Source organism: Sebastes umbrosus, chromosome 20, assembly GCF_015220745.1.
Source record: "Sebastes umbrosus isolate fSebUmb1 chromosome 20, fSebUmb1.pri, whole genome shotgun sequence".
NCBI lineage: Eukaryota > Metazoa > Chordata > Actinopteri > Perciformes > Sebastidae > Sebastes > Sebastes umbrosus.
The window spans coordinates 16,170,846-16,292,741 of record NC_051288.1 but is presented as its reverse complement, the minus strand read 5'-3'; the positions used below and the strand labels follow the sequence as shown (position 1 = coordinate 16,292,741).

General features: G+C 40.1%; 4 protein-coding genes and 1 long non-coding RNA gene across 7 annotated transcripts in view; 3 read left to right on the top strand and 2 right to left on the bottom strand.

Moving 5' to 3' along the window:
- Positions 1-1,479: 1,479 nt before the first annotated feature.
- On the bottom strand, positions 1,480-24,642 carry LOC119479381. Its single transcript, XR_005204667.1, has 2 exons — positions 24,516-24,642; positions 1,480-1,799 (listed from the first exon to the last, which is right to left on the bottom strand). It is a non-coding gene; the product is annotated as an uncharacterized LOC119479381 (long non-coding RNA).
- Positions 24,522-36,033, top strand: med1 (mediator complex subunit 1). The gene is made up of 16 exons (XM_037754902.1): positions 24,522-24,741; positions 26,297-26,403; positions 27,321-27,399; positions 27,647-27,701; positions 27,849-27,981; positions 28,155-28,183; positions 28,317-28,388; positions 28,533-28,607; positions 29,364-29,527; positions 29,667-29,778; positions 29,960-30,084; positions 30,179-30,306; positions 30,790-30,991; positions 31,112-31,207; positions 31,331-31,436; positions 31,529-36,033. The coding sequence occupies exons 1-16, from the start codon at positions 24,621-24,623 to the stop codon at positions 35,394-35,396; spliced, it is 5,472 nt and encodes a 1,823-aa protein (XP_037610830.1). The 5' UTR covers positions 24,522-24,620; the 3' UTR covers positions 35,397-36,033.
- An 18,048-nt stretch (positions 36,034-54,081) lies between these two features.
- Positions 54,082-81,929, top strand: LOC119479870 (SH3 and cysteine-rich domain-containing protein 2-like). 3 transcript variants are annotated; one of them, XM_037755843.1, is made up of 13 exons: positions 54,082-54,528; positions 59,460-59,588; positions 60,322-60,457; positions 68,093-68,447; positions 69,978-70,072; positions 75,217-75,301; positions 75,524-75,636; positions 75,745-75,814; positions 76,611-76,666; positions 76,824-76,912; positions 77,625-77,676; positions 79,555-79,692; positions 79,928-81,929. In XM_037755843.1, exons 4-13 carry the CDS (start codon positions 68,132-68,134, stop codon positions 80,024-80,026), a joined length of 1,113 nt encoding a protein of 370 aa, XP_037611771.1. In that variant the 5' UTR covers positions 54,082-54,528; positions 59,460-59,588; positions 60,322-60,457; positions 68,093-68,131; the 3' UTR covers positions 80,027-81,929. The 3 variants fall into 3 exon arrangements, with proteins under 3 accessions (XP_037611771.1, XP_037611770.1, XP_037611772.1); XM_037755844.1 differs by lacking the exon at positions 59,460-59,588 and having other exon boundaries at positions 54,397-54,528; XM_037755842.1 differs by lacking the exons at positions 59,460-59,588; positions 60,322-60,457 and having other exon boundaries at positions 54,084-54,528.
- A 15,791-nt stretch (positions 81,930-97,720) lies between these two features.
- LOC119479331 (60S ribosomal protein L19) lies at positions 97,721-100,613 on the bottom strand. Its single transcript, XM_037754794.1, has 6 exons — positions 100,486-100,613; positions 98,865-98,962; positions 98,654-98,776; positions 98,287-98,407; positions 98,063-98,173; positions 97,721-97,916 (listed from the first exon to the last, which is right to left on the bottom strand). Exons 1-6 carry the CDS (start codon positions 100,488-100,490, stop codon positions 97,790-97,792), a joined length of 585 nt encoding a protein of 194 aa, XP_037610722.1. The 5' UTR covers positions 100,491-100,613; the 3' UTR covers positions 97,721-97,789.
- Positions 100,614-102,907: 2,294 nt separating this feature from the next.
- The window catches only part of gpam (glycerol-3-phosphate acyltransferase, mitochondrial), a 20,248-nt gene continuing 1,259 nt past the window's right edge, over positions 102,908-121,896 (top strand). Inside the window, exons 1-21 of the mRNA XM_037754793.1 lie at positions 102,908-103,123; positions 108,561-108,697; positions 108,829-108,948; positions 109,719-109,792; positions 110,800-110,913; positions 111,067-111,216; positions 111,300-111,399; positions 111,642-111,778; positions 112,965-113,064; positions 115,259-115,471; positions 115,628-115,741; positions 116,452-116,537; positions 117,970-118,073; positions 119,158-119,228; positions 119,712-119,979; positions 120,121-120,278; positions 120,645-120,722; positions 120,896-121,033; positions 121,166-121,355; positions 121,485-121,543; positions 121,704-121,896. The exon at positions 121,704-121,896 is cut by the window's right edge and continues 1,259 nt beyond it. Of these exons, the coding sequence (XP_037610721.1) occupies positions 108,614-108,697; positions 108,829-108,948; positions 109,719-109,792; positions 110,800-110,913; positions 111,067-111,216; positions 111,300-111,399; positions 111,642-111,778; positions 112,965-113,064; positions 115,259-115,471; positions 115,628-115,741; positions 116,452-116,537; positions 117,970-118,073; positions 119,158-119,228; positions 119,712-119,979; positions 120,121-120,278; positions 120,645-120,722; positions 120,896-121,033; positions 121,166-121,355; positions 121,485-121,543; positions 121,704-121,820 (2,475 nt within the window). The 5' untranslated portion in view covers positions 102,908-103,123; positions 108,561-108,613 and the 3' untranslated portion in view covers positions 121,821-121,896. The remainder of the gene's footprint in view (positions 103,124-108,560; positions 108,698-108,828; positions 108,949-109,718; positions 109,793-110,799; positions 110,914-111,066; positions 111,217-111,299; positions 111,400-111,641; positions 111,779-112,964; positions 113,065-115,258; positions 115,472-115,627; positions 115,742-116,451; positions 116,538-117,969; positions 118,074-119,157; positions 119,229-119,711; positions 119,980-120,120; positions 120,279-120,644; positions 120,723-120,895; positions 121,034-121,165; positions 121,356-121,484; positions 121,544-121,703) is intronic.

Sequence of the window (121,896 nt, the reverse complement as noted above, 5' to 3'; positions counted from 1 at the left end):
TTTAGGCCTGAAGCATTTTCATTAAATAATCTTAAGAAAAACTTCCACAAAAATAAAAAAAAAACTTGTTTGGAATAATATTATGAGTCTTTGGCAAAGGTTTCAACAGGCATTTCAAAAATATGTTGAGTTATTATCCTTTTCTGTTTATTTAAATCAAACATTAACATTTTTTGGAGGGTTTAGCTGCCGAGATTGTGCAGTTTATATCGTTATGACAGGAATATGGTAAAAGTAATATTGTTTAGCTTGGTTTTCTGGTAAATATATTTTTATTCAATCCACCCTGTATATTGTGCATAAAGGTGAAATCCTGAGGTGAGATTTATCTCTTTTTTTTAACTTTACAAATTAACATTTTATGGGTTGGTTAAAAACAATTTATTTTCATGTTGCACACAACACTATATATTATTCAAATAAGTGCCTTGGCATGTAGCATCTAAATTATCTGAAGAACAGAGCAAAATAACACTGAAACCAGAGATGGTATATTGGCTAATTAGACTACTTATTATTGAAGTTCAATTTGACAAAATGCTTCTACTCAAATAATCCAAGTAAACACTGGATATTGAAGATACAGAATCAAACACAATTAGCAGAGTGCACACAAATAATGGTATTTAAACCTAATATAATATATGATAAAGCCTGAGACAAAATAATCAGACTGCAGATTATGTTTTTTTCTCCAGCTTGGACATTCATGCAGCTTTGAACTTGGAAGTGGCCTTAATTAGATTTACCATTAATAAGGATTTTATCCTGCATAAAAATGCAAAAGGTTCATAGAAAACACCTCGGGGTGAAATTATCAAGTTAGTGAGACTGAGATGTTCTGCATATTATTCAGATCAAATGGATCTGATCTGCAAAACCGTTGGTTCTGCATAGCAACAATATGGGAATAAATAGCTACACATGCATTATATCAACCTACAAACTATTTCCATTAAAGTATTTTGAAATTCCAGATTAGTTCATGAGTGAGCTGCCACAAAGAAACCAAGATATTTTATGTATATTTTTTTTGTTTTAACAGAAAACATTTCTATGCATCAAAGCCACTGACACACTCAACAAAACAACTGATGCTAAAGCAGCAACTGACCGGCACCAGATGAGTTTAAACTACAATGAGCTCTTTGGCACCAATAGAGACTTACAATCCTGATTAAAAGCAATCAGACATTTTTACCGTTAGTTTGGTGTGTTCTTTGACTCTACGCCTTCAGTACATTCAGCAATAGAGGAGTTAGAGAGTGAGCAAAAGGCCTCGGCTACACTGCTGCACACACAAAGTGCATTTTTATATGCAAGTGCTCAGTAGGTTACAGTGAAAGCGGATGTAGGCCTGCTCACATCAGCACCTGTCAGACTTCAGGTGAGTGTAAATAAAACAATTGTCTTGTTAACAAGTCACACATTTAAGTAATTCATTAAAATATCAGCATTTACCAAAAATGACTTAAAGGGTGACTGCTTGATAAACATTCTATTTTTCATCCTATCAAAATTTCTTATTTAAAAAAAGGCTAATTGCAAAAAAATTATATTTTCACTGGCAGATCTGAAAATATTAAATGTTCAAAATTGCAATAGGGTATTTTCAACACTATTTAAATTGAATATTTGAGACTTTGTGTTAATGTAGGCTAGGTCATATCATTGGTGATTTCTCAGATCAATAGTGGGAGCAGTTCTCTGCCTCTGGACCGATGCCCTGGGTCCCATATGTTGCTGCGGACGTCCAGGGGAAATCAGCACCGCGGGGAGGACATTTGTCCCATCCAGCTCTGACCCCGGCAGGCAGAAAGAAAGAAAGAAAGAAAGGAACAGAAGACATGTAAGCAGATTCTACATGGCAAGGAGCTACACTGCAAAAATATGCATCTATTACATTTTTTTCCACATTATTAATTTGATTTCATTGTTGCCTAAAAGGCCCATCTGACTGAGAGAGTTGGGCAGGTGCAAAATCAGGTGAATCAATGGCCCGTTGGTTTGAAATGAAGAAACCCAGCGATGGACACACACTCACACACTCATACACGCCACAGATTATATACACAGTCCAAATTGTTACCACAAAATAATAGATAAAAAAGACAAATAAATAAACACATTTGAAGCCTGGTGTGATAATTGGAAAGACTGACAAATCTGGTGATCAACAACAGGCAGAAAGATGATTTTTAATATTTTTTAACAGATTATATATGTTGTCTTCTTACATTTATTTCTGTTCTCAAATATGAAAGGTTTGCTTTTCTCTAATATTAACAGAATATCCTTCAACAGTTTGATCTTTTTGTTTGAAGAAAATACTCTTTATTAAGAAAATAAGAGTTTATAGGTGTGTAAATACAAAGAGAAAATTAAATTAGGGTTTTTTTCCTCACAAAAAATAGTATATTAATATATATATATATATATATATACTGTTGTCAAATTTAAAGAATTTTTATAATTTAGAGACAATTACGAATTCATTTATATAACAAACTACTTTTAGGTTAACCAATTTTTAACATTATTTTGGTTATGGAGGCCACAGGTATCATACACTTTGGTTTAGTCAAATTTAAGTCTTGAAAATTAAGTTTACATTTCTTTTCTCAGATGGACACATTTTAGCTTGCTTTTTTTTAAAAATGACTTTGACCGAAAACAATTTGAGTCAATAAATACAAACGAAAACAGACACTTGTATGAGTGCAGTTATTTGAATATTAACATTTTGGTGTTTTGTTTTATAGGATAGAATTAGGTCACTATATATTCTGTTAATCTTCCTTTCCCAGCATCCCTCTCTGTCTCACCATTAGTCCACTTTAGTGTCCAGCAGGCCTCGGAGGTCTCCAGGTGAGACTGAGACACACCTTTCTGGGTTTTACCTCTCAGTTAGTCCTCTTATACTAGTGAGGAGGGGCGCGCGGCTGGCACGTGGATGTGATGGCGGAGCGCGCGGTGCCAAGTCGCTAAATGTCTGAGCACCAGTATAAAGCCAGACAGAGACCAGTAGAAAAGCCCACCATCACCACCAAACCACCCCGGTGCCAGCTGCGCCACGTGGCAGCCAGGCGGCCTCTGCCAAAGTGGCCCTTGTGGGAGGGACCCAGTATTTCTTTCCTAATTCACTCAGCATCTGTTCATTATTCTGCAGAGCTAAAGGAGGCTCGCTGTCCACGCGCAATAAAAGACACCCCCCGGTCACACGCACTTTAGCACGAGACCCAAAACTAAAGGGATATTTCCAGTGTGTTAAAGAGGAGTCAGCAGACAGACACACTTTTTTTATGACTTTTAACCCTTTATACTCACCTGTGGGTCATTTGGAAAATACAGTTTTACGCACAAATCTAATTCAATAAAAAAACGCATATTATTCACACTATTGTTATTATTGTCATTATTATTATTATTATTACAGGAATAAACGACTTAAATTGAAGTGAGTTAACCCTTGTTAACCCTTGCATACCTGTCGGGCTAAAACGAATTATTTTATTAATTCCTCATTATAATTCATGTTTTCTCATATTTCTTGCAGCTTTATATAGTAGATTTGACTCTATGTACTTTGAAAAATTCAATAAAAAGATTTACACTAGTAGATGCACACCACCATCATCATAATGTAATCCTATGACAAATTGGGCTTTAACTGACGTAGCTAAAGTCCATAAAATCAATTAATCGGGATTCCTATTCATGAGTAATTGTCCGAATGAATGTTTATAAAATACCATGCAATTACTGTAATTAAATAATCAGTAATTTAACTGCTTTAGAAATGATCCGCAGCACAAAGTAGGCCCCATACAGGCCACATAGCCTAAATCTCCATCTGGAGAGTTTGACTCCCATTTATCAGATTATAGGTTATTATAGGGATTAATTATTCTGGGATTAATCTGGGGAAAAGGAAATATTTCATGGGACTAATCAGTGTCATAATCATAACATGGAGGGTATATAGAGAGGGCAGTGACAGAAACTAAAACATCTAAACAACAATATTAAAAGATGAAGAGTGTGTGTGCAACATGTTTTATGTGTCACACACACCAGTTGAAGAGAGAGCACCAAAAACACGCCTTATAGACAAGCTTTTCTGGGTGCACACACTAAATTTGGGAGTCACCTCCGCACAGCAATGGGCATCGGGGTGCCACCACTGCATCATGCTCACCCACCCACCACCACCACCACCACCACCCTGCCATCCTGAGCGCCACGCCCCAACTCTGTGAGGAGAGATGGAGCTGGCATAGGGGGTGAAATTCCACTGCATCTGTGGAAACAATGGTCGTGTGTGTGTGTGCATGTGCCCATCCCTGCTTTAACCGTCTTTGTGTGCTACAAGGGAAGAGAAAAGGTGTGAGTATCAGACCTCACTGTGTGTTTTTTTGTTTTTTTCGGACACACACACACTGAAACCAAACCACTCCGTGCAGACTTGCTGTCGAGCCCATGAGTGAGGATTTTGTCACGTTTTGATGTGTGTGTTTTTTGCCCCAAGTGTGTGTGTGTGCAGTGTACAGTCTGTGTTGTGCATGGTAGGGTATAGAGGTTGTTGTCACTCTGCACAGATGGTGGGAGTGTTTTTTATTTATTTTTTTGGAGGGGGGGCGTTCGGGGGGGTTAGTGTGAGGAAATGAGGAGGGGAGGAAAAGGGAAAGGAGAGGCGAGGATAGGAGGAGGGTTGCGTCTCTGATGCTGCCATGCCACGGTCACGCGGGCAGCAGTAATTGGCCTCCATATTGAGGGGTTTTGCGGTGCTGCGGGGTGGGCAAACTCCCAGCTGGACCTGTCAGATGGTATTCAATCCAGCTCATTGCCCTCGCTCCTCTGCTCCTTTCTCCTCTCTCCTTCTCTGGCATGTTTGCTTCTTTTTGTCTCGCTGCCCCCCCCCACCCCCCCTTTTATCCCCATCTTTGCAGTCTTCATCCCACACAAAAACTTCACATTAACTCCCTCTTCCCTTTCATCACACACACCCATCACTTATTTCTTCACTTTTACAATCCCAGTATATCACTTTTTTTCCTCACCTTACTTTCTGCACTCCAGTTTTTTCTCACTCATGGCACATGGTCACTTCTATCTAACACGTTCAACTTCTTAAAAGTACATCACACCCTCGCCTGGCTCCTCCGTCGCTGGTCACCCACATGCACACACACACACACACACACTCTCTCTTCACATAAACACATGCAATGTGGTTCTCCCGAGACACACAGAATAGTTCAATTGTGTCTCTCTCTGTGTCTTAATCTTAAAGTAAGTTTGGACTGAAGACACTGCAGTCCAAAAACTGTTTTTTTATTTTAATAACATGGTGTAGTAGAGACTTCTTGCCAGATGTGTATGCAGGTCAAGTTAGAGGTTTAGTGAAAACAGCTGGAGGGCTCGTCTAATTTTTTTGTTTAGGTATTTTTAACATGTTATAACAGGGACTGATGTGAACTGAGAACTAATGTGGATATACTGTATGTGAGCACGGATGGCTCTGTGATGCTGCCATCATGCTGTTTTTCTGATGAAACAGTGTGAAATAGTCGCCATATACTGTATTTGTTATTGTGTACAGTAGGTTTCCAGGCTCACGGCCAAGTGTGGCGTTGTCAGGACATATGGATGGTAGTGTGGACGGGTTCATTCCCAAAGGTGAGGCACAGAGGTGATGGCTGTCAGATTAGAGAGGCGAGAGGTGACTGTGGGATTAAATCTCCTCCCAGCAGAGAAAATCTGGGAAAGTGAATGAGTAACATTTTCTCTGAATCCATCAAATAGCATCGCACTTCCTTATAGCTGCTCCTGCATCTCCCACATAACAGAATGATGTCCAAGAGGCTGCTATAGTGTCAATTATATGATTATGAATAGCAGAAGAGCTTAAAAAGATTAGTCCGGAGCCACATGAAGCATTTGGTTAAACACAAAACCAAAAAAATCATTTTATTCCAAATTAAATATCCACTCCACTACATCTGTTTTTTTTCAGTTAATTTATTTATTATTATTTTTTTATTATCATTATTAGCAGATATTTTATTATTTGTATTTTATTTATTCATTCATTCAGTTGATATTTTTTCAATTATTTTGTTTTGAATTATGTAATTTTCTTTGTTAATAATTTCCATTGCATTAAAACCAATCAATCTTGATCACAAAAAAATGTTTAATTTCCCCAATTTTCACCGTGGACTTGTAAAATGATTACTGGATGTAAAATAAGAGGACTATCACCTCATGGTTGCTGTTAGCTGTCAACATGGTTAAATACAGTTATTTTCACGTGAAGAGTAAAATGTCTCAAACATACAGTAGAAGTGTCTTTATGCTCTGACTCACAGAAGAGTTTTCTCTTAGGAATAAGACGGAGGGGGAAAGTAAAGAAAAATAAAGACAGCCTGTCTCTGTCTAAATCGCGTTTCTTTCATTAATGTCTGCGTCACATCAACTCTAATATCTCTTGCTCGGTTTTGCTCTCACTTCACACTAGCTCTAATAAATGTGTTTTTCCTTATTCCATGTTTTCTGTAATGAGAAATAGGAAAGTTTCACCTTTTTACCCCGATGTAGTTAAAGTACAACATTCTCATATATGAAAGTGCAACTGCCAAAAAACCCTCAGGCCTGTACTGTAAGCACAACAAGACAGGTAACTGCCAGGTGTGAAGATTTAATTTAAAGTTTAGTGAAATAGACCAACGCTGGGTACTGTCCATATGTTTCCATAATGTCCCACTCACACAAAACAGACAGCCTCCAGATGTACACACAGCACAGCAAATACAACATATTATCAGTGAATAGAACTAATAGTGAGTGAAAGTAGAAGAATAGAAGAAGGTCAGTAAGAGCTTCCAGGTATTTTAATTGCCACTAGATTGCATAGAATGAAACTTAGTTTTTTTCATAAATATCTGAATAAAAATGAAAATCGATAGAATAAAGACGAACTAAACAAAAATGACGACTGTTTTTCTGCAGCTATGAAATGTGTGTCTCGTCCTTCCCGTATAGAGTCGGTGCCATCGTCTCTTTCTGCTTGTGTCTGCTGCTTTGAGGAATCAGCAGTGTGGGGTTGTAATGGACTAATGAACAGCTGTCACTGAATTTAAACACTCTCTCACACACACAGAGAGACTACCACAGTGTCCCTCACACGTGCAGATGCTCACAACACACACACACACACACACACACACATACATGCATCTCTTTAGTCGCTGGCCTTGACTTAGCAGCCACCCACAGGTTTCGACTTTGTGTGGGTCTGACCTCTAAGTGTGCGTCTGTGTGATTTTCTGTGCTGCATATGTAACACGTGTATAGTGTTTGATCAAAAAGTGGCACAGAATGGTAATAATTGGTGGTTTTAGATCTTTTCCAGCATTTATTTTACTGCACATATGAGAATTATATTTGGAGAGAAATTGCATCATGTAGCCTACACTTATCTGTCTTACACATGTCTTTGCAGCACATATACAGTAAAATATATTCCAGCTATATTCTCATTGGCTGGCAGTTCAGTTTTGGTATTTTAATTTTTTTAGTTGTGATAAAGTCCTGTTACAACTTAGTTTATTTAGCCAATTTCAAAGCTAACTGTTTGGTCTAATTGTTATGAGAGGACATAACAGCATCACATCATAAAATCATGCACATCACTAAATTATCCACCACAAAGAGCCGTTAAAACCATGAAAGCAATGGACTTTTGCAAAATGTTTTGGTTATCCAAAAGTACCAATCTCGGAACCAAGCGGCTATCGGTCTGACGACGGATAAGCCTCTGGGGGCAAGGGGCTATATTTCTGGGGTTCCAGTGTAGCCAGCGGATATCTGCATGGGCCAACACCTCCTTTTCCGTGCGCTGCTCATTGTATACAGTTCAATTAGCAACTTGAATCATGGAGTTGGAGTTGAGAGACGACGTGTACGACAGGATTGTTTCACAAGTAGCCAGTATTAAAGGTAATTTTAAACCAATAAAAAGCTAAATCATCATCAGACGATAGCTGGTGGGATAATTTACTGTATCTCAAGACATCAAATCTTTAGATATTGTGGTATCTATTCTAAACTTGTTAGTAATACTTGAAGGCGCATGTCTGTTACAGCCCAATAGAGTAAATTCTTTTATATTATTAAGGAAATAAAAGCACATCTTATTATTGAAATCTATTTTTATGGGGTTTTACTGTGCACACAACTTGTCACCATTTGTATATCTAATCTTCTGCTCCTTCTTCTCAGAAACAGATATACTAGAGAAGTGTTTTATGTTTTGTTTTAGCATGAAACAAATTACAATTTTCTCTGGTTTGGTTACATAATCATCCTGTGTATAGATATAGGTCATTCTGAGGCGATGGCTGTTAATAATCACTTTTATCCTGATTATGATGAGCGTGCCAAAGCTTGATAATTCGAGCTGTGCTGTGTTATGTAACTGATTTGTTTATCAGACGTCAGACCTATATGTCACGGCCTTTCCCATGGGTTAGTGCCCACTTCCTCCACTCTCTCCTCCTCTGTTTACATCTCTCCCTTATGCTTGGACTCTCTTCCTCTATTTGTCTTTGCCGATCCGTCTCCCTCGACCCCTCTCTGGATGCTGAGAAGAAGTAAACATAATGGAGTGTGTGTCCCGGTGGCAGCTTTGAGACGACGTATTGACATAGCAGCCCACTCCTGCTTTCTCAGATTAAAAGAGATTATGAGAAGAGGAATGAACTTCCCATCACTGCATGGGGGAAAGGAGAAAGGGTTGGGGGGCCATCCATTGAATTGAAGAGAGACTTGAGGGTCGCATAGAGACAGAACACATGCTCATGCATATGTGCACACATGAATGCAACAATGTGTATGTGAACATACTAGCACAGGACTGGTGCCACTTCAGTTGCAAGTGATGCGTCAACGTCTCTTGATCACACGTTGTCATATAGAGTATGTAGGATGAATTGATACGAGTGTCACATGCATATTTAAGGAGCTGAACTGATAAAGTTACTCAAAGAGTCACGTCCATTCCCCCTAAAGACATAAATCTTTAAAATTGAGTCACAAATATATATACTTCCATTTAAAAAAATTTAAAAAAGGCAGAGTAATTGCCTAAAACAGATGGGGAATGTAGGTTTTAGCAAACGTTACATAAACTGAACTAAATTGTGTATTTTTAGTGGACTATTTTCAGCTGCGGATTAATACACATTTGGTGCTCTAGTGTGTATTTATGGCAGAAGAAGAACGACAGCATCAGCTGTTTCAGCAAGTGCCCCAAAACAACAAATATTTATGTCCAAGTGACAGCGCTCCTCTAGCGGCTGTTGCAATTTTGACGGGAGCACAGGAGGAAGTCAGGTGACGTTGTTACGGAGCGACAAAGGCTGCATAGTGAGGAGGTCGGGGTAGATGGAGGTGTCAACAAGACATCGGACTTATCCGTAAGCCTTGCTTGTCTCGGACTAAGCTTGAAGAGTTTCATTAAGGCCTAAATAAATGTCTGTTAAAGGTGCCGTCTGTAATTCTAATCCAATACACTTTTTGTCAAATTCAGCGAATAGGCTATCTCCTCACGGTGTGTAAGACTGATTTTTTTTTTTTTCAGAAAAAAGCGCTGAGAGATTTTCAAGTAGAAGCGCTTGGAGCGTCCGGTCCAAAAAGTCAGAGCGCTCTGAAAAAAGACGCTGGCACTCAGAAAAAAAACCCTAGTCTATATGGACACTCAGCCTAAGTTATCAATAATAATAATTTGAATGGCAACGTTATGAATGAAGTTTCGAAGCGTACAACCCTACGAGCCACACAACATGGTAAATGGTAAATGGACTTGCATTTATATAGTGCCTTTCTGGTCTTTTCCAACTACTCAAAGCTGCCATGCAAGGTGCCAAACTGCCCATCAGGACCTAATCAAAATACTTATTCACACAACGATGGCACAGCCTTCGGGAGCAATTTGGGTTATCTTGCCCAAGGACACTTCGACATGTGTACTGGAGGCGCTGGGGATCAAACTGCTGACCTTCCAATTGGTGGGCGACCCTCTGAACCACAACACTATTCCAGGAAGGAAAAGGCCATGGATGTATAAAGACTATGTACTCGTTGCCTTCGTTGGTTGGATTGGTTAGGTTTAGGGATGAGGAGTGAGATTGGTTAGGGTTAGGGTAAGAATATCAGGGTAAGCCAATCAGAGGCAGAGTAGGGCGGCTCATGCCTTCGCCATAGTAGAAAAAAACAAAAATTGCAACCGGGAAGGTCCAGTGACGTCATTCTGCATAATAATTAGCAGAGCATTTTCAGTGTGTATTTTCAGAGTAATGGGCATTCGGACGAATGAGCTTCAGTCCAATGGGACATTTTTCGGACTATTGGAACAATGGCATGGCACTGCTGTCCTGCCGATAGGAGCCTCAGGTCAGAAAACATCTTATGGTCAACATGGGATTTGTTTACTATAAGAAAAAACAGAAAATATCACCAGACTCATCCTTTAACTTCTCCTGTGATGAAGATAGAGAAGCACAGCGGCGGTCCCGGCAGCCACATTTCAACAGTGACACGGTTTGAAAAATGAAAACCAGTCAGCGAATGGGCAGCCATCACAGTCAGACATCAGAGCGAATGAGGAAGTGCATCAGCATCCACCAGGATGAATAAATCAACACTTTCCCCTGAATTAATCTCTCTCAAGTTGAAATTTTACTACAGATGAGCTTGGACATCTCCATGGTAACAGGAATTCCACCGCCATTCCCAAGTGGATTCGCTACCGGCATGTACGGACTGACAGTGTGACACGCTGTGCACGCTGCATACACCGTACACCTGCGCAGACATACAGAAGGTACACACACATATTCCCATTTTACACCAAACCATACTGGACATTTTAGTCATTTTTTCACGCCGGAAAATAAAATGTCAGATTCTTATGTTCTACATAAATAACAGTTACAAAGGCAGATCAAGTTTTGCAGTGTTGTGCTTCTTCTTCAGGTACACACACACACACACACACACACTTTCAGACACACACAAAGAAACAGTCCACTTTGAGTCTGCTGTTTTCTTGGTCTTTCCAGTTGGCGGCGGCCAGACGCGGCAGAGTTGGCACAGCCAGAGTCGAAGTGCCAGGGGGAATGGAGCGCCACATGGCACGTTCATGGCAGGGCCAGCTGGGGGGGAGGGCGACAGAGAGGGTGTGTGTGTGTGTATATTTATATATGTGTGTGTATGTGTGTGTTGGATGCGGGGGGGGGGTGGTGGAGGGGTGCTTTTGCATCTTAAATTCCACAACATCTGTTCAATAGGCAGCACCATATATACCACCGAAGCTGGTATGTTTACAGGCAGCCACTGTAATTGGGGGTTGGTGTGCGCGTTTATGTGCACGTGTGTGAGCATGTGTGCCGTCTGTGCATGCATAGGTGTTGTAGAAGAGAGGAGACAAGAGTGGAGGGGGAGTAGTTCACCACAACAACTGGGTTACGAGTAATTTCAGCATCATCCTCCTCGTATACGGTTTCGGTGCCTACATGTGAACTAGCTGTGTACTGGTGCGTGGGGAGTCATCATTCTGTTTCTAAGATTGCCGGGAGTCCACAGACGGACGCCGAGTGGGCCCGAAGCACCGGGGCTAAAGGCTTCTCACCTCGCTTCGATGAGAAACTCAAGTCTGAATGCGGCTCTTCCTTGACACATGGAGACGCATGCAGGCGCGCTCGCACAAAACACGCAAACACACGCTCGTGCAGCTAGTCCCCCTCCTCGTCATCCCTGCTGGCACTTTGGGGAAAAGTACCCCCTCCCACCCCCCATTTATCTGCCCCCACTCCACCTCCCCCCCACCCGTGGCAGCCGACGTCCCTCGCAGCGTGGCGTACCATCTGTTGCCCCCCCCCCACCCCCCACACCATTCCACCCTTCTCCCCTCCAAACCTCCTCCGCCTTCCTGCGCCATCCTTCCATCCTGCACCTCTCTAGGCCGGCTTTGGGCACCACCAAAACAGGAGGATTTTAACACTCACATGCACACTTCTTTTAATGAAATTATGCATACTTAAATAACACTTCAACATACTATCTTTCACAAACAGTTCACTATTGCATCAGTGCAGGAAAACTGGCAGTAAAAATAAAGTGTAAATACGACATAAGTGCACCATTCAACAACATACACGAACGTGACGCTACATGCAAACTACAGATGAAGTTGTACGGCAGGAGAGGACACATAGGGTCGGCTGATTGCTCTCATGAATGTTTAATCTGCGAGGCTCTAAAAGGGGATGAAGTCTGTAAAACCTCCTCCAACACCTCCAGGCTAAAAGTGAAGCCATGCCAAAAGCCTAATTAAATGTTTTTTAAACCTTCCCCCTTGGAGAGGACACAGAGTAGTTTCACCCCAAAGTGTGTCTGTGCCACGGAGAGGTTGGTTAGTATGGACTGTACGTATCCAGCCAGCTTCATAAGGCCAGTTTGTGGTATTCTTGTGTACCTGTGTATTTGAAAACTGTCTTACCAACATGCACAAACTCTTCAGCAATTTTCAATTTTTAAAGCAGGAGCAAGATAAAGTATTTCTATTTTTTTCTTTCCTAGATGCAAAACATCCAAACTCATTCATAACACAAATGTTTATGGGTTCTTTTGAGGTGGCTTTTTTTTTAAAAGGAATGTGGTGAACACAATATGTTCAATGCATGAATTCAGGTCAAACTTTTCTAATGATATGTTACATCATAAGCCATGTAAAATATCAAATTGAAGAAAAAAACTTTCCATGATTTTAGCAGCTAATTCACCAACTTAAAAAACTGTAAATCCACGCCTGAATATTGAGTGCTGCCTCTTGGTTGTAATTTCCATCGAGTCGCGGCCTGAACAATATGCCAAAAAAACTGAAGTCCGCGGAAAGACGCTGGCAATCAGGCTCAGGGTCATTCCAGTTGATTCAACTGATTAAAAGCGACAAATTAAAATTTATACGCCGCATTTGCCAAATTAAAAAGTGGAGTGACTCCTGACCTTAGTGAACAATCTTCCCTATTTCTGACACATGGTTTGAAAAGACACGTGGGAGCTGCGAATATGGACTGGAAACGTTTAACATTCAAATGTGCATGTTTGGGGCGTGAAATTTAGACTGACATGTTGATTTGGCACTAAGCTGATATCGGCCTTTCATCAGATATTGCTATCCACCTGCATTATAGTGCAGATAGATAGATAAATGCTTCTATCTTCACAGCTTAATAATAATGACACTTTGTACAAATCAATTCTACTTTTGAACTCATTATGTTTTTTTCTTTCATTATTAAAGGTCCGGTGTGTAAGATTTCGGGGGATCTGTTAGCAGAAATGGAATAATAATATTCAAAACTATGTTTTCATTGGTTTATAATCACCTGAAAATAAGAATCATTGTGTTTTCGTTAGCTTAGAATGAGCTCTTCATATCTACATAGGGAGTGGGTCCTCTTCATGAAGTTGGCCATGTTGCTCCGCCATCAGTGGGCAACCTCCGGGTCTGAGAAGTGAAGCCAATGCTGAAGCTACCACAACGTTGTCTGGTCTGGGAGTTCTCCGTGTTTTCGTCTTACAACTTTAACCCTTTCACAGTGTGTTTTCAGTTCATGAAAGTTAATTATAACCTTTTTGGTTGCCTACAAACCTGTTATTCAGCGTTAAATTGTACTTAGCTCATGTCACTTCTGGTTGCAAATAACAAAGATGGTGACAGTCAAAAGGCCAAAATTCAGGCTTCAAAACAGCAGTCCACAAACCAATAGGAGGCATCACGATGACTATGTTCACTTCTTATATACAGTCTATGCATACCATGTTTAAAAGGTAGCCCAGAATGGACAAACCGAACATTGGCTCTGGAGAGTCCCTTTCACGTTTTTATTATTATTACCTGAAGGCCACCGTAGTTTTCCGATACGCTTGTGAAACTGCGGTAACGTAAGTCGCAGAGAGCAAAACTGTGGTATCGCCAGCCGCCTTCTGACCTCCGTTGCTCCTAAAGTAGTGTTATTATGGTAAGGATGGCGTTAACATGATTTTGCGCTCGGCGGCTCACGTTACCGCAGTCTTGGAAAGGGAGGAGTGAGCGGAGGGGTATTCAGTTGGTTGCAATCTGCAACCATACTGCTAGATGCTGCCAAATCCTACACACTGTACATTTAAGTGAAGCTAATTATCCCAGTGCCAACCTACATCTGATTGGTTTCCTGTGTTGTCTTTTAATCATTCCAGCAACAATACAAATCCTGGGAAACACTGAATCCTCGCCAGGTTTTTGGCATAAAATGGTCAAATCAAAAATACAGTTAATGCTGGCACAAAATGTTGGCTACTGGCAACTTGAGTCTAAAAATAACGGCATTAGTCTTCAAAAACTCACATCTGATGATGAGCCCCTCGTGTGTGTGGGTGGGGGATGAGTGTGGACAGCAGAATGTATCTAAACGGAGGAAGATGGATAGACAGCGAAAGGGCCACTGCTGTTTGTCCATTCATCTCAGGTGTACGCGGAAGAGCTCAACAATGACAGCTCATCCATCAGCCACAGGGGTACTACTGAGCCTCCTGGAACAGAACCAAGAACCATCTTTAGCCATCATGCATCACTTCTTCTCTTCTCTCCTCGTCAGTCTCATATTTTTCTCTACATGTTTTGCAGAATCTGGGTAGGTTTAATTTTGCTTATGTGATCTGAGCGTGTGCTCTGTTCAGTTGCTGACAAGTGGCCAAAGCTCAGCTCAGGGGGAAAAGATTGGATATGGAAATAAGAGGAGAGGCCCAGGAAATGGTGCTAGTAGACGGGGAAACAAAAAGTGACAACCCAGGGGAACGAAAAAGACAAAAGTGAAGGGTCAAGGAGTGAAACAGGAAGGAGAATGACAATAAGAGTGTGTGTGTGTGTGTGTGTGTGAGGAAGGGAGTGAGCGAGAGGCAAGGTAAGCAGCGACACAGCAGCTGTCGACCTAATTCCTTCTTAACGCAGTGCTTGTGCTCTGATTAAGAAAGCGATCTGGCCTTTAATTTCCTCCCGACACCGGCTAATGCTCTGTATCTCAATCGCCTTTCCTGGCCCTTTCTCTCACGACTGCTATACACAACGGCCTGCATCAGCTTGTGTTTAGCAAATCAGCATGGTCTACTAAGATCAGTGTAAGAGGCACATCACAAAATAAGAACTTTACAAAAATCTAAAGACAATCTTCTGAATGACATAACCTGGACTGTAGTCAAAACTGAAGTCTTGCGTTAAAGCTCAAGGAAATACAGATTCACAGTGTGTTGTCAGTTCATGAAAGTTAATTATAACCTTTTCGGTTGCCTAAAATTCTCTTACTCAGTGTTCGGTTGTACTTAGCTCCACCCTCTCGTGTCACTTCTGGTTGCAAAAAAAAACCAAGATGGCGACAGCCGAAATGCGGAACTCGAGGCTTCAAAACAGCAGTCCGCATGCAAATCAATGGGTGATGTCACGGTGACTACGTCCACTTCTTATATACTGTCTATACGACAAATTTTAACCTTGATAACAAAAAGTGTCAAAGCCACAGCGGCAGTGTGTTAGTATGAGAGATAACATCGTAACCATCTAATGGAGGGAAGACACACATTATGCCCTATGTAAACACAACCAGTGTCCTAAAGTGTGTGAGTAATTTTGTTTTTTTCACTTTGGCATGAATAAAACTAAGCAAAACCTAAGAAAGATCTTTGAATTTCAAAGTTGTCACATGGTTATCAGTGTTAAACCATTAGCTGGTGCCCTCTGAACCAATCCAGTTACACAGTCACATTAAATCATAGTGTGGGTGGGCACAGAGAAAATTATTTAGACTCATCCAGGACTTTTTAAGATTATCAAATGCTTGCAAAAAGTAGGCCGTTGTACAACATCCTTGCACCACAATTTACTCATAATTATTCACAAGATAATCCCGTTTTGAGCCTTAATGTGTTAAACACTTCTGATTGGGTGGGCCTAATTTTCAAGTTGGTTTGCCCATACCTTGACCCATCCGCAGCAATGCTACAACGTCTACAGGACATGATACTATAACAGCAAATGTATCAGCATCACACTCTGCTGAACAGAAAGTCACTCAGCTCAGGGAGATGTTAAACTTGTGTTTCTCACCACTGGAACTGAAGAACATTGTTACAAATGCAAGAAAATCCATGCAGCACACACATTCAGAGAGGAAATGTCTACTCGTATATGATGGGTATTTTGAAAAGCAAATGTAGGGTTAGAAACATGTTGCTTTGTACGGGCAACCCTAATAAACAAATATGACAATTAGTCAAAAATAATAGGAGAATTTCCATTGTACTCCCTATTTATAAAGAGCAAAATGGTTGAGAGAACAGTCCAAACAGTGGAGAAGTGGAGAGAGTTACTAATAAATAAAATAAAAACAAAAAGAGACAGTTGTATCCTTCATGCAACACAACATTGTATTGCTTCATCACAGACAGGGAGGTCTGTTCAGACAGAAGAAGATCGAGATGCGACAGAGCACTTTCTCAATTTATGTTCCTGCACATTTTTGCACCCTCAGATGAATGCTAAGGACAGAGGACAGAAAAGATGCCCCTGAGGAAGCATCAGATCATCATGACTTGGCCGATAGTGAAAAATTGAAAGCCTTCAAATTTACCGGAGAAACAACACATCATGTCCAAGTCTACAGCAGGGCTGGATTGTGGTTTTTGTAGTATGTCTTGTGGTGTATGTTTCTTGTCGTCTACATTAAACAAGAGGGCACGACACTAGGTGACGTTCAAATTAATTTATATTGTGTTAATATGTCAAATCAGCTGTTTTTGATCGGTTTGGAATAAAAACCTGTAGACTGTCAGTCCTCCGTGGTAATGTACATAATCATCTATCTCTGCCTGATGTAAGGAACAATTTGAACACCTTGCAAAGATGTAGCCTAATTTTTCTGTACGTGAAGCATCCTTTCATGACAACATTTTGAGATAGGATACCCAAGTGCACAAAGAGACATCCCAATAAGTGACACCAAAATTGTAAAACAGGAAAAAATGGGAAGATAATGAAAATTAGGGCTGTGTATTGGCAAGAATCTGTCAATATGATACGTATCATGATACAGGGGTTACGGTTAAATATTGTGATATATTGCAATACTGTAAGCGAGGCAATTTATTGGAATTTTCAAATCTAAATTTAGGAAAACTGTGATAGTATAAAGAACACACCGCCATATGCCTAAAATCGGAGTAAAAAGAAAGTTTACTTTTTCATGGAATCTGAACGGTGAGATTGGTATTTTCATTTAACACAGTCCCAATATCATAGTACTACTTTGAGAGGGTGCATATCTTTGCAAATGAAATAAAGTATTGATTGAGTTCATCTTTGCATGTCAACTATTAATTAAAAATCAATCGATACAGTAAACATAATATCGCAATACTCTATATTTTCAATATTTTCTTACACCTTTATTGAAAATATGACAATTTTAAGATCCAATATAAAGAAATTGTAGAAAAGTTATTTGAAATGCACCTGTTTAATTCATAAAGCAATATGCTGAACAGGTATTTTTTTTGACGAAAGAGGTAAAACTGTTGTGATTATGGAGTAATAAAGGGAATAAAGTGTAATAAAATGGTCTCACTTAAAACAAAAGTAGGTGCATTGTACTGAGACTCAACTATTTCCAAACTGGAGCAGACAGAAGTATTGACAGCTTATTGAATTTGACAATTTTCTTTTGTTTTCTCTCAAAGTGGCAGAATAAACACTCGGCTTACACGCTGTGTAGACCGAGGATTTATCTTAGTACAGACACAAATATATAAGAGTGGCAATAAAGCCACGGTAAACACGAGGTGTGTGTGTTTAGCACACACACACACACACACACACACACACACACACACTCGGACCGCCATGTGGAGTGCATGGGAGAGAGGTGGCGTTGCTAGGAGCACCAGGTTGTGTGCAGACAGTGGTAACAGCAGCAGCAGCAGCCTGGCGGTGGAGAAGAAAGGAGTGGAGCAATGCCAAGAAGATTCCCCCTGAGAGACTGTAGGACGGGGAGAAAGAGACAGACAGACAGAAACATGGAGAGGGCACGCTGATATGATCTCCACTGAACGAAGACAAGCATCTGATGGGGGTTATTTCTGTCCTCTGACTTGGATATAACTCTAAAAATGGTCATTAAAAAAGCCCACTTATTTCAGCGTTTAGGAAAGAGAATATGGATGCAAGGAGATGGAGACAGCGGGAGGGGGAAGATGGCTTACAAGGTTGACTGGAGGGATGAGAAAGAGAGAGATGGAGTCAATCTGCTGGGGCTCATGTTTGCCGTCCCTCCTCGTGTCACCCATCCGTCACATAAACTGTTAGCCTATTTCCAACCATCCCACGTCACTTCCTCACCTCTGCGCGTTACCCCGCTGCGCCTCACCCCTTGTTTTCTATTTGTTGTCTCCTTTTTTTCCAATCTCCCTCTTCCTTCTTCCTCCTTCCTCTTATTTTGTCTTTAAACGGGGAGTCGTGTGAACAGGCTATGCAAATGAGATGGTTATTACCCCACTGCTCATCAAGCCGCGCAGAGGAGACATTAATAGGCTGATGAATATGCATGTGAATTTGTTAATTAAGTTAATTATTCTGCTGAAAATGCATTCGTCTTCCAAGGACATCTTCCCCAGGATTTCAACCTGCTCCACTCATTAGTCATGCGATATTTCATACACGGAGTGAGAAGAGGGAGGCAGACAGTGGGAGGGAGAAACGGAGGGGAGAGGAGACAATGCTGTTTTTGGAAAGTGGGTGCCATGAACAGTTGGCGTTGTAAAAGTATGGGGTAAAAATAATGTATCTTGGTGTCATCAGCGCTCACAATGGGATGTGCCGTAACTATTAGCAAACCACATCCTGCTTTCCAGATATGGCACATTATTCCCAAAGCTGGAGTTTATACTTTCAGAGTTTTCAGCATCTTTTTTTTTGTGGTTGCTTCCTTCTACCTCACTGGTTACTTCTCCCTAATTGCTTATTAAAACCCTCTTAAATGAACTTTTTGTGCCAACTTTCCAACACATTAATTAATTGTTGTAGCCAATTAAGTGCCGTTGTGCAAATGAGCCTCATCACAAATGGTCCTATAGGGCCGACCCCTCCTTTCTCTCTCTCCCTCTCCCTCTGTCTCTTGCACTTCCCTCGCTCCGCCACCCTCCCAGCTAGTCTTCCCAGCTGCCCTTGCACTTCAAGGCACTCGGCGCCAAAGAAGCAGAAACTGTGTCCCTGGTAATGCTCCACTGTTTTCTGGACCGTTTCCAGCCTCCGGGCTCACTGATCTCAAACTTGTATGATAGGTGGAAAGCAAAAAAGGGCTCAGTCTACTCCTTTTGTTTGGCACATCTATACAAGAGTCAGCTCAATAAACCAACCAAACCATATATAGCGAATCTGTTATTTGCATTGTCTGGTTAATTCGTCCGTGAATCGTCGAGGAGGCATCAAATAGCCTGTTTTTATTTATTCACGTCAGGTAAAATGTGAGTTCACCTAGAGAGATGGTGGGGAAAAAAAGGAGGGTAGTCAACTTCAAAGCACTCAATAAGGTTGCCAAGCTGTTCACACATCTCCATCCCCTGTGTTAAGAGCTGGAAACATGCAGAGGAAATCAAATATGTGTGTATATAGAGATGTTACACAGCCATCTCCTTCAATGCCATAGGATTTTTGACAGTATAAGAAAGTTAGAAACAAAGGATGATTGCATTTGTTCATTTTATGCATATATCTATGCACAGTATGTGTATTCTCCACCACATAATATCTAGGTGTGTGTGTGTGTGTGTGTGTATGTATGTGCATATTAAAGCTGAAGTAGGCGAGATTGGAGCAAATATGATTAAAAAAAGCTATTTTTATAAAACGGTCGCTATATCGTGACAGTAGTACATGAAACAGGTAACCTGAAAAAATGATGTGCCTCTGTGTCCTCCGGTGCTCCTAACGGCATCTGCAAGATTTCACAGACCGGAGGAAAACAAGCAGTCAGAGCAGATCTGAGGTCTGCTGTCCAGCTGCCGTCTATGAGAGCCGGCTGTCAATCACTCGCGAACTCCCACCAAACAGTCAAACTAGGCAGCGCTGATCAAATATGAATCAATATTCTGTTACTGTAATGCCTATTTCTCGACTCAAATGTTTTCAGAATCATCCTGTAGTGTACTGTTTAGCTGTAAAATGAGAAAGTTTGTGTAGCGGTAGCCATTGTGAATTCTCTTGAAGGAACGCCAAACTACCGGTCTACATACCGTAGATTTTTTTAAAGCCTGAAAACAGAGCCATGAGGAGGAGCAGAAGTCTAGTTATCTCTCTGAACACTTGAATTACAATATGCTGAAAGGTTATTATGGAATTTTTGCCCAATGATGCCAAAAATATACTGCCTACTGCCAATTTAAAAGTGTATTGATAAAATGTTTACGAAGACGAATATTAAAAAAAACAAAAAAAAACCATCCACAGAGCTTTTATAAAGGTGCCGGATAAAAGTATGGCATTTCCTGAATAAAATAATTCTGATTGTGAATTAATCATTTGAAAAAATTTGGCGGGTCCAAATTGGATGTTTTGTTTATCTCTGTGGAAGATATATCTGATGTTTGGTTCCCACTTATTGTGAGCCAATAGTAAAACAGCGCCAGTATCACGTGGTATCTCTGCGTCGTCAGTTAGTGCGGAAAAAACGGATAAATAGCTGAGATTGACGGTAAGTGCCTGGCAACGACTTGTTGTGAAGTGAATGCAATGGATCGAGGGAGGGAGAATGTGACATCTATTATGTTTTCCCCTTTCCTTTAGTGTGTTATACAGTTTTTTGTGCAATTTAAAAGGTCTGCAAAGTTACAAAGATCAAAGTCGACGCCAAAGGGAGTTACTCTCCCCCCCAGAAACACTGGTCCTGAAACTGCCTGAAATGCCTTGATTGAAGTCCCGCTTTTTCTTCTGTAACGTGGTGATGTCACCAAGTAACACATTTGCATAATACCATACCATGTGTACATGGCATGGGCACTTGGGGGCTAAGAACAAAATTACACTATCCAGAATTACAAGCATGGCCAGTAAAAGTATTTGGAAAGAGCAAAAACAACTGGGATATAAATATAAAACAGAGGCGAAACAAAAAGCCCGACATATTGTGTCTGATCCCGTTCATCCTCTTTTTAAAGAATTTATAAAACTGCCCTCGGAAAGACGCTATTCATCCGCCGCAGCAACCAAGAACATTTACAAAAAGTGTTTCATACCAAAAGCAATAACTTTACTAAGTTCATAAACACACTGGGACCATGTCCATTATTGTTATCAACTGTGCATGTTGTTCTGTTTATACTGTGATTTACTGAATGTTGTGCTATTTATTGTGATTCACAACCTGTGATGCTGAAGGCAAATTTCCACATTAGCGGACAATAAAGATTATAATTATACCTGCCTCGCAGCTAGTTTGGCACGCCCTCAAACAAAGCTAGTTAGAGCGGAGCTGGAGCGGAGTCCGAAGAGTTTGATTCGGTTGACCAATCACTACAGAGTGGGCCAGCTGACCAATCAGAGCAGAATGGGCTTCTCAGCAGGGGGAGACAGGAGCTCAAACAGAGCGTTTCAGACAGAGGGTGAAAAGAGGTGCTGCAGCACAGCCGGTATGAGAAAAAATAAAGCGTTTTTTGAACATTAAAGCATGTAAACATGTTCTAGTAGAAACCCAAAATACAAGTGAAAATAAGCGCAATAGGTCCTCTTTAATTCACTCAGTCTTTCATTCTAACAACTGAGCTTCTTGTGTTGCGGTATCAGCCATCCACCCTAATTTTTATCGGGCATACATTCATAATATAAAATGATGTTAAAGATGTGCTATATACAGGAAAACCCTATCATGCAAGGGATCAATCAGCGTAATCACAGAATTCATACAGCATATGGCGCAAGTTTTAAACGACAGATCGGCCTAATTTTGCTGAACTCCTTCCAAAGCTATAGACAAGAGAGCACTAAGAACATCGAGGTAAGTTGCCCTTTTTGGTCAATGTCAAAAATTCCTAAATTGCCTTTTTTTATGAGAAGCTGTGGCATTGTTCAGCCCTTAACATTTCTACATCATGATGTTCACAACATGAAGTGACACCTCTTTCAGAATAGGAGCTGAACTTTCTTTTCTTTCCCCCTCCCCAGATCTGGCTCTGGCCACTCTACTGCCATTCGGACGTGGCACTGATACACCCACCAGGAGGATTAGGGAAGGTTTAGCGAGTGTGCCAGCCTCGCTCCCCGTGCCACCCCTTTCCCTCGGCACAGAGGGGGGTCCCGCTTGGCATGGCAAGGTGAACTAGCCTCTGATTGATGGGCATGGTTTCAGCCCGCTACTGTGCTCCCCAAGGCCCCCGTGCCTCCCATCCCTTTCTCCTACTGCTGTCTTGGCAGCGGTGCCCACCTCCTCTTCCATGCCAGGCAGCCAGCTAAAGCTCCTGGTGGGCACATCAATTACATAGCGGCACCTCCCCTCTTTTCTCATGTCTATCTGTGGGTCTGTCTACTGTCTCAGACGATGCCAATCTGGTCCCTCTCCATCTCCACTGCTGTCTATAGCTATCTCCTATGTGTGTGTGTGTGTGTGGTTTTATACACCCATGTTCGCAAATATATCTTTGCATATGCACAAATGCACATGTATTCATGCACACACTCTTGCTCAGGCAGGTCATAATGGTTGGTGGGAAAATCCTCCCCAGAGAGCACTCATTGCCACAAGGCTCAGCTGTACAATAGGCTCAGGTGTGTGCATGTATGTGCATGGCGTGTGGTTGCCTGTGCATGGCTGCTCTTTGCTGTTTAAAAATGCCTTCATCTAGTGCTTAATTATCTACTGCTTCATGTGACTGCCTTATAAATGAGGGTATGAAAAGTACAAATTGTAGTAGGAAAAAAACAATCATCATGTTTAGGCTGCATTATTCTGTTAATTAACATGAATATTTCAACCTTCCTTTGGATTTTTGGCGGCTATTTTGCTCTTGGCAAATCATGAATCATTTACTCGTGGCGATCGTACGCCATCTGGAGTCTTCATCAGATCATTGTGTTTTATTTTAAGCATGCAAGTCAAGGGATTTGATTTGGGTTTTGAAGGAATAAAGGCAAAGGCATGTTTCTCCTTAAATTATATTGATTAATAATCAGAAATAATTGAGGAAACACTGCAAATTTCATTCATTCATTCATTCATTCATTCATTCTCACTGTGCAATATCATTTTCCACTTGTGCAATTTTGTTAATAGTCTGTTTATTGTCAATACTGTATATACTGCTCCTATTTTTATACTTCCTTCTATTTAAATGGTTCATATTTTGTTACACTTTGTTTAGGTAGGTAGGTAGGTAGGTACTTTATTAAGAAAAGAAAAAAGGTAGAAAAGGCACAAGGTAAATACAATACAAAATAAGTAGCACATTCAACTCAACACAATAAATAAATAAATAATTAAAATATAAAACACCCTCAGTGTAGTCAATAAATAAACTAAATTACCCTCTGCATAGAAACGATACCCCCAGAATACAAATATACAGTATATGCTCCATGAGCATGTCAAAAGAACTTGTAACTCTCAAAAATACATAAAAAAATAAATAATGAATAATTTCAGACAATTACACAGTGGAAGGCAGCATATTGCACAGCATTACAGTCCATTCAGTTCAGGTGTACTGTGTGTCAATAATGGTATGGAGGTGAAATGTGGGGTATTTGTGTCCCTCTTTAACGTCCTTTGCCACCAGTCTAATTAATTTAAGATAAGATAAGATATTCCTTTATTAGTCCCACAGTGGGGAAATTTGCAGTGTACAGCAGCAAAGAGGATAGTGCAAAAAACAAGAAGCATCAGCTAACACAGTAAAAAAGAGCTAAACACACACACACACACACTCTGTCACTCATCCATCCAGCAATGCAGTCAGCCATGCATCACAATTGGACATTAGTACTGGCACTTGCTAACCAGCTTTTAAGAGTATTTATTGCTAATGCTTATTTTCTATCTTATTTATTCTTATTCTATTCTTAATCTTGTTGTGTGCTTGTTCTATCTTTTGTTGCTGTAATTCAAAAATGTACCCTCGGGGTTTAAAGCTGGCTCGGTGTAAACTGCTGAAGAATTCCAATGTACAGTACTTATAGGTGCAAATGGCAAATAAAACTCTTGAATCTTGAAATTGCCCAAAAAAAATCTGTCTTTACCCCTTATTTTTCTTCAGGCTAAATTAGTTACATAGCTAAATAAGAAAACATATTATTCTGACGCTAAAAAAAGTCAAACTCGTGTTTAAACTAGACTAAAATGTGAGGTAGGTACAAATTGAGAAAAGCGTTTTCCACTCACCTGCTGTACCAGTGTGGTTCACTACGGAAGCCCGGATGTTGGATGTTGGACGCTGTAGGAAACTCGAAGCGGTGAAACTGAAACTGGTCGCGGGGCAACAACAGAATGGCGGCGGGGCCTGGTGTTGCTATGCCGAGCGGCAGTCCTGCTAGAGAGCTGTCTCTCTCAGCTCAACAAGGAGGCAATCAGACTCACGGAGATCGGATAAAATCAGAAGAGGTAACAGGTAAGAACTGGTGCTTTAATACCACGTGGCTCACTGGTTGTTGTTGTTAGCAGCTAGCTAGCTTGTTAGCTAATGATCTATCTAGCTGGACAAGGCAGGCTAACAGCTAACAGCTAACTTAGCCCACTCTGTACCGTGAGATCTGTATGTATGTTGTTGACATTGGGTGAATATACAGTCCTTATGGTAACTTAAACATTTACAAATGATGGCACTGGATAGTCATGTTTGGTAAAGTAGCAGCTAGCTTCTTGTAGCTAGGTAGCTAACGTCAACTTTGTAGAAACACCAGCTAACGTTGGGGACTAGCTACACAAGTGAACTATTGACAAGGTTGCCTTATTTTGAGTCAAAAAACATGATGATCCCACCTAAGTTGCCCAATATGAACTAACAAGCACTCCAGTAACCCATTATGACAGATGATGATAACAAAACATTAGCCTGATCATGTCTTTTTCACCAGACTGACAGTCCCAAGTGTTGCTGATGATGTGACTTGATAGATTAACGCCTTTATGTTGTGGTTGTTTACGAAGACATTGATGTGTTATAGTACTGTTTATAGAGAACTCAGAGTAAGAGAAACGCTGGTACTTTTGCTTTCGTTGAGCCCTCATACAAAACAATTGTGGAGTGAACTGTCCTGTGTTATTGCTGATCATTGCTACCCTTAATTCACATTACTTGCTATCTAGAAATGTGTAATGTGGATGCTCTGAACAGGGATTCGTTCTCTCAGTTCAGTTACAAGCAAGAAACCAAATCTTTCTGGGTTGATTATCCATGTAACACAGTATAGGCAGGGAATGAAATTAGCATCTGCCACCTGCCAAATAACAGGGTAAATGTTGGCTGTGGCAGGTAAAAATTTCAGGTTACCTGCCACCAAGGTTTTCCTTATATTAAGAAATATTATTTTTAAAAAGCAATTCCTAAATTAAATATAGTTAGGGATTAAGGTTACATGATATATTCCATAATTCTATGGTCTGGTACCATTGACTCAGTGTTTACAATTTTAAAGTGTTCTACCTACTGTAGATTTCAGAAGTGGCAGACAAAAAAACTGAGTGGCTGGTAGAAATGTTCAGTGACCTGCCACTGTGGCAGGAGAGGAAAGAGCTTAATTTCAGACCCTGAGTATAGGAGTACACTTAGTTGCCAGTTTATTTTTGTTTCAGTAATTTTTATTTTTAAAAAAAAGTGCTATAGATGAAGAATGGCTGTCACTCAGTTACAGTTATGTTGTTATAGTCTAAATAGATCTTCTGTAGAGATGTTTGGAAGATGTTTGAAACTCGTCATTAGTATTCACGACGTGGTGTTTGGGTTGCACTTTGCTTTACATTTGTTGAAACTTTAGTGAAATGAACGTTCAGGGAAACCTCGGCATGCAGATCATCGCCCACATTTAGTGAAAGGAGTTTTCTAAAAAGGACAGAGGAGATGGAACCAGTGTGGTTAGGCTGTGAATACCTTTCAAATTTAGGACAATCAATGTGTATAACTTGCGATTTTAACTGTCATCTTGTATGCTGCATCTTTTTTTCAGAGGCAGAGAAGCAGGGTCGGATGGCTGCTTTGCTGGAGAAGCTTCATGCCAAACACAACGCTTCACGACCATGGCAGGAGACCTGCAAGGTTGTGCGTCAGGCCATGGTGAGACGGAGAAATCTTTCTCTGAGAGAAAATAATCTGTTTGAATTCACAAAGCAGGGGACATGTTTCAATATTGAAGATAAAGGTTTCTCTCCTCCTGGTTGTGCTTTGACAAACCAAACAGACTGGAATGATGCTATGGTCAGACCTGAACTGACGAGGCAAAATTTAACAAACAGTAGACAGGGCAGGAAAAAACAAGTTTGCAAGAACAAGCTGCTTAAGTTAGATTGCTTTTTGCATTCTTCCATCATCTTGATGAACAAGGTGTACTGCTACACATTCTCATTCAAACATTAGTGAGAGTCATTATCTCTCATGTCAGATTGAACTCTCCTTTAGGTGAGAGGTAAAGGATCTATTCATAGCGGGAAGGAGTGCAGTTTCTCCCCTTCATTAAAATAAATGGGGATGATTTCATCTGAGATTTAATAGGGAACATATATGTAGGTCATAAAACTGGAAAAACGTTTTTGTCATTCCTTATCTGGGGAACACTCTCCCTGCACCAAAAATAATGAATAATTTCTATATTTTTTTATATGAGTAATTACATTCGCATTAGTCATTTTTAAAGGCCACGAAAATGCCATGAACACAGATATAATATCCATAATGCATCTTGGAAAAGTGTATTTGACAATCCCTCATCAGTACCCACAACAGAGACTCACTTCCAACCACCTTTTCTATATATATATATTTACAGCAATTAATCACTTAATTGCACAAAAATGTGTTACTTTAATAACTTACCTACTGGGCCTGGGAAACTTTAGCAGTGACATTTAAATCCCTGACCTATCGTGCTGCTGACTAAGCCGGAGAAAAGCAAACTTGAACATTAGATCTTGTTGATAAAGCACTTTTCTCAGCTATTATCTCATTCCTCTGTTTTACTTCACGCTGTGTCTCAGGAGAAACGCGGTGTGATGAACGCCACAGGTCACCAGCTCCTGCTCACCTGCTTGGAGACCCTGCAGAGAGCGCTGAAAGGTGAGGCTGTCAACTCAAAGTACAGGAACACGAGGGAGAGCAGGGCAACGTTTTCCATTCGGATATGTTACTTTACATCATTAGACAGAGAAACACAACTGTATGTAGACTGAAATTAACTTGATCATTCTAGTCAATGCAGGCATGTCGTGTCTATAGACCGTAGGAACATCAGGCAACAATTTTATGACATAATCTCCGTATATGATGTCAACATTTCCCCGTTCTTTTCTGCCTTCCGTTTCAGTCTCATCTCTGCCCTCCATGACAGATCGTCTAGAATCCATCGCTCGGCAAAACATGTGAGTTCCTTCCCTTTTGCCAAGTACAGGACATGGAGGCTGATTACAGATTGTTGTTGTTATTTGTACTGTTTTCCCTTGTAATTACCCATTGTGGACTCAGTCATCGAGGATAAATACTAAAACCATTTTGTCTTCTCTGAACAGGCTTGGCTCTCACCTGAGCCCATCAGGGACAGAGTGCTACATCACATCAGACATGTTTTATGTGGAGGTGCAGCTGGACACCAATGGCCAGCTAGTGGACGTCAAGGTGGCTCATCAGGGAGAAAACCCTACGGTCAGTTTACTGTAACTTCCGGCCCCATAAGGCTGAGTCAGATGTTCGTAGTTTATCATGAATTCTATACTTGCATATTATAATTTAATTCCTTTAATTAATTCCATTCATACATCGTGGTGAAGACGTTGTCCTCAAAAGTGTATTATATTATTCTTTTCTTGATTTCACAGAGTTGTCCGGAGCTGATTCAGCATCTGAGGTGAGTAGAAACCGCACACTTCACTGCAGGGTTTCTTATTTCTGTTTAACGGAGGGACGTAGGCACCTGTGAGAAATACTTGTATTTGTCTGAAAGCTGTCTAAACCACCTCCTCTCCCGCTCTTCTCATCAGGGAGAAGAGCTTTGAAGAGTTTTCCAAACATCTGAAGGGACTGGTCGAACTATACAAGCTCCCTGGGGACAAGTAAGTAGACTTGTAGGCTGTAAGGATTTCTGGTTGAAGCCATCCTGATTAAAGACAGTTGTTTTATAAGCGACAGATACTACATGTCTTTGTTGTTTTTGTGTCAGTTATATCTAATTATCTTACTTAATATCTGTGTTCCAGTAAGCTGAAAACCAAGATGTATATAGCACTGCAGTCTTTGGAGCTTGATCTCACCAAGATGATGCACATGTTTAGGTAAGTTCACAAAATCGCTTTTTCTTACCTTGTACATCATCCTTTATGTATTCGGGCTACTAGTGTTTAGCATATCTAATACACAGTATATATTTAATATCATTTTATTGTTTAAGCTGCAGTGTGATCATTGAAAGCGTCATGCATAAGAGGGAGACCTATTCAGTATGTTAAAGGGCTGATTTTGGAGGGTGTAATATTAACAGAATATAATCTATGTAACAAAACAGCGCACCTGGTAAAATATACATCTACTTAAAGGTTTTATTGATAACATTTTTATGTAGACGAATATTCAAACAGAGCCTTTAGAAAGGTGCCGAATAAAAGTACGGCTTTTCCTGAAAATAATTATTATGATTGTGAATTAATCCTTAAAAAATTTTTAGCGGGTCCAAAATGAATGTTTTATTTATCTCTGTGGAAGATATCTGACATTTGGTTCCCACTTTTAAGACTTGTGAGCCAATAGTAAAACGACGTTGGTATCACACGGTATCTCTGGATTGTCAGTTAGTGCGTAAAAAAAAACGGATAAATGGCTGAGATTGACCGTAAGTGCCTTGCAACGACTTGTTGTGAAGTGAATGCAATGGAACGAGGGAGGGAGAATGCAACATCTAGTGGCTGAATGTTATCAATGTTATCAATAGCACCTTTAACTTGTAGTATAAATTAATCATTTTAACTAAAAAAGCTTCATTTGAGCATCCCTTTTTGTAATGCAATAACTTTGGATTGCTGTGTGTTTTCTAGGTTAGCAACCAATGCTACTGCAGTGGAGACTATTCTTCATGGCAGTGTGGGCCTGCTGACAGCCAGGAGTGGTGGCCATCTTGTTTCTCTTCAGTGTTACGTGTCCCCTTATGAAATATTTGAGGAGGGACCGGGCTCGCAGCTCAACTTACCAGACGGCAACGGTAAGTGCATAGCGGAAGTGGGTGAATTCATGAATGTACATGAGACACCAGCCACTTGCCTTGTGGTTTTGCTAAAGGATTGTAACTATCCTTGTGTGACCTTGTCTTCTTGTCTCGAACTCTTTGGTAATCTTTGCAGTTCCACGCTCTCTGGGTGTCGGTGTTTCTGTGACTATCGAGGGAACCTCCGCCGTCTACAAGCTTCCAATCGCCCCACTCATCACTGGATCCCACCCAGTGGATAACAAGGGGTAAGAATGTGTACCTCCATTTATCAGGGAACTTGCAACTGCAATCAGCAACCTTTAAATCTGTGCGAGAACTATTGGCACGAAAAGATATACATCAAACATGCATAAATGCACCACCCAATGCAGAACTAGTAGAGAACAGGGAAAGACAGCTGATGAATTAGTTTTTGTTGTATTTCAGGACACCTTCCTTTTCCACTGTGACCAACTCCAACTGTGTGGACCTGCCAGCTTGTTTTTTCCTCAAGATGAACCGCCCCATGCCTTTCTCACTGTCCTTCATTCAGAGGCTGGGAAATGCTACTTGTGCGTATTTTTAAGTCATAAATATACACTTAAAGCACAATGTTTGTTTTTGTTTGATAATTCAACCTTCAACCTCTCCCCCTTTTTTCTGCAGCGATCCCAGTATTTGACAGCTCCCCCAGCCTCTCACCTCTCTACCAGTTAATTGTCCATAGCCAACGCCAGCTCCTGGAGGAGGGCAGCTCCACGCCGCCGCCCTCACACAACATGCACTTCTATTCTGTGAGCAGACACACATCATTAATATGATCTCTTCTTAGCTTTTTATTCATTTCTTACTACATCCAGCCTGTGCTTTATGGTTTCATGATTGTTCTGTGGTTGCAGAAATATTGTAAGACCCCTCTGCTTGTTTCTTTTGGTTGCTTGTAACTATGGTCACCTATTGGAATATAAGCTTGCTCTATTTTGGGGCTTATTGTGAGTCAATGTAAAATCATTATTACAGAGCTATTCTTACAATTATTATGACCATTTCTCTGTGTGTTGTCTCTGTATACTGTCCTTCATTCTGCCTTTTTGTTTGACTGATATTCTGCTACAGCTACATTCATGGTCTGTAGTTTGTAAAGGAAAATTGGTTTACATTGGTTAGGTAAAAATATAGACACACACACACACAGCCAAATACACCAAATTTTAGTTTGTTAATCCACAGAAATCACCGTTTGTGTAAGAAAACAGCTGTCTTTATGCTTTTTACAGGCGCTGCCAGATCAGCAGCACTGTTACTTCCTGAATGGCGATGCCCCGGTGCAAGACGGTCGTTCTCTTCAAGGAACACTGGTGTCCAAGATCCCCTTCCGCCACCCAGCACAAGTGCCACTCTTGTTGGATATCATCCGGCACCAGGCAGCTCATAACAACTTGATTGGCAGCTGTGTGAAACGAACTTCCATCAAAGAAGGTAATTATCTGGCCCCCGATTTACTGTATTTGCTCAATCAACAACATGTACTGTTTTTTTTTAGTCTGATTTGTTAAATCACATTTGACGAGTGTTGCATGTTTGCTGTCGTTTCTTCAGACAGTGCAGGCCTGCTGCAGTTTGAAGTATGTCCTCTTACTGATTCGAGTTTCAGCGTCTCTTTCCAGCATCCGGTCAATGAGTCATTAGTCTGTGGTGAGCATCACTTTTACAAAGTCTCAATAATCCAGCATATGTTGATATTACTTTAACAATATCCTTGTATGATAGTGATACGACAGTCTGAGTCCTGTGTCTAATCTGACCTCCTTCCTCTAGTGGTAATGGAGGTGATTGACTCCAGACAGGTATCCTGCAAGCTATATAAAGGACTGTCAGATGCTCTGATCTGCACCGATGAATTCATCACCAAAGTGGTCCAGCGGTGAGTTTCTTAATTTCTCCCGAATGCATAAATATGGATAGTATGTTTTTTATGGTAATCATTTATTTTAATTATATATTATTTTTACGTAGATGCATGTCCATCCCTGTAACCATGCGTGCCATTCGGAGGAAAGCAGAGACCATCCAGGCAGACACTCCAGCCCTCTCACTAATTGCACAGACAGTGGAGATCATGGTGAAGAATAACCTGCCACCCTCCGGTAGCCCCACCTACAACATGGCAGCAGGCGATGGAGCTAACCCTATGGGACTGCCTGGGCTCACGGGGGACAACACACCTGCAGGAGGAGGACCCCCTGGGGGACCTAATTTTGGAGGTCCAATTGCGTCTCTGTTTGGGGTTTCCCGAACAGAGAGACAAGCCCAAGGAGGAGAGTGCCTAACCCAAGGAGGGGTGGCTGGCCAGCAACAGTTGCAGCAACAACAACAGGCTGGTCAAGGCCATACAGATGACTACAACAAAGTCACCCAGAATCCCATTCTGACAAGTCTATTACAGATAACTGGAAGCGTGGGCTCTAGTCCCAGCTCCCAGAATGCACCGCCACCCCACCAAACTCCACCCTCAACATCCTCCCCAGCCAGCAACACCAAGAATCATCCTATGCTGATGAACTTGTTGAAAGACAACCCCACACAAGATTTCGCCGCTCTGTATGGTTCTAGTCCATTAGAGAGGCAGAATTCTTCATCTGGCTCCCCACGGACCGAGAGCATGAGTGGAACCTGCCCCGGAGGAAATGCAAAAGGGAAGAAGAAGCGCCCACGGGGGCCAGAAAAGGGCGGCGTGATGCCTGGAACTGCTGCTGGTGGCATGAAATCACAACAGGGATCTTCCATGCCGCCGCACCACCTGCAACATCAAGCCTCGCATGAAGATGACTTCCACCGTGAGCTCCTCTCTATGGATGTGGATGCATCTCAAAATTCTATCTTTGATGTTAACCTGACTGGGGACGGCCTAGACACGCCTCACAGCATCACGCCGCCACCTAGCCAATGTGGAACACCGCCCTCTGGCCCCGGCATGCCTTATTCACAGTCTCATGTCCAGTCTCAGCAACAGCAACCACAAGGTGCTGTACCGCCACGTATGGTCCGCCTCTCTAGCTCTGATAGCATCGGACCTGATATCACAGAAATCTTGTCAGATTTACCTGAGCAGACAGGCAAAGGCAGCAGTGGGAGCCATGGGCAGCACCCCATGGGAAGTGGTGGGGATGATGGAGGCCCCCTTGGTACCCCCATCCGTGACTCCTCCAGCTCCGGTCAGGGCAGTGCCGTGTTTGACTCTGCAGACATTTTCAACACCAACAGCAATGAGAATCCTTTTACTGATGCTGCTTACCTGATTGCTGAGGCAGCTGCAACTGCCGCCACGCCCACCAGCGATTCTTCCTCCACCAACTTCTTCCCAGATGCTGCTGACTTCAACCCTGACCTCCTGACCTCCGGCCAGGGCTTCTCCCAGAACTACTTTGATGACAGCTCTCCAAGTGCAGATGGAGACATGGACCTGGTCAAGGGTTTCGGGGGAAGTAGCCAGCAGAATACCCCGTCAGGAACACCTCAGAATCCCACTCCACATGGGCAGAGCACCCCTGAGCCATCAATGAAGGACCCTTTTGATATGGGGATAGTTTTTGGAGGCAGCAGTGGTGGTGGTAAACCACTTCTGGGGCAAGCTCCTGATTTGGGAGACACACATGGCGGAGGGTCCCAGAGCCCCCTCATAATGGGCCTCGCTGCGGCATGTGCTGACTTTAAAATAGAATCCAAAATGAAACCGCAACAGGGAATCATGCGACCAAAGGATGAAAATGGGGGTAGCGGAGGGAGCAGCTCTGGGATGGGCATGGGGAGCAGTTCGACAGAGGGTAAACAGGTTAAACGTAGCAGGACCCCATCCAGTGAGGGAAAGTCTAAAGAGAAGCCTCCCAAACGCAAAAAGCTGGACCCTGATGGGAAGTCCCCCTCTCACAGCTCAGGAGGGCGGCCATACACGCCTCCTAGTGGTGGCTCAGGCTCTGGGGGAAGCATAAGTGGAGGAGGATCCAAGTCTCCTGGTAGTTCAGGACGCTCGCAAACTCCTCCCGGTGGTGCCACACCTCCAATTCCCAAAATCACTATTAATCTCCCAAAAGGGACCATAACTGGAGGGAAAACGTCATCCCATAGTGGATACACCTCCAGCAGCTCAGCCACAAGCAGCACAGGTGGAGCAGGGGGAACCAGCAGCAGCAAAAGCCATCATTCTCACTCGTCTTCCTCTGGGAAGATCAAGTCCAAAGAAGGCTCCACAACACAAGGCAACAGCTCCAAGCCAGGGAGTGCAGGATTAGGGAGTGGAGGTGGGTCATCCCAGTCTAAAGGCTCATCCCAAGGGATGGGTGTTGGCAAACCAGGATCCTCCCCAATCACCAAACATGGGCTGTCTGGGCCTGGAGGTAGTGGTGGTGGAATTGGAAGTGGTAATAAAATGAAGCCTCAGGGGGGCAAGCCTCCTGGGTCTCTTATGAATCCCAACATAAAGCCCAACATCTCGCCTTCTCACTCCCGCTCCAGTAGCTCTGGTGACAAATTATCCTCGCCGATGAAAATGCAGCAGTCCCAGGTTCCAGGAACACCTCCTTCTTCCAAGGCTAAATCGCCAATGGGCTCAGGAGGTGGTAGCTCCGGAGGGTCCAAGTCTTCTTCTGGTGGAGGCATGAGCTCCCAGAAGCCAATGGGTGGGAGCTCCTCTGGTTCTTCCTCGTCATCCTCCAGCTCCTCCTCGTCCTCTGGTTCCATGACCTTCTCAGGAGGCTCCCAGTCTCAGTATGGGGGTGGTGGAGGTGGAAGTGGAGGGGGAGGAGGGACAGGAGGAGGAAGTGGAGGCAGTGGTGGAGGAAGCGGAGGTGGAGGTGGAAGTGGTGGAGGGGCTGGTCAGAACAATGCAAACAACCCGAACGCCAAAGGGAAGTCTCCCAGTCGAAACAAGAAACCCTCTCTTATAGCAGTCATAGACAAACTGAAGAGTGTAGGTGGAGGAGGAGTGGGGGAGGATGGTTGTGAGGTAGGGCCACCAGGAGGAGGAACTGGTTCGGGATCTGCTCCTGGTGGTGGTGGTGGTGGTCCTGGAAATGTACCCGGCAGTGGACCTTCAAACATGGGTCCTTCCAAGCATGGCTCGTCATCCCAAAGTGGGGAGTATAAGCGGGAAAAGTCTGATAAAGAGGCAAAAGCAAAAGTGTCTGTTTCTGGTGGGAACAGTGGGGAGAAAAAGCTGATGGACCCCAAATCAGGAGGGGGGAGCGCGACGGGTCTGGCTAAAATTATCATCAGCAAACCTGATGGTGGCTCACCAAGCATCAAGGCCAAAGTGACCCTACAGAAAGCAGGGGACGGCTCTAGTGACTCGATGCGTCCCCAAATTTCTAGCCTCAAAGCTTCCCCCCTCTTCAGTGGCTCCACTCCCAAGCACGACCGCTCCTCCCCGAGCCACAGCCGCTCGCCAGGATACACCCCGCTCAACCACGACAGCGAGAGCGAGTCAGGCAGCAGCTCGGTGGCCGAGAAGTCCCACCAGAACAGCCCCAGCTCGGACGACGACCAGACCGTTCGCCCGCTTCTCTCCCAGGACTACATGAGTTCCATCCCTCTCAGCTCAGGGGAGAAGCACAAGAAGCACAAGAAGGAGAAGAAAAAGAAAGAGAGGGAACGTGAGAGGGACAGAGACCGGGAACGGGACAGGGACAAAGAGAAGAAGAAGTCATCCATGTCCATGGGGACGTCATCGCATCCAATGAAAGCAGACAGTTGGTCCCGGTCGCCCATCTCAGCTTCAGATTCATCTTTGTCCATGCTGGGTTCAGAGCGTCCATCCCGGCCCAGCCCAATGTATATGAGGAATGAAGATGACGACCTCATGGACTCAGCCCTCACTGGCAACCTTTAATTTGATTCTCTCACGCTTTTAACACATGCCTTTTAACATACAAATCATATTTATTTAACTCAAGCCACAAATTGGAACTGGATGCAAGAATATCGTGGCTGTCTGAGTGATCATTGTCCTGTTTAAGCTGTATTTTAATATCTTATTTGACTGTTTCAGTATCAGTGTATAATATCTGGGGGTTGGGATGCCAGTTTTATATGAAAGCAGTTCTCCAAATACCAACTTCCTTAAGCTTCATGAAGGAAAAGGATTCAAACAGTATATTTTCGGAGAACTGGACATTATTTTTGTCTTTCCTGTGATGTCAGAATGTCTTTTCTTTTCACATTTAATACATTTGCCGTTGTTCATAAGTTGTTGCATACAAACATGCCAGATTGCTACTAAATAAGTATGACTTCTGTTAAAAAACAAAGTATTGTAAAGCAAGAAGAGTACAGTGTTCAGTTGCCTTGTTTTTCAGATACAACTGGGAATTTTTAGATTTTGATATATTTTAAAATGTTGATGTTTAAGTTAGTGTAGGTAAATAAGATGATAATGATAATGGAGGAAAAGAGACATGCTGGTAATTTTTTTAACTGTAGAAGTTTTGGAAGCTTGAAATAAACATTTCACTTCTGGAAAAAGATCACTCACATTTCTGTATTTTTACGTTTATGTCTCTTGCTGTGCGTTTTCTTGTAGTAACACATCTATTTGCCCATATTCATTTAAATTTACAGAAATAATCTGTAAATACATTTTTTCATTTTAAATTATCTTCATCATTTTCTGGGTAGATAGAGATTTTTTTTTTCTTTGTGCAAGAGTCAACAGCTCGACCACAAAGCTACACTAGATGGCAGCAGTGTATCAGGCGGCTCAATCGGGGTTGGCGACATCACATGGTACTTAATGAGTTACAAACTCCCAGAGGCAATGCGTAGAGGTTAAATAAAATTTCACGCCTTTATTCACAGGTATTACAGCAGAAGATTTCACGTTGCAAGTAGAAGGACAAAACAGAATCACTTAGGACGATCACAAGGAACGTCATCATCAAATAAATATAAAAGACAAATTATTAAACAATCTGGATGCATCATCCAGAGGACGTCTGTGTTACAGATACAACAAGCAAACAAGATATCTCAAAGAAGAGCACTTAAACTTTAAAGCACAGTTACAAATACTGCTACAAATGAGGCTATGAGTGTTTTGACAGTTTTTTTTTCTACACACAAAAACCTCTTGCAAAAGCAAACACTTCATTCAAAACTATATGAATTCTTCAAAAAAAAATATTTTTGCATCACAACTTTATGCACAAACACCAAATAAATAGCTCTTTCCACATGCCAACTGTAAGTATAAACACTATTATCCTCTAGAGTCTGACATTTTCAGTTGTAGCATGCTGTAAATATAGACAATGAACACAAATGCAATGGGGAAATAAACAAATGTGTTTATTCTCAATACGCATATACTCATAACAGTATCAGACACAATTACCTCCTCTAAAATTGGCCTCCATTGTTGTTACACACCAAAGAGCAAACGTGCATCCTATTTATAGTGTTCAAGCTTTGATTCTTGAGGGATCTAAATGGTCACAGGTGTTTTCACAGGTGCATTCTGGGAGCAGGTGAGTGTGGTATTTCAATGGCAGTGTTTAGCAAACAGCACACACAGGCTGTGAATTTATTTGCATTTATGTGTGTTTTAAAATTTCTGACTGTAAAGCAGACAATGTGCTTGTAGTTTAGCATTCAGATAGGCTGCATGAGTTAGTTGTTTAAATAATTATGCCACAAGTAGCAGTTTTTGTGTCTTGGCAATTGCAAAAAAACGTAAAGCAACATGAAAACCAACAGAGGCTGAAATAAATTACTTGTGCTTTGATTTAAAAAGCAACAAAATGATTAATGTCAGAACAGAGGTCCCCAATCTTTTTAGCCAGTGACCCTTTAAAAAGTGATTTCTACTGACCTCTCATCACCGGTTGTATATGACTCCCAGTTGAACCAAAAACTAATCTTTTTCTTTACTTTATTTTTAGAGGCCTGGAGGTAAAATCATTCAGTAATTTGATAGAAAAATTACATATTTTAGAGAAAAGTCTGAAAAAATAAACATAATTTAGTGTAGCAGATTTTTTAATATCCCTTCTTGTTAATTATCTTTTGACCTTGGGAACCACTGTTCTAGAAAATCATTAACATATTGTTCGAGACTAATCAATGAGGGTATGTATGGTGGTTGTATTACGTGGCATGCAACCTAATGTCACACCGCTTTGTAGAACAGTTTCAATGGTGATTTGGTAAAATTTGTAGTCTTTTTTTTTTTTTTTTTTAAAGCACCCCTCCTCACCGGTTGCATTACGTCTACCAGTTGTGACCAGTTCATCTAAGAGTTTTCCCTCACATTTTATGGCTAATTTTCAGATAAACTTATCCAGTATTTCACAAGAAAATAAGCAAATATTAGAAAAAAGTCTGACAAACACAATTTGATGTAGCACAGATGCATATTTTCTGCTTTCTTATTCTGTTAATCATCTTGGGACCCTTCAGATTTCTCAACCCCCATGTTTATAACCAGTTTACATGGTAATGGCTGTGCCTTTTCACAGCATAGAAGCTTAGAAGTGGAGATACAGTGGCAGCATATAATATAGTATTGAATCAATAGAATATATTCCTGTATAGGCAAAAAAGAAAAGAAAGACATTCTAACCTTTGTCCCACTTCATGTCCCAAGTGACACCATACGAAACCAAACGAGACTGTAAGGTTCCCAGTCAGCTGATCCTCTGACCCACCGCCTCACTTTCCTCCAGCTCTGCTGACTGGACTGTTTTTCTCCCAGAGGTACTGCTAAACTGCTTAGCTGACACAAATGAATGGAGTCTCTTTATAATAAAAAATAATATTTGATTATGGAAACATGACACTCAGCTCAAATAGCACTAGTGCATCGTCAACCGTGATAGGCGGCAGCTTGCTTAGTAGTTGGTTGGCTTCCCGGTCCTGTCAGAGTCCCGATGGGCCCAGCTGAAGGGGCCCCGAGGGAGGTCCTCTAACTCTTTGTACTGTATATGTACTAACTGAAAAGATGCTGAAAAGTGTTATATTCAGCTAAATACTGTACAGTGTACAGCATCACTGCAGGAGGTTGTTTGAATGTCGTAACTTCCATTGTGGTTAAAATCTGTCCTTGGAAAAAATTCATCACGCGTCGTCCTGATATTGAGCTGCAGGACAGTCTGCTCCTCAACTGTCTCAGCTTTTTTAAAAAAACTAATTTGCTTTTTAATTATATATTTTTTTCTTTGTGATTAGTATGAATTTAACTCTTGTGTTTTCTTGACAGAAATATATGAACAAATTCATGTGAAAATAAATAAATTCTTCTTATTATTATTATTCTTTATATTCCCACATTTATGTATTATTTTTTCTCTTTATATTTCCACATTTATTTATTTACTTATATATATTTTATTTATTCCTCATTATATTTCCACATTTATTTATTTACTTATATATTCTTTAATTTATTCCTCATTATATTTCCACATTTATTTATTTACGTATATATTCTTTTATTTTATTCCTCATTATATTTCCACATTTATTTATTTACTTATATATTCTTTTATTTATTCATCATTATATTTCCACATTTATTTATTTACTTATATATTCTTTTATTTATTCCTCATTATATTTCCACATTTATTTATTTACTTATATATTATTCTATTTATTCCTCATTATTTTTATTAATTATGTATAGTATACATATGACCTCAAAGCATTATTATTACACCAAATATGGAAATATTTGATGTTTTATAAGTTATATGGGCTATGCATGAACACGTATGTGTTCCTTTGATGACATTTACTGACCTAATCTATAGTTACGTTATTTTTGCTTGGACTCAATTAGACCAATATGTTTAACTCCCTGTTAGAACTTATTACGTTATGTTTTTGTACAGTGAGACTATTTCATCTACTACTACTACCACCACATCCTCAGTTTCTCCTGACCTCAAACATCAGACATCTACAGCTTTTCCTGCCAATGGACAAACCAATTCTAAAATAGTGCATGAAAATTATGCAACGCAGCAACTTGCAGTGAGATATAAATTCCAAATTGAATTAATAATTCACATGCGGGTTTGGATTTGTCAGCTTCATTCAGTCACGTTAGTAGGATGATGTTAGCCGAAAAGGGGGAAAAAAGCATGCAACACGAATAGGTGCTCCAGATAACGGACCCATTGTTGATGTTATTAGTAATACCTGTGCTTTTCCTGCTACATGACCAGTCAAATGTCTGCTGTGAAAAGGTCTAAACATTCTCCTGCTGTTTGTTTTTTTGACTTCCACACTCAAATACCACCAAGCACTTCATTGCAGTCCATGTACTCATTTCTGGCAGGCCTTTCCAACCAATTTGTCAAATGCCAGGAAAAATAAAAGAAAGCCTGAGACTGCAAGCTCCTTTCCTCGTTTCTCCCTGCTGTAGCTCCTTGACTCTCTATTCCCTGTCAACCTTTTCAAACTGCTGAGCCGCGCTTTTCTTCAGCACGGCTAATTTCTCTATTGTCGACCCTGCCACTCAAACTTTCTGCATGGCTCTACGCTCCATCTTACTGCTTGGAATATATCCATATTATTCCTTTTTTCCCCATCTCATCCTTTCATCCTGGGCGTGCTCTTTCATCGTTTCTCAAACACAAGCCTGAGGCCAACTGCAGGTCTCTGTGATGTTACAGTTTCAGATATGCCTGGCTGACATACAGTATACACTGATTCTTTAATAATTTCCTCTATTTTATGTCCTATCATTTTCATGGATAGTCATTTTCTTGCATGTCTAGGCAAAAACGAGTGTTGAAATTTTTAAAAATTTCTAGACTGTCGATGTTTATCTTGCTGTTTAATTCTGCTTTAACATATTTTTCTAGGGATGGCTATATCGGTCGGTCCACCACTTTGGTCCAGACTGAAATATCTCAACATTTATTTAATGGATTGCCATGAAACTTTGTACAGACATTCATGGTAGTCAGAGGATAAATCTTAAAGACTTTGTTGATCCCACAGCTTTCCTCTCTAGCGCCACCAGCAGGTTGACATTTTTGCTTCAGAATGAAATATCTCAACAACTATTGGACGGATTGCCATGAAATTTGTTGCAGATGTTTGAGGTCCTGAGAGGATACATTTTAAATGACTTTGGTGATTTGTCAATTTGTCCAATACTTACCCATCAGAAATTGTATCATCTATTTACATGGTAGATCACCAAAAGAAGGTATAAAGTGATGGACGGGGGTTTGCTTCCCATGTGAAACCAACAATGCATAGTTGTCTTTGTGTTCACAAGCATTAAGTTTCACTTTCACTTTTGAAACATAGTTATTTTAGGCCAAATCACAATGTTTTTTTCTTAAACCTAACTAAGTGGTTTTGTTGTCTAAACCTAAATAAGTTGTAATTTTGTTGCCTAAACCTAAATAAGTTGTAAGTTTGTTGCCTCAACCTAAAGAAGTTGTAGTTGTATTGTCTAAACCTAAATAAGTGTTAATTTTGTTGCCTAAACCTAAATAAGTTGTAAGTTTGTTGCCTCAACCTAAAGAAGTTGTAGTTGTATTGTCTAAACCTAAATAAGTGTTAATTTTGTTGCCTAAACCTGAAGAAGTTGTAGTTTTGTTGTTTAAAGCTAAATAAGTTGTAAGTTTGTTGCCTCAACCTAAAGAAATTGTAATTTTGTTGCCTAAACCTAAAGAAGCTGTTTTGTTTGTGTTCAAAACACGTTTAATTCAGTTTTACAATGTGAAAGAACGTGTTGCTTTTAAGTTTCGCTTTCACTTTTACAACGTAGTAGGCCCCTACTGACCCACAACTATGGTGCTTATAGCAAATGATAACACCTATTTAACGGCCTAATAATAGTCAAATCAGGTGGCTAATTAGTAAACGTTGGCATGCTAACAGGCAAAACTAAAATAGTGAACATGAAAAAACATTTAACCTGCTAAGCATCAGCATGTAAAGGGCTGCTAGCATGGTTGTAGACTCTTAGTCTTGTTACTCCCTCTGTGCTGCCCTTTCTTATAACTCACTGGTTGAGATAACACCAGTTACTCCTCTCTCTTGTTAAATCCTCTAAGGCAGCAGAGATAATATGCTGATGATCCTCTTTAGTCCCATCTTGTAGTACTCAAAGATCCAATATCAATTTCTTTTCATTTGGTCATTCCTCTCTGCTAGCCTGCTCCATTTTATCTAACAATTCCTCCCTTTGTCCTCTCATGTGCCCTCTTCTTCTTTTTTTTCTTCTGCTATCTCATCTATATCCTTGATTGTGTCTCTCTCCACTGGCAGCTCCAGTTTTTGCCCCACAGGTTCATTTTAAACTCTTTTCTCTTTCTCTCTTCATGGGTCGAAGCGGTAAAAGCACAAGTTGGCAATAATAAGATGCAGCCGCGCTCATCTGTTTCACTAGATAGTGTGTGTGTTACAATCTCATCACTTTTCCAATCACTGCAGTGTGCAGATTTATTACATTTCAGGATCAGGAATGTGAGACACAAAAGGTGCAGACAGCGAGTTGAGTTCAGCAAATTGCCATCTCCCCTTGAGCACATAAGGAAGGGCTGCGGCTCGTGACTGCCGATGAGCCGTATAGCGATGGAAATAACCTCCCAGCTTATCCTGTAGATAAGCAAGCAAGAGGAGGCAGTCATTTGCCAGTTAGTTAAGCTTTATAGCTGCACACAGTTAGCTTTGGAGGGAGAGGGGGGACAGAAGAGGGTGAAAAGAAGAGGAAGTAAGAATAAAGGCAAAGGAAGGAGGGAGGAGATAGATGTATTTTCAGCCTGAGAGTGCTACATCCTTAACTAAGGATATTATTATAGCAAGAAACTCCAGCTACGCTCTCTGGAGTAAGGCAGCAGCTTACAGCATGAAGGCAGTGCTACATTTGTATCTTTGCGGTCTGAGCACATTTAGTCTTAAATTCAATTCCTGGTTCAACAATGATAGAAAAGCAATGGTGTCACTGTGCCACTAATTTGTATTTCTGTGTGCTTGTTCATGTAGATCAGCATTACGCACTGAATAATAATTGTTCCGACAAGAAACAGCAACCACAGCTGAATGAGCTGAAATTTAATTTAACACGTTTTCATTCACAAGTTCCTGCAACTGAGCCATGAAAAGTGTGGATTCATTTGTTGATGTTTTTTGAACTGGAAAAAAAATCTCCTTTTTTTCCTTCATGTTCTTTTTGTGGGAACAGTTTATGATTTTGTGGCTTTGCGTGCAGATCTTTTTAAAATGCTGCGCTGAGGCAAGTTTCCATAACTGTATCAAAGCTTTCGAGTTATGCTGAGGCAAACTGAAGTGAGTGGCTGTAAAAGTGTATTGCTTGCGAAACATCAGCAAAACTGAAGGAAGTGAAGGTACACCTAAGTTCATGGCTGCAGTGTGTCAACACAAAGCATTTCACTATAGTTTCCCCTCCAACATTTTTGGAATTAAAACCACTGCAAGAGTTTTTTTTAATGGAAAATGTGGCCCAAACTTGTGAGGCATGGCTGGTTATGTTATGGTATTGTTAATGGAAAATGTTGTCCATGGAAAATATTGTAAAGTGTAAATGTAAATGCTACTTTGCAGGACAATTGTAAGTTTTCAGCACCACGGAGAGTTCCACACCACTAACTAACTAACTAAGTCATATTCATTATAAACGGTTGCTGGTATAATGTAAGATTGAAGCTTCATTCCAGATCTTGGAAATAGCACTTCTAATCACAAGGTCCAGGGTTTTTCCAGAGCTTTTAGCCATTTCTCATGGCCTTCATCAGTTCATCATCATGAATAGAATTTGCTCAAACTATAAGTAAACAACATCTCCCACATCACAGGTTTTTAGCTGTCAGGTGATTATCCCACCTGGATGAGCTACTTGAGAATCCGATAAATACGATGCGATGCGATATGATACGATACGATAGGATAGGATAGGATAGGATAGGATAGGATAGGATAGGATAGGATAGGATACAACACAATACGATAAGATACGATACAATACGACAGGACACGACAACACGACACGACAAGGCACGACACGACACGACACAACACGACACTACACATCACGGAACGATATGGCACGAAACGATACGATATGATATGATTTGATACAACACGATACGATATGATTTGATACAATATGATACGACAAGTCACAACATGACACGACACGACACGTCACGTCACGGCACGATACGATATGATTCGATACAACACGATGCGATATGATATTATACAATATGATACGACAAGTCACAACACAACACGACATGACACGATACGATACAACTTTATTGTCAGCTTACACTAAAATTAATTTTGCATCTTTCCGTTCAAGAAATCTACATACGTTTAAACATACAGTTATGCATATGACACTTTCATAGACGTACAAAACATATTCAAACCATTAAACTGATCACATTATACAGTACCTCTGGACTCATTTAGCAGCACATTGATTTTGGTTTATCAATAGTATAGACTGATGTATAAAATAATTATTCAGCCTGTTTCTGTAGCACAAGGCCATGAGGAATCATCATTCTCCATTGATTTCTAAGAAGGAAATTATTTTTGTCACCTCTTCAGGGACAAGTCAGAGAGCAGAACCTAAAGTACAATTTCTCCATTTCCAAAGTAACATGTCATATCATAAGATATATATATTCCCTCAGCTGTAGAAATAGGACGCTTCCCTCCCCGACATGCACCAAACCAAAAGTAATTGTGGGCAGTAGTTTAAACTGACTGTGGGTCATTTGGCCTGTGTCCTCCACTCGTTTCTCCTGTCAGTAGCTGTTTTCTGCACGATGATGTGTCTGTAAGGCTATCTGCAGCACTCATTAAAAATAAATGAAAGTCTATTGTCCCCATAATCCCTGTGGGGCCGGAGAGTGAGTCAGCAAATGGCAGTGCCAACCCCTTTTGGCATGTCCAACACAAACCCCAATGTCATCCTGGCCACCTGCCCATCCTCTCTGCCTACCCCTCTATCTCTCCGTCTCTCTCTATGCTGCTGATAATCCGTCTTTTTTCCAACATCTCTCTCAGGAAAAATATCACTGTATTACTCCTGTAGACACTTACAGGGATGTACTGTGAGTGTGCTGCTCCATCTTGGGTTCATAGAGACTTTATTGTTCTTATGATGTTCCTTAAGAGTCTATTACATTACTCCTAAGAGGATTTTAGCTCTGCTGTAACACTTAATGTGTAATATCTTAAAACGTAGTACTATTATGGTAAATTGATTTAAATGACACATTAATGTCCTGCGATCTTTCCTGCACCAGAATCATGTCTGAGAGTCACATCCTCTGTTAGATGTCAGTGTTACAATATGTTAATGTAATGTTAGCCCATCAACTATAATACTAACTGTGACGATTGTACTAAAACTATTATTAACTATAACTACGTTGTTATTTTAAATCATGGCTTAAGACTTTTCCGTTTGAAACCACCTTTTATAAAATCAAATTCAAACTATTCATTAATATTTTGCACTGCACTGTAACTGTGCTGTTATTTGTGTTCTCCTGTTTTATCAGTTTTATTTTCTTCTTTATCTTTTATTTTGTTTTACTCTTTTAAATCCTATTTTAAATGTGTCTTTTTTATTGTCTTGAGTTTCTTTAATATCTTGTCTTAATGCATTTTATGTCTTATGTAAAGCACTTTTAATTGCCGTGTTGTTGAAAGGTGCAATATAAAGCAGCCAGTGGTTTGCATTAATGTCACTACAATATGGAAACTATTAGATTCTATTGTATCATCCGAAATGAGAGACAGAGAGAGAAAGAGGTTGTAATTGTGAATGTCAATGGTCACTTAAATATGGCCTTGTTCAGTACGAATATACTGTATGCCATTGTTCTATCATGGGCACACACACGCACGCACACACACACACACACACACACACACACACAGAAACACACTGTATAATGCATTAATTCCATAACCTTGACCCTAATGAGACCCTGATCCTAATCCCTAAAGCAGTTATGACCAAACCAAACATCCTGCCAAAAGGACTGAATTTCAAACAGGTTCTCACAAGGAGAGAAAAACAGCAACGCGTGTGTTCATTGGCATGTAGCCGTCTTAGTTTCGGCTCATAGCTTTTACCAAAACTATGACAAGCAGCCACACACATCTTCAGACTCCGACAGTCTGTGAACAGACGCCACTTGGCACAGATCTGCCTCTGGAGCTAAATATAGCTGTCACGTGAATCTGGCTTTCTGTCTCATTGTGTCAAAATCTGCAAAATCTTTATCTGCAATGAAAAAAATATATATATTTATATCTATATATCTATATACATATAGATATATAGATATATATATAGATATATTTCCCTCTGAAATGAGTGACACAAAATGGACAGACTCAGTACAGTGAAAATTTGTAGTTACTACTTTCCACCTGTTCATGATATTCATACTGGTACTGTCTGCTTTTTGTTAAGTAGCAAGCAGTTTGTTAGGTTACCTGACTGTTTTTTAGCCATGCTAGCGGCATGGGGTGGCCGTGTCGGGCCACCACATTGGTCCAGACTGAAATATCTCAACATCTGCAACATTGTGTTCAGACATTCATGTTTCCCAGAGGATTAATCTTAATTACTTTGGTGACCTTTGACCTTTCCTCTAGCACTCTCATGGGGTTTGTTTTGAGTGAATTGTCTCACTAATTGGTACAAACATTCATATTGGCCCTCAGGATGAATTGTAATAACTTTAACCTCCTGACTTTTCATTGCCAGCACCACCATCGGGTCAAATCTCTCAACCAAATACTTGCTAAGCAAATATCAGTGCTTATTTGCTAATATTGGCATACTAACAGGCTGAACTGAGATGGTGAACATAGTAGCTGCAACATTAAACCTGCTTAACATCAGCATGTTAACTTTGTCACTGTGACGTTAGCATTTAGCTCAAAGCACCATTGTGCATAAGATACAACCTCACAGAGCCAATAGAACGGCTGCAAACTCTTAGTCTTGTTAAAAGTGCAGTGTGTAGGATCTAGCGAAATCTAGCGGTGAGGTTGCAGATTGCAACCAACTGAAACTTCTCCAGAGTGCCAAGCGTGTAGGAGAACTATGGTGGACGACGTGAAAACGCGTATGATCCTATCTATAGTTTGGTTTGTCCGTTCTGGGCTAAACACGGCGGCCGGCTCTGTGAAGAGGATCTCCCCGTCTCATTCTAAGATAATGAAAACACAAAGATTCTTATTTTCAGGTGATTATACGCTAAAGAAAACATACTTATTATATTCCATTTCTGCCAATAGATCCTCCTAAATGCTACATACTGTTTCTTTAAGCTACATCTCCAGAGTGTTCTGCTGTAAATGAAAGACTAAACCCAAGGCACAGCTTCCCCCTGACACAGTAACCTAAATTTTGTTGGGAAAAAGCTTCATTATGATGCTATTTAGTGTTACATGCATTACTATAACGTAAAGCAGCAATTTAAAGCCTCTCCAGATAGAAACTCGACTAATGTGTCCCATATATATTTAATGTACATTATAAATACTTCACCACATAAGGGAAAGTGTTTCTTGTATACCACATGTTCTCTTGGTTAACCATATTATATCCATCTTTGACTGCTCACTGAGCGTGTAATGATCCATGTTATTTAGTGTGCGAGGCAGCATGTAATATGCTTTCTTATCATAATCAGGTCAGAATCATTTTGATATAATCAGGTTAAGGTCAGACAATTTAATTTCTCATTGTTATTAAGTTATAATCATTTTATTTTCTTATAATGAGGTTAACGTCTGGGTTGTGCCCGCTTCACCTGCCACTGCTTCTCGCTGTTTGCTTCTGCCTCATAACACAAACAAACACACACACACGACTGAATCTTTTGATTTATCTCGCAGTCAGATACCAGCATCTGTTGTTCAAATGTAACACTCACACCTTGTCTTCCATTCCTGTGTAGTCGCAGCATTTTGTAGGATTTAACTGCAGGAACATGTGTTGTTCCTTGTGTTCTTGCAATGTATTCTTGTATATAAATATTACATTACATGCTACTTGTAGTAAGATCTGATGTTGCTTTCTCTGATGTTGTTTAGCAGAAAAAACAAAACAATAGATTTTAATGAAATCAGGATTTCACACCTCAAGACTTTTCTCTGTTTGGTCTCTTTCTTCACTCTTGTTTCTCTTACACCAAACTCTCTCCTCACATCTTATTTTTCTGACACCCTGCACAAGCAGTTCTTTTGTGATAGCTCACACCTTTATATATTTCATAATTCACAGCTAACCTGGTGGAATACATCAGCTGTACATCGGTGAGTTTTTGCACATTGTCATCGTATCCTGACACAGTGTAAAATATCTCTTTTTTATGACAAAAATAGAGACACATGAATGTCTAAATTTTAAAAAAGCAACATAGATCCACCACACAAACGCAGGGAAAAAGTGGGCCATGTATTCCACGAGGAGCGCGCTCACCGTGAAAAAACTCTTCAAAGTGATAAATAAAAAAACAAGGCTGTTTCGCACATGAGCAAACGTTTGCTTGTTACATCATGAAAGAGATTTGTCTCCTATCAGGAATTAACGTTTGACCCAGATACAGCTGGGATCTGTGCATGTTCATTACATCAAAGAGTTTAAATTAAGCTTTCTCATTTAAATAGAAAAGGATCTTTAAAATAGCACACTATTTTTTCACCTAGTGGGCTCACAGCTTCGAGCAAGGCTGAGTGACTTGGAGCTTTTTTGTCGTGAGACAGCAAGGATACATTTTTTTTCTCCTTTTTTCTTGCATATTCAGATTCTCACTAATCTTTAAATTCATGTTGCCCTTGAAACCTACTGAGCCACAATATCTAACATTGTTATTTCCATCACTAACATTGTGCAAAGACAAAAAGAGGAACATTATGCCAGCATGTCAGTTTTTCTTTCAGAGGACGACACCCATGGATGGATTACTGAATGGGCCTACTCGGCACAGGCCCAGGGGCCTTCACCTACCAATGTTACTCAAAGAGACATGTACCAACCAGGAAGAGACTCAAAATAACCACAAAGAAACATAAAACCGCTAAAGGGAGACGAAAAGCAACTGCTAAGGCACACAAAATGATGACAAAGATTCACAAAATTACCACAATGGGATGCAAAATGACCACATAAAGACAGAAAACGATCACAAAGACACACAAAACGACCACAAAGAGATGCAAAATTACCACAAAGAGACACAAAATTACCACAATGGGATGCAAAATGATCACAAAAAGATACAAAACGACCACAAAGACACACAAAACGACCACAAAGAGATGCAAAATGACCACAAAAAAACACAAAACGACCACAAAGACGTACAAAAATGACCACAAAGAGACACAAAACGACCACAAAGAGTCGCAAAATGACCACAAAGAGACACAAAAAGGCCACAAAGAGATGCAAAATGACCACAAAGAGATGTAAGACAACAACAAAAAGAGTATAAACAACTATAAAGTCTGTGTCTTGCTGCTATGTAGGAGAGGTGGTGGGGCCTTTCTACATGTCTTTGCCCAGGGGCCCATTGTCTCATAATCTGCCCATGACGACAGCACTTGACTGGCTTTGTTCACATTTCCATCATAAACCAGCTACAACTACAGGATCGTGTAGAGATTTGTCAAGATTCCAGCCATGAAGTTCATATCATGATGGCTCTGACAGCTCTGAGGCTCAGTCAGGAGGCATGAGATTTGCATCCTAACTAAACCCTGCTGCACACCACAAGATAAAACGTGGCGACTGTCCGCAGCGACATACCCAGTGTTGCACAGACCAGCTTACTCTCTCCAAGATCTTGAAAATCAGTTGTTGTGGGCAATTCAGGATTATAATCACAATCTGAATCGTGCAGAGTGTTTCAGACTTTAGTGACAGAAAAATGTGGGTGCTGAGAGCGTCGGGCACACATGGCCAAGAGTGAAAGAAATCTATTGGAATAGTTGCTAAATCACACACTTAGTTTGATCTTTAAAAGAGCTCTGCATTGATTTAGCATTGCACTTCTGTAACATTCTCAGACTCACTTGCGTATATTAGATTATTCTGTGTAGTAAGGCCTGAGGACGCACCAAGATTGTGGGTGCATTAAAGAGGACCTATTATGCAACCGTAACAAACTGTTCGGACTCCAGCTATGCTCTTACTAGCTTTGTTTGAGGGCATGCCAAACTAGCTGCTAGGCAGGTATTATGCAAATGTGTGAGTTGGTGACATCACCACGTTACGGAAGAAAAGGAAGGACTTAATGCCAAGTCAAGTATAGAAAAAAACATCCATCTATCCATCCATCCTCGATGGCCACTAATAAAATGTTTGACTTGTTCTATGAGCCAAAGCTACTGCCATTACTGTATTTTTTTTTTTTTCAGTCTCAGCAAAAGGAAATAAGCTCATTATGAATGACCATTACTTATTCACTATGATAACCTTTATTCCCACTGTTATTACCTTTAAATGTACCTCTAAATAGCCTTCTCTATTACTATAAAGATTATGTTTTTCCTTCCGAGACCAATACTATATTGAGTTTGACAAGGTCAGCAGCTGCCTTCAGCATTTATTACAACTTAATGTTACCCAGATGACTTCTGTGGTGTAATTTTGTCTAATAAAATCTGTTGGCACCACGCAGGGAAGCTCCCTGAGCCCTGGGTTAGATGTGTGCAAACTTCATTTACTTTCCTGCACTTCCTTTTGAAGTTGGGGTTAAGATGATAGAGAGATAATGTGTGCATTAGCAAGGTCATTTCCCAGTATTACGTTCTAATTATGGCTGAGATGTTCCTTTCAGCGGAGTGTCTGTGCATATAATGAAGAAGAATAAAGCATTTGGATGCTGCAGAATGAGAACAGCCCACCAAAGTTACTCTAGGGATATGTTTGATTTGTTTCATATAATAGTTTAATGTTGGAACATGCAGTATCTGTACACACATCATCCATGTATGTGCAGTTGCAGCATAGATTTCACAAAACACCACAAAGATGTCACCAGTACTTTCTCTGCGGAGAACGATCTGTGTTGAATTGTGGCCAAGCAGCACCACATGGGAACCTGTCATACTCCAGATAAACCACGAACCAAGCGGAGCCGAACCAAAGCAAAAAAAACTAAAATCTCTGGCCACACTGTGCTGAGAAACAGCTGACGTCAGCTGTCTCACCAGACCGCCTGCTGCGATATGGCTCCTTTTTATGCTGGAAATAGATGAGAAACAAAGTTGGCATGGATGAATAATGATAACGAGCAAAAAAGGGGGAGAGTGACGGATTTAACAAATGTGAGAGGAGAAGGAGAGATATATAGGGGAAAGCGTAGAGAGAATATAGTTATGCTAATTTGAATGGATGGGGAGATTAAATGGAGTCACATCAGGTCATGTGCCTTGCAGAGACAGGACCCTAATCCCCCCTCGCTTGCTCCACACAGCTCAACTTTATGCACATACAGTACAAAAATGTATTGAAGATGGTGTGCAGTGAATTGTGCAACATATACTTTAGGTGACAGATGTGTAAATGCAGTAAGACACCTGATTTTTCTTTTGAAAATGTGTTCAAAATGAAACATTCTTTGGAGAACTGCCCTTCAAATACAGTTAGTCAAATGTACAGGATGTTCGAGTATGTGTGTGTGTGTAAAAGCGACAGAGAGAGAGAGAGAGAGAGAGTGAGTGGATGGTAGTGTATCGTAACTAGAGCGAAAAAAAAGTTCCCCCGAGCAGTTAATAAAAGATGATGCTGCAAAATGGATACCAGCTAGAGCTCCGACATGACAAGAGAGAAAAGTAAATGACTGTTTTTTCTTCTATTTATCTGTCTTCTATGTGTTTTGCCGTGAAAGATTGATGTTTTCCAGGGGGCCGACAGTTATGAAACTTGCAAACATAATACACAAATGGCCATTGGGCATTGAGAGCCATTAAAGCCCCCCACAGATAATCAGTGAGTAAGGTCACACCCTCATCAGTTCAGTTACTAGCTCCATCTCTGACACACGCAATTACACTGAGAAGCCCTTGAGAAGTCCTTACCAGCCTTTTCATGCATTTCTGATAAAATAATATGGCCTTTCATTTGCATAATTTGCCACTGCACCACAACACAATATTGTTCCAGTGATGGAGAATGGCAGGGGCTTGTCAACCTGCTCAAGGCCAGCTATGATTGTTTCAGACAACTGCCACTAGAAAAAAAAAACTGGGACATAGTGTACAGACTATACGCTGCCTCTGAGAGAATAGATAGATAGATAGATAGATAGATAGATAGATAGATAGATGCAGTGTTTTCCCCATGCTCAAAGACAAACTGGTTAGTTTGAGAATATTATCTAAATATTAATGATATCCAGCCAGCGCCAAAGGCAGACTTTTAATGGCCACTTACTTATCCAGCTTGTGTTATGGGTTATTATCATGCCACAATTGTCCTGTTAAATTCACATGTGCTTGGTGCGAGAAGCAGAACAAATCAGTAGTCGGGTACCATTTCTTTGTTCTAAGTTGTTTCTATATTTAGCTCAGAGCGGTGGAATTCACTTTACTGTACACAGGCTGGTTAATGCAACACCTAAAACTGAGCTTGTCATTTTCTAGATTAATTAAAAAATACTCTGGTGCGTTTGAAACCACGCAGTTTTACATGCAGGGAAGGCTGATAAATAGTCACACAGAGAGTACACAGAGGAGCAGGCAGAGAGGAGCTGTCCTTGGTGCTGAATCAGCCACCAGTGCTTGGCCTACTACTGGTGCTCTCTGCAGACTGTTGTGTCTGTCTGGTCGCGTGTGGCTCTCAATCATTGTGTTACACACCATTTACACACCAACATTGTAAGCTTGTAATGTTTTACAGTGTGCTTTTATGCACTTTTAGATTAATTCAGCATAAGCATGGAAGCTAAAAAGGAGCAGTAGGAGCTTTTTCCTATTTGAGTGTTTGATTTACTGTTCTATTCATACTAGATTTAGGTAGTATTTTCTTTTGTTAGTTATTTGTTTTCTAAGAATTAGGTAGAAATGTTACCTCAGTTTTATGTAGGTAAGCAGGTACAGGACCAGCATGCACCTGTGAGAGTCTATGGCTATGTTCCATAATTTTCTTTTTACTTTTAGTATACGTACTGCAGCTGCCCTTACGAAGTACATACTTTTGTTTGCATACACTTGGGACATACTACTTCATCATAACATTGCCCCTTGAACTTTGACCCTTTTGCTTCGCTGTACAGGGGATTGTGGCCAGAATAACATGCTGGCTTGCATACTGCAAAATGTGACCAGATGTAGTAGGACATCCTGGTATTTTTGGGCATTTGACATACTACGTATTGGGACATACTAAATCTATTTTGGGCATATGAGTATAGGAACGCACAGTATGTCTTCCTTTATTAGAGCAAGAGAGGCAGCAGGAGCCATGAGTTCTTTGTCATATCACTTGCTTGTCAGTGATGAATAAACCTAAAGAAAACAACAAGATTTATGTAAGATAAGATAAGATATTCCTTTATTAGTGCCGCAGTGAACAGACTGAGACCATGCTGCCACACCAGCAAATTGTTTGCACAAATCCGTTTGTTTGAGACCTTGCTTCCAAACCAGTAAATTGTTCACAATGATTTTGATAATTTGTTTTAGACGACGTATGGTTTATATTTTGAGTTACTTTAACATATTCTCTATCTTAATTTAATGTGTGTATTCTTGATAGATCCTGGTACTGTTTTGGAGCGGTGTAATATAGGCCACTTACCTGTGAGCTAAAGTCAGATTGAGTAAGTTAGGTTTTGTTTGTTATAATTAGGTTCCGGATGGAGAATGTTAAAGTCTTTCACCTTTAAGAAGCCGATGCATTAATAACATAAGATGACTACATACCTCGTATTTTTTATTACTAATTGTGGTAAGCATGGTAATATATTGATTTCATTTGTTTATTGTGCAGAAAAATCTATATATATCTATATATTCATCCCTATCCATCCTTCAACCTCCACCCATTATCCTCTCTGAATAAATGGTTAACTGGCTCTGGGATCCGGGTGTTTAATGTGCATCCCAGCTAGAGGTTCAATGGTCCAGCATTATTACTCTCACACAAGGCAACAATGATCTAATTTAGGCCTAGATTATTAAGTTTTTTTTCAGTGGGTGTTTTTGCTTTCATACAATTCATTCATTAGTAGCCTTTTGATTATGGACAATGGGAATGTGAATCCTGTTATTATATACTAGGAAGTAAAGATGTAAACAACAGTGTTTATGTGTCACAAAAAGTTAAATAACTGGCAGAATTCAATCTTCAACTTGTAAACGCCCACTTTTCTTACGCATCATCACCTCTGAGCCAAACAGAACCAAGCTCCACTTCGTCCCTCTATCGAGACGTCTGGACCAATCAGAACGAGCCGAACGCTTCGTCACGGCGAAATCAAAGTTGTTGTAAGAGCGCGTGTGGTGGTGCGCGAGAGCTGCTGGGAGGAAAAAGGAAAACTGTGCCGGTTGGTGGATGAGATAGAGGCTCGAGACACCGGAGACAGCGGAGAGTAGTGGACAAACCAACCGGATATTTACCTCCACCGAATAAACCATTAACGGTGTTTTCTGCCTACAATTTAGAGATATAAAAAGCACGTTTTCGACGGAATTAACCGTGTTACACGGATGAAAGATGACTTGACCGACCGTTAGAAGACCGACCGTTTAAAAACCGAACGTTAGAACGCCGACCGTTAGAAGTAGCTCTACCTCTCTTCGGACTGTAGCGATGTTCAAACCTCTGGTTGCTTAGTTACCTCCTCTTTTCCTTCTGTCACCGTGGACTTATCACGTTGTTTTTGCTGTCGCAAACCGAGATGACTGAAATCAGCGAAAAGGAGAATGAACCACAGAACCGGGACCTTCACCGACCACAGGCTACCGTGCCCAGCCAACCGGAGTCAAAGGTAGAAGTTATAACAACACACCTGGGTAGCTAAGCTAGCTAGATAAATGTGGAAGCTAAAGTAAGTTTGTCCAGGAAGTTATAGTGCTCTATTGTCTTTAAATTCACAGTGTGTTTGTGGACATTTTTTATTATTATTGTGTTATAAAGAGATTACAAAACAAGTGAAGACATGTGCAGGGAAATATATAAAAAATATCAAAATATATTATACAGAGAAATACAAATAACAAAGAACAAAACAAAACAAAACAAAAACAACACAAGGGCATAAAAGCAGGTTGAAGAATGTGTGTGTGTGTGATGTGGATAATGGGTGTGTGTTTGGCATTGAATGAGGCTAGATGGTCATATATGACATATATCTACTCTTAAACACATATACTGTACACAGGCACACATATCTACACGTCTTTAAATTCACAGTGTGTTTGTGGACATTTTGACGAAGGTGTCTTAGAAGAAGAAGAAGAAGAAGAAGAAGAAGAAAGGCACTTTATTAATCCCTGAGGGGAAATTCAATTTTTTCACTCTGTTATTAAGATAAGATAAGATGAAACTTTATTAATCCCCAGAGGGAAATTCAGGTGTCAAAGCAGCAACAACATCAGCAAACATCAGCAAAGAGAGTAGAGATAACAGAGGAGAGGTAAAGGTATACAAAAATTATAAAAACAATAAATAGAGATATAAAAGATACAGAGTGAATGGGTGAACATAGTATGTGCAATAAATAAATGTAATATGTACATACGTGCAGTCTATAAAGTGGTATATAGGATGTATAGTGTAAAGTAAAGTATACATTATATACAGGACACACACACACACACATGCACAAACAGGACCTATATACAGTATACATTATATATTATATATTATATACATATATGCGTTAATCAGAGATATGTCAGAGTGTGGGGGCTTGGTTTGGTGCCTTGGTCAAGGGCACCTCGGCAGTGCCCAAGAGGCAAACTGGCATCTCTCCAGCGACCAGTTCACACTCAGTACTTGGTCCATCCAGGGGACTTGAACCGACGATGTAAGCAACAGTGTTTACATTGCTGTATCACAAAAGTTAAATAACTGTAGAATTCAATCTTCAACTTGTAAACGCCCACTTTCCTAGGCATCCCTTCCTTCACACTCAGTACTTGATCCATGCGGGGACTTGAACCGACAACCCCCCTCCGGTTCCCAAGCCAAGTCCCTATGGACTGAGGAGCTACTGCCACCCCCTCTTCTTGTCTTACGAGGCTAATTCTGTAGTGGTTTGCGGGTCTTGCATAACAACTCTAAGCTGCTTTAATTCTTGTAACTACCCTGACCTCAAAGTTTGCAGAGGGCAGAGATTACATAATTGCAGGTGTGTGTGTGTAGTGGCATGTGTATGAATGCATAATTAAGGACACCAGTTCAAGAAAAGACAGTTTTCTTGAACTACAATGATAAAATGAGCTCAGGTTAAGACAATTAAGATAAGATATTCCTTTATTAGTCCCGCAGTGGGGAAATTTGCAGTGTACAGCAGCAAAGAGGATAGTGCAAAAAACAAGATGCATCAGCTAACACAGTGTAACAAAATATGAACCATTTAAATAGAAGGAAGTATAAAAATAGGAGCAGTATAAACAGTATTTACAAGACAGTTTTTTTTAACTACAATGATGAAATGAGCACAGGTTAAGACAATTAGATGCAGCTATGAGGCATAGAGACAGTGTTGTTGTTGGGCTTCATCCATAATATTGTGTGCATGCAGTAACTGTTGGGAGGTACAGCGTCCAAGCAGAAGACTTATGAAAGCCTGCACCTTTGGGGGGCCTTGCATCCTTTTTCTTGGAAAACCCATCACAGGAACCAGGATGGCATACATGCTTTGGGACTGCTGGTCCCCTATTAACTTCACATTCTCTGTGAGATATACATTGTTTTGATTGCAAGATGAACTCAGGATGCAAGATGGTTATATGTTGCATACTCCTAAATTGAAGGGTAATTAAGGTATTTTTCAACCTGGACCCTATTTTCCCATGTTTTTGTGTCAAAGTGACTAATAGGGACAACGATTTCTGAAACTGGTCCAGTGTTGAGGGAGAATGATGTAACCAGCAGCCATGAAACGAGCTGCGAGGGCAAGTGAGCATCGTCAATGTAATGTAATGTTACGTCCGCTAAAAGTGCTTGTTGTTGCCATTGACAGGCTCAGATTGTTATTATTAGTGTCTGAACACATTATGGAAAGGACCCTATAGAGAAATAAAACCTTTTTCTTACCTTTTGCATGATCCAGTCTGTTTGTTATTGTGTCCAAGTTGTATTTTGTCCTCCTTGATTTTGAAATCCGGGATGAGCAACCCTTTCACATTTTTATGCTTAGTGGACTTTTGGCCTAGCACTCCACCGTGAATTCCATTATTGAAGTGCAACCTCTTTTACCAAAACATCATTCTATGTCAGACACTTATAATAACAATCAGAGCCTGTCATTGTCAAAACAAGCACTTTTAGTTGACGTAAATGACGGTGCCAGCTTGCCCCAATAGCATCGTATTGCAGCCCATTTAGCGGCTGCTGTCTACACCGCTCTCCCTCAATACTGGACCAATTTCAGAAACTGTTGTCCTTATTAGTCGGTTAGAAACAAAAACATGGGAAAATAGGGTCCAGGTTGAAAAATATCGAAGTTACCCTTCAATTTAGGAGTATGCATCTTGACCATCTTGCATCCTGAGTTCATCTTGCAATCATTATCTCAGATCACAATACATATATCTGCTGTCTCTAATGTATGGTCAGAGGTGTGACAGAAAGTGTGCATGTTTTCTGCTCTAGCCACTTGGAAATGAAATTGATGAATCTGAAATCTCTGGCATAATTCAGGACTATTGGTAAATTAAACTAACCGCCTCTGTTCTCGGCCTACTTTAAGCCTTGTTTTAGTATTGTTACTTGTTCTTAATAGATCAACTTTTTTATGCTGCAGTCTTGGCCAGCCCCCCTTGCAAAAGAGGCTTCTAACATCAATGGGACTAAAGCAGAAGGTTTAAAACTAGATTTTGACCCTCTTCAATAAGGTTCCCCAAGATTAGCATTTATCATGTCTTCAGTGATGCATATTCTCAAACACATTTCCAATTGAATTAGCACAAACCAGCCGTTTTCCAGAATCTCTGGGGGAAGTATTTAAAATGTCTTTCTTGTTGCTGTTTGATCTTTCTTGACAAAAAGTAGAGCTGAACTTCAAACCGAAACAGTACATTCTCACTCGCTGACTTGACCTAAATCTCCTGCATCACATTTTTTTTTTTTTACATTTTCAAAATGAGCTTCAACAACGGCCTTAATTGCAGCAGCAGTCACCACAACAAATCACATTAAGGCTGGCTTTTGTTGGGCATCATCACCACAGGGAACCTGGAACAAGCCTGGCAAGACGGGGCCTCTTGTTGTTTCTATTTGACTACAGACAAACACAATGGATGGTGAGCGTTGAGGTGCTGCGTGAAATTTACGAGCCAATCAGCTAGCAGATGTTTGCTGTGTCTTGCTAGGGGTTGGGTCATAATTCACACAAATGGTCGTCCAGACAAAACAGAACTGGGAGGAAGCAATCCTCCGAGCTGCGTCAACCGTGTAGCTCTGTGTTTGCCAAGCCCCTGCTGGCAGCCGCGACCGCTCCACATCCCGCAGAAGAAGAAGAATGAGGAGAAAGGATAGATTAAATGTGTGTTACAACTGTAGGGTCTCTTTTAGAGTAGTCTGCTGCTCGAGGGTATCTCTAGAGCTTCACTTGTTTCTTTCTGTCATTCTCAATCTTCTCATGTCTGTATTCATTTCACAACAATTTCAACCCTTTGCTTTCCCTCTTCTCCCTCCATGTCTGTCTCTTTCTCAGTTCCTCTTACCGCCTCTCTGCAGTCTTTCTCATCTCTTCATCAGCTCTCTCTCCTTCATCTCTCATTCCCTTGCTGTCTCTCCCCACCGTCCCTCGGCTCTCACAGTGTTTATTACAGTGATAAGTGGGCCTACCAGCTTTCTAGAGTGCTTCTAATAGATGCTGTGACAGAGAATGAATAGTTATTCCACTTCCTACACCTACGGGCAAGGTGATAGCTGCAAAACTATTATTATTCCTCCGTAATCATTTGGAGCGGACGCCATTCAAGTGTGTTGCATTTAGTGGTATGGTAGGTACGGTAGAGTAGATGACGAGTTTGTAAAGACAAAGCAATGGTTAAAGGGATTGTTACACATTTTGGGAAACATGCCTATTTGTTTTCTTGCTTAGAGTTATGATATTTAGCCCGTTTTAATCGTACTCTGATGCAGACCAAAACAACCGGTCCAAAACCGCTTGTTACCTTACTAACATAATAGTGGTATTCATCTTCTCATCTACCTCTCAGGCATGAAAGCAAATATTTACCAAAATGTCGAATTAATCCTTTAAAACTTTATGTAGTTTATTGGTGGAGGAAGTGAGAGCTGTGCTCAGAATCAGCCGCTACATAAAGCTTAATATTCACAGACAGTGGGTGTAAATGCTGATAATGCAAGGTGGTGCTGCGCCCCGGTCCGCAGGGCCTTCACACAGCCCATCGCACTCTCAGCCAACACAAAGACGTTTTTATGAGGTGAAATGATGGCAACGGTTTCTCTCCGACTTTGCCCTTCACACTCACTTTCTCAGAGCTCTCCTCCTTCTGCTCTTCTTCCTTATCAGCCATTTTTTCCTCCTCTCTTTGTCTAATTAATTTCTTTCTCTCCACTTCGAGTATGTATTTCCTTTCTCTGTTCTATTGACTGTGGCCCATTTAAATGAAACCCAACACCTTGTCTTCTTCCACCTGCAGTTCACCTCAACTCATCTTCCTCTCTTTATGTCTCCCATTCCTCCTTCCTTTCCTACATTGTCTTCTTCCTCCATAGTTGAGTGTCTGGCTGCTGATGGTTGTCTGAGTGCTTGAAAGGTGATTTAAGAATAGGATAGCCAGTCAGAGGTCCTGCAGGCAGGAATGAGAGAAACGGAGAGAAAGAGGTGAAGAGTGAAGTACAAGTGTGAGTAAGATAGAGGAGATAAGGAACAGCAAAAGAGAAGACAATGCCAAATTAAGACTAGAAGAGAAGAGGACAGTGAACAGACACAGCTCTTAATTTGTCTGAGAATTAAAGTCCAGTCTGTTAAAGCAAACTACAGCACACAATATTTGTTGATTAAGACTTCTCCATTAATTCTCAAAATGACCTTTCATAAATGTGCAAACATAAAAACAATCAAATTCCAATTTGTTATTTCTACAGTTCATGAAACAAATCTTTAACATAAACGTGTAGCTATAAATTGGAAAATTATACTTGTTTTATTTAATTAGTTTTTGACAAGTTTTGACATTTAAGTGGTGACATTTAATTTCTGAATTCCTGTGTCAGAAGGTGACTACACTTGTTAAATGAGCTTTTCTAATGTGTACCAGCATGCGTCTGTGCCATTCATATGATTATACTGTGTAGATGACATTTTTGAACAAAGCGTACTCGGCTTCCTCGTGTTTGTTTCTTCCATATCGCTGTTAGCAGGAGGACACATCACTCACTTCTGACAGACCGTGATATGTTTGTGTTTCTCCTGCCAGAATGATTGACTCGTACCGCTGACCTCTGAAACAAACTATAGTCTGCACAGAAAACAGATGAAGGGTTACAGACAGACAGAGACGGATATTCAGAAAACACACAAAGAATAGGACATCAATACTGTCTCTATAATGAACCAACTTTTCGTATTTTACAGTGTCACCGTTGTGCTCATGTATCCAATGTTGACCCAGCATCGTTTGGATTGATGATAAAGTCATTGAATAACTGTCCTTGATTGAGTTCTACAATGCTGCTGATCCAGCAGAGTCCCATGTGCAGAGCGGAGTCAGGTGGGAATAAGTATGGACTTTGTTTAGTCCTTTATTTAGTACTGAGTGACCTTAGGTTGCTGCTTTGGAGACGGTGGACATCAGAGGTTGTTTTGTCTCCTAAAAGGCAAAGCTGTTTGATGTAATGGAGTGGAAAAAAAAAAAGTTTTATAATGATAGTTCTGATCTTCAGCTGTGAATGGCCGACTCACCTTGAAAAAATACTGTAAAAAGTACACATTTGGCTGCAAAGCTTATTGAATACTTAAAACATCAACAAATGATCATTCATAAAGAGCTTGTGTTGCTTAGCAACTTTCATGTAACTTTATTATCAGCTTTCCAAGAGTGTACAGCTAGCAAATTACTGTCATTAAAATAGCATTTAATTATTAAAGTTTTAAAAAATTAGACTTGACTTTCTCTCCACATACGCTAAAATGAACTAAATGGTTTTTACTTCTATAAGAAAGCAAAGCGATGGCAAGTAATGTAATCGGTATAGGTATGCCCGACCAACGTGTAACACCGGTAACACAGACTACCGCGTCAAGCCTAGTTGTTTGGTCTATAAAATGTCAGAAAATGGTGAAAAAAATCCTTCAGTGTTTCTCAAAGCCCAAGATGACGTCCTCAAATGTCTTGTTTTGTCTACAACTCAAAGATATCCAGTTTACTGTCATAGAGAAGTAAAGAAACAAGAAATTATTCATATTTAAGAAGCTGTAATCAGAGAATTTTGACTTTTTTTTTCCTTAAAAAAAATTACTCAAACAGATCAATCGATTATCAAAACAGTTGGTGATGAATTTAATAGTTAACTAATCAATTAACCGTTGCAGCTCTACATTTATACAGGAAAAACAGGATATCAGTCACTTGTCATATGGTAGTAGTTATTGAGCTGATAGGTCGGCTAGTATTAAAACATCTTTCAGTAACCGATACTTTAGAGTATTTAATCTAGAAGATCACAGTTTAATCTGTGTCTGTGTTCAAATGTAAGACAATGTCGCCCTAGTGGGTAATCAAAAGGTAACCAAATGGTTATGGAGTGTTGTTCTTTCTCCATTGTGTGAAAATCGAAGAGTCACCTAATGCTAACTGCAAAAGCTCCTTGTGAAGTTAAGCCTTTTAAACGGCTGGATTTGGAAATGCAAGCTTCTTTCGCTGCACACACTCAGGCAGGCAGCTTGTGAGCTGGAGAAGTATTTGCTAGCAAGAGGCTCACGGATCACATCAAGAAACAGCCCTTCACACAACAGCTAGATATATGGGAGCCACACACAGAGATGTGACAATGAGAGGAGAATAACTGAAATTGATTCTCACCTTTTCTTTTCACCTAAGATATTTATATATAGTATAATAGATCACAGAGACACCTCTGGTTCTTAAGGGCTCATTTGAGTTTCCCTTTCCCATCTGGAAAATCCTTAAAGCCCTGTTTTAAGCTTGTCCTCCAGTCTCTGAGTTTGTAATTGCCTCAATCTGTAATCTCTTGAGTAATGAAGTTTTGACATGGCAGTAATTTGGTAAGTAATGCAGTGGAAATCAAAGGAGCCATATGTCTAATCAGATAAATGTCCCAAGTGGTTTAAAACAGCTATACAATGTCATTACATCTGAATGGGATTTTCAATATTTGTTTTTCAAACAAAGTGACTAAAAATAAAAAACAGCTTCACCTCTAATGTAAGTGCTTTTTGCATGGTGTGAATTCCCCCCCAAAATCCTGTTAATGCATAGAGATTTATAGAAGAAATATCTGTGCTGAAAAACTGTAATTAAACGGTCAGTTTTGCACTGTCCTAGGAAGTTTTTAATTTGTTCCAAGCCCTACAACGCAGCTTGTGCAGTGAGGCGTTACAACTTTTCCATTTGCACAAAAGGTCTCAGTAGGTGCAGCTGGAACGATGCCTAATGAGGTCTCCTTTAATTTAAAGCTCAGGTCGCGGCAAGAAGAATGCCCAAATTAATCAGGTTCCTGTATGTTCAGTAATGCATTTTAATGTCATGAACAGCTATGGATGTCCTGATATAAACACTGCAGTGGACATGTTAAATGGAAGAGTTGAGGAGTAAGTTGCTCAACTGTCTTCCACCTGCAGATAAAGGTTAAAAAAGCACTTTCCCACACAGAAACAGATGGAAACTGGTGCATTATATTTAAATACTGTCATCTAAACTGTTCAGTATTGTACTAATAATACTAACAAACATTTAGAAACATGTTTGAATAACGCATTAAACAAATCACTGTACATATAACATTAATATTGTAGGAATTCGTGTATGAATTTTGGATCATACAATGTATTTGATCTAGTCATTTTTTATCAATTAATATGCTGTTACAGCTTTCAACAGTACAACAGTCTACTGCTGTGTAATGGCTGTTAATAAGGACACAAAGGCAGCTTTGGCACTGTTCAGGGATGTCACTGGTGTCAGACCAAGGATAAAACAAGCATATATTATCCAAACCAGGCTTATAGAGCTAATGTAATAAGTGATTATTTCTATTTCTATGACTTGAAGCATTTTTATGAGTTTTATGTTGCTGCACCCAGGACTGATTCCTTGACAACATCAGACCACCAGACGAGACGTGCCAACTGTTTGGCAGCTGAAACTATACTGGCAGACGTGTAGTGACAGGATTGTTATTGTTTTATGTCTTTATTTATTTTTTTAATTATTATTTCTGTAACGAAACTGTAATTTCAGTCCAACAATACACCATGGCTGGTTTGATACCATGTATCATAGACTATACAGTCTATGCCATGTATGCTGCCACCAGCAGTTGGTTTCAGTTGAACCCTTGTACTCCCAGCTTTACTATACACCCCAGGCCCGATTTGGCATCACAAAACTGTACAGGTGTGTAGTTGAGATCAAACTGAAGGTCGGTTAATTTACTGTTCGGCTAACTGTTATGCATTTTACTGCTTTCACTTATACTCGTGCAGACTCTGTATGTTTATTAGATTACTTACTGTCTTGTGTTGGACATTTTACAAGAAAATAAATTTGTCGATGACGCTCAATATTTGTAGAGCGCTTTAAATACGAAATATTGCCAAATAGGCACTTTTGCTTTTTGCTTTGACACCAAATCCTCCGCCCACGCTTGTCGGTCAACTCTCCTTGCTCTTGTCATGTGAAATCTGACTCCTGTTAATTTGTGCTGCAACTCTGCTGCTGCTGTACAGAGCAGACATTTTTGTTTACAATTGTAGTGTCCGTCATCCAACTAAGTATTGATAACACACTTTACATTTTTTACAAATTAGAGTTTTTTTGTGTGATGAACGTGGGCACGTAACACCGACTACCATGGCAGCCTAGTACTTGGGAACTCAATATAGACTGGATATAGACTAATCACTGGTGATACTTGTGAATCTTGTTTCCTTGTTACTCTGCTAAGAATTTTTTTAAACTTTTGGAATAACTATGGTATTTCATTTTTTTTTTGATTTGTAATCACTGCCATCTAATTTGTCGTCGGTTATGTTTTCACAGTTTTCACAATTGGTCCCTGTAAAAACTTCGAAGGCAATCCGCCGTCTTGAACCTTTTTATGGGAAGAGTTTGTAGCTCGCTGCATAGCCGTGCACCTACACGCATAGAGAGCAGGAGACCATGTTCACAGATTGATCCAAAGATGGAGGACATTGTGTTCAGGTTTAGAAAGTTTAATCCTCTTTCCTTGAAGATTACAGTAAATCGGTTAAGACTGTATGTGTTTGAAGACTTAACCACAAACAAAGCATTACTACTGAGGTATTAAACTTCAAGATGAGTCAATTTGTAGAACTATTATGTGGGAGATTTTTCTCTGTATGAATTTTTTCCTCAGTCGCCTCACTACATCACCTCTGTGTTGTAACAAAAGCATGGGAGCTGGAACTGTATCGTAGTGGCAGCAGGATGACTTTTCGCCTTTCACTGGCATCTTGTGTGAACACCCAGCCCCCCACTTCTTAATCATTAATTTATCCAGGCATTCCTCACAACAGCCTATTTATAGAAACCTTCACCAAACATCCCTGCGCTGTGTGCTCATTTTCAAACGGCCGAAGAACAAGGCTGAAACGTCTGCTCGGTCTCCACTGTACCATTTGTCTGTCAGAGGGGTGATAGAGAAAGGCCCTGGTGCATTGGGCTTTCAAAGACTTTCAAAGGGGGGGTTGATGGCGGTGGTGTGGTATTACTATTTTCATCTCTTCTCTCACTCGACTCTTATTTCTTCCTTCTGTTTTACCTATTTTCTCCTCACTTTCTTTCACTGCCCTCATACTTTTTCTTTCATTCTTTGCTTCATCTTCCTCCTCAAACACCAGTCTGCTCTAGTACACCGCACTGCTTGCACTGTGATGAGCTAATTGCCGTCAGTAGTTCAGAGTGTGATGGGTCTCCAGTTCTGTGATCCATAAATAGACTTTTCAAAACCTAACAGAGAGACACAAGAGTGCCATGGAGAAATATAGAGATTTGCATTCATTAGCGCTCTGCTTTTGATTTCTGTTCTGTTTTCAGGGGAGGATGTTATGGGATATAAGAAAACACAGTGAAGCTGGTTTTATTTTGTTCATGTTTATGCTATACTAACACCACATAATAAGAGTAACCATAATGGATAGATGCAGCGTGATGCCCTGCAGCTCCCAAATTTGAGAAGCTGGGGCAGTTGCAAGATTGTTTTCATTGTGTTAGTGCTTGTTCTGTGCACTGATTGTAAATTAGATATGAATAACTGGATTTATTTAGTGCTTAACTCAACAAAGACCAAAACCCTGGTTCTATGATCAGATCCGTCTAACAGGCATTGTAGGCTCTTTACCACACTGAAATTTGCACATACTGGCTTAACCAATCAGAAAGAGCCCACCAAACTCCTTTGGTAGTGATTGTATATTATACTGCATAGTTATAATGCAGTAAATGCAAACCTCTGTGCACAGCTGGAGGACAGAACTTGTGAAGAGGAACTGACCTTGGTCCTGAATGTGAAACCACTACTGTACATTGCACAAAGTATGTGCAAATAAAGTGACACCTGAACCAGGGATGGGGGAATAAATTGATTCAGCACAGTATTACAATATTTTGTGTGGCAATATTGTATTGATACACGGACGTCAAGTATCCAGCTTTTATTATATAAACTATTAACCTCTTAACAATCCGACGGCCCCCCTATATTCTGTAGCGTAATAATTCCCCTAATTGGAAGTAAATAAAAACACTTGCCCAGACCAAAAGTACACAAATGAACAAGGACGTCCACATGCTTCTCCAGGCATTTAGTGTTCTTCAGCTTGGCCTAATGCCGAATTGTGAAAGTGCCCAGAGCAGCAATTTATTTCAACTACACTGCATGTTAGTACATTTTGGTCATAAAACGCTTTTTCTGGACGGTGCTTAAGCTTAACCTTTTATAGGATAAATGGGATAGTAGTGTAGATACAGGAACTGCTGAATAATAGATATACTGATGAACTGTATAAAACCTCACACTTAAAGTTTACTCTTTCAACAATTATTTATTACTTTTCTCTGTGGACGATATAGATTGTAATGGAAGTTAAACGGAGTAGAACTTGTAACATGAAAGTTTTATTAGTCAACGCTCTAAAACTATTTAAAAATTCATCTGGCATTAAACAAGTTTTATTCTTTATCTTCAGATGAGTCATCTTTGTTTCTTTAATCTTAGTAAAAGCTCAAGGAGGGATATTAAGCTATTGATTAGCAATCATGTGTTGCGCAGTTTGTGCCTAAAGGAACTGCTCCATTCCCCCTGGAACTGGGGCAAAGACCGGCTTTCACCACATAGAGAAGATTAACAAAAGTCAGACAAGTTAAAAATCTAATAGAGAGGAACATCCATTACTGAATGGGCCACCAGTCGAGCCAAGAAAAGGCCATTAAGGAAAGCATGGACTCAGCTCCCTGAAGAAAACATTTACGAGAGGCTCTTGCTAATGGGTCAACAGAGAGGACGCTTTCATCACTCAAACTAATTGGCATCTGTGAATCTGTAGCTTAAAGAAGAAAAGGAGGAGCCTGCTCGATGCTATTGATCTGATTTTCTGCGAAGGAGTGACGCGGTGGCTTTCAAAGGTACAATAGGCGTGATGAGGATGCTACCTTCTCATTTTTCCTCTTTTGTAGAAGAGACAGCCGTTTTGTTACATCACTACAAGCAAAACATGTTAATGCCACAAAATAAACCAAAACCAGAATTAAATAAAACTCTATAACTTTTAAGTTTGAGGCAGGACTCTGGTTATCAACCCAGTCGCTAACACAGACCGCTAATGAGCTCTGTGTAATATGAGGAGGTGGTCTTCAGTCTCAGGGACCTATTACATCCTTGCCCTCATCCTCCAGGCAATTCTCTTGATGTATGAGTCCACAGCGGTTATTACGGTCATATATTGGATCCCATCGCTCCCTAAGTCCCCGTAATTGTTTGTCATTATCGGTTCCACTTTCTTGTAGCCAAAAGCAGTGGATGGCGAGCATGAGGGAAATCAAGGCCGGCAGAGTGAGAGATACACACAGTGTTTGCCGTGCATCACTGACTGCATCAAATGCGAAGGTGCAGGCCGCTCAATAAAACTAATCAAACGTGAATTTTAAGGGGTATTGACTCGTGTGGATTCGCAAAGGATGGCAAATTTGTGATCTGAGGAAAGGGGGGAAAAGCTGAAGATCAGAAGCCAGACTGGCAGGGCAAGGGCAGTCAGAGGTTAGAGCTAACAGACTGTTAACAGACTGATTTGTCAAACAATGCACATCCCCTCAAGCTCTACACTTTTTTTCTGTCATTTCAAAGACCACTTCTCTTGTTCCTACTTTTAAATTTCACCCATTGCTGTATATAATGTCACAATAATAAAAGAAAGGGTCGCTTCTTTAGGTGCTCAAGTTGTAATCAATCATCGCTTTAGGACTTTAAAGCGATTTTTCTGTTACAACAGTTATAACTAGACAATCAAATTAAAAGTTAGATTACTCTGTGGGTGTAGTTTAATCAGACTAATTGACAGTGGCCTGGAAACATAAGCAGAGACAGTTCAGAAAGGATACGGCGCACCGAGAGTCAGTTTCCTGTATCTTTAGGAGACTATTGGCATGTCCTGAGTCTATTAACTCCAATGCGAGAAATGATCGTGAACACAGATTATGACTGATTCTTTCATCCCGTAGTCACCAAAGTATATATATATTTAATCAAATGTTGCTAATTTCTAATTGTTGCATCAAAGTACGTGACGTCACCTTTCTCCACCTGAGCCGAGCCCACTTCAAAGCAGTGAAAACACAGACAAAAACACATATACATATATATCTTGCATGTGAAATATAAACGAACAGTTCTGACATGGGTAGAAAATGTGTTTATTGTAGTAGCTGATTTGATAAAATTGGTTTAAAAGGCTCTTTTAAGACTTTTTGGGTGCCCAGTGAGGTTTGCTCTCACTTCCCTAAATCGGTGTGTTTTGCTGTTTTTAGTTAATATGTCCTCGTTGCTCTGAAACAGAAACACGTTTCACTTGGAACTAGTTGTAATTTCAAATATTCTTCAAGGTTACCTTTTTTGTTTATTTGTTGTTGTTGTTTTTCTTTGTCTTTCAGTTGCAGCGGTTGAAGCGCTCCCTGTCCTTCAAATCAGTCATGCGCAGCAAAAGTGTGGACAACTTTTTCCAGCGCAGCAACGGCGAATCCCGCGCTCTCTCGGCCGTCATCACCACACCTCTACCGCCATCTCCTTCCCCCATCCCCGAGTCCCCGCTGGCCTATGAGCGCTCTCCGTCCCATTCCCCGTCTACCAGTCCCAACCCCTCGTTGACATCACGCTCACCTTCTATCAGTCCCACGCTCTCCAAGACCCAGCCAAAGTCTCAGGCCCAGCCGGTCAAGACCCACTGTTTCCAGGAGCACGTCTTCCGTAGACCTACCAGCTGCCAGCGATGCAAACACCCGATCCAAGGTAGGTCAGCTGTGCCGGTTACTTCAAGAACATTTGTTACTTTCATTCCATGGAGAAAATAAATGTATTCTGAGAGGTGAACATCTCCAAAAATGCAGAGATAAGCTACTAAATACTATAAGTTTTAGTTAAGCATATTCATTTTTAACAAAAGTTTAGTTAATCTACAGTACCTGGTTGAACCATGGTGCTGCTCAAAGTGTAAAGATATCAGTCAGGCTTGGTGGAACATCAGCTATAAAGGGATCTGCAGATATTTTGGGTTTATATGCTGAAGTTTTTCCACTGGGAATTCTGCCCAAAATAATGATTCAGCTTTTGTTTGTGGTTCTCAAAGGATTAAAGATCATTACTCAGGATAATAAGGGTCTATTTCTTCAGCAGAAAATTGTCACAATGAAAATTATTGACAGCAGGCACTGTGGTCCAATCTTGTTTACATGCCTCTCCTGGGAGTATCTCCTTTTCTTACAATTGGTATGCTGACTTCATGTAAACCAAGTCAGTTGGACAGGTCAGCTTTCTTACCAGAACACTCAGTTACTGTTAAGGGTAGAGCCAGTAAATTCCTCCAAACAGTGATATAACAGAATTCACATTTATTATATGCAACTACGCTTTGGCTGGTCAAGAGCTGAACTTAAGAGTTTATTAATCAGTTTTATAATCGAAAAATGAAAAACTCACAGCTTACAAATATTTGCAAGAACCAAGTGTAAGACCTGCTGGTATAACGTACACATCAGCTGGGTTCAGTCCTCCTGGCTTGTAGATCAGGATCAATTCAGGATTGATGATTGTGTACTGGGGACACATTTGTGACCTCTAAATGCTTAATTACTGGCAAAACTATTAAACCATTTGACCAGTCTTTAGAGCACATTGATCAGTCACAATTCAAGACCAGAGGCTTACTGTGCTTCCATTGTAGTGGCTCATATGCTTTAGATGAGACTCATTATTAAAATTTGGAAATTATTGAACAAATACATTTAACATACTGTACATTATCTTGCAGAACAAGAAGCGTGTGAGTGTCAACTGATATTTAGAGAGTTTATTTAATACTTGTGGATACCACATGAGAAGCACAAATCTGATATACTTAGTTTTTTTTTCTAAAATAAATTAAGAGCAATTCAAATTCGAAATTCAGTTACAAATCATCTCTGCAGGGTCTTTTTAATGGTTTGAAACACCTACAATTGCAAACTTTACAGCCCAAAGAAGGGAAAACAGACACAAAGTATAGAGAATATGGCTTGTGAGAACCACTGATGAAAAACTGGCAAAAATGTCTACAATAATCAGATGTTTTTTTTACTAATAAATTATGTAAAAGATAAAACAGATACTTCTGTGTGGCAACAAGCAGTCTACGTTATTGTTTCCCATCTTCATTTCCATTACCATCACCGCACCTGATATTGCCGTTTGCATTGGCCCTAACCTGTTGCTGATAACAGAAATATTGACAGCTGTTTTAGTCTACTACGATGTGTTAAAGTGAATTGTCTGGTGTTTCTGCAGGGAACTCCAAGCAGGGGCTGCGTTGTAAAGCCTGTAAGCTGCCGGCCCACCTCTGGTGTTCGTCGGAGCTCTCCCAGCAGCCCTGTAATGGCAAGGTAAGAACACCTCAGACTGACTTATCATTAAGTCTCACTACCGCCCACTCACTATGCACCTTTATGAAGCTAACAGTACACTTTTACTGCCCACATAAAATATATAGTAACACAAAGTGTCTTGCATTTGTCTGGCTGCGATATGACACCCAGAGGTATGTGGTCATCTAGTCTTAACAGGGGTGTGAAAGGAAATATTTCAAAAGTGGCTGGATTTGCTACCTGGTCAGTGAGACAGCAGGGTATTTATTTGTCAAACGTACTGGAAATACATGAGTTCTCTGCAGGCCAGAGACTGACCCAGAATGCATTGTGTCAGCAGAATTAAACAGCATCTGGATGCTGTAATTGTCTGTTGGCATAGCCTTTACTCCTGGTAATATGCTTAGCCTCAAAGCCCCTGTCTTGTCAAAAGCGGATAAAGCCCTTTTCAAACCAGCAGAGACAAAAATACAGAGGTTATAAATGGAATATGGATTGACCCGAGCTTTGTTAGGTAGACTAACACACTGGGAAGTGTGTGAAAGGGTAGCAGTGGGATCAAATTACCTCCCAGCTATAAATGCCATAAGAGGAACAAAAGCCGGGGAGAATGACACTGATAAAGTTTCAGTGGCCAGGTCCCAACATTTTTTCACTCAGCCTTTTTGTCCTTCCTCCTGCATGTGCTGCTCTTCTCACGTAACGCCCTCGTCTCTTCCTCTCTCTCTCTTGTCTGGGTGCTACATTTCCTTCCTCCCCTCTCAACTCTGTTGGAAAATCAATATCTCCCTGTACCAGCTGGTCTGGCTAATTCAGTGTGAAATTCAGTGTGTTTGAGGACGCACACAATCCCTCGAGGATATGACACGGCAGGCTCTCGCCAAGCCTTCGGCAGTGTCCTTTTCGATCACTGCACACTCATCAAAGCAAGGATTAGGCATTTTACTGAAAACTGGATGGAGTTCGAGGCTCCTACTTATACATCTACGTCACTTAAGGTCCGGGGTGCACTGACTTCACTGTCATCCAAAGCGTTTGTGTGCAAAATTCAATTTTACTATTTGAAGCTGTAATTGCTCAGGTGATTTTTGTATTTACGGGTTAGTCTTCGTCATTCACATTTTAATGAAAATGTTTTGGGCAACGATGTCCTGTTGTTAAAGAAATGTTAAAATGAGTTGGAGTACATCATGTTAGAATAAATGTAAGTCATGTAATTGGTGGGGAATACTTAATTTTCTGAGTAGAAATGCAGTCAGACTCTTGGGATGACTCGAGACCAGACAGAGCAGCGATGTAGTTGCTGCAGGGAGAAGAGAGCAGAGAGTCCATTAAAGAGGAGCAGGAGCAGGCCAGCTTAGTGTGACTAAACATGAATACAGTATATCAGTGGCAGTACTTTATGGAATGAATTATTCACAGTGGTGGAAGCGGTAACTAAGTACACTTATTCAAGTACTACACTTTTCAGGTATTTATAGTTTATCTATTTTATGTTACTTTATACTTCTACTTCACTACATTTCAGAAGGAAATATTGCACTTTTTCCTATCCTACATTTATATGTGAGCTACAGTTAATGGTGCACATACTGCAAAAATCTCCTTTTTGCCAACTCGTCACAAAAGTCTTAAAACAAGTGAAACAATCTTGCCCTGTGGTGAGATAACTTTAACCTGTTTGAATAGAAGTAGGGCTATCAAAATTGGCCAAAAATGATGTTTGAATATTCGCTCTAAAAGAACATATAGATTCGAACGATTTGAATATCTATTTTTGTGCTGCTTTTTTTCCCCACAATCTAATATTAATTGTCATATTCGAATATCTGCTTTTTTTTTTACTATTCAAATATACATTCAAATTCAGAATATTCGTTGACAGGCCTAAATAGAAGTCACCTTATGTTGTGAATTTTCCAGAATAAGGTGCAGCTGTCTTGTCTGTGAGAGATTCTCACACTTATTTCTAGAAGACAGGTCATTATTATTTTTTTTAAATAAAGACTTACGTAGTTAGATGGGGATTTTTTGGTGATGGAGTAAATGATCAACATATAAAATAGTTAAAATGAGCTTCACCTTGATCAGCTACATCATTAAAATGCTGCTTGCAGGTGAATGCATATGTAATACGAAGCCAATAAAATAACATATAATATTAAAACACTACGAACGGGACCATCCTTACTTGTGTACTTTTACTTGTAACAGAGTATTTGCACAGTGAGGTGTTGTTACTTTTACTTGAGTAAAGAATCTGAGTCACCACTGTTCATTCAAGCTTGCACAAGCTAGAGTTTATGTAAAGTAGTGGCATTAAAAATGAAAAAAGGAATATCGATGACTACAGCTCCTCTGGCTCGCTCTCAACCCATTTGCTGAGTGCACCCATATATGACCGATTGCTTTAAAATATCTCCAGAATCAAGCAGCTGAAAATTACTTTGGAATCCCGACAACATTTGGCTAATCAATGTTAATTAAACTTAAAGATGTATTACCCGTTGATTAAAGGAAAAGGGCCTGCTGAGCTCTGCACAAAATAATTGCTTCTGCAGGAAAGCTTTACACTCATCCTCACCCGAATTTGTGAGCCTAATCTTGCGTTCTGTGGATCTCAGCTGACCAAAGAGCTCTCTTAAACCGCCAAATCATGCTCCACCGTCACCATTCCTGATATTTTGATGTGTAATTGTGGGCGTAGTGTTTGACTATTGGACATGAAAGGGATGTTTCTAATGCAGAAGAAATAATTCATCTACTTCCACTTCTGAGCAGTTTGTTTCAAATTGGAGCACTGGCAGAGGAGATAAGGCCAATTGCCACTCATTAATTTGCATAATTAAACAGTAAGTTGTTTATTTACAGAGAGGTCTTTTATTTTGTTTGTGTTCTGTGTTTCCTGTGAAGCTCTTTGTGATAATCGTGAAAACGAGGATAATGAAAACAATATGTTGCTGTGTCATTACACTAGAGCTGCAACAATTGGTCGATTTTTATGCAATTATTTGATATTATTTAATAATAATTGCTGCTTTTTCTCAAGTTCATATCATTGTGAATTGAATATCTTTAGGTTTGGACAAACCAAGAAGTTTAATGACACCATCTTGGACTTAAAGGCATTTTTTACTATTTTCAGACAATTCATAGACCAAACGGTTTCTCCATAAATCAAGATAATAATTATCAGATTAATCAATGATAAAAAATATCTTTGCAGCCCTACTGTAGACATATTTACGTGAGCACCTAGGCTGTCCTCGACCAAAGAAATTCTTAGTTGATTAACACTTTTGTTGACTTCATTAGTTTATTTAATCGACAAATCTGTTAAACTGAATTTCTCCCCAAAAAATCTCACAAAAGCACCACTTTAAATCTTGTGTTGACCAGACATGTGCTCATAAGTTTCTTGGAAATAAGTCATTCAGCATGAAAAAAGCATAAAAAATGACTAATCGACGAAAGAAATCTTAATCGACTAAGACCAAAACGACCGTTTTGTCAACTAATCGACTAAGAGGGGGCAGCCCTAGTGCTTTTGAAATGAGTAAGACTGCTAGATATAATAATTTTGTTGGTAATTTCGAATTTGTAAGAGTATCTGAAATATTAATCTATATTATAATTGCATCATTAGTCAGAAATAGATACAACTCTTATGAAATCACACTGTTCAGTTATGTTTTGGCGTAGCGTTTCATGCAGTTATTTTGGTGTAGAGGTGACGTTTGTGTTCTGTGAGAAACGAGATAAAGAAAAAGATTCTGGGCAAATTTTTGTCTGTCAGTCCTGAACTGCCGTCACACTCCCTCCGAACCTTAAAGCAATGTTTCACATTTGGATGACTTCTGTACTTTTCAGAAGGTCTACACTCACAAGATCTGTCAGATCGCCATGGCAGTCATTTTGATTTGTTTCCTTTTTATATAAATATATTCCTTTACTTTGACTTTCAGACACAACAAGCTTACAAAGTGTTCAAAACCTCACATGCTTCCTTTCCTTAAATCATTGACGGTCTGTTTTGATACGTCATGACACTGTATGTTTTTGTTTTTTTTTTAATTCAAACAAATAAAAATATTTCCTGGATAAAAAGTGACAAGTTTAACCCGGAGCAAAATAACACATGGACCGGTAAATGCTGTTTTGTTTTGACACCATGGAGGTAGTTCAGCCTCTGAATGTAACACAGGTCACAGAAATAGCTCAAAGATTAAAAAACATTTTTCTGTTGACATGTTATTGTCAGCATGTATCACTTACTGTAAAACAGATGAAAAGAGATACAGAGATTAGATAAAGCCCCGATACTATCTTTAAAAACGGTTTCTATTTGGAGAGCAGATTCATCACAGCTTCTGGCAAAAAACAGGACTGTGTAATTTTATCTCATAGACTGATGAGTCATGTTCTGTAGCTAAACATATCTCTCTTTCTAAATAAAGAAACACAATCAAGACATCAAAGTTGTACAGTAACAGATCTACAGTTTGACAGACAGACCTTTGTGGTGCTTCAATAGGCAGACCACATGGATGAATCAGCTTGAAGGCAGACAGAAAAATGTTTAGTCATACTCCATTAGGCATACAGCCGTGTCGGGGGACATTTCTTCAGAAGTTAAAATTAATAGTGGGTGTATTATTGCCACCATCATTGGGCAATAATGCAGTCATAGATCATAATAGCTGATCTACACTACATGTGTCAAGATGGAAAAGTACAGTATGTCAAAGATACTCATTTTGCCTCTTACAGTTTTGGCTCATTAACGTCAGCTTTATGTTTTCTGTCAAACTGTTATAAATGGGAACAATACTGACCCTTTTAACATAATTATTAACATAATCCAGGGCCTCCTATTTTTCCCCAAAAAAGTGTTTCTGTAATGCAAAAATATCTGCAACAAAGTCATTTGTAGGAGATTTCAGTTGAGCTGAAATACTGAAAGAACACCATGAGACTGATATTTGCACATTTTTAGATACTCAGCTTTCGTCTTATGTACTTCTTCCAGTTAAAACCACACAGGTATTGTCTTACAGCAAAATATAACATCTGCCCTTTGTCTTTTTTTTCCGTCTGGAGTAACGTTTCTCCTTCCCCTGTCCTCCCTCTCCTGTCTCGCTGTCTCTCTGCTGGTTCGTCAGTCAGGAGCTTTCAAGAGAAACTTCAGCTCTCCTCTGATAACCGCCGATACGCTGGGTGTGGTCAGAGAGGCTCCTGCTGCCCAGGGTGAGTGATGGGAACGCTGGCTGATTTCTCAGAGCACCAAACAACCAAAATGTCAGGATGACTAATCACCATGTCTGTGGCCTTCGATCCTTGATGCCTGACAGGCCACTGTGTGTTTGTGTGCGTAGGGGCATGTGTGTGTGTGTGTGTTTGTGTGCGTAGGGGCATGTGTGTGTGTCAGCTATAAAACTGCTTGTGTTGTTGCTCTGTGTCTGTGTGTAGAGGCAGATAACGGCATTGTTGACCCTGTGTACGAGGCACTGCGCTATGGGACGTCGCTGGCTCAGATGAGTCGCTCCAGCTTCAGCAGTATTTCAGAGTCACCCTGTCATGAGGTATAAAAACACACATAAAACTCCAGTCATTCATATAAATTCATGTTGACATTAATCATACCAGGAATATTGCTGACTTTGCTGGCTGCAACTCTTTGTTTATTATAGGAGGAAGAAGAAGAACTGCCAGAAAAAGTAGAAAACCAGCCAATAGCTGAGGAGGAGCACATCCCAGGAAGTAAGTCAAATCATTCAATCATTTGAATTCCTAACTGATAATTTGCAGTTTGGCAAATTTTAAGCTGAATACTGAAAAAGCCTTAAAGGAATAGTTGGGTATTTTTCAACCCTATTTTCTCATGTTTTTGTGACTAAGTGACTAATCAAGACAACAGTTTTTTTTTAATTCGTCCAGTATTGAGGGAGAACGCTGTACCCGGCAGCCGTGAAACGAGCTGCGAGGGCAAGTGAGCAGCGTCGATGCAACGTTGTGTTCAGTCAAGTGCTTGTTTTTGCCACTGACAGGCTCAGATTGTTATTACAAGTGTCTGACAACATTATGGAAAGGACCCTGGAAATATATATATATATTTATGGAAATAAATACGGGTGGTCATCGAAGTCAAAGATCTCATCCACATTGTGGAAATCATCTAAATATTCTTTTTTTTTTCAGATAAAGGGTTAAAATATCTCATAAAAAATACAGACTTAAATGTGCAAAGGCCTTAATTATGAGAATGGGATACAGCAGGCTATAGAGGTGGTGTGTGTGCTCTTTACAGTACTTTAACCTCTCTGTCTTTAGTCCCAGGAGAAGGGATCAGCTCTGTTTGTACTGCTGCCACTTTACAGTAAACGACCTTGACTTCTACCTTCTGTCTTTATGCCGCAAAGTGACAAGACCTCTCTGTGCATCCCTCCCTATTCTTTCTTTCTCTTTCACCCACACTCTTTCCCTCTTGAGCTTTCTTTCTTTCACGCATATTGTCTTTCCTTCTCCTTTTCTTTTCCCTCTCTGTCTGTCTCTCCAGTGCTCACCCCTCCTGAAAGCGAGAAGGCTGATTCAGAAGACAGGGTCAGCCTGAAGGTGTGTAGTCAGCACTCTTTTTCTTGGTGAAGATGCACTCTGTCAACCCCCTTCAAACTCTTCATCTTTCTCACTCAGCTTCAGACTTCCGCATGAGAAAACATACCGATAACAATCTTCTTTCTCTCTTTTCTCTGTCTTTTGATACTTTCACCAGACTCCTAAAAAAGTCGAGGTCCACTCCATCCACACATACGTGGCTCTCTACAAGTTTATGCCTCAGGAGAAGAACGACTTGGAACTACAGTCAGTCCATTTTCTTTGCATACTGTACAGGTTGTTCACATGAGAGTAATCAGATGAAAGAAGAGGGAAGTGTGTACCTGGCCAAAATGCACTGACATTCACACACCATCTGCCTCCTCAGCGGGAGCATCGTAGGGGGGCTGCAGGGTTTGGATTGGGAGGGGGGGGGAGCGTGCTGGGAGGCCGGGAAGGACAAACAGCTGCGTTGAGTGTGTGACATGAAAAAAAAGAGTCTTTTCTATGTTAGAAGGTGCAGAAAACTGCTGAGTGTGGTATGACACCCACCACTAATCTGGAGGATGCGTCTGTGCAAGAAGACAGCACACGAGGAGTTTGGTCACATGCACAGAGCAGTCCGTTTTCCTCTGAAGAATAACTAATGTCACGGTGATTTTTACAGTACCATACATAAAACATGAAACATTAGTTAATGTAGCCTAATCTTCTAACTTATATGCGAGAGGTAAATTTAAAACATAACTTGATATAAAAACAGTCAAAATGTTACTTAACCCTTTGAACTCAGCAATAGAAATGGTCTGCCGGTGCCTACATGGTATTTTTGTTTATTGTGATATAATTTCTTGGCGTATCTTCAAATGCTTCATATTCCTAAATCTGTACAACCTAAGCTAAACAGTTATGTAAGTCAATAATTGATGGATGGAGATAAATCTTCTCATCGAGCCCTTTGTTTGACTTTTTCTTCCAGGCCTGGCGACAGAGTTCAAGTCACTGATGACTCCAACGAGGACTGGTGGAAGGTGGGCTGTGAACAAAAATCTTTCTATTCAAATACCTTAGATACTACAGTAACATACACATTTGGACTTCAGTTAGACAATCAGTTGAAGTTCAAAGCAGAGCTGCTCAGGGCAAGGTTATAGTAGTTTTGAATTTTCAATTTGTTTTTATTTTATTTTAGTTTTGACTATTCAGTTTTATTGTGTGTTTGCTACTTTTAGTTTAGTTTCAGTTTTTCCAGAAAGGTTACTTTTTTATTATATTTAGTTTAGTTTTACGGCAGTTTTAGTTTGTTTGTGTTAGCACCAGGTATAATGTTGTCTCAGAAGTATCTAGCTACAAAATACATGCTACATGGAACTGTGTAGGAATGGCCACAATATTTAAATCTTTTGATTTGGGAATCAACTTGAGTACTCTTTCACTACCACACTCAGAAGAAAACTTGTCACCTGCAATTTCATCCCGACCCCAGTTGGTTAACATTAGACCTGAGCTGAATAACTTGGTTAGATGGCATTTTATCCATGACAATATTTTAATCATGTTCTTGTTATTTAATTCCACAAGACTAGACTGCATGTGAAAAACAATACGGATTCATTGTGAAGCAATTGCGGCATAGAGCCATCTCCTGAAAGTCAAGTCCGTTCAATTTCTGTTATATATTATATTTTATTTATTTATTTTTTTTTTTAACAAGTCTATATTGTTTCAGTTTATTTTTATTTTATTTTTAAAGGATATCGTTTTTATTTAGTTTCAGTTTACGGCAATATTTTTCATATATTTTTTGCTTATTTATGTTTTAGTTTCAGTTTTAATAACACCGGTTCAGAGACAGTGAGACTAAAGAGCTGGTCGATGTGCTTGAAGGACAGCAGGTGTGAGTGTTAGCAGAGGTAGTTATCATGAAGAGGAAAAGAGGAAGAAGACAGATTGCAGTCAGTGTTTAATGAGGCAGCTGAAGATCCTAACCTTCACCTGCTGAAGGACAGATATTAAAATGGCTGCAGAGTATATTTCTGTAGCTGATATTACTGCTGTAAAGAGCTATGTATTTAAGTCAAAGAGCTATCTAAAGAGTCACCTTGATGTTGATAGAGTTCCATCTGACTACATGACAAAACATCTCAAACTGTGATGGGTGTGATGTAAATGTAGTACAATATTAAAATCAAAATACATGTAAATAAATGTAAAATGGCACATTTTAAAGTACTTTATCCCCCCCAAAAAACGTTATTATAGTATTGAGAGTAATTTCCACCCATGCAAACCCCATTCCATTACAGAAAACTGACACTTACACCCCCCTCCTGCAACTTTAGTGTAAACATGCTTCTGCTAAATGTGGAGGAACCAACATCTGGACACGAGCAAAACAGCTAACTGTGCACCCAGGGGCTTTGAACGCCTGTGTGCCAGAGTCTCTGAAGAGAATAGAGGGGGATTAAGGCTCCACTAATACTGACGCTTTTTGCTCTAGTACTGACGTTGATAATTAGGGAACAAAAACAATCTTTTTTATTTCTATTTTTTCAGCTAATTGTGATGGTTTATGTAAATTCCAATGTGTTCCTGTGATATAAATGTGATTGTTTAGGCAACCGGCCAAGTAAACAGAAATGAAAACACAAATAACCTAATGCGTGTGCTCAGACGAGGACCGTAGTGGAAGCAGCCTGTTTGTGTTGAGATGTACAGTAAGCAGACAGACGATTGAAATACGGTTGTTCCTTTTTGTATTGCAAATTGTGTCTTATTAGGAGAGTAGCATCATACATTTTTGTACTACAAGCTATTAAGAACCTTTTTTTTCCCCCCATTTCAGCCAAAACAACACAGAAAATATCTATTTATAACTGTGTACGTGTGTGTTTGGGTGTGTTTACCAGGGAAAAAGCAGAGACAAGGTGGGATTGTTCCCGGCCAACTTTGTGCAGCGGGTCCGCCCCGGCGAGCGCGTGTGGAAGGTCACCGATGGTTTCCACGGCAACCGAGACAAAGGCCAGATGACTGTGAAAGAGGCCCAGGTGAACACACAATTTACCCTCCCTCTCACACACACACACACACACGCAGGATACATTTTTTAAGTGTATGCAAATTCATGCAGAAAACTGCTGAGATTACAGAGGACAGTGTTACGGCTTCCAATGCAGCAGCTCACTTTTCGCCTCAATCCACAAACTCCCTCACATTACTGAATGTCACTTGCTCCTCCTCCTCCCGCTACGCACTCCTCTCTCCCCCTCCCTCCCTCTGCAGATCTGCGTGGGGAAGAACGAGGAGATTGACGGTTTCCTCCGGCTGAGCAGCGGGAAGAAGAGAGGCTTGGTCCCTGTGAAGTATCTGCTAGAAATATGACGGCAGCAGCGCACTTCACCTTGACCCTCAGTTTGATAAAGAAGTTCGCTATGACGGAGGAATACTCAGGAGTGTTTACCCGACACCTCACTGACCGCCAACCACCCCTCTAAAAAGTGCCAGTGAATTAGCAGCTTGAGTGGACGACGAACCACAACTTTGCTTTTCACTGCAGAAGCTTTTAAGACTTAAAGGAGGTGGTGGTGGGGGGAGGAGAGGACTCCTTCAGAGCTACTTTTCTTGTAGCACAACTTTACTTTGTGTGGTTTTAAACACACTCACAACAGATATGTAGCATCATGTTGAAGAGGATAGTCTGGCTACCTCACTAGCCATTTCCATCGGTCATCCGTCTGCGAAAAACGGGAGAGGACTACCTTAACGTCAAGGCGTGTCCAAGCCTTGTGAGTCTTCATTTCACTGTTTGTGTAGCAAAAACAAGACATGAGAGATTGTGAAAGATTGTAGCTGTTTATTGTGCAAACACTTGTTTTCACACCCTTTAACAGATTCGGTTTAGTAGATTCAACTGAGCGTATAAACCATCCAGTTTTTTCTATGTGCAGACTGCAGCCCACAACGTGCACCTGTCTGCTGTTGTAATATGAATTCATGACGTGTCACTCCTTGCAAAGACTAGAAAATGATTCAGGTATAACATTGTGTGTAAAAAAAAAAGTCGTCTCTGCTACATCTTGGTCAAATGAAAGTCGTATCACACACACACACACTGGGATTTTCTGTATTTCAGACTGCTCTCCAGTGATTAGATTACTGTACATTTGTGCTCTTCACAGCTCCGATGTGACAAATGCTTTGCGTGCACCTCGGGGAGCTTTTTTTCTCTCAGTACGCCCTTCAATGACACTCTCTCTGTATACACACACACAGATTTTTGTAGCTCACTTTGTCCCACGTAACTGTAAAAATGCACCACTAGACTCTGCTTCCTGTCATTGTATTGTCAGCGTTGTTTATCTGTGTGTAAAGTCCTGTAATATTCGCTGTGTACTACAACGCGGGGATGGCACGCCGTCCTGACTTTCTGATGCTTTTCTCGCGTAGAAGAGCAGAGCAAAGAAAATACTGTTATTCAGGATGATGGATAAAAAACCAAACTCTGTGTTATTTGTCAAAAAAAAAGTGGTGAAGGCTTTTCAAAAGTCTCTCAGAACGTCATGTTCCAAACTTGTCAGAAATGTGCTGAATTTTTGATGAATGGCTAATGTATCTCCCAGCGCACGTGATTACTTTTAAGTAACTCTGAGGGACTGTTATTGTGTCTGTTATTTAAGGTGACACAAGGCAAAATCACCGCACACCACTTGATTTATTGCTCAGTCATTATAAACCTTAAGGCAGTGACAAACTGCCTTTGTTGCGGCAATAACTGTAAATAAAGATATTATTTGTAAATAGCCTTATAAAGATACTGTATATGTATATTGGCTCTGAATAGCGCTCTTGCAGCTATCCAGAGCCAACTAAGGGCATTAACCTCACAGTTATAAATTACAGGAGATCCTTATTTAGTGTCCCACTTACCAGTGTATGCATCTCTTTGCTCAATTACCATCCAGCCCTGTCAGCACAAATCTTTTCAAATACTATGCACAACAGTTCTAGTCACTCACTTTGTTTTGTACTCCAGCGTAGCCACACACATCTCTGTATATATCTGTGCTTTTGCAAAGATTTGAATTTGGACTCCATCTGGGATCAGTCTGCACCACGCTAATCCTAAACATTACTTTCACTGGCTAGAACCAAGATTGGCTCAGGATCAGTATTACCCAGGTGAATTCCCTCTCTCACCTCAATGCACACTACCAGGCTAGTTCTTTGCATGGCTAGCTGCCCTTTGATCCTCACATCTCTCAATAAAGTCAGATGAACTGTCAAATTGTGTGCTCTCTTTTATTTGAGAAGTAATTCATACTTTGTTCCTCAGTTTGTGTCGCTCTGTCAAACTGCATTTTACCTCATAAATGCTGGAATTACTGTACTGTAAAGCCAATGGTGGAAGAAGTATTCAGATAATTTACTCTACTTAAAGGGGACATATCATGAAAAACTGACTTTTCAGTTTGGGTATCTGGACTGCCTACCAACGCACAAACTGTTTTTTTGAGGGCTGCCTGGATCAGAAAAACATGTGATTTAGCGCCCCCTTCCTATGTCACATGCAGGCTCATTACAATATACCGCCCCTTAAAGAGACAGGTGCTAAAACGGAGCGTTTCAGACAGAGGGTGAATACAGGTATATTCAGACAGACAGTATGAGGAAAATAATGTGTTTTTTGAACATTAAAGCATGTAAACATGTTCTAGTAGAAACCCAAAATACAAGTATAAACCTGGAAATGAGCATGATATGTGCCCTTTAAGTAAAAGTAGCAATATCACACTGTAAAAATACTCTTACAAGCAAACATTCAAAAGTTTAAAGACAGAAGTATTGGCAACAGTGGTGGACTGACATTGTCATCCATAGAGCTGCTAGCATGACTAAAATACTGTAAAGAAAAAACATTAAATGGCCCTTTTTCCACTAAAAAACACAAATTTAATGCTGAAAGTCTGCACTTTAACCTCATATTCAGTGTGTAATTTCACACCTAAATTAATAAGACGTTGAATCCAAACAGAAAAATGTCTCCCTTCGTGACCACAGACGTACACGGAGCTATTTCATGTGACTTGACAGTGCAGAGCCTGAGAGGACTTCTTGTTCTTAATGACCATAAATAATATGATTAACTCCCAATAAAATTAATTGGCAACGGAGGAGCTGCTGGCAGGCCATAGACTAAGCTGGCAAAGACTGTGTGTGTATGTGTGCTCGCATGTGTGTGTGTGTGTGTCCCTGCTGTGGTGTGAGGAACATTTCTCAAATCATGACCCAGTTCTGTTATCAAATTGGATCAAATGTGATTTTCGTCTCTGCAGAGAGAGAGACAGAAATGTGTGCAACTGGCAGTACATCAAGCTGCTCTTACATTTCATAAAATTGCTGACTTTGGTGCTCAAGATGGCACGGTGCTCTGCACTTACTGTACCGCTCTCTCTCTCTTTTTCGTGACAATGAGCAGAGGAGGTTTGAAATCCTTCTCTCAAATTTCTGTGGCTCAAACGGCAGCGATAAAGCAGAGAGGCTGAGTGTCTGTCTCTCCCTTAGCAAATCATTTTTCACTCTTCTTTCACGCTACATCCATCAACATCACGACAAGACACTCAAGTGTTTAGTTTTGGGGCAACAAATCCTATCCCGAGTATCAAAGAGGCTGGTCCGAAGCGTATCACAATGAAGTAAAATGGCTCATTAAATGTGTGATTTGTTACTCTATCATCTCATGTGTCCTATAACGTTCACACTTCTTTTTGAACTGAGCAGCAGCTGCTGGACAGACTCGGGTGACGATTGCAGCGCAAGGGGTGTTAACAAGGAGCAGGAATATAGCAACAATGCAAATTCTGGGAGAAAATCCGTGCTTAAAATAGCACTTGATTATATAGGCGCGGGCAGGAGGATGAGGATAGCACTGTCACTGGGAAATAAAGCTTTCTGGTGCTTGACAGGCACAGAGAAAAAACACCTTATAGACCCCTGCATCAAACACAGGCAAATAAAAATAATCTCCTACCCCTGCCCTTCCCCTTACTGTCTGTTTAATTCAGTGTATGTGACAGGATATTACACACAAATCCATACAAGGCTTGAAATATGAAAATCTGGCTTCAGTTTATGTAATATCATACTTTGTGGATGCTTCCTGGAATCAGTCGGCTCATATGCATTCATTTGTAGTTGTGTTTGTGTCCACCTGACAAATGTAAGCCCAATACACTCTTCCTTTAGCTCTGGTTTGGTCTCCCCAACAACTCCTGAAGGAAATTTCTCCACTCTATTCACCAGCAAGTCGCTAACTTTATCTGTCATTTGGTGCTGAGTAGGTAGCTTACTGCTTTTAGAGCTTTTTTTTGCTGAACATAGCTGCCAGCTGTTGCCGAAAACTACATGCTGATGAGAGCCGTGAGACTGAACCAAAACAGTCACATCCTGCCTCTCTGTCCCTGACATTTAATATTATCAAACAGACATTAACAACTTAAAGGTTGCATTGTATTTCGGATGTCTACTCTAGAAAACGGTATGTTCTTTTGATTGTTAAGTGTTTACGGGGACTGTTGCAAAAACCAAGCAGCTCGTAAACATCAGAGTTAAAACCGAAAAGATATTTACAAAAAGAGAGAAGAAATGCCACCACAGAAGCACGGGAGTAAGTTTTATTTTTTATTTATTTCATTTATCTGTATATTGCATATTCTTTTGATTCTTAATTCTGTGACACTTTTGATCGTCCATAGTTAATTGCAAATTAATCACATATTTTGTATCTGTTCAACATGTACCTTAAAGGGAGATTTGTCAAGTATTTAATACTTTTATCAACATAGGAGTGGGCAAATATGCTTGCTTTATGCAAATGTATGTATATATTTATTATTCAAAATCAATTAACAACACAAACTATGACAAATATTGTCCACAAACCTTCACAGGTACTGCATTTAGCATAACAAATATGCTCAAACATAACATGGCAGAATCAAGCCCAACAGGCAACAACAGCTGTCAGTGTGTCAGTGTGCTGACTTGACCAAAACTGCATGTGATTTTCATAAAGTGGGCATATCTGTAAAGGGGAGACTCGTGGGTACCAATAGAACCCATTTTCATTCATATATCTTGAGGTCAGAGGTCAAGGGACCCCTTTGAAAATGGCCATGACAGTTTTCCCTCGCCAAAATTTAGCGTAAGTTTGGAGCGTTATTTAACCTCCTTCACAACAAGCTAGTATGACACTTTCGTGCCAATGTATTCCTTAGGTTTTTTTAGTATCATATGATGCCAGTATCTCCACTGTAGCTTTAAATTTGAGCCCGCTACAACCTAAAAATCACAAGTTGCAATGATGCGTTAAAGAAATTAGTGCCGTTAAAACAAATTTGTGTTAACGCGTTATTGTTGCGTTAACTTTGACAGCCCTAGTTATGTCAGTTTCCGTCGAAAGGAGGGAAGTTCATCCCAAAGCTTGCTGTTGTACTTATATACCTTAAAGAAGTGTGCTTCATTCAGCTGTGAGTGTGACTACCAACAGAGTTCACACCGTCAAAGAGTGGGAGTGGGGAGGGTCCGGTTTGAGAAAGGCCCCCAGTCACCTGACCTTCCCCACCCACCTGCTCACCTGTTTCCACTTTCCCTTGTGAGCCCTGCGGTATATAACCGACCCATTTCCACTCATTCCCAGTCAGAACATCAACGGCCTGGCTTGTGTAACTGATGAAATAAAAGGGAAAGAACTGTGACTCATTATTCAGCTTTAGCTTTAGATAGCTGTAATCACCATCTGGTTTGTTCCCCTGCTATTAAGTTTACATTTTTAATCAGAAAACACTCTTAAACTTTAAAAAACAAAGTGAATGGATTCAACTGCCAAACCAGAGGAACTATTAATAGTTATTTAATCAACACTTCATGCTCCAGCTGCAGCCTTTGATGACCATGCACACCTGAATTCTGGTGTTATTTTTCCTCCTCCCTATCTTATGTTGTCGTCACCATCCTCAGGTTCCAGTCGTGTTTACATTCTTCCAGACCTCCGGCCAACTGGACCATTAAAAATGAAGGAGGAACACGGAGATGGCATGTTTAATGCATGGTCTCATCTCCTGCCTCTGAGGCTTGCCTCCGCTTTCTCAGGATGCTGCTTGCACAAACACACTCTCGGTGACAGGGACGAACGCCACGTGGCCGCGAGTCCAGAGGTAAAAGACGGTACACTGAGTTCCAGGGCTTAGAGTCTGAAAGGTGGAAAGTCAGCGTATTTCCTCTGAGTTGATCTCAGAGGTTGAGCATGACGGAGAAAATAGCTCCCCGAGGTTGACGCATGAAAGCTGTCTTTGAAGCATGCTACACTGGGAATGGTAGATTTGAGGAATCGCATATGTTTCTTTGCTTCAATGAGCATTTTAGGGGAGGCCTACGGTGATTTACAGTTTATTCTCAGAGTTTTATTTATGAGGATGGATTAGCTTCAAACCATCATCCCCTGAACAGTTTCCAATATCACTTTTCCATCATAAAAACCATTGTCTTTTAGAAGTAAAGCTCAAATGAAGGTAATAACGGGGTAAAATAACACAAATTATGGGTACAAAAAATATATTTGACACTTTCAGACAGGATGTTTTGATGTATTTATATAGAGAACATTTAATAAACATTCAAAATAATACATAAAGTGCTATTAGAAAATCTTATTGACAGCCTTATTATATTTTGCCCTTAAATTGTATAACATGAGGTCATGTGACAATGGAAATGTGTTTTTGTGTTGCTGCCAACTTAGCTCTTTAGCCAACAGAATTGGCTCCTGCACTTTATTCAGCATTACCGTGATTATTAGAGAAATATTTGGAACATTTTTATAGCCTGTATCCAGTCCCAAATATCAGGCTAATATACGAACTGACCCTTTAAATCATGTGATTGATTGAATTGCAGCTTTGCCATCCTACAAGGTCGTCTTTGAAGATGTTTTCCACCAGTGATTGGATTCATGTTATTTTGATTTGATTGCTCCTGATAACAACAAGCACCTCTTTACTCGCTATCAGCGTTTATCCCACAAATTAGAGCATCCAATCAACAGGCCCGTAATCTTGACCTGACCCTATGCAGCTCCTCAAAGTAGACCACTGTCAGGGATACAAAAATTAGGAAATTATGGGAATGGACATTGCTATTGTTAAGTTTATATTTTCAAGTCAAAGTGTGACTATATCGGTTGTACTGTAACTGTTAAAAAGTCCCCAGAAATAGATCACATGACCACACCTGAAGCAGAGAGGACCAAACAAACGCTCCTGCCCGGAAAGGAACCGCCCGCCTCAGGTGCAACCACTTCCACTTAATGAGAGTTCTCCCTTCTTTGACTTCAGACATGAGGTGAGCATCCTGTGAGTTAATTTACGTCTTCAATGCTTTGATTTGCTTTATTATTGCACAATAACTGTTGAGATGTTTTGATTCATTGTTAAAGGTGCTAAATGCGAGATTGGGAGCATTTCTATTGCCTCCGCGTGGCTCTCAACATGGCGACGGCTGTGCTGGCGGCTATCAGATAACGGCGCTAACAGTGAAAAACAACTTGGAGCAACAGTGCTGACAGAGCTAACTGTGTAAACCTGGAAGGGAACTGGAGGGTGGATGCTACACTTACAGATATACAGATCGGAAAGCATGAGCTAATGCATGGAACATGCACTAAAAGGCTATGTAATAATAGCATGGAGAAGCTCGGATTACAACACACACAGAGGGGGAGCAACTTCATTCTCTGCTCAGGTAGACATTACTCCTCTATATCTTTACATAGCAAATAGTTGTTTGCTTCTATATTAATGCTCTAAATATCGTATAGAGCACCTTTTAAGGAGTTTGTTCTCTCTTTGCAGAGCTAAAACCACACAGGCAGACTGAGGCAACCAAAGAACTGACAAGAGATCTGCCTTTGAAAATGAAACCGCTCTGCATAAATAGAACCTGCTGACTGCTTCTCCTTCTGCTCATATCAGTTAAGTCCAGTGCATTCCTGTCCAACAGTAACTATCACTGTGTCTTTATATCCTATTAAAGGAACATTTCAGGGGATCTATTTGCAGAAATGGAATATAATATTAATAATGTTTTCATTAGTTTTATAATAATGTTTTCATTAGTTTTATAATCACCTGAAACTAAGAATTGTGTTTTCGTTATATATCTACATAGGGAGCGGGTCCTCTTCACGGAGTCCGCTATGTTGCTCCGCCATGTTTCTACAGTAGCCCAGAACCAAACCAAGCACTGGCTCTAGAGAGAGCCTTTAACGTTTTGACGTTACCTGAAGACCACCATAGTTCTGTACACACTTGTGAAACTGCGGTAACGTGAGCCACAGTGCTAAACCGTGGTACCGCCAGCCGCCGTCTGACTTCTGTTGCTCCTAAAGTAGTGTGATTATGGTGAGGCAAACAGCGGTTTTGCACTCGGTGGCCAACTAGATGCCATCAAATCCTACACACTGTACCCTTAAACTGAGGTGAATGTCTACCCAGGAAGTTGGCCCGTATGCCAGATGGCTATTTCATGGGTTGCCACAGATGTTTCTCTTAATTAAGCCCATGACACCTTATGAAAACACAACTCTAAGTTCCAGTCTTGCAAATCCAGCCCACCTCCACATCTGCTCTCAGTGCTTCCACTCCAGAACTCCTCACTGCAACAGGATTAAACTCTGCAGCACTTCACTCAACTCACCCTTTCATCAGTATAGGCTACTGACCACTTATGTTTTTCCACTTCATCTTTAACCTTTGTCCATTATGTAGCTTGGATGTAATTATTGGCCTCTTGACTCGGCCGCAAAATGAAAATCAAGGAAGGTCGAGCAGCAGCACGATTAAGGGACAAGGTCAAGAGGACGTAGCCGTTATGGCTGCAGAGGAGTGTTTGTACGTTTCCCAGCTTGCTTTTTTCCAGATCAAGAAGGTTTAAAAAGGTCAGTTTGCTTTAGTGTTCATGCATTTAATGACCGCAGGACCTCCGGTGATTTATCTCCACGCTAAGCTGCTACTTTGCATTAGTAACACAGTCTAAAGACAGAGTTTCTATCTCCCTAATCATTGGGTAAACACACTCTTTTTGTCACTAAGTGTCCTGGTTTCCCAGTTACTTACTTGCTTTGTAGTTACACATTTACTCAGTCTGGCACACACAATACTGTACCACCCTCTGAGGATGATATATTGTAGCTTAGGCCAACATCGTGATCAGTGTTGCCAGATTGGGCTGGTTTCCGCCAAATTGGGCTACTTTTGATGAAGTCGGGCTGGTAGATGAAGTTTGGGCTGCTTTTGTCAGCATTTGGTGGGGTTTTGAAAATATAATGAGTTGTCATTTTATGGTCAAAAACACAAACAAAATTCAGTAAATGTTTGTGCCCACTCACTCATAATTAACTCATTTAATTTCAGGTATATTTGATTGACATGAGTTGTATTCAATCGTCACTGCGGATAAGGGAGGACCTACTTACCTTGCAGAAAATAAGCTCTGAGGCAAACAAACGTTTATGATACTTACACGTATCATAACGTTTGTTCAGCAAAATAATCTTCACAAAGCTTTTATCATTTTTGAAGTGTGAATGCAATCACCGGAGGTAAAAAGCTAACGTTAGGCTATAAACGAACTACGCCACGGTTGCATGAGCGTGAGTAAACACAACGAGGTTGTAAAAGTTGGTGTGATGACGTATTGTAGTATCATTAAGCCACTTGTTAGCAACCTTTTTATTAAGACATAAGCCTATAAAAGCTTCAAAATTCACAAGTGGGATATTTACTGACGCATTTTATAGGCCTATCGTCTAACAAAACGTTAAATTCTCTTAAGATTGTGCTAACCACAGACCTTATTTCAGGCATCTAATTTAAAAACCTATTCAGACGTTCCAGACGAAGGAACCAGAAGTGCTAAAATGCAAACTAATTTCCAGGTTTTAGGACTCATTCCTGTAGCACTCGATAGGCCTATGATAAAACAAGGGTGAAAGAGTCAGATTCTTCTCTTTGACTAAATAGGTAGTCACTGTGTTTTGGGCTTTGTAGGGCATTATACAGAGGAAACTTAGAAGGTCTTCTTTCCACAGCTGTGTGTTTCCGCTCAGGCGTACATGATCGAAGAGTGTGTCGCCACAGGTCCTCTTTACGCCTCACCTCCCCAACCTCAGCCCTCCCTGCCCTTGAATGGTTTCTCAATCCAACATGCTCTCAAATCTTGAAAGCGAACTTCCAAATCCATTAAGTCGCTAAGAAAAGGACTTGAAATCCACCGGACAGGTTTCCTTTTCGCTCTCGCTCCCCCCGCGGCTCATATTACGGTGCATTTGTGGATCTGAAGATATGAATTTTTCAGCTACTCCGCCTCAGCTCTTTTCTCTGCCCATAAATAAATATATATATGCAGACACACTTTACATTCCAGCAGTCTTTTGTTTTCCTTATACAATAGGCTCAGTTCAGCCCTCAATTTAGTCATATTCCCTCAGAGGACCCTCTAAATGTCCTGTCCCGGTGTGAAGAGGCTAAACTAATCTATTCAATTTTGAAGAGTGTCTCAGACTTTGGGGTTTCTGCCTTCAAGGCGCAGGGATTAGAGGATAACTGGGGCTGTTCTGTTTAGCTAAAGATGCTTCTCTTGCTTATCAGCCGAAGCTACTTTTTTCTACTCTACGCGCCCAAATCAACAACTCTGTTATGACAAATATAAAAAGATGAAAAAGACAAGAACATTCAGCATACTGAAGACGGAAAGAGCTTGGTATTTTTTTTACAAAGGAAAGTGCAAGCTGTTGAGAAAGACGATATAGAGGAGGAGATGAAGATGGTGTGAAATACTGGAGGAACTATTTTCTATTCCCTTTAGTTGTGATATTGATATGGAACACAGTGATGAAGCAGTCGGCGCTGCATAAAGTGGAATTACAAAATGTGACTACAGTTTAGAGGACATGTTCATCTCCAGACTAAATTACTTTTTGATCTCCGAACATCCCGTAGACAACAAAGTTCTTAAACTTGCAGACATTTTGTTTATGTTTATATGTTTGTTTAATTATTACTTTTTTAAGGTGGTGTCTAGAAGGTAACCCCCAAGTTGCAAATCTCTTGTGCGATGGTTAAAGTTAGGCATTGACCTTGAATAGTTAAGGTTAAGCCGTCTACACATGATCAGCGGTAAAATCGATCTGCGCTGGCTGTGCCATTGTTTTCCTAGAGCGGTGCCGTCCAACTAGGCAGAAACGCTACCAAAGAACGTATATTTCTAAGAAGTGAAAGTCAATTATACGTTCCATTGTAATGCCAGCGCCCAGCAGCAGACCTACGCTTCCGCCACTTTGGACTGAAAGCAACAATTCTATCATCCACCACGGTACAGGCTTTACAGCATAGGCTACAGCCCATGGGTGTATTATAAGATCATAAAAGTGATGAATTACAGCCAATATATCCTTTATTACAGCCGCATACAGCTAGCAGGAAGCTGGCAGAACCGGATATATTCTATGAGCTTGCAGGGCGGTGCAGTCCTGTGGGTCTGATGCACGTTTATTATGCCGAGGAAAATAACTCTGTATTCAGCTATTAGTTAATTTTACAACTTTTAGGACATATCAATTTAAATGAGGGCTTTTTAAGTGTTCATACTGGGAAGTTGATTTACCTCGAAAAAAAATTATCCTCTGATTTACTCTTTATGAATTCATGGCTATGGACTCATTGGCGTTTTTGGTCCAGAATGGCGGCCTTTGTCAAAACAGCACCAGAGTTTCGCCTCTGTGCTTTTATACTCTTTGGGCGCTACCCTTGGTGTGGCGCACCGCTTGAAATCGCCACAGAGTGCTGCGTTCAAAGTTCATATTATTTCCACTTTGACCTCAGTTGCCGCTGACCTTTCAAAGCGCCACCAAAGACAACTGGTGCAACTGTTGCCTGGAAACAGTGAATGGCATTAATTGCGCTCTTTTTGGGGAGATATTTTACGTGCTGCCTCTTCAAGGCTCTATGCCCTACCTCAAGGTGAGCGAAGAGCAAATCTCTCATCATGTGAAGGCAGCTTTAGGCATTGAATGACCTCAGATGGTTAAGGTTAGGATAGGTCGTCGTCATCATGTTTTCACAACTTGAGGGTTACCTTCTAGACAAAACCCTTTTACCCATGACCCTGCTGCCACCTTACCTTGATGATGATGTTGTCTTCCTCCTGAACTTCAGCTTCAACCCTCACTCTCGTCCACTTCTCTCCTCAGAGGCCTGTTCTTCTTTTCATCCTTGTTGTGTTCATGTTTCAAACTGCATCTGATTGTATAGCTCACTAGAAAACAACAATGTATACAGTACTGTTTACATACACCTTTACCTTCACTGTGAAGAGGGATGCTCATGTAATGAGCGTTGAGCGTTGGTCATTGCTGTAAACAAACTGAATTCGTCCTGCATTTTTCAACCAAACACTGCCTAATTAAATTTCACACACTTCTCAGTAAAAGTGAGAAAATGAATCATCATCTGATCGTGCAGCAGAAAACAGATTTATTTAGCATTTTAATCAGTTATTGATGAATGAGCATCGCTGACTCATTTAATATTAAATGAAGCATTTAGTTTACTGCTGTAGCTGCCGCTGCCTATAGCTGTATTGATTCATTTCGTCTGGTTCGCTCTTTACTGTAAGCTGGTGGCTGTAAATTTCCAAATCAGAACTGACAACTGTGTTTGTACCACTTTAACAGCCCTTTAGGAGGGAAATAAAAATGTTAAATGAGACCTCTTAGCAGAGACAGGAGGCGGAGGAGAGTGCTTTGAAGAATCTGTCAATCAAATGTGGTTTAAGTTAACTATTGATCTGTTCTTGATCTAATTTTACTTGACTTGGCTTGTAACCAGGGCTGCAAATAACGATTATTTTCATTATCAATTAATCTACCTATTATTTTCTAGATTAATCAATTAATCAGTTTGTGTAAGAAATGTCATAAAATAGTGAAAAATGTCCATCCCAGTTTATCAAATTCCAATGTGATGTCTTTAAATGTCTAGTTTTGTCAGACCAAAACCCCAAAATATTCAGCTTAACATGATATAAAACAGAGAAATGCAGGAAATCTCCATATTTGAGAGGCTGAAAATGTCATTTTCTGCAATTTTGCATGAAAACTACTTAAATGATTAATCGATTTTCAAAAAATACTTGGCGATTAGTCGACTAATCTTTGCAGATCTACTTGTAACCATACAGGAAATCTGAATATTTGAACCTTTATCTTAGCAATTAGCCTATGTATTTGCAAATTTCTGTATTTGCTGAATTATCTTAATTTTCAGTGTAAATGGTAAAAAAGAGAAACGTAAAAGCAATGACAACGAGGTGGAACGAAATGTGTTGTGACCAGAAAACTGCCACTTTGAAACACTGATCTGAAACAACCCACTGAGCAATTTGACATTGAAAATATGTTTAATCTATTTGTCTGTAGATGTTAAGATGAAGGTTATTCAAGGTTGAATATTTAGTACACATCTAGTTTTAGCCTAGATGTTGTTTCAGTCTGCGTATACGACAAAAAATAAACATTTATACTGTAAATGTGAGGGTGTGCAGCACTTTTGTGAAATATTTACAGGTTTTTATGCATTTTAAAATATGTAATGATGTTTTTTAAATATGGTCTAAAACCGGGCTATAGGTAGCCAATATATCCTGTGATCTATATCAGAGCTAAAGCATTGAGGCCATGTTGAAAAGACATCTATTGCTCAGTGGGAAGATCATTAGTAATGCCCTTGTTTGAGCCAGCACACTCAAGATACGTTGTGATTTCTACGATTTTTAGATGTCTTTTAGTACTGAATAGTGTCTTGGTGCATGTGTAAAAGTGTAAAAGCACGAGACCTGGTTTTCAGACGACAGGGCTGAGGCGTCTATCTAGACTAAAGATCTGACAGCACTGTCAGTCTGATAGATCTGTGATCTGTATCATTGAACACTATTAATCCCTCTTTCAATCATCCCTTGAAAAGATACCTCCTAAATCCTTCCCATGTTTTATGATGGTATTATATCTCCCTATATATAAACCAAAGCAATTAGCTACCAGAGGCAAGGAGAGGGAAAATAAATATAGGCGATTGTGTGGTAGATAAGAGACTGACAGAGAGGAATGAGGGATAATAGTGTCACTTTATAGGCAGGTGACTGTCAGGTTAGGATTATCACATGCACATTAAACTTGACATTTACCAACCCGTGTAAATCCATAAAGGTCTAACTGATACCTGATGAGGGCCAACAGTTCATTAGAGAGAGCCCAAAGGAGGTCATCAAACTGCCAAGTGCAGGGTAAAGCTTTTAGATGTTAGATAACTGTTTTTACATTTAAAAATAATCTCCCTTTTTAATTACTTCCATCTCCTCGTTCCAATTGTTATCGAAGATCTCCTGAACTCTTCTCCATTTGTTTAGCCTGGGTTGAAGGCCAACTGTAATAAAGAGCGCTGCTTGGTTTCATCTCATATTCCTCCCCTTATCTAATCCCATTAAGGCTCACGCTTCAGGAAATAGGAGTGCCTCCTGGTAATGAAGAAATACATTAACCGAGCAACAAAATGGCCCCGTTGCACACAGCCTGTTTTCTCCTTCAGCAATCCCTCTCTGGAGATCGCACATTTATTTTTAAATGGATGGTTTTGTCTTTATACAGTATTGCAGATCCGTTTAGTAATGATGTCGTACATATAAATTGCATTTTAGTAAAAGTATGTTAAGCTACGGTGTATCAAAATTAAATCAGGGCGTCAAGGTAAGCGGATGCATTATGCTGCGTTCATTCCAGCTCCTCAAGGCCTTTGAAGCCCAGATTTTAAACATGAGGGATCTTCACTGCCAGCCTCTAAAGGTTGGTGGTCCTATTGTTTATGCATGACGGTGCATCATGATCCACAAACAGAAGCTGCTACAACTCAGACTTAAAACGGGGGAAAAACATCTGCCAGTGAATGGGAAGTGAACTCTCCAGGGCAGGTCGTGGGAGAAAATTAAGTCGTTAACGTTCAACCCTTAAAGAGGACCTATTATGCTTTTGTGTTTTTCCCCTTCGCTTTAGTGTGTTATATAGTTTTTTTAGTGCATGTAAAAGGTCTGCAAAGTTACAAAGTCCAGGCCAAAGAAGAAACACTGCTCCTGAACTGCCTGAAACGCCTTGATTGACGTCCCGCCTTTTCTCCCGTAACGTGGTGATGTCACCAAGTAACACATTTGCATAATACCTGCCTAGCGGCTAGTTTGTCACGCCCTCAAATGAAGCTATAGAGCGGAGCTGGAGCGGAGTCGGAAGAGTTTGGTTCGGTTGACCAATCACAACAGAGTGGAGCCAGCTGACCAATCAGAGCAGACCTGGCTTTTCGGGGGTGGGGCGGGGGAGTTGCTGTAGCACAGCTGGTATGAGAAAAATAAAGCGTTTTTTGAACATTAAAAAACGTAAACATGTTCTAGTAGAAACCCAAAATACAAATATGCACCTGAAAATAAGCACAATAGGTCCTCTTTAAGTTCTTTGTCCAAAAACCTAAAAAGCCATGTGAATTGTGCATTTCTAGATCCCTGACTATAGTAAGTCATTAGTGTATGCATCCATAGCAGATAGTCATTTAAATTCAAGTTAACCAGTGCCAATCTCGTAAGATCTGAATTGCTGAATATCATCTGCTTTGAATCGACCTGAGGAGAATCCTCTCTCTTATAACCACAGACACACAGCAGCATGTCTGTCTGTCCTGGTTAGCGACAGCTGCATCTGCAAACACTTCAGTCACACCTTCTCCAGGGAGCACGCAACAAGGAATCCTTCAAGGCCTGAGCAAGAAGTGAAAATGACTTGATGACTGGAGCGTCAGCAGCTGAGCTTTAATGTGGTTGTCAGTGGCTGTAAGCTGGAGCATGGCCAGTGTTTGTACGAAGGTGTGATACATTGTTGTTTGAGACTTTGTTAACTTGCCTTCAGGAATAGTGAAGTAGAGAAAATAATTTATTGATTAATAGCTACATCATTTATTAATCAAACTTTAGGGCATATTATCATAATTGTTTGGGTACATCAGCATGGAACAATCAGCAGTTTGAAAAGTTTGCCATGTTCTTCACCTCTCTGAGGTTTCTGACCAATGTCAACTGCAATCAGCACAAGCTGATTTCAAAGTGACTGACACCAAATGATTTCTCACACAGTTAGTTAGTTATAAATCGATAAGTCATGGATGAAATGCATCACTGACACACACATTAAGACTGGCAACCAAACACACACACAGGCACAGGAAGACCAAGAATGTGTGGAGGCATTTTAAGAAAAACATCTGGACAACTCCTGTTTGACAAACAGTTGTGTAAGACGTCATGCCTAAACAGTGTTGCAGTACTTTATGTTCAATTAGCTAACCATCCAAGAGGAGGTTGTGCAAATACAGAATAGACCGAGTTTGTACAGTAAAGATTTAGCAAGATGTGAGGTGCATCATTTGCTTCACTGACAATTATAGTTCTGTTATTGCACCCCATAAATTTGTGCAGTTTCTATGCACCCTATTGGCAGAGTAGGTTCTACCCTCATTTATTGTGCCCCAACATAGGTTGACCCCATCTTTGCAGGGTGGGTGTTGAATTCAATAGTGGTTGATAGGTTAAAAGTGCAGGTCCTAAATAAAACAAGTATAAATAGTCTATAAACTTCAAGACTCTTTGCTTCAGCAAGGGAGTAATCATTACATACTATATGGATGTTTTCAAAAGTGCTTTATAAAAGATGCATTTCAACACAGTGGCAAAAAACTGTTATTAATTGCTTGTATTACACACAGAAGATTAATATAGAGCAAGATAAACACCCACAAAGTTTATTTCTGAGGTTGGACCACAGCCAATAGTCAGAATCAGATAGCATTGGAATGTAACTGTTTTCAATACAGGATATAATTTATATGAGATAAATCACTAGAGCTGCAACGATTAATAAATTAGTTGTCAACTATTCAATTAATAGACAACAAAATAGTTGGCTATTGGTAATCAATTAATCAGTTCGGATATTTAAAAAAAAAAAAAAGTCTAAATTCTCTGATTCCAGCTTCTTAAGTGTGAATATTTTCTGGTTTCTTAACTCCTTTATGACAGTAAACTGAATATCTTTGAGTTGTGGACAAAACAAAACATTTGAGGACGTCATCTTGTGCTTTGGGAAACACTAATCAACATTTTTCACCATTTTATAGAAAAAACAACTAATCGATTTATCAAAAAACAATCAGCAGATTAATCAAGAATGAAAATACTAGTTAGTTGCAGCCCTATAAATCACTTTTATTACTCTTTTGTTACCCAGAAACTGCCTCTCTTTGAGTCTGACAGTAGCCTGCTGGTGTAGATATAGAACTAAAATGTGATTTAATACTGTTCATGAAGCTTATGAAGCCTTTGGGATTGGTGGCAAAATAGATTGTTTGAGCCACTATTAAATCTGCAGATATCTTTTAGTGTTTTAAATATCTGGATGACTGAAATGTAGACATCTGATATTATTGTACGTGATACTGGTGCTCTGCCGCCACCTGCTGGACTGTTGAGAACACTAACACAAGAATGCAGTTAAGAGTCTTTTTTTAGCCCCATGAACATGATTACTGTACAAACCCTCCTCTGAAATAGAAGTGCTGAAGTATCCCACCATTATATATGGTAATATTTTAAGAAATAAAAAGTAGAAGGGCTATCCCACCTCGTTTTGTTCAGGTATATATATTATGACAATGATAAAGTCTCAAGAAATGAACTGGCATTCTTGAAAAAAATGTTTTATAACAAATGCTGTCTTACAAAAGTGACTGCTTTGAGGTGAGATCACTGCACTACACGACGGACAGCCACAGCAGTGCTACTGTACCTCATGTCCCCTCACATGAAGCATATTTTTAACACCAAGACAGGCAGACAATAATAATAATAATAATAATAATAATAATAATAACCAAACAATGACTCTTTTATCCAAATTTATTAGCAAGAAAAATGGGAATCTGACAAGAAAAAACTTTCAGTTTAGATTCACTTCTTTGCAGTTTCTTCCTCCTTTGAAAAGCTCTTGATCATCTCTTCCTTTTTGGCCAGGAGACGCTCTTCTCTGCGCTTGCGGGCCTCCTTTGTCTTGGAGCGGCGAGCCTCAGCCTGGTCACTGGGTGAGTAAAGGGAGGTGTGGAGAAAATTAATTTGACAGTAACACCGTGAGTTTCAAGAAAGAGCAAGCTATGGCAGTAAAATCATTAAATAACATCTCAAACAAAACAAAACAAAACACCACAATGAAAAAGAGCAACTTACGCTAGAAGCTTCTTGCGAGCCTTATCTGCCTTCAGCTTGTGGATGTGCTCCATCAGGATGCGCTTGTTTTTGAAGACATTACCCTTGGCCCTCAGATAGAGACTGTGGTACCTGGAGGAAACAGAAAATATACCTCAGAGCGTCTCAAAGCCTCGTCCTGAAACTGGAATTAAAAACTACACTGGCTTATTCACCAGCAATGGAGCGCTGAAATTCACACTTACATGTGCCTGTCAATTTTCTTGGACTCCCTGTAGCGACGAAGAAGACGACGCAGGATTCTCATGCGCCGCATCCATGACAGCTTCTCCGGCATACGAGCATTGGCGGTACCCTTTCTCTTACCTGGGCAGGAGGGGAAATAATTACGTATTATAATGATATATATTACAAAAAATGAAATGGCCAATTTTGTGTATTTTTCTAAAAAATAAACTAACATGCAAAAGTGATTAATTTTGTCAACTGAGCGACTATTAGGACAACTAATATTCTGAACTAAATGTGCTAGCACATGATTCAATGTAGAGTCAGTGAAAGCAAATTAAAGTCATGTGTTTTAATGAAATGAGGAAAACGGACATTACCCACCATAACCCATGTGACGTCCCTTGCGGCGTGCCAATGTGTTCTTGCGGCAGCGGGCGCGGGAATGAACCGTCACAGGCTTCCTGATGATCAGTCCATCCTTCACCAGTTTTCGGATCTGCTGGCCTGTGGTACAAATACAATATTAAAAGATGCTGGCCTATAGGGCCCACACACCACACAAATGCTCTCCGATGCAAAGTAAACAACTCACGAGAATTGGCGTTGGCGATCTCATTGGTCTCGTTTGGGTCAAGCCACACCTTCTTCTTGCCACAGCGTAGCACGCTGGACGCCAAGCGCTTCTGGAGCCTGAGAATGTTTGCATATTAGTTTTGCACGGTATCAGACACATACAGACTTAAGGTGCCTTTAAGATTATCTATGAATTTAAACCCCCCAAAAAGGGGGTGTACTACAGCAAGTAGTTGTGTGTCATCTCATTAGTTTTGACATTTTGAACTTGCACAACTCCGCATTGAGGTCAATTTCTTGTATTGACTGAAATGAATGATCAATCCAAAGAGAAAGAATAGGCTACCTTATAAAAACAAAGTATGTTCATTTAATAGATAAATATTTCATTTGCTTAGTCACCGCCAGCCAAAGTTAATGGCATGAGCTTCTATTTAATTGGCACTTTTCAAAACCTGGATTACAAATAAAAGCACATCCAAAAAAAAAAAATTAAACACACAAAACACAAGTATTCTCATAATTCCCAATTCAAGATATACTCTACTACTGTAAATCTTTCTTGAATCACCATAAAATGCCAGGTGCTCTTTGCCAAGTGCAACTGGCATTTAATTATCAATCAGACCCAACTGTCCCAAGTACTGATAGGCACCTGGTGTCATTGTGTTTATGGAAGAAGGATGCACCTGATCTTAAACAGGTTATGCTTAACTACTAACATCCAATTTACCTCTATTATCTGATTCAGTGAGGTTGGTTTGGTAAAACCGTGCAACAATTGGTTAGCTTGCCAGGTGAGTCGCTCATCAGGTTTGATAGGATGTGGCAGACTGATGATTGACAGGTGTGCAGTATTTTTTATTTATGAAGAGTGGGACACAGAGTCAGTCACCTGTGGGCTATATTATAGTTTGCCTATAACAAAACAAAATGACAGTGCCTGACAAATAAACACTAGCCATTTAGCCAATTGCAAAAGGGCACCTATCCAAAAGTAGTGGTAGCATTACAGCTAATGTTAATTTAACTGACATTATTGATCAATCTTGTTAGACAAACAAGCTAAATAATTGCACTATTGCCAGGTGATTGACCTGCTAAGTTACCTGTGGTGTATCAGTATGTTAGGACATGTCATGATTTCTTTTTTTAAAATCAAAGCTTAAAACTTTCCTGTTTGCTGCTGCTTTTTTATTAAACCAGATAATGATCTTATACTGCACTAGAGCTTTTACTATTGTGTGTTATACTGCTTTTATTTCTAGCTTGTTTTTATTTTCCAATCTTTAATGTTTTTATACCTGTTTTAATTATGTCTTAATGTGCTTTTGCACTCTGTCGCAATGTTCTTGAATGTGTATATAAAGCACTTTGAATTTCCCTGTTGCTGAAATATGCTCTACAAATAAACCTGCCTGGCCTTGGTTAACTAGCACAGGTTAGCTCATAGGCTAGCTCACCAAGGTAGGCCTCATGCTAAATGCAGTCTGGTACAAAAATAAGCGACTTTACTCAAAGCCGAACGGAGTTGGAGTCGTCCCTTATGTCTTAAACAACAAATCCAACAACTCAATACATTAATATCTTAATAATCTTAGATTAAAACCACATATTTAAAGGTTACATGTGTAGCTTACCTCATGGCTGCTGCTAGCTTGGTAGAGACGAAGAAGGAAATAGGACGAGGCAGTCGCTACCACTTTAAATGTCGTCATGGGTTACTCAACTCTTGTCAGAAAAAAAATAAATAAAACTACGGATTGAGTAGTGATAGTAGTTTTTGTTGAATACCATTTAAAATGGGAATATTCTCCGTGGTGTATCTATATTTTACTGTAACTTCAAAGTGACACTAAACGCATTTATCGATATCGATCCCCCACCCCCCCATTATAGCACAGTGGTACGCTCCAATACAGTGTGTTGTATATATATCCGACCACTGGAGGACGCACTACGTCATCCATGTGTTTCATGTGTTAATGTAATTTGCTGTATATGATTATTGTTTTGTTTGAGGAATTACATTTTAATTATTTTAGTTCATTATCACAAAACTGGAATATAACTGGCCTTCAAAATAAAAGCACAATTTAAAAAAAGAAATCTCTATATGTACTCTGTATTTTATTGTTAAAATGAACAATAGTGGAAATAACAGGCACACTGGGACAATGTTAAAGTATTTCAATGTCTTTGTAGGTATTTGGGGCCCAGACGCTGCACATCTCCATTGTAGTAAAAGTTCTTAACAAGACAGTAACCAATACAGTGTGAGGCCAGTATGTGTGATGTGGTCATGAAAAGTGTTGTTGTACAGTGTTTTAATCTTCATAACATACTCACAAAATGTCAGTTATACAACATCTAAAACAAATAAAGTAAAAGAAAAAACTCAAAAACAAAGCTGCATTTTAGAGAGATAATAACAATCCATTTTAGACAAATTAATTCCCCTTTTAATGCTTAAGAAATAGCCTAGCCCTATGTATTATTGCTTATTTTAAGTAGCTGAACCTGTAGAGTAAAATACTTTATAAGTACTTTTCTTTGGCAATTATTACACTCCTTGCCAACGCTACAAGTTGTAGATATGTCTATATATGACACAGCCCTATGTAAAAGGGGAAACAAAAGTTGAATTAAACAGTTCCAAACAGAAACACTATTCCAGTGTCACAGCCAGGGTCTGAAATTACTGAAATGATTACTGCTGCCTTTTATTAAACCAGATAATGATCTTATACTGCACTACAGCTTTTACTCTTGTGTGTTATACTCTATTTTAGCTTCCATCCTAGCTTTTATTTTTCACTTGTTTTTATTTTCTAATCTTTAATGTTTTTATGTTTTTATAACTGTTTTAGTTGTCTTAATGTTCTTTTGCACTTTGTTAACAATGTTCTTGAATGTTTATGTAAAGCACTTTGAATTGCGCTGTTGCTGAAATGTGCTCTACGAATAAAGCTGCCTTGCCTTGCCTATTTACCAGCAGACATGGCAATAAAGCATATCAATTAACTTTGTATTCTTTTCTTGGAAATGTATTAAATAAATGACCAGCTATTGGGGAAATAGCGGAATATAATTATTAAATCATGTTTATAATAAAGTCATTTCAATAAATGTATAGGTAAATATTGGGGTTATTTGGCAGTAATTCCAAAGAAATTTAAAAACTAAAATTAAGTATTACCTTATATTTAATTTAGGCTTTTGGAATTGCTTTTAAAAATAATATTTCTCAATATAAGGAAAACCTGTCTGTCATAGTGGCAGGTGATCTGAAATGTTTCACCTGCCACAGCCAACATTTACTCTGTTATTTGGCAGGTGGCAGCAGGTGTTAACCTTCCTGTTGTCCTCGGGTGAAATTTGACCCGTTTTCAAACTTCATTATATCATAAATATGGTTTTCTTTCATCTAACTGCCCCAAAATAACATGAATGAAAGTAATTCATAATTTCTGGGGGGTTTTCTCAATCAAAAATTAGGTATAATTTCATGTAAATGAGGTTTATTGACCATAAATTACAAAGAAAAAAGTTTAAAACTTGTGATGATGAGTTGGAAAGCAGTTGGCTAAAAAGGTGTCATTATGTGCTGCCATTGAAAATGTTTTATATTATAATATTTATAATATTGTCTGTGATAATCCCTCAACATTATGTTCCTCTGATACTAACTATAGTCAAAATAATTAATAATTTCTGCTTTTTTTATTCAAAGATTAGGTGTAATTTCATGCAAATAATGTTTATTAACCATATATTACGAAAAGAAAAGTGTAAAACTTGTGAAAATGAGTTGGAATGAATTTGCTACAAAGGTGTAATAGAATTGGGTGATAATTTTGGGTGATAATTTATACCGTATGCTTTATAAACCGTCAAACCAGACCAAAAGTTGCACGGTCAACAGGAAGACAACAGGAGGGTTAATTTCATTCCCTAGTCTGCAGCTGATGAAATGAATGAGTATGCATAGTGGTGATAATATAGTCGCAGTGCTGCCCTCTGCTGGCTGCAGGTAGAACAACACCACTGCTGCTAGTTCACCGCTGTACCAGAATAACAGCTCTCTGCCTCCTGTGACACATTACTGTCTGTCAGAGCTGAGCCGAGCAGCAGCAGTCTCTCTCTTCAGGAGGAGAAGTGGAGCTCTTCTAGAGGAGACACAAGAGCACACTCAAGAACAGCAACGACTTGGCTGCTATTTTTTTGTCTACGAGTTTCTATTTGTGAGATATGAGTCAGCGTAACACAACATTCAAGGTAAGAGGAGAGATTAGCCTAGCTATAGCAAGCTAACGCTAAGCTAACACCGTTAATGCTGTATTGTCATGGAAACAATAACTGCCACTGTAGCTCTACACGACGTCGTGGACGACATGTGTGAAAAGCTAAATTAAGGTGGATTTTTAATGGTTTAACGTGATGTTAGGTGGTTAACTTTACATTGACATTGAGTTCATAAGACCCTTAACAGTTTGTGGTTATACATGTAACCTTGGCTTGCTTTTAAGTGACATAAAATAACCGGTTAACGTCGCAGGACTGAGGGGCCCCTTTAAGCCTTAACGTCAGGTTCTGCCACATGAGACTCGGAAGCATGCCATATAATGAGCCGGGGTTTAATTTTAACACGAACCCCCTTCAAATGGAAACCATTTAACCATTTAATGAAGAAGACTGCAGTGTTACTTTGAAGCCCAAGCAGACGGCTTGCCTGGTGGTTTGTGTGCCATTGTTGTCTGCACTGCTAGTTATCTGCTGCACAGCCCATCTGTCACCTCACAGAGACTTCTCCTGTTTGACCTGCTTATTGCAGACAGCTTGGGAGCGTGTGAGGCGGATTAACCTAGTATCCTGTACAGTATAGTGTCATCTATAACATAAATAGATAGTGGGAGATTTGCTGTCTGTCTGGACTGGTATTTGTCTAATTTGATAATTAACAGAATGTGGTATTGCCAAGTTTGTTATCCTTGTGGGTTTCTTTATTGTAAAGATCCATGGATGGATGGATAAATATTGATATGTGCTTCAAAAACATTGTTGGTGCATTCCTTATAAAATACCAACATATATCATCTCAATTCTTATCATGCAGACACACTTTATGATAGGATCTGATGTGGATGATAAGATGGATATCACATTTTCCATTATAAGACTAGAACATTTGTATTTATTTTACACAAACATAACAAAAAATAAATAATATACAGTGCAGGAAGAGGCAGGTTCAGCTACTTAATAGAGGTATTTAAATCAGCAGTAATACATAGGGCGAGGCTATTTCTTAAGCATTAAAAGGGATATTAATTTGTTTAAAAGGGATTGTTATTATCTCTCTAAAATGCAGCTTTGTTTTTGAGTTTTTTCTTATACTTTATTTGTTTTGAAATGTTGTATAATTGGCATTTTGTTAGGATGTTATGAAGATTAAAACACTGTACAACAATACTTTTCATTACCACATCACACATACTGGCCTCACACTGTATTGGTAACTGTCTTGTTAACCCTTTTATTACAATGGAGATGTGCAGCGTCTGGGCTCTACATACAATGCCCACTGGGCTTATTTGAAGCCTCCACTTAAATAGTGTTCAAATTTCAAAATGTTATAAAGAACACAAGATTAATATACAGAAATAATAGGACTACGTAATAGTGATGACAAACAATTAGAACAAGATTAGTAATCATATTTAACACAGAGACTTCTCCTGTTTGACCTGCTTATTGCAGACAGCTTGGGAGCGTGTGAGGCGGATCAACCTAGTAGTCCTGTGCAGTATAGTGTCTGACACAGTCATCTATAGAATAAATAGAGTGTGATGGTGAGGTGGAGATTTGCTTGTCTCTCTGGGCTGGTATTTGTCCAGCACAATTTGATAATTAACAGAATGTGGTGTATTGCCATGTTTGTTATCCTTGTGGGTTTAATTTTGTTCATTTTTGTTAATTTTGTTAATAGTTTATTTATTGTCAATACGGTATATACTGCTCCTATTTTTATACTTCCTTCTATTTAAATGCTTCATATTTTGTTACACTTTGTTTAGCTCTTTTTTTTTTACTGTGTTAGCTGATGCATCTTGTTTTTTGCACTATCCCCTTTGCTGCTGTGAACTGCAAATTTCCCCACTGCAGTACTAATAAAGGAATATCTTATTTTATCTTTATTGTAAAGATCCAAGCCAACATCGGCTCATATGGATGGATAAATATTGATATGTGCTTCAAAGACATTATTGGTGCATTCCCTTTAAATACATATATCATCTCAATTCTTATCATGCAGACACACTTTATGATAGGTTAGATTTGGATGATATATACACAACATATAAAACAAATAAAGTAAAAGAAAAAAACTCAAAAACAAAGCTGCATTTTAGAGAGATAATAACAATCCCTTTTAGACAAATTAATTCCCCTTTTAATGCTTAAGAAATAGCCTCGCCCTATGTATTATTGCTGATTTAAATATATTCACTTGCACGGAAACGCTAATGTGTCATTAAGGCCACCTCCACCTGTTACCTAATCCCCAAAGCTCCTCATTCATTCTTCGGCTTCTTTGTTTTGCTTCCAACAAAGTCACCCCATCAAGTGCAGTACTCCCGGTCATTGACCTCTTTGAAAACCCTCATCAGTGTGCGTATCACCTACTACCACCACAACACTACAAGACAATAGCTTAAAGGGCATTCATCCTCTGCTGGACTAGTTAACACTTTAGCCAAGAGGCCTGCATGTCTGTCGTCTCACTAAGACTTAATATTCACAGAAAAATTGAGCTGCACTGCCCCTTAACTTACACACACACTCTAAAATGTTTGGTGTGAAATCATTCATTCATAAAATGACTCACTAACCTATTTTCAAACAAATCAGAGGCGCTGGCCATGCGGTTTTCTGTTGTCCTTGTTTCTCCAGGCCATTGGACTCTACATGTATTCTGTATTTTATTGTTGAAATGAACAATTGCGGAAACAACAGGCAGAGTGGGACAATGTAAAAGTATTTCATTGTCTTTGTAGGTATTTGGGGCCCAGACGCTGCACATCTCCATTGTAGTAAAAGGGTTAACAAGACAGTAACCAATACAGTGTGAGGCCAGTATGTGTGACGTGTTCATGAAAAGTATTGTTGTACAGTGTTTTAATCTTCATAACATCCTCACAAAATATCAATTATACAACATCTAAAACAAATAAAGTATAAGAAAAAACTCAAAAACAAAGCTGCATGTTTAGAGAGATAATAACAATCCCTTTTAGACAAATTAATTCCCCTTTTAATGCTTAAGAAATAGCCTCGCCCTATGTATTATTGCTGATTTTAAATACTTCTTTTAAGTAGCTGAAAAACCTGTAAAGTTAAATACTTTATAAGTACTTTTCTTTGGCAATTATTACACTCCTTGCCATTCCTGTATTGCCCAAAACTGTTAAATTGGCCTCTGACAAATATACAAAAATGGCCCAGCCCTAATCCAGGTAAATAATCTTGTTCTAAGCTTTCAGAAGCTATTTAAAGGTAGTTGACTAGTAGGTGTCCAGTACACAGCAACAGCTAAAGCGAATACAATGGTGACTCATCCCAAACGTCCTCTGGGTGGTGTTACAGGTTTTCCCAACATGACGTACTGTAGAGCTGCACAAGTTGATGGGGTGTGATTTTGACATTTTTAATTTAGAGTTTCCGCTCTAGTCCATCAGATGAAGTGTTGTGTACTGACAGGAAAACTGTCTGACTTGTGATAAACTGATAATCGTTTTTACGATAAAGGAAGCTTTAGCGGCAGCTACTGTAGATAAAAAAAACAAAACGGGGGCATTGTGGCGATATTATTCAGTGCTGTTTTATTATATCTTTAATAGGGAACATTTTAGTTTGACAAAGTTCATTTGAGTTAAACTCTTGTCCATTTGAAGCAGGTTTTCTTTTAAGTTTAACGAAACTGTCTCTGAAGGTGGATGAATAATCCTGATTAACATATTAGGAAAGTCAGTCGTTTAATGTCTGAAGTGGCTCTTAAAATGAGGAAGTCTTTACCCTCTGTGGAATACCTGTATTTAAAATAGCTCACTTAGCAGAAGTGTGGCTTAAACAAGTAAAATATAGACTTAAAAAAATTTATAAGATATTATTGGAGTGTGCCGTTTGATTTGCATAATAGACTTGTCTTTTAAGTAGTCACTGTCACCTGGTTGTTCCCAAACGTCCTCTAGTCTCAGATATTTGGGCGTGTAATGCTAATGCACAATACTTCCTGCTGTGGATTGTTGTTAGTTATTCGAACCACAGGCGACCAGCCTATAAATTGTGTCCAAAGTGTCAGGGGATGAGTGAAACAATGTAACCTTGAAGAAAATCTGGTTTAACTTGAGCAAACAGGTGTTAAGTGAACCCAACTAATCCTAGCAGGGTGATGCATCATGTGGGAGCGGCCCACATTTTTTAAGCTACACCTTGTTTCTTTCTCAGGCTGTCCTGTTGAAGTGAGGCTGGTTACTAACACCTGGTTCACGCACTCAAAATGATGAATGTGAGCAACATGGATACAGCGACATTAATGATATCTTATACAAATCGGTAGCTATCCTACTGTTACTCATTTAATGTTGTCACAATACTAGAATTTCAAACTTTGATAAAACACCTTGAAAAATATTGATATTCAATATAATTTTCGACACCACAGAGAAAATTTTACACAACACTGAGGGCATACAAATTTAGATTTTTATTAAAACATAAAAAGTAGAGTGTCAGAGAAAAGAGAGAGCAGAAAGCACAGCTGTTACCTGTGTATCGATACTATGGAAAATGAGAATTGAAACCATTTCAAATATTCAGTATCGATATATATCAAATCAAGTCTTCAATATTTTTGACAAACAATATATTTTACATTGAAGGTTTCTTTCACCAATTAGTCTCAAAATCTGTAGCATGATACAGTACTAGAGTGTTTTCTTTTATTCATAGCTAAATATGTATCTACCACTCTGTATTCTACTAAAATTTGAGCACCATGTTATTTTCACACTAACCTTGTCTAGAAACTGACCACACATGTATGGCTAAGACTCACAGGAGGTGTAGTTCATCTTCAAAATAAATATTTAGATCCTAAATTCAAGTTTTTAATCTACCATAATAATATGCCTTTTGTGTGTCAGTAGTTTCTCATAATAGTTCTAGTAGTTCCTCGTGTGGTCTAGAGCTGCAACAATTAATTGATTTAATCGATTAGTTGTCAACTATTAAATGAATCACCAACCATTTTTTAAAGGAAAAAAGTAAAAATTCTCTGATTCCAGCTTCTTAAATGTGAATATTTTCTGGTTTCTTAACTCCTCTATGACAGTAAACTAAATATCTTTGGGTTGTGGACAAAACAAGACATTTGAGAACGCTGGAGGTTATATAAGTCATATACGTTTTTAATATACGATAATCTGCTTTTTGTGTGTTCATAGTTTCTTGTTAAGATGCTTGTGTGGTTTATGTGATCTTACTGACTTGTGGTGCCACACAAAAAGTGAATTAGGATGTTGTCTAAGGTAAGGTAAATTAATAGGCAATACTCTTGCTTAGAAAATGAAAACTTGCATATTGCCCCCAGTGATGGCTGCATTTAATATGATTTAAATTGAAACCTTGTGATATCCGTCGTGTGTCTTGACAGCTTGCCAGCTAGTGGTGTGTGATCTGGAGGGAGAGGAAAGGACAGCAGACAACATGGAGCTGTCTGATGGCTTGCTGCTGCAGGTCAACAATGGAGAGCAGTGGTGCAACCGCTGGAAACATCCCAACGATGACTCGGTAAGCCACAGACCCAGACCAACATTTTATCTTTCCATTAAACAGTAGGATCAGTTTAATCTTGTCTCAGCATTAGTTGTCTCAGTTGTATCTTTACCTTCAATGATTTTTATGTGTGGATGTGTTTCAAGGACCGCAGCACCAGCCCCTCAGTCCTGCGCTGCGTTGCCAGCACGTGGAAGGAGGGCCTGCTGAACAGAAAGAGGCCCTTTGTGGGCCGTTGCTGTCACTCCTGTACACCGCAGAGCTGGGTAAAGTTACACCACAGCTAATTCACTCTAACACAAGTTCATTTGCAAGACTCTAAGCGGATCCAGGGTATTATTTGTTGAAATGTAAATGTTTATAACTAAGGAGAAAAGGATCAATATGCAGGCTACAGCACCTGCCAAAAACAACTTATGGTGGCTGTTTTAAGACACAAGATATCAATCTGAGTCCATTCAACATTAAAATGTGTTGTTCATATGTGAATCAACCATGACATCTTCTCTATATCCAAATATAATTCAGAGCATAACTACTGTATAGGGCCCTATCGTACACTCGGCGCAAATCAATGCACATCATAGACATTTTTAACTCTTTCAAAACAATGTGTGAAGCACTAGTTTGTACTAGTTTGAGCGTAGGGAATTAGTTTTCCTGCAGCCGAGGTAACAAGTAAACGAGTAGTGCATTAACGTGTGACAAGCAATAAATTACTGTGCAAACAACAGTCAAGCAAAGTCAGACAGGACTGTCTTTTGTGTAACTGTTAGGCCGGTCTGACACATTATGTCAACATGAGACACCAGCTGGTTTAGCTCTGTAAGGATTGCTCTTCTGGATTCCAGTCTGCATTGCTTGCAAAAAAGTGTCCTATAATGAGCCAAGTTCTTGTCAAAGACAACAAGATAAAATACAGTATACCTGTTATGTGTTTATTCCTCAAATATACAAACCCACTGCTGTCTCTAAGGCTCTTAGTTGAAGTTATTCTGTCTTCATCCTCATAATATTCATCATTTTTGTTTTCCAGGAGAAACTGTTCAACCCTAGCATCCCATCTCTGGGACTGCGCAACGTCATCTACATTAATGAGACCCACACCAGGTAATCAAAGCAAGATCTACTCCATTATGATATCACTTCATTCCACAGTATTTTGTTCTGGCAAGAGGAACATATTCAACTTTACATGTCGAGCTGGTTGGCGTTCACATGCTGCTTTGGTATCTGATGCCCCTCTTAATAGCACATTGCAACAAGAGCAAGAGCTCTGACTCCTCATGTGTAGTACAATCAATACAGTGCAGACGGGCGCTGGCCCTCCTTATAACCTGCGCATGATAAATGGCTTTAAGTCAAGAGGGCCGATCTGTGAAACAGTGGAAAAGGTAGACAGATGAATTATTCAAAGTGTTTGTCAGTGGACACTGGACACATGCATCCAGTGACTGACTTTAACAGGCAAAACTCACTGAGACACCTTAATTCCTCAACTCCAAACAGTAGAAACATGAGTTTAGTGTGAATCTTTTGCTTTTTCAAAGTCCTATGCAATCCTTTGGATAGCGGTACCTTAATGACGGCTGTTTGCTATCAAGCTCTAAATAGTAAAGGACAAGCTGAAATAAGGTTATATCTAGTTTTTATTCTGCATTGTATTAGCATGTAGACCGAGACATCCCGGAGCAAAGATGGGCTGAAGTCAATAGAATGGTTGTAGGTATGACGTATTTTTTGCTCAACAAAGTGGAACAAAACTGACCTTAACACAGCCACTGGTGTAAGAAAGCTGTGTGTAATGGATATGTCAGCTAGAGCTGATCTCTGCTACCTGAAATGTGTTAAATTACCAGGAAATCAGCATAACCAACAAAGACCAAGTTTTAACAGCCTGACAGTCTTTTAACTGAACAGTTAAACTATACGTTTTATTTTGTGTGTGTGGGAGTGTGTGTATGAGAGAGAGATTTTGATCAAATGTTTTCACAGATATAGTACATATAAAATATGTCAATGCATTCATTAGTGTAGCCATGCATACAGTATATTTGAGAATGTGTTTCTGTGTCTACATTGATGCACATTCGTGTGTCTTATGTGTGCTCATGCAGACAGCGGGGCTGGCTGGCGCGCAGGCTGAGTTATGTGCTGTTTGTCATGGAGAGAGACGTCAACAAGGACATGTTCTGCAGGAACGTAGTGGACAACGTGCTCAACAACAGCAGGTAACGCTCGACTTAACCCGAGGCACATGTTTTAACGTGCCATCAGTGTGCAACTGAGCATCATGAGAGTATGTAGTGGCCCCTGCTGTTGGAATAAAACTCCAGTTATGTTTGTATACACTCATGTTTGTGCTGTGCTTTGGTCCATGTCAGGGTGGAGAGTTCTATTGTGAAGGTAGCCACAGATTTGGACGCTGCAGCCAGCCAGCCCAACCTGGATCACAAAGCAGTCAGTAAAGTGAAGCAGAAAGCCAGGGCCTTCCTTCAGGAGATGGTGGCCAACATTTCACCGGCCTTCATCAGGTCCGTACTGTATACCAGAAATCTCACCCCACTTGCTTTTCAGGCATTGATCGATTGCTTCTCACACTTTTCTTTTTGTTCAGGCTGACAGGGTGGGTCCTCCTGAGGCTCTTTAATGGTTTCTTCTGGAGCATCCAGATCCACAAGGGCCAGCTGGAAATGGTCAAGAAAGCTGCTACAGAGGTCAGCAGAAACTACACACACACACAAGGAAAATTAATTAAACTCACAGCATAATCATCTGCACAAAACATGCAAGAAGATGTTTTCAAAAGATATTGTACACATATTTGTGGCCGCTAAACACAGTGTCTAACAAGCACTACACAAATATTGATCATCACAATGCATTAAACTGGAGTTAAATTCCATCTGCACTGTGAAATGTGTTTATTTAAAAAATCATATATGTCTTGTCTTTACAGCAAAATGTGCCCATGGTCTTCCTCCCCGTTCACAAATCCCACATCGACTACCTGCTCATCACCTTGATCCTGTTCTGTCACAACATCAAAGCCCCACACATCGCTGCTGGAAACAACCTGAGCATCCCCATCCTCAGGTAAAAGGCTCACGAAGCCTCACGTCAAGTTTGATCCGGCAGTAAGGTGTATTTCTGCTCTCTGTAAGTGAAAACACAGATCTGTTTGATATCAGAAGAAAGGGACTTCCTTGGAACTAGATCAGAAACTGAGCTAAAGAGTGGGACTAAATAATTGACACAGATTTTACATTGAGGGAATATTAATAGCAGGGAAGCCTGACAACAGGCGGTGAACCTGTTTTCATAACCTGCTTCAAATAGTATTAGAGGTTCTAAAATTGATCTCATGTAGTACTTATGATATAGACCCCAGAAGTACCGACCTGAGCCATGTTTACCGAGAACAGGAACACACCTAGTGACAGGATACAGAAGAGGAAACATTAAGGAAATGAAGAAGTGAAAAAATGTTTTTTTTTTTTTTACTGTTATAGATAGGCGTGGGAATCCCCAGAGGCCCCACAATATGATCTTACTGCGATTTTTAACATTTCGTGATATTGTGTATTGCGATATATTGTAATTTATTACCTTTTTCACCTGCAAATTATGCAGTTTGTCAACATCTGTTTTATCTAATTTTTTGAAAATGGCCATGCCAGTTTTTCCACACCAAAATTTTGCGTAACTTTGGAGCGTTATTTAGCGTTCTTCCCAACAAGTTAACATGACATGGTTGGTACTAAACTCCATAGGTTATTTTGTTTCATATGATACCAGTATCTTCACTCTAGCTTTTGGATTGTTTAGAGGTTTATAGTTTATATGATAAAAGATCAATGCTTAACTTGTGTGTATCGATGCAATATTGCCATGCAAAATACTGCTATAGTATGCTGTATTGATTTTTTTCCCCCCACCCCTAGTTATAGAGATAACACAAATGACGGGCTCAGCACAAAAATGTGTAGAAATCTATAAGTAAAGGCAGTAGTTACATGCAAACTAGCTTATTCCAAATTGTAGGGAACCACTTACTGTATGGTCAGCTGTTTAAATCACATTGAATACTCCCAATAATCACATTACGGTACAGTGATACCCTTTAATCACAGTGTCGCCATAATCCAAATTATTGGCCCGTAGTAATTACTGTGCTATCACTATTTTGCAGCTGACTGAAAATGATAAGGACACTGCTACTGCTGCCAACCTAGAAAGCTCAGCGTGGAAGCCACTTGATAAAACTTTCTTTTTTCCTCAGCACCCTTATCCGTAAACTTGGAGGGTTCTTCATACGACGGAAAATGGAGGAGACGGGGGATGGGAAGAAAGACATTCTGTACAGATCGCTCTTACATGCGGTAAGTCTCAAGTGTCTATTTATCTTCTACAGTGTAGAAAAGGCTGGTTTAACATACCGTTCCTAAATTTTCTTGGCATGGATTCATTATGTAACTGCAGGCTGTCTCTGCTCTGTGGGCTCTTTTCATTCCTGAGTGATGGACAGGAAGAGTTGTTACATAATGTTAGCTCTCTTTCTTTTACTCTCTTTCTAGTTTAAATTTGTAAGCGTACTGTACAATTAGACTTTGCCTTCTACCTTTTAAATAAGTTACTAAGACGCCACTACTATCCTGTAGTAGCTTCTAAGTAACTTCTATAGACTTCTCTACAACTTCTGCTGTAAAATTAAGATGGTTAAGTTATGCTGCTTTTCTTCACTGCACTGACCTAGATCCAACTCATGCTGTCAGTTTTTCTCTGTTGGGACCATAGGTAGGCTTATACATCTTCTAGGGCTGCAACTAACGATTATTTTCATTGTCGATTAATGTGTTGATTATTTTCTCAATTAATTGATCAGTTGTTTGGTCAGAAAATGGTGAAAAATGTCGATCAGTGTTTCCCAAAGCCCAAGATGACGTCCTCAAATTTCTTGTTTTGTCCACAACTCAAAGATATTCAGTTTACTGTCACAGAGGAGTAAAGAAACCAGAAAATATTCACATTTAAGAAGCTGGAATCAGAGAATTTTGACTTTTTTTTTAATTAAAAAATTACTCAAACCTATTGATCGATTATCAAAATAGTTGCCGATTAATTTAGCAGTTGACAACTAATCGATAAATCGTTGCAGCTCTTACTTGGATGCATCATTAGTGACATACTGTATATTGGCATCATATGAAGAGTAGTAGTTTGCTTGATATAACTTGATGGTTATCAGTATCAGTTTGTAACTATAGTACAGATGGTCAAAAGGGTTAAAGGATAATCACTTTAGTGATGTACTGATTAGCCTTTCAAATGTCCCAAAAATGTCTGTAAAATGTAAAATTATTGTTTTTGAGGTGCAATGCAAGTCGATATAAAGTTAAAAAAGATATTGCTTTGGTAAATTATTCAAGTCTTTCCAGCTGTGACGCACGCTGGTAGGAATGTATTTCCACCCTAATGTGTGCATTTTGCATCTCGAGAAAGTCACTGGTGCAAAAGCCGTTTTGAATAGACTGAATGAGAAATTAGAGGCTGATTAAAACCAGAATCTGAACCTTTTGTTCGGCTCTTGTATTTGGATAATGTGGCTTAACAAGCTAATGAGAAAACTTGAAGTAGAACTAATGTGAATGACTACTAATGCTAATATTAATGCTTTGTCATCATACGCTACTTGTAACACAAAGCCTCTAAATGAGCTTTCCACAAAATAGCTAGGCTGCTTTAGTGGATTTACTTAATTGTACCAGTCTATCACAGTTGAGAATTGCTATTAATGTGTGTGTTTGGAGTTTGTGGAAGAGAGTTGAGAGTAATGAAAGCAACAAAGGTTGTGTATTGTGCCTCTAAGATAAGCGTGTATTTTGCCCCCGAGATAAGAGGTATCAGCTTAAGACATGAGCAACTGTTGTACAACATGACCTACATTTTATCCCTTTGTACCTCCAGTATTTTACTACATATCCCACCAAACAGAGTATACAAGTGGACTATGTGATACTTTAATTTTGGCAGAAGGTATACTTTTAATCTGGCGTGCCTGTGTCGCTCACAGAAATGTAATTAACCGCACTCCCTCACAGGCAAAAGTTAATAAAAGAAAGCCATGTGCTGCTCTAATTTCGGTCGCTCCTGTGAAAGCCGAACCATTTCGGGACAAAGCTTCTCTTCTCAAAAGTGTCTACAAGCTGTGCACACATACTGTACTCAGGTGGATACTGTTACACAACATGGCTGTCTTGGCACATGCCCAGTTCCCTGCGGTGTGTTTGGGGGTCAAACTGTTGGAGCCCACCATCCATTTTTAACTTGTACTCAGGCTGCATATACAGCGGCTGCACAGCGTTCAGTCTTCTACATTCTGATGGAGTCAGTGTTGTTTTTCAGAATGTCAAAGACTTTGCAGCAAATTGCGTTTTCATCAAAAGTATGATGACCTTTACACACAGCGTATGCACATCCGTCTCACTTTTGACATCCAGTTCCACCTTTTATCGTTCATCTTCATCCTCTCACTTCCCAACACCTTTCTCTGTGTTTCATCAATCTTCCCTTCAGTATACGGAGGAGTTGTTGCGTCAGCAGCAATTTCTGGAGGTCTACCTGGAGGGTACCCGTTCCCGCAGCGGTAAGCCGTCCACAGCGCGTGCAGGCATGCTGTCCATCGTGGTAGACACAATGTGCGACGGGTCGATCGCAGACGTGCTGGTGGTGCCAGTTGGCATCTCTTACGATCGTATTATTGAGGGCAACTACAATAGCGAGCAGCTGGTAAGTGTTTGGTTGACGTCTGTGTTTACTCCTCAGTCATTGAAAGAAACAGAATAGGTATTATAGTATGTGGCTTTTGGTGGATGGGACAGATAACTAGAATAGGTTGTTATAATTATCTACGTTGTAACCATCTGAACTTCTCAATCCCACCAGGGCAAACCTAAGAAGAATGAGAGTTTGTGGGGGATAGCATGCGGAGTCTTCAGGATGCTGAGGAAGAACTACGGTTGCGTCCGAGTTGACTTCAACCAGCCCTTCTCCCTAAAGGTGACTGATCGCAGGTTTACATCAGCTTTTGTACACACAAAAAGCTGTTGTGTTCACAAGTTGAGCTATAACTATAACAGATTCCAACTATCGTTTTTATAGTTAAGTTGTCCGTCCGTCTGGACCATTCTTGTGAACGTGATATCTCAGGGACACCTAGAGGGAATTTTTACAAATTTGGCGCAAACATCCTCTTGGACTCAAGGATGAACTGATTTGTTTTTGGTGCTCAAAGGTCAAATACCAAAGGTCACTGTGACCTCACTTCTGTCCCAATCTTGTGATATCTCGGGAACACCGTGAGCAAATTTCTTGAAATTTGGTGCAAAACCCCACTTGGACTCAAGGATGAACTGATTAGATTTTGCTGGTCACTGTGACCTCACAAAACACGTTTTTGGCCATAACTCAAGAACTCATATGTTAATTATGACAATTTAACAATAGGATAGGATAGGTCTAGGATAAAATTATGGTGTGAGGACATTTTGGACAGACATGGATGTGAACTGCAACTTGACTGGTTGGTGGAGGCATACAACCGCAAGACGGTAATTCTAGGGTTAGGGTTAGCTTTGCTAAAAGTTTCAAAATGTAGGAATCTTACAATGAAAGATTGTGCTTTCTTTGGGTTTCTCAACATATTTGGTGAAATAAAAAATCGTTGTCCGAGTTTGTGTTTGTAATGAACCTTTTCGTGTCTAACATAGGAGTACCTGGACTCCCAGAGAAGCCGCCATATTCCACCAGCCGTGTCCCTGGAGCACACCTTGATGCCCATCATTATTTCTGCACAGTAAGGGCAACACACACACTCCCCACTCTGACAGTCACTTATATCCTCCTTTGACCACAAACCAGCAGTCCCACATTCCCACCTGTAATATTATGAACTCTCATGTCCAAACTTGACTTCTCCCTCCTGCTATTTCACAGCAGGGTCTGTTATCATTACATCTTAGCACAGCACTTGAGTTGAACATTGGCAGGGAGTCACTACAGTTCAGCGCTGTCCCTTCAAAATAAAAGTCATACGGTACATCAACAGGACAGCGGCGCTCCATCCCAGCTGGTCTGGAGTCACAAGTTCAGAACTAAAGCCAACAGAGCCGACTGACACAAATTGCAAGTACTATTTCATAAAAAGTGCCCTGCAGCATGTACAGTAATACTTGCATGCTAAATAGTAGCCTATCAAGTCAAGTTTTAAAAATATATGGCATAGTAACAACTATGCCTTAAGCCTGGAAATAGAAGGAGAGAGTAAAAGTGAGCAGAAAGAGCCACAAGTTCAGGATGATAATGGTAATTTAATGATTTGATCACATTAAGATACTTACTTCAGTTCAGATGAGTGTTTATTCAAAACACAAGGGGCAGTTTGTTTGCAGCATAAAGCCTTTAGAAAAGTAGTATTGCGGAGCAGGCTCAAGCCTTTTTTTGTGCTTTTCTATTTACAGTCGTGTCATATTTTCTGATTCCAAACTATCATCTAAATATTATATTAAAACTTATGTGATTTCATTCATGTGAATGAGGGTGGAAATCCCCAGAGGCTCCACGATACGATATTATCACGATGTGATCTTATTGCGATTTTAAACATTTTGCGATATGCTGAGTATTGCGATAAGATATATTGTGATTTATTACCTTTTTTCAACTGCAAATTATGCTGTTTGTCAACATCTGTTTTATCTAATAAGTTACAGTTTTCTCTCTGTTCATCTCAGAGTTTTCATTCACATATCTTGAGGTCAGAGGTCAAGGGACCTCTTTGAAAATGTCCATGCCAGTTTTCCCTCGCCAAAATTTTGCGTAACTTTGGAGCGTTACTTAGAATTCTTCCCAACAAGCTAACATGACATGGTTGGTACCAATCGAGTCTTTCTAGTTACGTATGACACCAGTATCTTCACTCTAGCTTTATAAACTAAGCCCACTACAACCTCTGAAAGACAGAATAGGGACCGGGCCCGCCGTCGGATTGTTTATATAATAAAAGTTTGATACTTGACATCCATGTATCGATACAAAATTGTCACGCAAAATATCGCGATACTATGCCATATTGTTCCCCCCATCCACCCCCCTAATAAACACCTGTTCAACAAGAGAAAAGGAAATGAGTTTGTGAAATGAACTGGTGTATTATGCATACCATATCAAGCTGACATAACAAGACACTTGTCAAACTTTATGCTTACATGTTGTTGTTATTCTTCCAGACCTGATGCTCAGCTGTTTGAAGGGCAGGAGGAGGAGAGAGAGCTGCCCGATGACATCTTGAGACGACAACTTATTAACAACCTGGCCAAGCACGTCCTCTTCAGTAAGAATTTTCACAACCCCACAGCCAGTGTGTTTACTACACCATAATTATAGCCCTGGTGCTTGTAATATTTAGGGATCATGTTCAAGAGTCACAGTACAACTTATGTCTTTATATTTGTAGTTTGTAATATAGAAAGACTGACATGTGACAGAGGTGATGAATCATCACAGTGCCATGCTGTTATTCCAACCAGGATGCCACATTCAGCTACATTTCTTATGGCACTATCGCATCTCATTTACATATGTAAAATACTAGAGCGCACGTTTGCTGCTTTATTAGACTTTCCTCTTTTATCTTCTCCTTCTTCTGCACATCGGTCTCCTTTTCATCCCGTGTTAAAAGTTCACCTGCTTAGCCGGAGCTATAAGGCGGCACACGTGAAACGCTATCCATCACGCCGCCTCCATTAATTGAAATCCAACACAGCACAGCATCGGTCCATCCGCTTCACATCACTCTGGGCTTTTTTGCCGCGGGGGTAGCGCTACAGAAACCGGTTCTCCCCAGCTCATTCAGCTGCATTCTCCCTACGCTAGTGTTTTCCGCTCAGCCAATCACAGAGTCTCCAGCTGGATGGCATGTTGTTTTCAGCCAATAGGAGGAAGGGGAGGATGGAGAAGCAGGAGAGGGGAGGAATGCAGTACCAATGCTCACACATGCTTTACACCCCTGAACCTGAGCTATGCTCAGAATGACCACTAGTAACCCTCGTCCTAAGACATGCGCACACACATACACACACACTACATTATTTTCTGTCTGCCTAATATATTATTAATATAATCAACTCCTTTGGATCTTTTAAATCCCGTGTTATATCATCCTAATTGCCCAAGACAAACCTGGTATATTGCACACTTTTATATGATTTGGAACTTTATTTTAAGTCTGCCAAGTGAATAAAATGTGCAAAATGTTTAATATTTAACATTACAACATTACATTTATCAACTTGTCCCATTTGTACATATCTTTTAGTTGTTGTCATAACCCCCACCAATGTCTGAGCACATGCTTTTTTGTCTTGTAAATTTATGGACGATATTGATATTCATTATATCCTCTTCTTCCCTCACAGCGGCTAATAAGTCATCAGCGATCATGTCTACCCACATTGTAGCCTGTCTGCTGCTGTACAGACACAGACAGGTAAGTCTGGCTTTTCATGGTGCTTAACCATGTTGTACCGCACCCTCTTCCCTTTTTTCTTTACCCCTCTGCTCCTCAGATGTATATCCCCCATCCTTCGGTCTCTCTTTTTTTGCTCCTCTTCATCGTGCTCTTGCCCATCGTGCTCCCTCCCTCACACCAAGGTGAACCAAATGTCACGTACCTCTGCATGATAGTAATGAATGTCCCTCTCTGGCAGAGAGCTCGCTCTTCCTGCATCCCTTCTTCTGTACATTAGTGGTGAGCCGCTGCCCTCTGCAGGCACACTGATGTAAGTGGGTGACAATTACTCAAATTGTCTTTCTGTCCTGAGGAATTGGCCGGTGCTGCATACAACAAGCTTAAGCCAAGTCTGGCATTTTCTTGTACTGAATCCTGGCTTTTAGTTTATGGAGTCACCAATGATCCCCGTTTCTTTTTTCACATTTTTGAGCTTGTGCTTTTACCCCCACTTTGCTCCAGGGGGTGGTGTTGTCCAAGCTGGTGGAAGACTTCTTCAACATGAAGGAGGAGATCCTGTCTAGGGACTTCGACCTGGGCTTTTCGGGGAACTCCGAGGACGTGGTCATGCGCGCCCTGCACCTGCTGGGAAACTGCGTCAACGTGACCAGCAGCGCAAACCGCAACGGCGAGTTCACCATCGCGCCCAGCCAAACTGTACCAGCGCTTTTCGAGCTCAACTTCTACAGCAATGGCCTTTTCCATGTCTTCATTTCTGACGCACTCATTGGTATGTTGAGCAAAGAAGTTGTTGTCACTCTGGTGTATCAGTAATTGTTGACTTGTTCACTGGTGCGTTGTAGATAAACTTTGCGGCTGACATTATTATTTCCATCAGTCTCCACTAAATGTCTTTATGCTTTGTCTCCAGCCTGCAGCATCCTGTCACTGCAGCGAGAGCTGCTCGCGGAATCAGAGTCCGATCACCCGCCCGGTGGTCCCAATAGCCTCCCTCTGAGTCAGGAGAGACTCATCCGCAAAGCTGCCGGGCTCTCCCACTTCCTCATCAATGAGGTGGCAGTGGCACCAGTAAGTCCTGCACATCGTCATCACCATCTTTCTTAACTACAAAATGAGTCCAGCAAGTAGCAAGAGGAAAACACCTTCATGTCCCTATTTTCTCCTTTGCGGATTCTGAAGTGAAATATGAAAAGCCTTTATTATATGGGCTAGAACAAGACAATAACATATGACCAACCCATATCAACATTAGATCTTCATCAGACCTAAAGCCATCATGATTTGCGCATATAGGACATCCTGTCACTGTGTGAATAATTCATTTATAATGTGTGACTTTTGATCTGTTGTGTAAAGTTTGGTTGTTACCCCTATTGATGCTGTTGAGGTTTTAAACTGATTTTCACAGTGTCTCTCCTCCTCTCTGTCCCACAGCCCTGTCAGACTATTTACCAGGTTTTCCACGATGCAGTGACCCGGCTCATTCAATATGGAGTTCTCTACGTAGCAGAGGTCAGTTTACAGATTCAAACCTCACTGTTGATGGACAAAAATAAAAGTCGCCACTGTGACTAATGCTGGAAGTTGACATATGACTATAACTATGATCGCTTACTGAATGTGTCATATGTGGTGGGACTTTTCCATTAGATGGTCTAATGTGTGTGTATTTTTGTGTGTGACAGGAGGACCAGGAGGAACTGAGTCCCAGCCCCACAGAGGAACCGTGGCCCAAAAAGTTCCCCGAACCCCTTTCATGGAGAAGTGACGAGGAGGACGAGGACAGTGACTTCGGAGAGGAGCAGAGAGATCGCTACCTAAAGGTCTATTTTAGTGATACTTATCTAAAAAGATTGTTTTATTAAAGCCAACAGAACCGTTGACACCAACATCTAGAACTGTTTTCATGTTTGATCAGGCAACATCCAGTCACTGACTTTCTCTCCCTGTTTCAGGTGAGCGTTGCAGCAGAGCACCAGGAGTTCTTCGTCTTCCTACAGCGACTCGTCAGCCCGGTGTTGGAGGCCTACAGCGGCGCCGCGATCTTTGTCCACAGCCTGAGTCAGCCAATGGCGGAGTCCGACTACACCCAGAGGCTGTTCAGATACCTGCTCACCCGCACAGAGAGAGGAGTGGCTGCTTATGGTAGTACTGCAATATTTCCCCACATACTGTCCACTTTAGGAAAATTGCTTTATTTAGTTAGTTAGTTTAAACTTCTTAAGATTTAATTAGTATTTTTGAGTCATTTGTTATCTCTTTTTTTGTTTCCAGGTGAAAGTGCAACTCATTACCTGGTGAAGAACACAGTGAAGACATTCAAAGAGCTCGGGGTAAGAGTGTGTTTATTATATAAATCAACTTTATGAACACATGATGTGTTGCTTACCGTTATTAAAAGACAGATTAGTGTTAAGTAAATAGGGTTTGGGTGGTGTTCAGGTTCCTCCAGCTGGAGTTAAGATGTGCCTCCTGTGTTGTGATCCCCCGCAGGTCCTGAAGCAGAGAAGAGAGAACCAGGTGACGACTCTGGAGCTGAGCAGCACCTTTCTACCTCAGGCCAATCGGAACAAACTCCTGCAGTACATCTTAGGTTTCACTCTTCTGTGACCGACACTCCTTTCAGCCCAGCTCGGACCCCAGGCTCCTTCCAATAAAGGGCTTCTACTGGTTACTTCGAAACAAT

Bases quoted from the DNA above. Each gene is read 5' to 3' on its own strand.
- med1 (XM_037754902.1), top strand. From the start codon at position 24,621: ATGGCGGCGGGGCCTGGTGTTGCTATGCCGAGCGGCAGTCCTGCTAGA. The intron at 30,992-31,111 runs GTAATTATCTGG...TCGTTTCTTCAG, and splicing joins ACGAACTTCCATCAAAGAAG to ACAGTGCAGGCCTGCTGCAG. The intron at 31,208-31,330 runs GTGAGCATCACT...TCCTTCCTCTAG, and splicing joins CAATGAGTCATTAGTCTGTG to TGGTAATGGAGGTGATTGAC.
- LOC119479331 (XM_037754794.1), bottom strand. The intron at 98,777-98,864 runs GTGAGTTGTTTA...TTTGTACCACAG, and splicing joins GATCGCCAACGCCAATTCTC to GCCAGCAGATCCGAAAACTG. The intron at 98,408-98,653 runs GTGGGTAATGTC...CCTCCTGCCCAG, and splicing joins GGGACGTCACATGGGTTATG to GTAAGAGAAAGGGTACCGCC.
- LOC119479870 (XM_037755842.1), top strand. From the start codon at position 54,439: ATGACTGAAATCAGCGAAAAGGAGAATGAACCACAGAACCGGGACCTT. The intron at 54,529-68,092 runs GTAGAAGTTATA...TTTGTCTTTCAG, and splicing joins CCAGCCAACCGGAGTCAAAG to TTGCAGCGGTTGAAGCGCTC. The intron at 76,667-76,823 runs GTGTGTAGTCAG...TACTTTCACCAG, and splicing joins AAGACAGGGTCAGCCTGAAG to ACTCCTAAAAAAGTCGAGGT.